Below are 122,382 nucleotides of genomic sequence, written 5' to 3'. Positions count from 1 at the left end.
GTTTGTTGGAGAGAGAGCGAGTGTGTTTGTTGGAGAGAGAGAGCGAGTGTGTTTGTTGGAGAGAGAGAGCGAGTGTGTTTGTTGGAGAGAGAGAGAGTGTGTGTTTGTTGGAGAGAGAGACTGTTTGTTGGAGAGAGAGAGAGAGAGAGTGTTTGTTGGAGAGAGAGAGAGTTTGTTGGAGAGAGAGAGAGAGAGAGAGTGTGTTTGTTGGAGAGAGAGAGAGTGTTTGTTGGAGAGAGAGAGTGTGTTTGTTGGAGAGAGAGAGTGTTTGTTGGAGAGAGAGAGAGTGTTTGTTGGAGAGAGAGAGAGAGAGAGTGTTTGTTGGTGAGAGAGAGAGAGAGAGTGTTGGTGAGAGAGAGAGAGAGAGAGTGTTTGTTGGGGAGAGAGAGAGAGAGAGTGTTTGTTGGGGAGAGAATGTGTTTGTTGAGAGAGTGTGTGTGTTTGTTGGAGAGAGAGTGTGTTTGTTGGAGAGAGAGCGAGTGTGTTTGTTGGAGAGAGAGAGCGAGTGTGTTTGTTGGAGAGAGAGAGCGAGTGTGTTTGTTGGAGAGAGAGAGAGTGTGTGTTTGTTGGAGAGAGAGAGTGTTTGTTGGAGAGAGAGAGAGAGTGTTTGTTGGAGAGAGAGAGAGTGTGTTTGTTGGAGAGAGAGAGAGAGTGTTTGTTGGAGAGAGAGAGAGAGTGTTTGTTGGAGAGAGAGAGAGAGTGTTAGAGAGAGTTTGTTGGAGAGAGAGAGAGAGAGAGAGAGAGTGTTTGTTGGAGAGAGAGAGAGAGAGAGAGAGAGAGACTGTTTGTTGGAGAGAGAGAGAGATGGGTGGTAATGGTAGTGATAACAGTTTAGTGATGGTAGTAGTAGTCGTAGTAATGATGATTGTAGTTGTAGTACTGATATAAAGAAGAAGATGACCGTTATTTAGTTATAAGTTCATTTTCCATAATTTGATTTTATATTTATTGCATTTCTACTATTGACTGTTACCATTTTATTGTTATTATTTTTGCATTTAATTTTGTATTATTATTTACTACCATTTTATATTATTATTTGCTATAATTTTGTTACAATGTATATTGTATACATTGTTGCTTTGGCAATATTGACACAATGTTTTTCATGCCAATAAAGCAGCTTGAATTTGAATTTGATTGTGAGGGAGTGTGCGAGAGAGGGAGTGTGCGAGAGAGGCAGTGTGCGAGAGAGGCAGCGTGCGAGAGAGGGAGCGTGCGAGAGAGGGAGCGTGCGAGAGAGGGAGTGTGAGAGAGAGGGAGTGTTTGTTAGAGAGAGGGAGTGTTTGTTAGAGAGAGGGAGTGTGAGAAAGAGGGAGTGTGAGAAAGAGGGAGTGTGAGAGAGGGAGTGTGTTAAGAGAGAGGGAGTGTGTTAAGAGAGAGGGAGAGTGTTAAGAGAGAGGGAGAGTGTGTGCGAGAGGGAGAGTGTGAGAGAGAGGGAGAGTGTGAGAGAGAGGGAGGGAGTGTTTGTTAGAGAGGGAGGGAGTGTTTGTTAGAGAGGGAGGGAGTGTTTGTTAGAGAGAGGGAGTGTTTGTTAGAGAGAGGGAGTGTGAGAGAGAGGGAGTGTGTTAAGAGAGGGGAGTGTGTTAGAGAGAGGGAGAGTGTTAAGAGAGAGGAGAGTGAGAGAGAGGGAGTGAGAGAGAGAGAGAGGGAGTGTGAGAGAGAGAGTGTTTGTTAGAGAGAGAGAGTGTTTGTTAGAGAGAGGGGGTGTTTGTTAGAGAGAGGGAGTGTGAGAGAGCGAGAGTGTGAGAGAGAGAGGGAGTGTGAGAGAGGGAGTGAGAGAGAGAGTGTTTGTTAGAGAGAGGGAGTGTTTGTTAGAGAGAGGGAGTGTGAGAGAGCGAGAGTGTGTGAGAGAGCGAGAGTGTGAGAGAGAGAGGGAGTGTGAGAGAGAGAGGGAGTGTGAGAGAGAGAGGGAGTGCGAGAGAGAGGGAGTGTGAGAGAGAGAGGGAGTGAGAGAGAGGAAGTGAGAGAGAGAGGGAGTGTGAGAGAGAGAGGGAGTGTGAGAGAGAGAGGGAGTGTGAGAGGGAGTGTGAGAGAGAGAGGGAGTGTGAGAGAGAGAGGGAGTGTGAGAGAGAGTGTGAGAGAGAGGGAGTGTTAGAGAGAGAAGGAGTGTGAGAGAGAGGGAGGGAGTGTGAGAGAGAGGGAGGGAGTGTGAGAGAGAGTGAGGGCGTTAGAGCGCGATGGCGTTATAGAGAGAGCGACAGAAAGATGGGGGGAGACCACGCCTTCAGACAGACGCAACAACTCCCTTTGGCTCTACACAACATCGTATCACAATATATAATAACACAGCACCCCACAACACCCTCAGACATCATGCTCTTTGTGAATACATATGCATTATATTCGGACACTGAGGTGTGAAGTGACTGTGTGTGAGTGTACTGAGGAGGTTTTCAATGCTACAGTACAGTTTTTTTTTCTCTGACTGCGTCCATATTCATGACAGATTATCTTCAACACATCTGTCTCTACTCACACTAACATCATCCTCACAGCAGAGCTAGGGCCCCTTCAGGCAGCCCTTCTGCAGGGGATTTTGAATAAATCAATCAACAGGCAACTGTTTGAAAAGCCTGACAGAAGCCAGGAAGCTGTCCTAAAGCGCTCAGGCTCATACGAGGAAGGTTAAGAGAGAAAATGGAAAACACATAGCTGATTTCTCGTTTGATTTTTGAGTGAGAGCAAATTACACTCATTTTCATCCTCATACCTTCCGTTATTATCATTAAATGTAGGCTACTAATATCAGAGAGAGGCACTCACCAAGGAGACAGAGACGGTTGAGGAGTCCGTTGATGTGTCATGCTTGGTTGTCAAGGAAACACGGCAGAATGGGGCCTGGTGGCCTTGAATAGAGTGTTTACTATGCACCTCGGACCATATACCATCTGTTGCATTCAATACTCCGAGTGAGGGAAACTGAAAAAGCTTTAATTCAAATGATTTTGTGTCGAGTATTTTGCTTTTGCCTGCAGATCGAAATGTCACTCATGTCAATGGTGCATGGAGAGTGTATAGTATATTTGTAGCTGCAGCAAAACATTTAGAGTTTCTAAAATAAAGTATTTAGTTTCGAATGTGTGGATATTGGTTTCTATTGGTCGGCCTCTTGAATGGGGTGTTTGATGAGCTCGGTGTGTGACCTCCGCACCAGGAGCTGTCCTTAAGCACCACAACCACCAACCACAACAGAACACAATAGTGGCTCATAGCTGATTCTTGTTGGATCATAGCTAAAAACTGAACCCTGGTTAGAAATGTTAGTTTTGTTTAATATTTCGATGCATATATATATATATATATATATATATATATATATAATGGTTTGTGTAACGTTTTGCATTTTTGCTTAGGTCTCAAAGCTGTCACAAACTTCTAAATATTTCCTAGTGGCTGGATTTGTCGATCAATTGGATTTTAATTCTAATCAATTCAGCACATGAATAGCATTTCAAGCCAAGAGTTGTCCAATTATCTTAAATGAATGATTTTTTTCTTCAGTTTTTCACAAAAGAGAATTGCATGCCGTTCTAGAAATGTAACCCTACCTTTTCAAGGAAACTAAACAGTGGATGTGAATGCTCCTCCTGCACCTGGCAATGTTTTCATTGTGTCCCCTAACAACACAGAGTCATCTAATGGCAATTAGTTTGTCTTTGAAAAAAATCGTACAAATGAAAGTGGCAGCAGATGAACTTGCTGCCAAGCGAACCCTCATTCCACCCTATTGAATTATGGATCTCATCCCTCTGTTCTCTTTTTTTTGTTTAGTTTCACCATCCATCACGTCTGTCAGCTTTGCAGTGTAAGACCACGGAGAGGGCTTACTCTGACATGATGAAGTAATATCCAACCATGTCTGAGCTGTTGTGCTGTCACATTCAAATTCCAGGAATTTACAAAAGGGCAGGTCTGCTTCTGCCAAATGTTTACGACATAATAACCTACAGAAACATCGGCATCAGTTGGGTCATTTACTATTACAGCAATAAAACAAACCCATTTGCTATTGAGTTATTAATCTATAACATGTCTTACCAATATCATACCCAATGTCGTACCAATAACTTCATGTGAAACCCCCAGATATTCATAACATATTTACATGCAGGATATTAGTGTTATAAACAGCTCAAGTTATGCCATGCCTGTTATTTTGCTCATTGCTGCTTGTGATAGTGGGGAAATAAAATGCCAATCTCTCGACAAGGCACAGCTTGTTGCCAATGATATATCTCCACCTAGTGTTTCATAAACACACCACAGCCTTCTATTCTTTACCCCCCCACTTGTTGGAGTTGCAGTTCACGTATTCTACCATGCATCTGGGAAGCTAATATTCAGTAAGTGAACACTTCATGCAACATCCATTTGCCCATCAGGGCTGCTGATACACATATATATATATTTTGAAACCATAGGGAGTCATGTTGGAACATTGAATAAACCATTGCACAAAATGAGTTACAGGTGTCTGTTTAGGAATATATATGGCAGTTCCTGAATTTCTAAGAAAAATGACTGACAACCTCCCCTAGTATTTTATTCCAACAGTTCATCAATAAAGAATTCACAGTACTACCACCAGGGGACACTGTAAAGCCACACTGTTGCAGGCATTAGGTATTGCTGCTCAATGTCATTTTAACATCTGTCATTTTCACAACAGTCTTTGTATCTCATATACATCTTGTTATTTTTCAGAAACAAAAAAGAATCCAAAACTAAGTGAATGATAAACAGGTCTGGTAGATATGTTGGTATCTTGTTATTTTCAGAAATCAAAAGGTTATCTTGTCTAGAATATGCAAATATGTCATGCACTGGCAAGTCCCTGAGTGTGGAACACAATAATAGTTGGGAAGGTTAATGCAAATGAAGCCAAATCAAAGCAAGCATTCCCTTGGCTGGTTCCATTGCACAAGACAGGAATTTGTGACTGATATGGTACCTGTTATTAATGTGTGGTAAAGCTACTACACTACTACTGTAAATAATCAGAGATCACCTGTGCTAGTATTAAATGGGGAATTCATGTTCTTCTGCTTCCTGTTTTTGCCAGGGTGTTCCAGACAAACAGTTACTGTAGCTTGTCGGCAAAATGAGAAGTTTCATTTCCCATTGGGTGGATTGACAGATTTGTTGGAGGGAAAGATGGATAATATCCGTTGTGGCCGAAGGCTGCTGGGAAGTAGTCTGACACAGACACTGATTAAGCCTCTTGAGATCTAAAGGGATTGTGGGTCTTAGGGTAGAGGAAAAAGAACAAAGGATTGAACAGGCAGCACGAATGGGGTTGGGCTACACATTGGATTGCATGAGATGCCTGTGTGCCATGGGTGTACGGTACTGTTATCGAGGTTCCAAACCACTGATCTAGAGTCAGTTTTGCTTTCCTAACATGTCTGTAGAATGGTCATTTATTCTAAATGTGGAGTGTCCATGAGTTACAGTGTAGCTTTGTTTAAAGTGTGAAATGGAGGTCTAAATTGGGCCTCTTGAACTTGGGTTTGTGTTTGTCACATGCCCTGATGCTAATGTGAACACGTCTGACATATAAAATCACCCCTGCCATCCATCACCTATTCCATGCCAATTTGGAGCGCAAAGGTGAGGCCTCGGGTTCAATATTAATAGTTTGACAGCAAATTAAGTGAAAAGAGCAGAGATCAATGTTTTTTTCACACACAAATATGCTAAATGTGCAGTTTTATAGGTTAAATGTCACCAGCTAATCAAGGCCCCCGCCATACATTCCCTCATCTTGGATACAACGATGAAAATAGCATCAACATTTTCCTAATATCAGTTGTTCTTGATTCAATATTGTTGGTATGTACATTTAAAAGTAGGGTCCAGAGAGTGTGACAGATGTGAGCAGAGGGCAGCTTTGCTGTTGATCAATTTGTTTCACATTAAGTGCAATTACTGGAAATTAGGATGGACTATATTTCCATCATTGCCACTAAAAGCATTTTCAATCAAGAGATATTCATGTATTTATGTTTCTACAATATCCATGTCTCTGTCTGTATTATGTCAACAAGGTTCAAGCTTTAATAATTAAGAAAATCACTCAAACTAATTTCAGCATTTAACCCAAGCAGAAACCACATTAGAACAATAGAGACACACAAAGCAGAGTCTGTAATCCGAATGGATATAAGGACAGATTGACTTCCTACTGCAATACTGCCTAATGTGAAAGCAGGGGCGCTAATACTGCCTAATGTGAAAGCAGGGGCGCTAATACTGCCTAATGTGAAAGCAGGGGCGCTAATACTGCCTAATGTGAAAGCAGGGGCGCTAATACTGCCTAATGTGAAAGCAGGCGCGCTAATACTGCCTAATGTGAAACTAAAGGGCTTCCAAAGTAGGAAGTCTGATTGAATTGTTAATGAATTAAAAGTGTATTTTTATGCATGCATAGAATAACATGTCTAGGGGCTGCATGTGTCCTAGCAAGCTTATTGTTCGGCTATTAATAACATAATACTTATTGCCTGACTTCCCTAGTTCCTCTGCCAAGGTTACATTATGGGTTCATGTATATAGCATACTGTATAAATCTACGAAACTGTTGATGTAAGGTCTATGACGTACGCATACTGTCCTTTTTAGAAGATATACAATTAGGAGAAAAACAATTTCCTGGTGCAATCAAATGGGTAAAAACTGTAAGGCCATGGGGACGTGGTATAAGGTGCAATTTTTCTGAAAGAGTGCCCTAATAGGAAAAGTAAGCCCCACGGTTAATTTTTTAACATTTTTCGGTTAGTAAGTAGTGGTGGCCATTATCCCCTTTTGTTTTTCTGTCAGGTTATTACATATATTATTAGAAATCATGTTTTGATGTCACTACATTTCTCAGACCAGAGATCATTGATCTCAGATCATCAATGACTTAAAGTTATACAAGATCGGGAAATACTGAGTACAGCTCAATAATAATGCCCCGGCCTGGTTGAATGCACGCCCTTATGAAACCATCAGAGGGCAATCAATGTGCTTTCATCCCAAGGTTGGAAATTGCATTCACACTGCTGAAAGTCCCTCCTAGTAGGTCCCCTTTTCCTAGAAAGCCAAATCATGAACATCACATTTGCAGAAAGAAATCTAAATGTCAGTCTGCCGTGGACAGAGTAGTATTGGGGCCTTGCACTATTTCATTTTGCATTGAAATTAAACCATGAATCTAAACAGAATCATTGTTTGTTTTGAGTTATGACATTTGAAGTATATTTAAATGGATTTTGGATCATTCTTGAAATGAGGTGAGATTTGCATGCCTCTGCGTTGGAACCATTAAACAACACTTTAAAATAACAGTTACACATCACACGTTTTTGTTTATTATTGATAAAATATAACGCAAGCCCGTCATACAGCAAAACTTTACTTTAATACATTGTATAAAGTACTAAGGGCAAGCAAATTGGCTTGTCCCAGTAGTGCTGAGTAGAGTTGTAGTGACATGCTTTGGGGATTTAGAGATATCTATCTATTATTTCAACCTAGTCTCAGAGCATTTTGTGTTATATAGTAAATCCAAATTATATAGTTTATATATAATATATAATATATACTATATTATAAATTATATAGTAAATCCAAGACACTCCATTTAGTATAATATGTTACGTTACGTTTCATATGGTATGGTACTGTATCTATTAATTTGTGGATGTCCATCACACATTTAGTATGATATGCTATGAATTACAATTCGTATTATATGTTACAATTTATTTTGCCTTCAGTAACCATCTGTCTTATGTAACCAAACAGAACATAATTTGAATATCCAGGATTTACTATGTTTTCTAGTCTGACTATAGCTGACTATTTTGAATGCTACATTTTTTTTTAACCAAAAGTATTACATACAGTGCCTTCAGAAAGTATTGATACCCCTTGACTTATTCCACATTTTGTTACAAAATGATTAATTGAAAATGGATTAAATAGATTTTCCCCCATTCCATCTACACACAATACCCCATAATGACAGTGAAAACATGTTTTTAGACATTTTTACAAACGTATTGATAATGACAGAAATATCTATTTTACGTATGTATTCACACCCCTGAGTCAATACTTTGCAGAAGCACCTTTGGCAGCGATTACAGCTTTGAGTCATCTTGGGTATGTCTGTCAGCTTTGCACATCTGGATTTGGGGATTTTCTCCCATTCTTCCTTGCAGATTTTCTCAAGCTCTGTTAGATGGGGAGTGGTGGTGAACAACAATCTTCAAGTCTTTCCACAGATTTTCAATAGGATTCAAGTCTGGGGTTTGGCTGGGCCAATCAAGGATTTTCACACTGTTGTTCTGAAGCCATTCCATTGTTGCTTTAGCTGTATGCTTGGGGTCATTGTCCTGGTGGAACGTAAATCTTCTCCCCAGTCTAAGGTCGTTTGCACTCTGAAGGTTCTCAAGGATTTGCCTGTATTTTGCTTCCTCTATCATTACCAGTCTCCCAGTTCTCGATGCTGAAGAGCATCCAAATAGCATGCTACCACCATGCTTCACGATAGAGAAGGTGTTGGTTTTCTCTAGACATAGTGCTTTGCATTCAGGCAAATGGTGAATTTTTGGCCTCATCAGACCACAGCATATTTTGCCTTATGCTCTCTGATTCTTTCATGTGCCTTTTTTTTGCAAACTCCAGGCGTGCTTTCATGTGCCTTTCACAGGAGTGGCTTCCATCTGGCCACTGTCCCATAAAGCCCAGATTTGTAAAGTGCTGTAGAGACTGTTCTCCCTCTGGCAAGTTATCCTATCTCAGCCAAGGAACTCTGTGTTTCTGTCAGAGTGGTCATTTGGATTCTTGGTCACCTCCCTGACCAAGGTCCTTCTTGCCCGGTTGTTCAGTTTGATCGTACGGTGTACTCTAGGCAAAGTCTGGGGAATTTCATATTTTTTCAATTTCCCAAAGGATGGAGAACACACACTCTAGAAATTGTTTTATACCCTTCCCCAGACATATATCCCTCATCACAATTCTATCTCGGAGATCCGTGGACTGTTCCTTGACTTCATGTTATAGTTTCTGCACTGACTGCACAGTCAACTGTGGGACCTTTTTATAGACCGGTGTGTTTCTTTCTAAATCATGTCTGAACAATTTCATTGACCACAGGTAGACTCCAATCAAGTTGTAGTGACATCTCAATGATGATCAAAGAAAATTAGATGCACCTGAGCTCAATTTGAAGTGTCATAGCAAATGGGTGTGAATACTTATGTAAATTAGATATTTCTGTTTTCATTGTCAGTACGTTTGCAAAACATTTTTAAAAACACATTAAAAAAAGATTATACATTTGGAATGCAGGCTGTAACACAACAAAATGTGGAAGAAGTCAAGGGGTATGAATACTTTCTGAAGGCACTGCATATTGTATTGATCCACAAAAAACAAATAACGCTATTAAAATACCTTACAAATATAATATGTTTCCTTTGGTTTTATGTAATTGGTGTTAATTAACACCTTGAAATTCACTCATTAAAAAGATATACACAGACCTTGAACACAGATTCCCTCCAGTGGCAAACTGTAGTCGGGGAGGTGTCTAATAAATGCCATTATTAGCTAATCACACCCTTTGGTGTTATTTGGTTTCTAAATTAAAAACTGTCAATGTTACTCAATTACATTATGTGCAAAATTATGAACCATATCACCTAAGTAAATTATTTTTAAAGGGTTAATAACCTTAGATTTGAGTATCTGTGGTCTCCATTAACGCTCAGAGCGTCTGCTAAATGACTTAAATGTAAATGTAGAAATCCACTTTTTGGAGCTGAAAGATGGTGGCAAAAGCTGCACAACGATTTAAGTCAGTAAGTCATTGTTTTAGTCAAAGTATGATATCTATCTATCTATCAATATTGAACAAAAATATGAATGTAACTTGTAAAGTGTTTGTCCCATGTTTCATGAGCTGAAAAAACCCCCTCAAATGTTCTATAGGCACAAAAAGTTTATTTCTCTCAAATGTTGTGCACAAATTTGTTTCCATTCCTGTCAGTGAGCATTTCTCCTTTGTAAAGATAATCCATCCACCTGACAGGTGTGGCATATCAAGAAGCTGATTAAACAGCATGATCATTACATAGGTGCACCTTGTTCTGGGGACAATAAAAGGCAACTTTAAAATGTGCAGTTTTGTCACACAACGCCATGCCACAGATTCCTCAAGTTTTGAGGGAGCGTGCGTGCAATTGGCATGCTGACTGGTAGAATGTCCACCAGAGCTGTTGCCAGAGAATGTAATGTTCATTTCGCTACCGTAAGCCGCCACCAACTTCATTTTCGAGAATTTTGCCTATGGCTGCGCCCCTGGCCATCATATGAAATCCATAGATTTGGGCCTAATGAATTTATTTCAATTGACTGATTTCCTTCTATGAACTGTAACTCAGTAAAATCGTTAAATGTTGCATTCATATTTTTGTTCAGTATATCTGTCTGAATTAGTTTGTCTAATTAGTGTTTATCTGTTTCACTTCTGGATCTGTCTGCTTCTAGCTTTATACTTTTGTATGTTAATTTGTGCAAAGCCCCACGGCTACGGTGAGTATAGGGTTGCCGGTTGCAACATCAAAGACCAGAGTTTTCATGAGTTGCCCTCCCAATGTCTCCATCCACATATTTACCTCCAGTGGATTACTTTGATCAGCTTGGAAGTCAGAAGAAACTGTGCATGGCTCAGTCTGCAAGAACATTTCACCCGGGAGTCCTTTTCAAATTACTTGCGGTGGAGAATTACTCAATGAAGACACCATTCCGACCATCAACCCGGACTGCAAGACCGTAAGTAATGAGAGCTTCTCAGCTAACTAGTTAGCTGATCAAATGTCAATTCTGAACTTGCTTCTTCTAGTTAGCTTCATCGTTACATGAAATGCTTATGCAAGTAGCTAACCAAATAGTTTGGTGGCTGACTAGCTAGTTGACTGAGATGACTAGCTAGTTGTGATAAATGCATCAAAACATCCAAATGAAGTGAGTTCAGTTCAAGTTAGCTAGCTACTATTTAGTTGAGGGCAAAACTTATCCAGAACTCTCTAGGTTACAATGCAGGCTTGTAATTTATCTGAGCAAGGGTGAGTTTTGATGCTCAAGTAAGAACTACAGTGGTGCTTGTTAAAACACATCAACCAGAATAATTAGCTCGTTGGCTTGGCTATTCCCTTTGCCTCTCCCCACCTACTCAGATATAATGGTGTTACAGTTGCTACCCACTGGGCACAGACGACAATTCAACGTACAGTGTGTTCAGAAAGTCTTGAGACCCCTTCACCTTTTCCACATTTTGTTACATTACAGCCTTATTCTAAAATTGATTACATTTTTTTCTCATCAATCAACACACAATACCCAATAATGAAAAGCTTAAACAGGCTTTTAGATTTTTTTTTGCAAATGTATAAAAAATTAAAAACTCCCATTTACATAAGTACAGTTCCTTGCAAAAGTATTCACCCCTCTTGGTGTTTTTCCTATTTTGTTTCATTACAACCTGTAATTTTAAATAGATTTTTATTTTGATTTCATGTGATGGACATACACAAAATAGTCACACTTTTTTAAAAAGTGAAATGGAAAAAAATAGGGGAGGAAAAAAACTGAAAAGGGGTACATGCATATGTATTCACCTCTTTGCTATGAAGCCCCTAAATAAGATCTGGCTCAACCAAATACCTTCAGAAGTCACATAGAGGGCCCCCCCCAAAACTCACGGACAAGGCAAGGATGGCATTAATCAGAGGGGCAACAAAGAGACCAAAGATAACCCTGAAGGCACTGCAAAGCTTCACAGTGGAGATTGGAGTATCTGTCCATAGGACCACTTTAAGCCGTACACTCCACAGGGATGTGCGTTACGGAAGATTGCCCAGAAAAAAAGCCATTGCTTAAAGAAAAAAATAAGCAAATACATTTGGTGTTTCCCAAAAGGCATGTGGACTCCCCAAACATATGGAAGAAGGTATTCTGGTCAAATGAGACAAAAATTGAGCTTTTCAGCCATCAAGGAAAACGCTATGTCTGGCGCAAACCCACCATCTCTCATCACCCCGAGAACCTCATCCCCACAGTGAAGCATGGTGGCAGCATCATGCTGTGGGTATGTTTCTCATCGGCAAGGACTGGGAAACTGGTCAGAATTTAAGGAATGATGGATGGCACTAAATACAGGGAAATTCTTGAGGAAAACCTGTTCGTCTTCCAGAGATTTCAGACTGGGATTAGGGTTCACCTTCCAGCTGGACAATAACACTAAGCATACTGTTAAAGCAACACTCATTTAAATGTCTTGGTCTAGTCAAAGCCCAGACCTCAATCCAATTGAGACTCTGTGGTATGACTTAAAAGATTGCTGTACACAAGGGGAACCCATCCATCTTGAAGGAGCTGGAGTAGTTTTGCCTTGAAGAATGGGCAAAGATCCCAGTGGATAGATGTGCCAAGCTAATAGAGACATATCCCAAGAGACCTGCAGCTTTAATTGCTGCAAAAGTTGGGTCTACAAAGTATTGACTTTGGGGGGGGGGGGTGAATAGTTATGCACGCTCAATTTTTTTTTTTTGTTTGTTTTTCTTGTTTGTTTCACAAATTTGTTTTTTTTTGCATCTTCTAAGTAGTAGGTATGTTGTGTAAATCAAATGATACAAACCCCCCAAAAATCTATTTTAATTCCAGATTGTAAGGCAACAAAATAGGAAAAATGCCAAGGGGGGTGAATACTTTCGCAAGCCACTGTATTCAGACCCTTTACTCAGTACTTTGTTGAAGTACCTTTGGCAGCAATTACAGCCTTGAGTCTTAATGGGTATTATGCTACAAGCTTGACACACCTGTATTTGGGGAGTTTCTCCCATTCTTCTCTGCAGATCCTCTCAAGCCCTGTCTGGTTGGATGGGCAGTCGCTGCACAGCTATTTTCAGGTCTCTCCAGAGATTCTTGATTGGGTTCAAGTCCTGGCTCGGGCTGAGCCACTCAAGGACATTCAGAAACTTGTCCCGAAGCCACTCTTGCTTTGTCTTGGCTGTGTGCTTAGGGTCGTTGTCCTGTTGGAAGGTGAACCTTTGCACCAGTCTGGGGTCCTGAGCGCTCTGGAGCAGGTTTTCATCAAGGATCTCTCTCTACTTTGCTCCGTTCATCTTTCCCTCTATCCTGACTAGAGGTCAACCGATTATGATTTTTCAACGCCGATACCGATTTATTGGAGGACACCCCAAAAAAAGCCGATAGCGATTAATCGTCCAATTTTTTTTTTTACATTTATTTATTTGTAATAATGACAATTACAACAATACTGAATGAACACTTATTTTAACTTAATATAATATATCAAAATCAATTTAGCCTCAAATAAATAATGAAACATGTTATATTTGGTTTAAATAATGCAAAAACAAAGTGTTGGAGAAGAAAGTAAAAATGCAATATGTGCTTTGTAAGAAAGCTAACGTTTCAGTTCCTTGCTCAGAACATGAGAACATACGAAAGCTGGTGGTTCCTTTTAACATGAGTCTTCAATAATCCCAGGTAAGAAGTTTTAGGTTGTAGTTATAGGAATTATAAGACTATTTCCCTCTGTCATTTGTATTTCATTAACCTTTGACTATTGGATGTTCTTATAGGCACTTTAGTATTGCCAGTGTAACAGTATAGCTTCCGTCCCTCTCCTCGCTCCTCCCTGGGCTCGAACCAGCAACACAACGACAACAGCCACCATCGAAGCAGCGGTACCCATGCAGAGCAAGGGGAACAAACACTAGAAGTCTCAGAGCGAGTGACGTTTGAAACTCTATTAACGCGTGCTAACTAGCTAGCCATTTCACTTCGGTTACGCCAGCCTCATCTCGGGAGTTGATAGGCTTGAAGTCATAAACACCGCAATGCTTGATGCACAACGAAGAGCTGGTGGCAAAACGCAAGAAATGGCTGTTTGAATTAATGTTTACGAGCCTGCTTCTGCCTACCACCGCTCAGTCAGATACTTAGATACGTGTATGCTTGTATATTCAGTCAGATTATATGCAACGCAGGACACACTAGATAATATCTAGTAATATCATCAACCATGTGTAGTTAACTAGTGATTTATGATTGTTTGTTTTTTATAAGATAAGTTTAATGCTAGCTAGCAACTTAACTTGGCTTACTGCATTCGCGTAAGCGTGTGCGTTTTACTGAGGTGGGGCTTCCGTCTGGCCACTCTACCATAAAGGCTTGATTGGTGGATTGCTGCAGAGATGGATGTTCTTCTGGAATGTTCTCCCATCTCCATAGAGGAACTCCGGAGCTCTGTCAGAGTGACCATCAGGTTTTTGGTCACTTCCCTGACCGAGGCCCTTCTCTCCCGATTGCTCAGTTTGGCCAGGTGGCCAGCACTAGAACGAGTCTTGGTGGTTCCAAACATCTTCCATTTAAGATTGATGGAGGACACTGTGTTTTTGTGGCCCTTCAATGCTGCAGAAATTTTTTGATACCCTACCCCAGATCTGTGCTTCGACACAATCCTGTCTCTGAGCTCTACGGACAATTCCTTCAAACTCATAGCTTGGTTTTTGCTCTGACATGCACTGTCAACTGTGGGACCTTATATAGACAGATATGTGCCTTTCCAAATAATGTCCAATCAATTGAATTTACCACAGGTGGACTCCAATCAAGTTGCAGAAACATCTTCAAGATGATCAATGGAAACAGGATGGGGTCTGAATACTTATGTTAATAAGTTATTTCTGTTTTATATTTTTTATGAATTTGCAAAAATGTCTAAACCTGTTCTCTTTGTCGTGATGGGGTATTGTGAGTAGATTGAGGGAACATTATAATTTAATCCATTTTAGAAAGAGGCTGTAATGTAACAAAATGTGGAAAAAGTCAAGGAGTCTGAATATTTTCCGAATGCACTGTATATTCCACATTGGTTCAACATAATTTTATTGAAAGGAGGTGGATCAATCGTTGAGTCAACTAGTATGTGTCCAGTCGGTTACGACATACTTGACATTCAGATCACCTCAAATACAGGAATACGGTTTAAATTCACAGCTCAATTGAAAAACATTGTCTAGGCAACCATCTCAACACAAATATCTATCTGAGGTAGGGTTCAGTGGAGCTGTGGCTGATTTAGGAGGGTATGAGAGGGACAGGCTGCACTTGGGTATAGAAGGTCTTTTATGGCAGACAGTTTGACTGGGATTGCCAATGGGAATGAGATCATTAATTGTATCACTTCTCTAGCCTGCAGTTCACCAGATTATCAAACCTGTAATTTCGCCTGTTTATCATCCCAAAGAGTTGCATGTGGATCGCAAGCCGTGGATGGAGTTTCACTGAGACAATAAAACATCTGTCTTTCTGCATAATTTACAGCCAGCCTGTTCCAGCCAAAACGCCAGTGTGTTTTGCAATAGAGCAACACTGGTATGCATATCTGAAACATCTCCTCCTTTCATTCCAGTAAAAAGCCAAGAGTTGACTATTCCAGCGACGACTCCAGCAAAGAGCCCGGATCTCAATTCCATTGAGCACATCCGGAACCTGTAGGATCGGAGGATGAGGGCTAGGGGCATTACCCCCAGAAATGTCCGGGAACTTGCAGGTGCCTTGGTGGAAGACTGGGGTAACATTTCACAGCAAGAACTGCAAACCTGGTGGGGTCCATACTTAATGCAGTTGGTGGCCACACCAGATACTGACTGTTACTTTTGATTTTGACCCCCCGGCCCTTTGTTCAGGGACAAATTATTAAATGTGTTAGTCACATGTCTGTGGAAGTTGTTCAGTTTGTCTTAGTTGTTGAATCTTATGTTCATACAAATATTTACACATGTTAAGTTTGCTGAAAATAAACGCAGCTGACAGTGAGAGGACGTTTCTTTTTATGCTGAGTTTATGTATATACACAGTGCATTCGGAAAGTATTCAGACCCATTGACTTTTTCCACATTTTGTTATGATACAGCCTTATTCTAAAATGGATGAAATAGAACATTTTCCTCATCAATCTACAGACAATACCCCATAATCACGAAGTGAAAACAGGTTTTGAGACATGTTTGCAAATTATTACAAATATAAAACAGATACCTTATTTACATAACTGTTCAGACTCTTTGCTCTGAGATGTTGCAGAAACATCTCAAGGATGATCAATGGAAACCGGATGCACCTGAGCTCAATTTCGCGTCTCATAGCAAAGGGTCTGAATACTTATGTAAATAAGGTATTTGTTTTTATTTGTAATACATTTGAAAAAAAATCTAAACCTGTTTTTTTTTGCCTTGTCATTATGGGGTATTGTCTGTAGATTGATGAGATTATTTTTTTAATACATTTTAGAATGAGGCTTAAACGTAACAAAACGTTTAAAACGTGAAGGGGTGTGTCATGCACATTATCAACTGTTTGTAAAAACGTGTCAATATTTGTGAAGCGCAAGTTGCTCAGTTTGAGATTATCCAAAAAGTGTTCAAATAAGAAGACCGTTTTGGACTCACTGCACTGCAAATTGAAATCTAATGGCAAAATTCTCTGTTTGAACAGCAGCAAGGCTTGCTTGATGAAGGCTGTATTGAGGGAAGTGCTGTACCCACTACTACTGATAGCCGTCAATGCTCTGGATCTATCATCTGATAATGCAGCGTTTCCTTAACTTGGTCCTCGGGGCCTGAAGGGGTACATGTTTTGGTTTTTGCTCTAACACTGCACAGCTGATTTATATGATCAAAGCTTAATGATTAGTGTGTTTATTGACTGGTGGCAGAGTACCCATCATTCAACTGGAGAGAAGTGCAGGAGAGCCCTGGCACGAATCAAGCTCAGGTCTATTCACTTACAGCCATTTTGCATTCCATCCACTATGCTGCTATACAGGGAGCTAGCTCTAGGTACCCAAGTAGTGGTGTAAAGTACTTAAGTAAAAATACTTTAAAGTACTACTTAAGTAGTTTTTTGGGGTATCTGTACTTTACAACGTTTACTTTTACTTCACTACTTTACCTAAGAAAATAATGTACTTTTTACTCCATACATTTTTCCAGACACCCAAAAATATTTGTTACATGGCGTGCTTAGCAGGACAGGAAAATGGTCCAATTCACGCACTTATCAAGAGAACACATGGTCTTCTCTACTGCCTCCGATCTGGAAGACTCACTAAACACAAATGCATCGTTTGTAAATGATGTTGGAGTGTACCCCCGGCTATCTGTACATTTTAAAAACAAGAAAATGGTGCCATCTGCTTTGCTTTATATAAGGAATTTGAAATTGTTTATACTTTTACTTTTGCTACATAAGTATATTTGACCAATTCCATTTACTTTTGATACTTAATTATACTTAAGTGTATTAAGAAGAATACTTTTAGACTTTTACTCAAGTAGTATTTTACTGGGTGACTTTCATTTTTACTTGAGTAACTTTCAATTAAGGTATCTGTACTTTTACTCAAGTATGACAATTGGATAATTTCTTCACCACTGTACACAAGTGAATTAATGTTTTCATTGTCTTATATCCCATGCATTAGCTTGTACAATCTTAGGAATAGAAACAAATGGAAATTCACTGAACAAAAATATAAACGCAACATGTAAAGCATTGGTCCCATGTTTCATGAGCTGAAATAAAAGATCACACAAAAGCTTATTTTTCTAAAGAAGTTTTCACAAATTAGTTTACATCCCTGTTAGTGAGCATAGTGAGCCCATAGGGTGGCACACAACTGGCCCAGCGTCATCTGGGTCAGGGGAGGGTTTAGCCGGGGTAGGCCGTCATTGTAAAATAAGAATATGTTCTTAACTTACTTGCCTAGTTTAATGGTGGCGCAGTGGTCTAGGGCACTGCATCACAGCGCCAGGCTCTGTCGCAGCCGGCTGCGACCGGTAGGTCCGTGGGGCGATGCACAATTGGCCTAGCGTCGTCCGGGTTAGGGAGGGTTTTGCTGGTAGGGATATCCTTGTCTCATCACGCACCGGCAACTCCTGTGGCGGACCGGGCGCAGTGCACGCTAACCAAGGTCGCCAGGTGCACAGTGTTTCCTCTGACACATTGGTGTGGCTGGCTTCTGGGAAGGATGCGCGCTGTGTTAAGAAGCAGTGCGGCTTGGTTGGGTTGTGTTTCGACTTTCGACCTTCGTCTCTCCCGAGCCCGTACGGGAGTTGGAGCAATGAGACAAGATAGTAATTACTAACAATTGGATACCACGAAATTGGGGAGAAAAAGGGGGTAAAAAAATAAAGAAAAAATAATGACCATTACACAACTCAATAGCCCAGATGTTTCAAGTATTGAGGGAGTGTGCAATAGGCATGCTGACTGCAGGAATGTCCACTAGAGCTGTTGCCAGAGAATGTAATGTTAGAGAATATTACAGTGCGTCCAACTGGCCTTACAACCGCAGACCATGTGTAACAACGCCAGCCCAGGACTTTCACATCCATTTGAGACAAGCTACCTGGACTACTGATGAAACTGTGGATTTGCACAACCAAATAATTTCTGCTCAAACTGTCAGAAACCGTCTCAGGGATGCTCATCTGCGTGCTCGTCGTGCTCACCAGGGTCTTTAACTGCCTACATTTCGGCATTGTAACCGACCTTCGATGGCCACTGCCACACTGGAGAAGTGTGCTCTTCATGGGGATCTCTATTTCCTGAATGTTTTGATCACTTCTACCATGGGCAAACATACATGGAAGATTTCATATGAATCAAAAGGGGTGCAGTCAAAAAATGATTAAAATCATATGGGACGACTCTTGACTCATGTACAGGGATGAGGGCCTCTTCCCCCAGTCAGATAACTCAGAAATCAAATCAATCAAAGAAAATGTTGTTTGTGACATGCTTCGTAAACAACAGGTGTGGACTAACAGTAAAATGCGTCCTTACAGGCCCTTTCCAACAATGCGAGAAAAAAATAAAACACCAGAAATAAACAAGATAACAACGTAAATAAATATAAAATGAGTAGCGATAACTTTGCTATATTCACGGGGGACCAGTTCCGAGTCGATGTGCAGGGGTACGAGGTAATTAAGATACAGTGGCGAAAGTATTAACCCCCTTGGCATTTTTCCTTTTTTGTTGCCTTTACAACCTGGAATTAAAATGGATTTTTGGGGGGTTTGTATCATTGCAGCAATTACAGCTGAAAGTCTATTGAGATATGTCTCTATAGGCTTGGCACATCTTCCCACTGGGGTTTTTGACCATTCTTCAAGGCAAAACTGCTTCAGCTCCTTCACGTTGGATGGGTTACGCTGGTGTACAGCAATCTTTAAATCATACCACAGATTCTCAATTGGATTGAGGTCTGGGCTTTGACTAGGCCATTCCAAGACATTTAAATGTTTCCCCTTTAACCATTCGAGTGTTGCTTTAGCACAATGCTTAGGGTCATTGTCCAGCTGGAACCTCCATTCAAGTCTCAAATCTCTGGAAGACTGAAACAGGTTTCCCCTCAAGGATTTCCCTTTATTTAGCACCATCCATCATTCCTTCAATTCTGACCAGTTTCCCAGGACCTGCCGATGAGAAACATCCCCACAGCATGATGGTGTTCTCAGGGTGATGAGAGGTGTTGGGTTTGCGCCAGATATAGCATTTTCCTTGATGGCCAAAAATATGAATTTTAGTCTCATCCTGACCAGAGTACCTGACCAGAGTACCAGATCATGTGACACTTAATTAAAATCCACCTGTGTGCAATCTAACTAATTATGTGACTTCTGAAGGTAATTGGTTGCACCAGATCTTATTTAGGGGATTCATAGCAAAGGGGTGAATACATAGGCACACACCACTTTTCCGTTTGTTTTGTTATTTATTTTATTTTTTGAAACAAGGAATTTTTTCCATTTCACTTCACCAATTTAAACTCTTTTGTGTATGTCCATTACATTAAATAAAAATAAAATCCATTTGAATTACAGGCAACAAAATAGGGAGAACGCCAGGGGGATGAATACTTTTTGCAAGGCATTGTACATGCATAATGTCATCATCCAGCCACGTTTCAGTAAAACATATAATATTGCAGATTTTCTAGTCTCTCTGATTGGAGACTCTCAAACGAAGCTCTTCGATCTTATTCTCAAGTTACTGAGACATTTACCTATAGAACAGAGCATTGTTCAATTTTCTCTTTACCTCAATTTCCCCAGGACTCCACCTTATCTCCCATGTCTACGCGGAGTTGAAGTCGTATTTGAAGTCAAAATTGAGGTCAGGAACTGTCAATCTGATGTCCAGAAGTGCTTGGCTGTCATATTTGTTAAAAAATGTAAGATAAGCACGATAAACGTTAGGAAGTCCAGGATCCAGTTGGAGGGAGGTGTTCAGTCCCAGCGTCCTGAGCTTAGTGGTGAGCTTGGAGGGCACTATGGTGTACAGCTCATCGTGGGCAAGTGATGCAGATATTGGGCCGATACCATATTCATTAAATCCAGGTACTGTTATGTTCTGCTGGCAGCCTGGTAGAGATTATGTGCACCGTACTGATAACATAGGAGTGGGGACTCACCTTTGGCCTGTTGCACTCCTATCTTGTGGATGGTGATAGTGATGCTATTATGGAACATCGGATAGTTTTCCATTCTCATTTATCTCCCGGCTAATGATTAAATACCCCAACACTATTTATTTCAGAATGTGCCACTGCTAGATCTACTGTTCACACAGTGGATAATTTGCTTTCCACACAGGATGTAGTTTACATGACATTACTGTAAAAAAAAAAAACCTCTGTGGGACCTGTCTCATTAACAATTCTTCTATCCTTTGACGACAGGGTGAGGTTTCAAGCCTGATTAAATTCCCAATGCAACGACTTCATAATCGGTGATCTTTATTGAAGGGTTGAGCATCAATGATGTGAAATATTTGATCACGTGTAGCCGAAGATTAGAATGAATTTGTTTACATGTGTAGTCCCAAATTGTCAATCACGAGGTTTGAAATGAATAGTGAAGCTAGCCGCAGCCCAGAATCTTAAACACACAACAAAGTGTTTCTAATGCTGTGATAGATGGTGAATAAAGGCCCTTATGTGTTCTGGTACACATCATCTGAATAGAACTCGCCAAAAGGAACATAATCTCCTCTCCCGATGACGGCCAATACATGGCGATGTCTTGGTTTGTTTGTGTTGTGTTTATTTTCCTGTCAGGCGTGATGACTTCCCCATTAAGCCATCTCCAAAGTATATAATAGAGAGCCACTGTGCATGTAGATTAACATCCAAGCCGGACAGAAACATACCCATTACTTATATACTGGTTCTTGTAATGATTTAGTAATGACACCTGGCCAGGTCTATGTCAATATTTGTGTTTAAACGTGTATGGGTCAGAGATATTGAAATCAATGTATATACTGTCAAAATATTAAGACACACAATGTTGACACTTCTGATTTCATTGAAAAAAAAAACAGAACCTAAACTCAACCATAGATTTAACTAACCACCTGTTACAGATAGCTTTGGAAGAAGTTCAAGTTGAACTAAAAACACACGTTTTTAAGTCGAGGGATGTCAATCATGACACATAGCCTTTTGAAATTTCCTATATCAAATGTGTAAACTATCAGTTAACTAGGCAAGTCAGTTAAGAACAAATTCTTATTTTCAATGACGGCCTGTTCAGGGGCAGAACGACAGAATTGTACCTTGTCAGCTCGGGGATTTGAACTTGCAAACTTCCGGTTACTAGTCCAACGCTCTAACCACTAGGCTACCCTGCCGTAAGATCATAAGATCCAGAACACTGATAACTTTCACTACTTGCTTTCCCTTTCACATTGTATGCTTACAAGCCAACATTTGATCTTGCACAATGTTGAGACAATGAATGAAGTCTTTGATCTCACCATTACTCTTCATTACTGTGAGTCGGACATCAGTGAAAAACCACTAAGAACCTCACCTCTTTGGATTCATGAAAAGGATCAGTTCCCCCTGGTTTGTGTAACCATATTGTACTGTAGATGTCATTGAGATGACAGTGTAGTGACTTTGTGTTAAAGCAAATCATTAATTGGGAAAAGGAATTATAGAAATGGATGTGGTACAAATGACACATTTTAGTGTCAAGTCTTCTCTCTTTTTCTAAATCACCAGTACTGGCAGCCACAGAGGGTTTATGGAATTGTTCAGAAAATGTGTAGCTCTTCAGCTTTAGATGCAAGCACGCACACAAACACTCACACTCACACTATAAAGAGTCATTGAGTAGTCTGACAGTGCTGGCCTTGTGTGGGGACTCAGTGGCAAATTGATTCAACTTTAAGGCAGAGATAAACTATTATTTCACGAATGTGAGTCTTTGTGCTCATCCCAGAGTTGTACTTTGATGACTTTTGCCCTGTGTCTTACAAGAGCCTCTAATGCAGTGGAAAACCAAGGCTTGCGTTGTCTGGTAAGTCTCTCTCTGTGGCATATAGCTACAGTGATTACTCCATATGTAAAAGTCCCATAGATGGTGTGGATGCCATGCTGGTCAGACACAGCAGTATAGTGGGTCAATGATTCCTGTTGTTTTTTAAAGTAATATTGCATTGTTGTATTCACACCACATTTGGTAAATAAAGTCTGCTGCTTACTTGCATTCAAAGATGTGTCGTGTCTCTAACTGATTCAATTATATGACAGGCTATTTTAGCAAATCGATGACCTAACGTTCGACTGGTTATGTGATTGAATTAACCTCTTAGAGCTAGCCCCTACTTTTTTCAATTTCCGCCTGAAGACATACCCATATCTAACTGCCTGTAGCTCAGGCACAGAACCAAGGATATGCATATTCTTCGTACCATTTGAAAAGAAAACACTGAACTTTGTGTTAACGTGAATTGAATGTAGGAGAATATAACACAACAGACCTGGTTTAGATAGTACAGTATTTTTTATTGTTTTTCCATCATCTTTAAAATTAACAAGATAAAACAAACATTCAGATAGGATGATGGGGACAATTTCAGTGAAAAACACGAGGGCAACAGTACCTGTGCAAAGTTTCAGAATGATAACTTCCAAAATGAGTGTGCTACATGACATTTATCATGAAGTCACCCAGGTGTCCCACACAAGTAGCCCAAATGTACCCAAGTGGCCAAATTAGAGAAGTTATACATTTTGAATGGGATAACTACACTGTTCAAAAAAATAAAGGGAACACTTAAACAACACAATGTAACTCCAAGTCAATCACACTTCTGTGAAATCAAACTGTCCACTTAGGAAGCAACACTGATTGACAATACATTTCACATGCTGTTGTCCAAATGGAATAGACAACAGGTGGAAAGTATAGGCAATTAGCAAGACACCCCCAATAAAGGAGTGGTTCTGCAGGTGGTGACCACAGACCACTTCTCAGTTCCTATGCTTCCTGGCTGATGTTTTGGTCACTTTTGAATGCTGGCAGTGCTTTCACTCTAGTGGTAGCATGAGATGGAGTCTACATGCCACACAAGTGGCTCAGGTAGTGCAGCTCATCCAGGATGGCACATCAATGCGAGCTGTGGCAAGAAGGTTTGCTGTGTCTGTCAGCGTAGTGTCCAGAGCATGGAGGCGCTACCAGGAGACAGGCCAGTACATCAGGAGATGTGGAGGAGGCCGTAGGAGGGCAACAACCCAGTAGCAGGACTGCTACCTCCGCCTTTGTGCAAGGAGAAGCAGGAGGAGGACTGCCAGAGCCCTGCAAAATTATCTCCAGCAGGCCACAAATGTGCATGTGTCTGCTCAAACAGTCAGAAACAGACTCCATGAGGGTGGTATGAGGGCCCGACCTCCACAGGTGGGGGTTGTGCTTACAGCGCAACACCGTGCAGGACGTTTGGCATTTGCCAGAGAACACCAAGATTGGCAAATTCGCCACTGGCGCCCTGTGCTCTTCACAGATGAAAGCAGGTTCACATTGAGCACATGTGACAGACGTGACAGAGTCTGGAGACGCCGTGGAGAACGTTCTGCTGCCTGCAACATCCTCCAGCATGTTTGGAGGAGGTTTGGCGGTGGGTCAGTCATGGTGTGAGGTGGCATTTCTTTGGGGGGCCGCACAGCCCTCCATGTGCTCGCCAGAGGTAGCCTGACTGCCATTAGGTACCGAGATGAGATCCTCAGACCCCTTGTGAGAGCATATGCTGGTGCAGTTGGCCCTGGGTTCCTCCTAATGCAAGACAATGCTTGACCTCATGTGGCTGGAGTGTGTCAGCTGTTCCTGCAAGAGTAAGGCATTGATGCTATGGACCGGCCCCCCCATTCCCCAGACCTGAATCCAATTGAGCACATCTGGGACATCATGTCTCGCTCCATCCACCAACGCCACGTTGCACCACAGACTGTCCAGGAGTTGGCGGATGCTTTAGTCCAGGTCTGGGAGGAGATCCCTCAGGAGACCATCCGCCACCTCATCAGGAGCATAACAAAGGTATTGTAGGGAGGTCATACAGGCACGTGGAGGCCACACACACTACTGAGCCTCATTTGAACTTGTTTTAAGGACATTACATCAAAGTTGGATCAGCCTGTAGTGTGACTCCAAATCCAGACCCCCATGGGTTGATACATTTGATTTCCATTGATCATTTTTGTGTGATTTTGTTGTCAGCACATTCAACTATGTAAATACAAAATAATTTAATAAGAATATTTAATTCATTCAGATCTAGGATGTGTTATTTTAGTGTTCCCTTAATTTTTTTTGAGCAGTGTATATACAAAATACCAAAATGGTATTCTAACAACCCCCCAAAAAAACAGAGAAAAACATGAAAAAAAAAAAAATATACATTTACAAAATAACACTTTCAATATTTGGAAGACCCTCAGGCCTCTACACAATATTGTGCTGCTGATGCCAGGTGCCATATCAGTCTCTTTCTGCTGTAGAGCAGAGGGTCACCAAGCATGTGGTGCAGGTGAAGGGGGACTTCATTTTGCAAAGAACACAGTGACGCCTCCATGCTGTGCCCTTTTGGCCCTGAGGCACATCCATGCCTGCAGAAATACATTTGGGCAGATGAACATCACTTGTGGCAGGAGCTGGATGAACCAGCTTCAGTGGGGGATGGATACCTTTGCACTGGGGGCTCCCATTCGGAGTCAGTGTCACTGTGAAAGAAAATGTTCAGTTAGAATAGTTTCACATATGAGCCCTGTATCAACAGGTATAATAAACATATATATATATATATATATATATATATATATATATATATATATATATATATATATATATATATATAGAGAGAGTACAGGGAACATAAGGTTGAATATATTATTATAGACCAGCTAGATCTACTGTATTTTATATTATGACATTTCAGCTAGATCTACTGTCTCTATTATATTATGACAGACCAGATAGATCTACTGTCTTTATTATATTACAACAGACCAGCTGTATCTACTGTCTCCATTTCACTTTGGCCATTGTTGCGGGCCTGCCCTCCCCTCAACAGCCTCAAATAGGATATTTCATTTCACAAATAATATTTTATATGATTAATTTCAAGCAACGGCATTAGCATGAGAAGAACTTACCAGTCCAAAACGATGTCCTCTCCGTTAAAAAATATTCCTTCATTTGGGAATCGCTAAATGAGTCGTCCTCGATCAATTTCTTCTAAAATGGTGTGTACATCTGTATATCTAGACTTAGATTTGGCTATTCCTGACTTAGTCGCCATACTGATTGATATATAAACAGTTGAATATGCGCTTACCAAAACAATGCTGTGCGCAACATGCGTGGCTCCTTCCAGCATGAATCGTCAATGGCGAATTAACATCTTTACCCCGGAGTTTACTACATGGGTTGGTCTTCCAACACATAAACATTACATATTGCCATTTACCTCAGCTCATTGGCTATCTACCCAGTTAGATTTCAAGACGATCAGTGGTCATTGGGTTAAAATACCGTCAATCAACGGAAAAGTGGTCATATTATTGGTGCAGAATGATGTCATTACTTGTTGTCTTCAAATCGGTTTCTTTCAGTCAATACGTCCCGTGAAATGACCCATCAGGTTTGGTTGTGTTACAAACAAACCAGTTGATTGCAATGAAACCAAACATGACTGGAAAATCACGTTTTGTGTGTGTATTTACCTGAAATGTGTCGTCGAAAATGGAATGAGACGGAATTCACGACACAAGCGGTTCACAAAATGTTTCGTGTTAGGCTATAAAAAATTTTTTTATCAAACAAAAGACCATTCATTGTGTAACAATGAGCATTGGGATTGCAAACAGAGGATGTTAGTCAAAGTTAAACAATTTATTTTATTGCAGTTTGTGATTTTGTTACGCCTGTGCTGGTTGAAATAGTTGTTTTTTATGGGTCTCTATCCTCAGATAATCACATCTTATTCTTTCGCAGTAAATCCTTATTTAAATCGGACAACGCAGTTGGATTAGCAAGATTCTAGGCTTTCGAAACATGTGAGACACTTGTATTTTCATGAATGTTTAATATGACTATTTATTTAGCGGTCACCGTATGTTGTCGAATTTCATCCCGCTACCGGGTTCGGTGTGCAGAGAGGTTAAACCATGCAAAAATGAACTCGTTAATAAACTGGGGCACCACAGAAGAGTGTTTATACAGCTGCTGTCTTACGAATACACTCTTGAAGATCTGAATATCTTTTATATCAATAGCAGTCAATTATTAATCGTCACCTTATTCAGTCTCATCTGAATGTCGTAAAATTCTGGGTTATCTTCATGAACCCTGGCTAACAAGTTGAATCAGTAATACAACATTTGGCGTATTTATTTATTTATTTATTAAATACCTAAATAATGACACAGAATTACATATACATATACTAATCATGTCGTAAAATAAAAAGTCCCTAACGGACAAAACCGATATGGGCGGTTATTAGAATGCATAAGATTCGAAGTTGGAAGACTGATTTGCCCAACAGAGATCGCCATTGTCCATTGCAGAATCTTTCTGGTTGTAGTGTTGTAGAGCAGATACGTTGAAGTACCCTGTCATTCTCAGGAGATTGTCTGTATTTTCCTAGGTCACGTACAGTACGATTACAGCTGCAGCTGATAACTAGACTTCTAGGATGTATCACTTCTTCTTTAGTGAATAAGAGTTCAAAGATCATACCATTTTGCCATAATCAGTTCGCGCTGAATTCTGGCTGGTCTAGTCGAAATTCATCCTTCCAGCTTGGTGATCGCCACCTCCATGTTGAAATTAGCACTTTAAAATGTATGGACACTAGTCCTCACGTTGTTGGGAACTAAGGTTGACTTCCGTCAGCAGGCTTTTGTTTTGGGGGAGAGAAGGGCGTGTTTCATAGTTCTCAACCAATGTCTGTTCACTTGGACGTGGCCACTGAGCATTGTTTACTTATGAAAACAATTATCTCATTTAGAAGCTAAAAATACCTTTAATATTTTCCCAAATTGTTTCATATTTAAACATTTAAATAGCACAACAATTCCATGTGAATCTGATAACTAGAATGTGAAAACCAAGATACAATTTGTCGTCCTATCACCAGATATAATGTCCCAGACACCAACTGATCTGACATCATATTCTTTAAGTACCAATGGACACTTTCAACTGGTTGGATTACAGAAATATTGTACCTTTCCCCAATCTTTTGATGTTACCATAATCTCTCTATGTTAACAAAGGGCTTTCCAAGAGTCCATTATTCAGGCTAGTTCAGGCTTCTTCACTGCTTGCAAGATGTAATCGTATGTATACCCCAGGCATGGCTAGACCAGGTTTACTTGGTGTTTACGAAAACACCTAAGTGATTCAATTAACATTAACTAAACAGAGTAGGTTGAGAAACAGAGTAGTTCGAAAATTGGAACAGCAGAAAATGCATGATTTATTGTCTCATCATTTTACGGTGAATAAATATTTCCTTTTATTCACGTGTACTTATCCTGTTGTAGTATAAGGTGATGATGGTTTGTGGGCTTTGTATGATGATTACCACCCTGAATGCACTGTGGGTTTCTGACATCATTAAATCCATAATTAATTAGTTAGAAAACATTTAATAGAAAAGTAAACAGTTTGCCCCTTTGTAACCTTGGGTGTAATTATTCATACAAGAATAAAACTGCAGTGCATGACAATTCTGCATGCACAGTTGGTTTAATTTAGTGTTGCAATGGGAGGTCCTCCTGAGCATGCCCCTGTTTGATGAAGGTGCTATCACCCTCAATGAGAGGAATAATTATCATAACAGCACATTCATAAGCTTTCTATTAGATTAAGGCCCATTTTTATAGACTCCCAGCAAGTGGGGGAATGGTAGCTTAATGTAATTGGTTACAGGGTGACATGCAGGGAGGCGTCAAGAAAAAACAAACATTTATTGAGCTTTGTTTTGCTTGCTTTATTTTTCCATGAAGCAAGAAGCTTTATTTCAACATTTTAATCTCTCTGTGATCCTGCAGTGTTTCATATAAATGGTTTGTGCCTTCCGTTTATTTTTCCCATCCATAATACATGGGACTATCTAAATCCTGCTGGTGCGTGCAGGGGAGAGAGAGCCTGGTTTGCTAGTGCTGTGAGGCATGGAGGCACAGAACAAAGTGGTGGAAATATATAAGCGAGAAAATAAAAAAGAGAGGTAGCCACTCAGGGCCGACTGTTATTTTGATGGTTGACTGTTTCGTTTTTTTGTTTCTCACTCATCTGCAATCATATATATGCAACAGCGTATGAATATTCTACTGAGTTACCCAGAGCTAGACAGTGTCAGTGCAAGATGAAAGTATTTTGTTTCAAAGAGATAAAAAAGAATGCATTTAATCTTCAATATGTATTTTTTATTTCACCTTTATTTAACCAGGTAGGCCAGTTGAGAACGAGTTCGCATTTACAACTGAGAAGATGAGGGATGGCAATGCGACACAAACAACAACACAGACTTACACAAGGAATAAACAAACGTACAGTCAATAACACAATAGAAAAGGCTATATACAGTGTGTGCAAATGGCGTAAGGATGCAAGGCAATTAATATTCAATAGTAGCGAAGTAATTACAATTTAGAAAATTAACACTGGAGTGATAGATGTGCAGATGATGATGTACTTGTCGAAATACTGGTGTGCAAAAGAGCAAAAGAAAAGTAAATAAAAACAATATGGGGATGAGGTAGGTAGTTGGAGGGGCTATTTACAGATGGGCTGTGTACAGCTGCAGCGATCGGTAAGCTGCTCAGATAGCTGATGCTTAAAGTTAGTGAGGGAGATATAAGTCTCCAACTTCAGTGATTTTTGCAATTCGTTCCAGTCATTGGCAGCAGAGAACTGGAAGGAAAGGGGGCCAAAGAAGTGTTGGCTCTGGGGATGACCAGTGAGATATACCTGCTGGAGCGCATGCTATGGGTGGGTGTTGTTATAGTGACCAGTGAGCTGGGAGAAGGCGGAGCTTTACCTAGCAAAGACTTATAGATGACCTGGAGCCAGTGGGACTGGCGACGAAAATGTGGGCCAGCCGACCAGAGCATACAGGTCACAGTGGTGGGTGTTATATGGGGCTTTGGTGACAAAACGGATGTCACTGCTGAGTAGAGTGTTGGAGGCTATTTGGTAAATGACATCGCCGAAGTCGAGGATCGGTAGGATAGTCAGTTTTACGAGGGTATGTTTGGCAGCGGGAGTGAAGGGTGCTTTGTTTTGAAATAGGAAGCCGATTCTAGATGAAATTTTGGATTGGAGATGTTTAGTATGAGTCTGGAAGGAGAGTTTACAGTCTAACCAGACACCTAGGTATTTGTATTTGTCCACATACTCTAAGTCAGAGCCGTCCAGAGTAGTGATGCTGGGCGGGTACGGGCAGCGATCGGTTGCGTTTAAGAGCAGTTGGGGGACACGGAAGGAGTGTTGTATAGCATTGAACCACAGTGTCCAAAGAAGGGCCAGATGTATACAGAATGGTGTCGTCTGCGTAGAGGTGGATCAAGGAATCACCAGCAGCAAGAACGACATCGTTGATATATACAGAGAAAAGAGTCGGCCTGAGAATTGAACCCGGTGGTAGCCCCATAGAGACTGCCAGAGGTCCGGACAATAGGCCTTCCGATTTGACACACTGAACTCTATCTGAGAAATAGTTGGTGAACCACGCGAGGCAGTCACTTGAGAAACCAAAGCTGTTGAGTCTGCCAATTAGAATACGATGATTGACACAGTCAAAAGCCTTGGCCAGGTCGATGAAGACAGCTGCACAGTACTGTCTTTTATCGATGGTGGTTATGATATCGTTTAGTACCTTGAGCATGGCTGAGGTACACCCGTGACCAGCTTGGAAACCGTATTGCACAGCGGAGAAGGTACGGTGAGATTCGAAATGGTCAGTTATCTGTTTGTTACCTTGGCTTTCGAAGACTTTAGAAAGGCGGGGCAGGATGGATATAGGTCTGTAACAGTTTGGGTCTAGAGTGTCTCCCCCTTTGAAGAGGGGGATGACCGCGGCAGCTTTCCAATCTTTGGGAATCTCGGACGATACGAAAGAGAGGTTGAACAGACTGGTAATAGGGGTTTCAAAAATGGCGGCGGATTATTTTAGAAAGAGAGGGTCCATATTGTCTAGCCCAGCTGATTTGTACACGTCCAGTTTTTCAGCTCTTTCAGAATATCTCTTATCTGGATTTGGGTAAAGGAGAAGCTGGGGAGGCTTGGGCAAGTTGCTGCAGGGGGGTGCGGAGCTGTTGGCCGGAGTTGGGGTAGCCAGGAGGAAAGCACTGCCAGCCATAGAGAAATGCTTATTGAAATTCTCGATTATTTGTTGATTTGTCGGTGGTGACAGTGTTTCCTAGCCTCAGTGCAGTGGGCAGCTGGGAGGAGGTGCTCTTATTCTCCATGGACTTTACAGTGTCCCAAAACTTTTGGGAATTAGAGCAACAGGATGCAAATTTCTGTTTGAAAAAGCTTTGCTTTCCTAACTGACCGCGTGTATTGGTTTCTGACTTCCCTGAAAAGTTGCATATCGCAGGGACTATTCGATGCTAGTGCAGTCTGGCACAGGATGTTTTTGTGCTGGTCGAGGGCAGTCAGGTCTGGAGTGAACAAAGGGCTATATCTGTTCTTAATTCTACATTTTTTGAAAGGGGCATGCTTGTTTAAGATGGTGAGGAAATTACTTTTAAAGGACGACCAGGCATCCTCTACTGACAGGATGAGGTCAATATCCTTCCAGGATACCCAGGCCAGGTCAATTAGAAAGGCCTGCTCGCTGAAGTGTTTTTGGGAGCATTTGACAGTCATGGGGGTTGGTCTTTTGACCGGGGACGCAGGCAATGAGGGGGTGATCGCTGAGATTCTGATTGAAAACAGCAGAGGTGTATTTGGAGGGCAAGTTGGTCAGGATAATATCTATGAGAGTGTCCATGTTTATGGATTTAGGGTTGTACCTGGTGAGTTCCCTGATAATTTGTTTGAGATTGAGGGCATCTAGCTTAGATTGTAGGACTGCCGGGGGGTTAAGCATATCCCAGTTTAGGTCAACTAACAGTACGATCTCTGAAGATAGATTAATTAATTAATTAATTCACATATGGTGTCTATGGTGGTCTATAACAGGCGGCAACAGAGAGTTATTTCTGGAGAGATTCATTTTTTAAATTAGAAGTTCGAACTGTTTGGACATAGACCTGGATGACCGAACTTTGCAGGCTATCTCTGCAGTACATTGCAACTCCTCCCCCTTTGGCAGTTCTATCTTTACGGAAAATGTTGTAGTTGGGGATGGAAATCTCAGAATGTTTGGTGGCCTTCCTAAGCCAGGATTCAGATACGGCAAGGACGTCAGGGTTTGTGCTAAAGCAGTGAGTAAAACAAACTTAGGGATGAGGCTTCTGATGTTAACATGCATGAAACCAAGGATTTTACGGTTACAGAAGTCAACAAATGAGAGCGCCTGAGGACACACAGGCCCTGGATTAACGGAGGAGGAATAGGAGGAGTAGGATGAGGGTACGGCTAATGGCTATCAAAACTGGTCATCTAGTGCGTTGGCTACAGTGAATTAAAGGAGCAGATTTCTGGGCGTGGAAGGATAGATTTAGGGCATAATAGACAGGGGTACAGACAGGGGTATGGTAGGGTGCGGGTACAGTGGAGGTAAACCTAGGCATTGATTGACGATAAGAGAGGTTGCATTTCTGGATGCACTAGTTGTACTGGGTGAGGTCAAAGCATGTGTGGGAGGTGGGACTAAAGAGGTATCTGAGGCATGATGAGTAGGACTAGGGGCTCCGCAGTAAACTAAAACAATGATAACTATCCTAAACAACCGTATACAAGCCATATTGACATTAGAGAGAGACATAAAGCGAGGCATAAAGCAATCACAGGTGTTGATTGGGAGAGCTAGCTAAGACAACAGCGGGTAAGACAACAACAGCTAATCAGCTAAGACAACAACAGGTACAATGGCGATGAATGGGCAAAGAGGGTCAGTTAACTACACACAGGGCCCGAGTTCGAGGCTGGGGCCGACAGATAAACAAAATAAACAAAATGGCGTACCGTGATTAATGAACAGTCCAGCAAGCATCAGCTATGTAGCCAAGTGATCATAGGGTCCAGTGAACAGCAATAGATGAAACAGGGAAGCCTCTAGGTAGTTGTTACTACGCTTGCAAGCGGGAGACACAGCGTTCAAAAACGTTAGCAGGCCGGGGCTAGTAGAAACGTCTTTACCGACGTCCAGCAAAGGTCGGTTGAGGGCACAACGGATGGAATTACGTCGGCAGACCAGTCGTGATGGATTGGCGGGGCTCCGTGTCAACAAAGGGTCCAGGCCAGTTGGCAAGAGAGGTATTGTAGCTGGAGTAATTTTGTTTGCTAGCCAGAAGATGGCCTGGCTCGAGGCTAACTGGTGCTGGCTTCGGGACAAGGGCGTTGGCCACTATAGCCCCTCGGTAGCAGCTGCAAAGGTCCAGAGCAAGAATCTGGTGATGTAGTGGATTCTAGCTGTGTTAGTGAAGAGTCCGGGAGGCATCAGCTGTATGTCCGAGTGATCATAGGGTCCACTGAGCAGGCCGGGAGATGGGCCTGGCTCAAGGCTAGCTTCGGGGTTCGGGGTTGGCTAGCTATTTGCGATGATCCGGAATAATGGTTCATGCCTTACGGTAGGAATCCAGTGTTGTAGAAAAACAGTCCGGTATGCTCAGGGTTGATTTCGCGCTGTGCCGACTGGCAGATTGGCAAGTATTATCCAGGCTAAAAGCTGTGTCTGTGTTAAAGGTAAAGGCCGCTAGCAGTGACTAATAATGACTAAATAGCTAGTAGCTAATTAGCTAGCTTTTGATGGAGGTTCTGGCTATAAAAATAGCTAAAAATAGCAAATCCGTATCACATTGGGTGAGGCAGGTTGCCGGAAGGTATATTTAATTTTAAAATGGAAAAAGAAATTGAAATATACACAAAAAAGACGGGAAAAAAATTCTTTGCAATTGTTTTCAAGTTTTATAATTTCTAGCAGAATTATGCTGTTGATTGTAGGTTGTCATTTTACATTTACATTTAAGTCATTTAGCAGACGCTCTTATCCAGAGCGACTTACAAATTGGTGCATTCACCTTATGACCTCCAGTGGAACAGTAGTGCATCTAAATCTTTTCAGGGGGAGGGGGGGGTGAGAGGGATTACTTTATCCTATCCTAGGTATTCCTTGTCTCTGAATATAGTCCACTGTGAGGTTAGAAAACATGTCCATTTAAAGAATGAGTCAACCATGACATTTTGAGTTGAAATTACCCTGATTCTTCCAGAGTTCAGGTAGTAATAAAGCTATTCTTCCCCTCTGCTTTTGAAATTAACTAAAGAAAGCAGGAAAACACAAGGCAATAACACTGTCTGCAGCAGTCCTACATAGAGTACATTTTGCTTACATTTCTGCTTTAATATGTCTCTTTCTGATCCCAGCTGTGTCCAAAGGCACTGCCTTGAATGCTGCCAAAGTTACATGAAAAGACAGTTAAAGATTATGAAAGACCAAGAGCATTTCTCACACATCTACATGAAGCTAGTGAGAACATTCAGGGGCAATGTTTTATGACACTAGTTCTTGAAAATTATCACGTTTAGCTATGTTACAAAAAAACATCATTCATCCTTCACAGCATCACCAATGTGATCTAGACAACCACATAAAAAATAGAAGAAGTAGAATAAAAATGAAATAGAAGTAGAAAGTTGTAGAATAATTCCTCTTCCTCTTTGTGGAAAGCTTTCATGACAGTCCTCAGCATCTACTCTGGGAACAGCTAGTAGTCGCTGTAAAATGTGTCACACCTCCTTCACTCTGTTCAGGGCACAGTCAGGAGTCTGTGCAAGTGTGTCACACTGCTGTGGCATTGTGGTAAGCCACCCTGCAGGGAGGAAGAGGAGCCGAGTGAAGCCGGGTGCAGAGAAGAGCAGCCTTTAATTTAGTCTCCCAGGAAAGGCCTCCATTTTACAAGTGAATAATAACAGCATTAACCAGAAATCATGTCTCTACCAGTCGCTTGAAAACCATCCACTCAAATCACATCTGTCTATCCTATGATGGGACTGACTGTTGGTGGGTGAAAATAAGTCTTCTTTGCTGTTGATATTGTTAGCTATCTACATTGTGCCTCTGGTTTGTTTCTGTCCCTATCTGACATAGGAGTATCTTCACTGCATGAGAGCAACAGTCAGTGGTTTAGGGATTCAGAGAGTATAAATCATTTCATTCCGGATAAGACTCAGCCTCACATTCTACAGGAGGCAGTCTATGTTTTGGTAACTATAAATTCCAAGACCCTTCAGACCATGTTCATCCCCACATCTTAAAAGCCCTTTGCTATAAATTATTCTATGCTCTGATATCTACTACAGTTATGATTGTACTTTATGGGGACTGATTGTGGTAAACAAGTGTTTCTTACACGTGTATTTATAGAATTTGCAGACCATTTTTTGAGAGAAGCTATTATTAATAGGCATACTACGTGTTGATGGTATAGACGTGCCTTTTTAATCAAATCAAATTTTATTTGTCACATACACATGGTTAGCAGATGTTAATGCGAGTGTAGCGAAATGCTTGTGCTTCTAGTTCCGACAATGCAGTAATAACCAACGAGTAATCTAACCTAACAATTCCACAACTACTACCTTATACACACAAGTGTAAAGGGATAAAGAATATGTACATAAAGATATATGAATGAGTGATGGTACAGAAGGGCATAGGCAAGATGCAGTAGATGGTATCGAGTACAGTATATACATATGAGATGGGTAATGTAGGGTATGTAGACAAAGTGGCATAGTTTAAAGTGGCTAGTGATACATGTATTACATAAAGATGCAGTAGATGATATAGAGTACAGTATATACATATACATATACCAGGTGCCTTTTTAGTCAGTATTGTTCATATCACTAACTTTAGCACACTTGGTGCTAATGAGAAATTACTTATGGGTTGAGCTGTTGAAAACTCCGACACAGTGATCCTTTATTTCTATCTTAATCATCAATTACATTCAGCATTAAAAATATCTACATACAATACCGGTCAAAAGTTTTAGAACACCTACTCATTCAAGGGTTTTGCATTATTTTTACCATTATCTACATTGTAGAATAATAGTGAAGACATCAAACTATGAAATAACACATATGGAATCATGTAGTAACCAAAAAAGTGTTCAACAAATAAAAATATATTTGAGATTTGAGATTCTTCAAAGTAGCCACCCTGTTACGGATACAGTTATCCTGTGTGTGTATGTATCCTGTGTGTGTTTCTTTTCTCTCCTTCTCCCCTCACAGGTGAAAATCATCACTCCCCAATCAGTCAACAATCAATCATCAATCAGAAGACACACCTCCTCCTATTTCCTACCCTATCACAGTTCCTTCCCCATGGTTTAAAAACCCCATCATTTGTTTGCTCTCTAGCAATCTCTAGCTCAATCTCTCTGTAAATGCCATGTCTGTAGGTCTCTGTATTTCACTCTCGCTTTGTGTCTTAACCTCTCTTTTGTTTAAAGCACCTCCATAGCACTTTGTCATCACCTGTGAGTATTGTTTTTGGTTATGGTGTTTGTTTGTTGCTGGTGGGAAAAGGGGGAAACCAAGACAAGTCGCCCATGGGCATACACTACCCGTAGGTGAACTTTGTTAAATACACTAGTTAGAACTGGGCGGACCACCCACTGTGTTTTTGGTTAGTTAGTTAGCTGTTGTTAAAGTAGGCTAGTCTAGCTTAGGGGTGTTTTTGAATACTTATTGTTTCTTTCCTTGGGTCCAGCTCAGCCCCTTTTCCTGCTCCCCCCATTACCGTGTGTTTATAAATAAACCTAGAGTTTGACGGTAGATTTCTGTTGTCGTGGTTATTTCGTGCACACTTTTACTTTGTCACAATAATAATTTGCATGAGTTATGTTACGGGTCTCATTACCATCCCCCCTAGACTGTCGGGCCAAAAGGGATTCGTAACATAAGTGGGGGCTCATCCGGGATCTGTCATAACTGACACCCATGCCGCTCATGTAGATTGTTGTAGTGGTATAGTTCAGTGTTGAGCGTCATAGCTGAAGTAGCATTAGTGTTTGCTATTTTCTTTGGCACTTGTGAAGTAGTGTAACATGACTACTTTTGATTTGAGATCTTTTTGGATAACCCTTCGTGGGAGGTTTTTGACAAATGTCGTAGAGTTGATTTAATGACCTTGGCTGACCATTATTCAGTATCGATTCCGCAGAGTTTAGTTAAGGCGGAGGTTAAACAGCTAGTATTAAATGTATTGTTGGAAGAGCAGGTGCTTGTGTTACCGCTGCCTGAGCCTACTACCCCTGTAGGGGATGTTGCTGCTCCTGTAAGCCCATTGGTGTCTGATAATGAGGGAGAGGCTAAAACACCAGCCACATTGTCCCGTTTTGATCCACTCTCCCCACTGTCAAATGGTGATGCCAGGAGGGATGTCCGTTTAGCACAGTTCCAACTGGAGGTGGAAGAGAGAGCCCAAATTAGGCGAGAGACTCTCCAGTTGGAGATGTGCAAAATAGAGGCAGAAAAAGAACGAGAACAACGGCATTTGGAGATGTGTAAAATTGAGGCAGACAGAGAACAAAGGCAGTTGGAGTTCAAAATGCGCCAGATGGAACTGGAGGCAGAGACAGCGAGGCTAGCCTCCGGTCCTACTATGCCTGTTTGTGAGCCGTCCTCACCTGCTGTGTCCTCAAACACATTTGACTTTAGTAGGCAGATTGCCTTAGTACCTTTGTTCAGAGAGTCAGAGGTTGACTCCTATTTTTGTGTATTTGAGCGTATAGCCGTAGCATTGAAATGGCCTGAAGAGGTATGGTGCCTATTACTTCAGTATAAATTAACTGGTAAAGCCCAAGAGGTTTTGTCGGCGCTACCTCTGGAGGACAGTTTGAATTACGAAGTGGTCAAAGCTACTGTTCTTCGTGCCTATGAGCTTGTGCCTGAGGCATACCGACAGAGATTTAGGTCTCATAGAAAGTCTTCTAGTAAGACTTATGTGGAATTTGCTAGAGACAAGGGAAATCTGTTTGATAAATGGCATGCTGCTAGTAAGGTAACTGATTTCAACTCTCTCCGGGAGTTAATCTTGTTGGAAGAGTTTAAAAATTGCTTACCCGAACGCATTGTAGTTTACCTAAACGAACAGAAAGTATCCTCCCTGGCAGAAGCGTCTGTGTTGGCAGACGAGTTTGTGTTGACGCACAAGAGTGTGTTTTCAGCTCAAACTGAGAGTAGAGCCACTGAGTTTCCTACCTTTAGCCCTAGTCGGTCAGCAGTAGTATATCAAGCACGCCAGAAGAATGAGCGTCCCTGTTTCTATTGTCATAAAGTAGGACATATGATTAATGATTGCTTCCTGCTTAAACGCAAACAAGGGATGCCTCTTCGTGCCAAGCCACCAACAGGTGTTGCTCTAATTCGTACGGTTGTGAGGTCTGCAACAAAACAGGTGCCGCAGGGTAACTGTAGTTTGAAAGTCTCAGTCCCCGACCGCAGTTATGAACCATTCATTTTCGAGGGGTTTGTGTCCCTAACGAATGACGAAGCGTCTCAGCGACCGGTTAAAATCCTTAGAGATACTGGTGCGGCGCAGTCGTTTATATTGTCTGATGTGTTGCCCTTATCTGACGATACATACTGTGGTTCCAGTGCGTTAGTGCAGGGTATTGAAATGGGTTTTGTCCCAGTGCCATTGCACTTTGTGAAAGTACACTCTGAGTTAATCAGTGGAATATTCAGAGTGGGGGTACGCCCTATGTTGCCAGTGAAAGGTGTGACCTTTATAATGGGTAACGATATTGCCGGAGGAAGGTAGTACCCGTATTGGAAGTATTGGATAAAAGTGACCACTCTCTCGAATGAGCTGGCACAGAGTTATCCACATGTGTTCCCCGCTTGTGCTGTCACTCGTGCTCAGGCACGACAAGAGGGTGACGTGATAGATTTGTCAAACACTGTTCTGTTCAAAGAGGTTGATCAAGAAGATGGATTGTGTGATACCTCTGAGAAGCTGATCACCTCTGACAAACAGCCCAGGAAAGAATCAAAGAACGTTGAACTTATTGCTGATGCAATACAGTTACCAGTCACTCGTGAGCAGCTGATTGCTAACCAAAAGGTTGACAACAAGCTTGCTAAATGTTTTTCTAGTGTTGTCTCATTGGAAGATGTGAAGAAGAAAAACGTGGCTTACTTCATTGATGGTAATCTCCTCATGCGTAAATGGAAATCCCATGTTGACGCGGATGGAGATTGGAATGCTGTTTACCAAATAGTGATTCCTACAGTCTTTCGACAAAATGTGTTATCCCTTGCTCATGATCACCAGTGGTCTGGTCATTTAGGAATCACAAAAACTTATGATCGGATCCTTCGACATTTCTTTTGGCCGGGTTTAAAACAAGATGTGGCTCAGTTCTGTCGGACATGCCACACATGTCAGATAACAGGAAAACCAAATCAGGTTATTCCTCCCGCTCCTCTTTGTCCCATACCTGTCATAGGTGAACCATTCGAGCATGTGGTGGTTGATTGTGTCGGACCGTTACCGAAGACAAAATCGGGTAACCAGTTTTTGTTAACGATAATGTGTATGGCTACAAGATACCCGAGGCCATTCCTCTGAGAAGGATTACAGCCCCGGTAGTGAGTAAAGCCTTAATAAAATTCTTCACGACATTCGGGTTACCTAGGGTGGTACAAAGCGATCAAGGAACCAATTTCCTATCCAAGCTCTTCAGGCAGGTGTTAAAATCCTTGTCAATTACGCACCGTGTGTCAAGCGCCTATCACCCAGAGTCTCAGGGTGCACTTGAAAGATGGCATCAGACACTGAAGTCTATGCTACGTAAATATTGTTTGGAATCAGAGAAAGATTGGGATGAGGGAGTTCCTCTAGTTTTGTTTGCTGCTCGTGAAACTGTGCAGGAGTCCCTAGGTTTCAGCCCGGCTGAACTGGTGTTTGGTCACACAGTGAGAGGACCAATGAAAGTCCTTAAAGAACAGTTCTTGTCCCAAGAGTTGTGTACCAGAGATGAGAATGTGTTGGACTACGTTAGTCGCTTTCGTGAGTGCCTACACCAAGCTTGTGCTCTCGCAAAGGAAGCTCTGTCTTCCTCACAGAGGAGCATGAAAAGACACTATGATAAAGAGGCTGTTTCTCGTCCACTACAGCCAGGTGACCAAGTACTGGTGTTATTACCTGTTCCAGGATCTTCACTGTCAGCTCGTTTCTCGGGTCCTTATTTAATTGAAAAGAAAATAAGTGAAACTGACTATGTGCTTCAAACTCCTGATAGACAACGCCGATCTCGTGTGTGTCACATTAACATGTTGAAAGCTTACCACACCCGACCCATCACACAGTTAGAGAGTTCAAAAACAGAGGAAGGTACTGCTGTCTCCTCTGCTACTACTGCTATGATAGTGGACTGTCATATTGATGATGTTGATGGCTTGAGTTGCGCAATACTCAGCAGCAGTGTGTTAGATTGCCCAACTCAGAAATGCTGCTGTCTATCCAATCCGGTCTGGTTCATTTAACGGATGGACAGGCCAATGATATTGTGAGGCTACTACACAGTTTTCCATGTCTCTTTAATGACGTTCCTATTCGCACAAATGTGTTGGAACATGACATTAATGTTGGAAATGCTACACCTATCAAGCAACACCCATATCGTATCAACGCTTCCAAGAGGAAGATAATGAGGGATGAGGTGAGATATTTGTTGGAGAATGACCTGGCTAAGCCAAGTTCAAGCCCTTGGAGTTCTCCTTGCATTTTGGTTCCTAAACCTGATGGTACGTCCAGGTTATGTACGGATTATCGAAAGGTAAATTCTGTCACAATGCCAGATTCGTTCCCGTTACCCCGACTGGACGACTGTATCGACACTATTGGTGCTGCTAAGTATGTAACCAAGTTAGACCTCTTAAAAGGTTACTGGCAGGTTCCGTTAACTTCACGTGCTTCTGAGATTTCTGACTTTGTGACCCCAGACAACTTCCTACAGTACTACAGTACTGCGAAATGCACCAGCCACTTTCCAACGACTGGTTAACTCCGTATTAGCTGGCGTTCCTAATTGTAGTGCATACCTTGATGACCTAGTGATTTATTCGTCTGAGTGGTCAGATCATGTTGACTCTCTAAGGGTAGTATGTGAACGGTTGGCAGCTGCTTCTCTAACCCTGAACTTGGCAAAGTGCGAGTTTGGGAAGGCTACTGTTACCTATCTCGGTAAAGAGGTTGGCCATGGACAGGTGCGCCCTGTTGATGCCAAGGTCTTGGCTATAACTGCATTCCCTGCACCTACCACCAGGCGAGAGCTACGCCGCTTTTTAGGGATGGTTGGCTACTACCGTAGCTTCTGTAAAAATTTCTCTGCGGTAGTTGCTCCATTGACCGATTTGCTTAGTCCGGCTAGATCATTTGTGTGGTCCCCTGATTGTAAGAGAGCTTTTGAATCAGCGAAAGCACTCTTATGTAGTACACCTGTACTTGCTGCTCCAGATTTTGAACAACCGTTCAAACTTGAGGTAGATGCTAGTGCCAGAGGTGCTGGTGCTGTTCTACTGCAGCAGGACAAGAGTGGAGTGGATCATCCCGTTTGTTATTTTTCACGTAAATTTAATAAATGTCAAACAAACTATGCGACAATAGAACAAGAAGCTCTTGCTTTGTTGTTGGCTCTGCAATACTTTGAAGTATATATTGGTTCCAGTGCCCTACCCGTGATTGTATATACTGACCATAACACCTTAGTTTTTCTCCACCGAATGTACAACCAGAACCAGCGCCTTATGCGTTGGGCGCTGATTGTACAAAATTATAATTTGGAGATCCGCCACAAAAAGGGTTCTGATAATGTGTTGGCAGATGCTTTGTCTCGTGTGTGAAAATTATTTCTGTATGTTTTGCAAGGTTGTTGCTTTGTTGTGAGTATTCATTGAAATACTGTAGTCACAACCCCTAGGGTTGCTCTTTTAAGGGTGGGAGTGTTACGGATACAGTTATCATGTGTGTGTATGTATCCTGTGTGTGTTTCTTTTCTCTCCTTCTCCCCTCACAGGTGAAAATCATCACTCCCCAGTCAGTCAACAATCAATCATCAATCAGAAGACACACCTCCTCCTATTTCCTACCCTATCACAGTTCCTTCCCCATGGTTTAAAAACCCCATCATTTGTTTGCTCTCTAGCAATCTCTAGCTCAATCTCTCTGTAAATGCCATGTCTGTAGGTCTCTGTGTTTCACTCTCGCTTTGTGTCTTAACCTCTCTTTTGTTTAAAGCACCTCCATAGCACTTTGTCATCACCTGTGGGTATTGTTTTTGGTTATGGTGTTTGTTTGTTGCTGGTGGGAAAAGGGGGAAACCAAGACAAGTCGCCCATGGGCATACACTACCCGTAGGTGAACTTTGTTAAATACACTAGTTAGAACTGGGCGGACCACCCACTGTATTTTTGGTTAGTTAGTTAGCTGTTGTTAAAGTAGGCTATTCTAGCTTAGGGGTGTTTTTGAATACTTATTGTTTCTTTCCTTGGGTCCAGCTCAGCCCCTTTTCCTGCTCCCCCCATTACCGTGTGTTTATAAATAAACCTAGAGTTTGACGGTAGATTTCTGTTGTCGTGGTTATTTCGTGCACACTTTTACTTTGTCACAATAATAATTTGCATGAGTTATGTTACGGGTCTCATTACCATCCCCCCTAGACTGTCGGGCCAAAAGGGATTCGTAATCCCCTTGATGACAGCTTTGCACATTCTTGGCATGCTCTCAGCCAGCTTCATGAGGTAGACACCTGAAATGCATTTCAATTAAAAGGTGTGCCTTGTTCAAAGTTAATTTGTGGAATTTCTTCCCTTCAGTTGTGTTGTGACAAGGTAGGGGTGGTATACAGAAGATAGCCCAATTTAGTAAAAGACCAAGTCCATATTATGGCAAGAACAGCTCAAATAAGCAAAGAGAAACAACAGTCCATCATTACTTTAAGACATGAGTGTCAGTCAATACTGAACATTTCAAGAACTTTGAAAGTGTCTTTAAGTGCAGTCGCAAAAACCAACAAGCGCTATGATGAAACTGTCTCTCATGAGGACCGCCACAGGAAAGGAAGACCCAGAGTTGCCTCTTCTGCAGAGGATAAGTTCATTAGAGTTACCAGCCTCAGAAATTGCAGCCCAAATAAATGTTTCACAGCGTTCAAGTAACAGACACATCTCAACATCAACTGTTCAGAGGAGACTGTGTGAATCAGGCCTTCATGGTCAAATTTCTGCAAAGAAACCACTACTAAAGGACACCAATAAGAAGAAGGGACTTGCTTGGGCCAAGAAACATGAGCATTGGACATTAGATCAGTGGAAATTTGTCCTTTGGTCTGGAGTCCAAATGGGAGATTTTTGGTCCCAACTGCCATGTCTTTGTGAGATGAGGTGTGGATGAACGGATGGTCTCTGCATGTGTATTTCCCACTGTATAGCATGGAGGAGGAGGTGTTATGGTGTGGGTGTGCTTTGCTAGTGACACTGTCTGCGATGTATTTTGAATTCAGGGTATACTTAACCAGCATGGCTACCTCAGCATTCTGTAGTGATACGCCATCCCATCTGGTTTGGGCTTAGTGGGACTGTCATTTGTTTTTCAACAGGACAATGACCCAACACACCTCCAGGCTGTGCAAGGGCTATTTTACCACAAATGAGAGTGAAGGAGTGCTGCATCAGATGACCTGGCCTCCACAATCACTCGACCTCAACCCAATTGTGATGGTTTGGGATGAGTTGGATTGCAGAGTGAAGGAAAGGCAGTGAACATGTGCTCAGCATATGTGGGAACTCCTTCAAGACTGTTGGAAAAGCATTCCAGGTGAAGCTGGTTGAGAGAATGCCAATAGTGTGCAAAGCTCTCATCAAGGCAAAGGGTGGCTACTTGAAGAATCTCAAATATAAAATATATTTTGATTTGTTTAACACTGTTTTGTTTACTACATGATTCCATTTGTGCTATTGAATAGTTTTGATGTCTTCACTATTATTCTACAATGTAGAAAATAGTACAAATAAAGAAAAACCCTTGAATGAGTAGGTGTTATAAAACTTTTGACCGGTAGTGTATATTTCAGGATGTTGTCTATTCCTGGAAATAATCAGAATTCATGTAAACAATAAAAAAATAACATAGCTTGTCCAAGTGGCACAATTTACCCCAGTTATGGGGTAAGCTGAGTCACGGGACAGGGCCATTTCAGCCGCCTACACATTTCTGTACTGAATGAAATATTACCACAATTCAACACAATCACAATCACTTTTTTGTCTTTTAATCATTTTAAACATCTTTTAACACAGGCTTAACACCTTACAAATACTTTGTACTGTTTTTTAACACTTTCTTCATAGGAAAGGCCCTGTTGTTTCCTCAGATCCCAGCTAAAATACCTTGCATTTAGACTGGGAAGAAAATACTTACATTTGACATTGGCTCAACCATTGGCTCAACTTACCCCATGGCCATTGGCTCAACTTTCCCCAAGGCCAACAATTTGACTATATTAGCCCACACAGCTACAAGGATGCATTTTAATGCTTGGTTTATGACCTCATATTGAAGTTTATAGAGTATGCAAATGATGTATAGAACAATCTTACAATTATTTACTTTGGTTTTGTCACGTTCTGACCTTTATTTCCTTTGTTTTGTCATTATTTAGTATGGTCAGAGCATGAGTTGGGGTGGGCAGTCTATGTTTGTTTTTCTATGATTTGGGTATTTCTATGTTTCGGCCTAGTATGGTTCTCAATCAGAGGCAGGTGTCATTAGTTGTCTCTGATTGAGAATCATACTTAGGTAGCCTGGGTTGCGCTGTTTGTTTGTGGGTGATTGTCTATGTTGATGGCTTGTTTCAGCGCAGCTCGCATTAGCTTCACGGTTGTTATTTTGTTTACTGTTTTTGTATAGTGTTTCAGTGTTCAGTGTTTTCTTTATTAAAATTCTTGATGAACACATATCACGCCGCATTTTGGTCCTCCGATCCTTCTCGCCTCTCCTCTTCAGATGAAGAGGAGGACGACCGTGACAGGTTTAGATACAAGCATCATGAAACCTCTAACACAATACTTTCATTTGACTTGCTTACCACTTTTCCAATGTGGTTTCTTCCTAAACAGACTCCATGAAATGAGTACCTCTTCCTAAATATTTGGTCAAATGATACTTTTTGTGTACGGTTTCCTAGAAACAAGTGTAGCTCAACTTTCCCTTTAGCTCAACTTACCCACTCTCCCTTACAGTATTTACATTTCTTATCGAAGTATGGAAACCCAACTGAAAAGGTCATGGTGAAACTCTGGATGTTTTTGCACATCTCTTTCCCACTCACCATCTCTAATTTATTCATCCAGTCTCTCACACCCTCCTTCTCTTTCTCTTGCACTACCCTGTCCTGTGTTGACCTCAGTTACAGAACTAGCTGCCTGGAGCAAGGTCCATTGTTGGGAAATGCTGTGTTCATTTCAGGAGAGCTGCATTCCAGTCTTCAGGGTACCACTAGGCACTGTATGATGTTTTTAAAACCACATAGAAGAAACAGGTAGTGATGAGAGCCATGTCCAGCTCATATTTCTGAGACTGTAAAAATGAATTGCCCTCTCTTACCTTGAATAAAGTGTGAACAAGACTGAAAAATATTTTTCTCAAAGAAATTGATTTGTTACTATGAATAAATTAGCCAGCCTGAAGATATGGGCCTTCGGGCATTGATAATAGGTTTCTCTGATTCCCTGATCAAATTGTTCTGATTCCATGCCCAACAATTGATTAGTATAAACAGACCATGTTTTTCTAAATGCATTTATCAGTTCTGCACAATGCTACTTTTTACATAACATAATATCCATTTCTATTGTGGGTTTGGTTTTAGGTCATCTAATGCAAAGCTAATGTGTCCATGAAATGGAGTTACATTATTGTTTGTTATGCAATCTGTATGTCCTTTGGTGTTTGTTTCCTACTGAATATATTCATAGAGAAATGCGGACAGTATATCTTCATGTAGAAGTGTGCATATATAACACAGTAGTGACAGATTCATGCAAAGTCATTTTTTACAACATGTCATGCTACGTTGCTTTAGCACAAGATATTTGATTAACAGCTAGAATTCAATTCTATGCCATTTTACACTCTGTGCATCCATGGTTGATAAAAAGATTGATTCTGTTTTTAAGTTATGTTTGGCTGCAGAGAGAGAAGGGAGAGAGAAAGAAAAGACACAGCATTTGCCAATTGCTTGCATTCTATTAGACCCGAGAACCAAGAGAGCAGAGAGAACACATCATCTTTTGCCCAGAACTAAAGTACTTGTTTAAAAAATCCCCAAAACGTTGCCAGGGGTTTTAAAGGTATTGATTTTTCCTTTCAGTTTGTGTTGCAAGGAAAGGCACATGGAAATGCACTGTGGAACTGAGCTACTGTACAGTCAAATGGGTTGGTATACACAAACATTACAGGGAATTTCTTGAATTGATTTATTTGTCAATCCAATATCTAGTGTGTGGTTGCTTTGCTTTCCACAGTATACATACATGTAGTGTCTGTGTGTTTAATCTCATCTTGGAAACTCCCAACCACAACATTTTTGGGGGTTCTGTTTTTTATTTTTTTATTTTATTTTACCTCTTTTTTTGTGGTATCCAATTGTTTTTAGTAGCTACTATCTTGTCTCATCGCTACAACTCCCGTATGGGCTCGGGAGAGACGAAGGTTGAAAGTCATGCGTCCTCCTCCGATACACAAAAAAGTACAGCGCCCTTAACCACTGAGCCACCCGGGAGGCGGGGTTCTGTTTTTTAATCAATAGGTACAGACATACTGTATCTAATACATTAAAGAAGGATAAAGCTGAAGTTCTGTATTGAAGTGTATTTTTCTAAGTGGGTCAAAGAGATTTCCTTTGATAACAGATGGTGTTTGCTTTCCAGTGGTAATGAACAAATGTGTTCAGTAGAGACACATGCTCCTGACTTACAATAGTGTTATTATGCATGGGTGGTCCCCTGCTAATCATGATAATCCTCCCTGATTATAAATGATCAAACTAATATGTTCATGTTTTGACTTTATTTTATGGTAAATATATACTAATCGATTCAAATTAAGGAGGAATCTTCTTAGTTTATCTATATCAAGTACAGGTATGTTGATCAATCACATTAAGGTTTTTGTTGAATGCTGTAACAAATGGTCCTTGTCTGTCTAACATTGTATGATGAATGATGGAGTGAAAAATAACACACAATTTTCTAAGAACAAGAAGAAATGACTTGAGTACACATGGAGAGAGGAGTTACATTGTAGTGCCTACCCATATAAACTGTGAGGGTGACAATAATGATATAGACCAGGGGTAGGCAAACATGGTCCTGGAGTGCCATAGGCACTTCATGTTTTTCATTTAACCAACCTGGAAAACCAGGTGTGTTCAATTTAGTCAATCACTGCACTGATCAATTTGCTCAGTGTGTCTGGTGTGGTGCATAGTTGGAAAAAATCCTGCAGTAGCTGTGGCACTCTGGGAACAGGGTTGCCTACATTTACATTTACATTTAAGTCATTTAGCAGACGCTCTTATCCAGAGCGACTTACAAATTGGTGCATTCACCTTATGACATCCAGTGGAGCAGCCACTTTACAATAGTGCATCTAAATCTTTTAAGGGAGGGGGGGGGTGAGAAGGATTACTTTATCCTATCCTAGGTATTCCTTAAAGAGGTGGGGTTTCAGGTGTCTCCGGAAGGTGGTGATTGACTCTGCTGTCCTGGCGTCGTGAGGGAGTTTGTTCCACCATTGGGGGGCCAGAGCAGCGAACAGTTTTGACTGGGCTGAGCGGGAACTGTACTTCCTCAGTGGTAGGGAGGCGAGCAGGCCAGAGGTGGATGAACGCAGTGCCCTTGTTTGGGTGTAGGGCCTGATCAGAGCCTGGAGGTACTGAGGTGCCGTTCCCCTCACAGCTCCGTAGGCAAGCACCATGGTCTTGTAGCGGATGCGAGCTTCAACTGGAAGCCAGTGGAGAGAGCGGAGGAGCGGGGTGACGTGAGAGAACTTGGGAAGGTTGAACACCAGACGGGCTGCGGCGTTCTGGATGAGTTGTAGGGGTTTAATGGCACAGGCAGGAGCCCAGCCAACAGCGAGTTGCAGTAATCCAGACGGGAGATGACAAGTGCCTGGATTAGGACCTGCGCCGCTTCCTGTGTGAGGCAGGGTCGTACTCTGCGGATGTTGTAGAGCATGAACCTACAAGAACGGGCCACCGCCTTGATGTTAGTTGAGAACGACAGGGTGTTGTCCAGGATCACGCCAAGGTTCTTAGCGCTCTGGGAGGAGGACACAGTGGAGTTGTCAACCGTGATGGCGAGATCATGGAACAGGCAGTCCTTCCCCGGGAGGAAGAGCAGCTCCGTCTTGTCGAGGTTCAGCTTGAGGTGGTGATCCGTCATCCACACTGATATGTCTGCCAGACATGCAGAGATGCGATTCGCCACCTGGTCATCAGAAGGGGGAAAGGAGAAGATTAATTGTGTGTCGTCTGCATAGCAATGATAGGAGAGACCATGTGAGGTTATGACAGAGCCAAGTGACTTGGTGTACAGCGAGAATAAGAGAGGGCCTAGAACAGAGCCCTGGGGGACACCAGTGGTGAGAGCACGTGGTGAGGAGACGGATTCTCGCCACGCCACCTGGTAGGAGCGACCTGTCAGGTAGGACGCAATCCAAGCGTGGGCCGCGCCGGAGATGCCCAACTCGGAGAGGGTGGAGAGGAGGATCTGATGGTTCACAGTATCGAAGGCAGCCGATAGGTCTAGAAGGATGAGAGCAGAGGAGAGAGAGTTAGCTTTAGCAGTGCGGAGCGCTCCGTGATACAGAGAAGAGCAGTCTCAGTTGAATGACTAGTCTTGAAACCTGACTGATTTGGATCAAGAAGGTCATTCTGAGAGAGATAGCGGGAGAGCTGGCCAAGGACGGCACGTTCAAGGGTTTTGGAGAGAAAAGAAAGAAGGGATACTGGTCTGTAGTTGTTGACATCGGAGGGATCGAGTGTAGGTTTTTTCAGAAGGGGTGCAACTCTCGCTCTCTTGAAGACGGAAGGGACGTAGCCAGCGGTCAGGGATGAGTTGATGAGCGAGGTGAGGTAAGGGAGAAGGTCTCCGGAAATGGTCTGGAGAAGAGAGGAGGGGATAGGGTCAAGCGGGCAGGTTGTTGGGCGGCCGGCCGTCACAAGACGCAAGATTTCATCTGGAGAGAGAGGGAGAAAGAGGTCAGAGCACAGGGTAGGGCAGTGTGAGCAGAACCAGCGGTGTCGTTTGACTTAGCAAACGAGGATCGGATGTCGTCGACCTTCTTTTCAAAATGGTTGACGAAGTCATCTGCAGAGAGGGAGGAGGGGGGGAGGGGGAGGAGGATTCAGGAGGGAGGAGAAGGTGGCAAAGAGCTTCCTAGGGTTAGAGGCAGATGCTTGGAATTTAGAGTGGTAGAAAGTGGCTTTAGCAGCAGCGACAGAAGAGGAAAATGTAGAGAGGAGGGAGTGAAAGGATGCCAGGTCCGCAGGGAGGCGAGTTTTCCTCCATTTCCGCTCGGCTGCCCGGAGCCCTGTTCTGTGAGCTCGCAATGAGTCGTCGAGCCACGGAGCGGGAGGGGAGGACCGAGCCGGCCTGGAGGATAGGGGACATAGAGAGTCAAAGGATGCAGAAAGGGAGGAGAGGAGGATTGAGGAGGCAGAATCAGGAGATAGGTTGGAGAAGGTTTGAGCAGAGGGAAGAGATGATAGGATGGAAGAGGAGAGAGTAGCGGGGGAGAGAGAGCGAAGGTTGGGACGGCGCGATACCATCCGAGTAGGGGCAGTGTGGGAAGTGTTGGATGAGAGCGAGAGGGAAAAGGATACAAGGTAGTGGTCGGAGACTTGGAGGGGAGTTGCAATGAGGTTAGTGGAAGAACAGCATCTAGTAAAGATGAGGTCGAGCGTATTGCCTGCCTTGTGAGTAGGGGGAAGGTGAGAGGAGAGGTCAAAAGAGGAGAGGAGTGGAAAGAAGGAGGCAGAGAGGAATGAGTCAAAGGTAGACGTGGGGAGGTTAAAGTCGCCCAGAACTGTGAGAGGTGAGCCGTCCTCAGGAAAGGAGCTTATCAAGGCATCAAGCTCATTGATGAACTCTCCGAGGGAACCTGGAGGGCGATAAATGATAAGGATGTTAAGCTTGAAAGGGCTGGTAACTGTGACAGCATGGAATTCAAAGGAGGCGATAGACAGATGGGTAAGGGAGAAAGAGAGAATGACCACTTGGGAGAGATGAGGATCCCGGTGCCACCACCCCGCTGACCAGAAGCTCTCGGGGTGTGCGAGAACACGTGGGCGGACGAAGAGAGAGCAGTAGGAGTAGCAGTGTTATCTGTGGTGATCCATGTTTCCGTCAGTGCCAAGAAGTCGAGGGACTGGAGGGAGGCATAGGCTGAGATGAACTCTGCCTTGTTGGCCGCAGATCGGCAGTTCCAGAGGCTACCGGAGACCTGGAACTCCACGTGGGTCGGCGCGCTGGGACCACCAGATTAGGTGGACGCGGCCACGCGGTGTGGAGCGTTTGTATGGTCTGTGCAGAGAGGAGAGAACAGGGATAGACAGACACATAGTTGACAGGCTACAGAAGAGGCTACGCTAATGCAAAGGAGATTGAATGACAAGTGGACTACACGTCTCGAATGTTCAGAAAGTTGAGCTTACGTAGCAAGAATCTTATTGACTAAAATGATTAAAAATGATACAGTACTGCTGAAGTAGGCTAGCTGGCAGTGGCTGCATTGTTGACTTTGTAGGCTAGCTGGCAGTGGCTGCGTTGTTGATTCGGGGCTAGCTGGCTAGCTAGCAGTGTTGATTACGTTACGTTGCGTAAAAGAACGACAATAGCTGGCTAGGTAACCTAGAAAATCGCTCTAGACTACACAATTATCTTTGATACAGAGACGGCTATGTAGCTAGCTATGTAGCTAGCTACGATCAAACAAATCAAATCGTTGTACTGTAATGAAATGAAATGAAAATGTGATACTACCTGTGGAGCGAGGCGGAATGCGACCGGGTTGTTGAGTTCTAATCGGTAGACGTTGGCTAGCTGTTGGCTAGCTAGCAGTGTCTCCTACGTTAAGGACGACAAATAGCTGGCTAGCTAACCTCGGTAAATTAAGATAATCACTCTAAAAACTACACACTCTAAACTACACAATTATCTTGGATACGAAGACAGCAAAGACAACTATGTAGCTAGCTAACACTACACCAATCAAGTCGTTCAGTTGAGGGTAATAGTTTCTACAGTGCTGCTATTCTTATTGACTAAAATGATTAAAAATGATACAGTACTGCTGATGTAGGCTAGCTGGCAGTGGCTGCGTTGTTGACTTTGTAGGCTAGCTGGCAGTGGCTGCGTTGTTGATTCAGGGGCTAGCTGGCTAGCTAGCAGTGTTGATTACGTTACGTTGCGTTAAAAGAACGACAATAGCTGGCTAGGTAACCTAGAAAATCGCTCTAGACTACACAATTATCTACACAATTATCTTTGATACAGAGACGGCTATGTAGCTAGCTATGTAGACGGTGGGCGTTAGCTAGCTGGCTAGCTGCTGGGCAGATAGCAGTGTAGACTACGTTAGGACGACGAAATACGATAATTACGCAATTATCTTTGATACAAAGACGGCTATGTAGCTAGCTAAGAAGAAATTGCTAAGATTAGACAAATCAAACCGTTGTACTATAATGAAATGTAATGAAAAGTTATACTACCTGCAGACCGAAGTGCAGACCGAAGTGCGAAGTGCCTACCCATTTTATAGACAGTTGGACTTCAATGACCTTACAAAGGAACTTTTTGTCAATACAGCCGGGTAGAAGTTACACAAACAAAGACTGAAACCATGTTTTTGATTGCTTTTTTTGTTTCCCAATCGAAGTAGAAGTGCATGTTTTGTCTTTAATGGGATGGGGAGAGTGTACCTTGCTGTTCATCTCCAGTGCCGGGAGTGTGAGCTGTCTGTGTGATGGCCATTACAGTTCCTTTTACGTCGAGTGCGTCCACTCCATCGGTATCATTGAAGTGTTGGATCTAACAAGCTTGGGATGCAGACAGCGGATGCACAAATGGGTTTTGGTCCTGAGAGCTTCTGGACTGCTCCTCCTCGTCAAGGCTAGGCTGGCTGGAGGCTGGGGACGATCTGCTGTTCTGAGGGCTCGACTGCAAACCTACTTAAAGTTCTGCCCCTCATTCGAATGGGAGGATTAGAACTGATCATGTAATTAAGGAGGGGAGGGGAGTGCAAAGCGTAGATACACACAAACATCGTTGGAGTCTGGGAGACTGTCTTTTTCTCCATCTCTCTATTTGTCACACACACAAATAGAGAGAGAGACGCATGCACATGTGCACATGTGCACACACACACACACACACACACACACACACACACACACACACACACACACACACGGGTCTGCCTTCTGCTCTCCATTTTTTGTTTATTTTATTTTTATTTCACCTTTATTTAACTAAGTAGGCCAATTGAGAACAAGTTGTCATTTACAACTGCGACCTGGCCAAGATAAAGCAAAGCAGTGCAACAAAAACAACACAGAGTTACACATGAACAGACGTACAGTCAATAACACAAAAAAAAAAAAATAGAAAGATCTATGAATGATCTATGTATGTACGTTCTTTGGCTCAAGGTTAGAATAGATTAAAAGAAAGGTCATTGATAGAGGTGATTTCTCTTCCTGGTCTGCCACTTCATTTAAGGTGCAAAATAGGTAAACAGAGTATCATCAGTCCAATTAGCCTTCCATGGCAGAGGGGTGTGGTAACAGGATTGGCCCACAGAGAGAAAGAGAGAGAGAGAGAGTGTGTGTGTGTGTGTGTGTGTGTGTGTGTGTGTGTGTGTGTGTGTGTGTGTGTGTGAGAGTGTTTGTGTGGCGTCCGCGGCGTCTGCATGGGGCTGAGTTTGATAGCCACAACAATAACACCTGCTGCCCCGAGCCTCCAGTTGCATGAATCTCAATTTGTTTGTACAGCCGTGCAGAAAGCAGTGGCCAAATGCGAAATTCTTGAGATATGGTGTCACTGGATTATCTTTAGTTTGTTTGTACATTGCACTCTATTGGGATCTACTGCAGCACTGTGGTAGGTTGTATCAACCATGAATTGATTTAATGTCACTCTTATCCATCATGTCAACAACCCATGTGTGTCATGATTTTATCATTGAGTAAGTGTTACATGTGATTTAAAACATATTTTGGGTTGCTTGAACAGACGATATTTCACAACAAGTTGGTCATAAAGAGTAACTACATAACGATTGTGATATACATATGTGGCAAGAATGTGTTCTTACATGAGTTTCATAACTAGTATATTACAGTTTACATGTATATGGCAGGGTTTGCTACACTATTGTCATTCAAAAGCTAGAATAGGAAAGAAACTTATTTGTAGAAAAAAGTACTAATTGATGACTTGAATATGCAGGAATAGACTTTAAAAGACTATGAAGATATCCACATTTTATACATTTGGGAGTATTTGCATAGCCTAATTATTCTAAACTAAGCAAACAAAGAAACGTCCTCTCACTGTCAACTGCGTTAAAATATTTGTATGAACATAACAAGATTCAACAACTGAGACATAAACTGAACAACTTCCACAGACATGTGACTAACAGAAATTGAATAATATGTCCCTGAACAAAGGGATGAGACAAAATCAAAAGTAACAGTCAGTATATGGTGTGGCCACCAGCTGGATTAACTTCTTGGTGACAGGGGGGCAGTATTGAGTAGCTTGGATGAATCAGGTGCCCAGAGTAAACTGCCTGCTACTCTGTCCCAGATGCTAATATATGCATATTATTAGTAGTATTGGATAGAAAACACTCTGAAGTTTCTAAAACTGTTTGAATGATGCCTGTGAGTATAACAGAATTCATATGGCAGGTGAAAACCTCAGACAAATCCAACCAGGAAGTGGGAAATCTCATGTTTGTAGTTTCATTTAAGTGATTGCCTATCCAATATGCTGTGTCTATGGGGCCAGATTGCACTTCCCAAGGCTTCCAGCAGATGTCAACAGTCTTTAGAAAGTTGTTTGAGGCTTCTATTGTGGAAGGGGGTCGAATAGGTGAGTGATTCATTTTATCTATATTTCTGCTTTGTGTGACACCTCTCTTTGGTTGGAAAATGGCTGAATGCTTTCTGTGACCAGTTGCTGACCTAACATAATGATATGTTCTGCTTTCACTGAAAAGCCTTTTTGAAATCGGACACTGTGGATGGATTAACGAGAAGTGTATCTTTAAAATGGTGTAAACTACTTGTATGGTTGAGGAATTGTAATTATGAGATTTCTGTTGTTTTGAATTTGGCGCCCTGCAATTTCACTGGCTGTTGGCGAGGTGGGACGCTGGCGTCCCGAACGATCCCAGAGAGGTTAAGTACTGCAGTGCATCTCCTCCTCATGGACTGCACCAGATTTGCCATTTCTTGCTGTGAGATGTCCCACTCTTCCTCCAAGGCACCTGCAAGTTCTCTGACATTTCTGGGGGGAATGGCCCTAGGCCTCACCCTCCTGTCCAACAGGCCCCAGAACTGCTCAATGGGATTGAGATCCGGGCTCTTCGCTGGCCACGGCAGAACACTGACATTCCTGTCTTGCAGTATGGCTGGTGGCATTGTCATGCTGGAGGGTTATGTCAGGATGAGCCTGCAGGAAGGGTACCACATAAGGGAGGAGGATGTCTTCCCTGTAACGCACAGCGTTGAGATTGCCTGCAATGACAACAGGCTCAGTCCAATGATGCTGTGACACACCGCCCCAGACCATAACAGACCTTCCACCTCCAAATCGATCCCACTCCAGAGTACAGGCCTCGGTGTAACGTTCATTCCTTTGACGATAAACGTGAATCTGGCTGTCACCCCTGGTGAGACAAAACCTTGACTCGTCAGTGAAGAGCACTTTTTGCCAGTCCTGTCTGGTCCAGCGATGGTGGGTTTGTGCCCATAGGCAACGTTATTGCCAGTGATGTCTGGTGAGGACTTGCCTTACAACAGGCCTACAAGCTCCTAGTCCAGCCTCTCTCTCTCACGTCCTGACCTTAGAGATACTTTTATTCTCTAATTTGGTTAGGTCGGTGTGACTAGGGTTTGTATTCTAGTTTTTCTATTTTTATGTTGGCCTGGTATAGTTCCCAATCAGAGGCAGCCCTGATTCGTTGTCTCTGATTGGGGATCATATTTAGGTAGCCTTTTCCCACTGGGTTTTTGTGGGATCTTGTTTTTTTGTTGAGGCCTGTGAGCTGTACAGAACATCACGTTTAGTTGCTCTTTATTGTTTTTGTGAGTTTAATTTAATAAACATGTGGAACTCTAAGTACGCTGTGCCTTGGTCCGAGTATGATTCCCATGACGTTCGTGACACTCTCAGCCTATAGCGGACAGTCTGAGCACTGATGGAGGGATTGTGCTTTCCTGGTGTAACTCGGGAAGTTGTTGTACCTGTCCCGCAGGTGTGATATTCGGATGTACCGATCCTGTGCAGGTGTTGTTACACGTGGTCTGCCACTGCGAGGACGATCAGCTGTCCGTCCTGTCTCCCTGTAGCTCTGTCTTAGGCATCTCACAGTACGGACATTGCAATTTATTGCCCTGGCCACATCTGCAGTCCTCATGCCTCCTTGCAGCATGCCTAAGGCATGTTCTCGCAGATGAGCAGGGACCCTGGGCATCTTTCTTTTGGTGTTTTTCAAAGTCAGTTGAAAGGCCACTTTAGTGTCCTACGTTGTCAGAACTGTGACCTTAATTACCTACCGTCTGTAAGCTGTTAGTGTCTTAAAGACCGTTCCACAGGTGCATGTTCATTAATTGTTTATGGTTAATTGAATAAGCATGGGAAACAGTGTTTAAACCCTTTACACTGAAGATATGTGAAGTTATATAGACTTTTACGAATTATCTTTGAATGACAGTGTCCTGAAAAAAGGATGTTTCTTTTTTTGCTGAGTTTATGTTGCGGTTACCCTGTCTTATGATGCAGCAAAATGCTTTATGTCTCCTTCCTTTGATGCAAAGACAGTTTGACCTTGAAGGAAATGGAAAATCTGTTTTATTTTTTGACAGGTGATGTAAATATAACATACATTTAGTTTTTTTTATCTCCTGCATAATGATATGTTCTTTATAGACCTCCACACTTTGTTCTCCTGTTTCTCGAATCAACTCTGCCATTTCCTCAAAGATTAAGATACAATTATAGGGAGCTCTGGTTGAGAATATGACAAATAAAGAAAATAATTGTTGCCTCTATATGGATGGACATCAGAATAGGATATGCAGTTGAAATCGGAAGTTTACATACACTTAGGTTGGAGTCATTAAAACTCGTTTTTCAACCACTCCACAAATCTCTTGTTAACAAACTATAGTTTTGGCAAGTCGGTTAGGACATCTACTTTGTGCATGACACAAGTAATTGTCCCAACAATTGTAAACAGACAGATTATTTCACTTATAACTCACTGCATCACAATTCCAGTGGGTTTTCTCTGGTTCTGACTAGGTGGAATACAGCTATGATCCGGAGGTGACTTTTTCGTAGCAGGTTAGGAGAACTTTCACAGCAGGTTTGGATCATTAACATAGCAGGTTAGGGGAATTATATTAATGTTAGGAAAAGGGTTAGGGTAAGCTAAAATGCTCTCTTAAGCCAAAATGCTCTCATAACCTGTTATGACTGTATCCCATCTAGTCACAACCATTTTCTGTGACTCCACTCCTCCTCTGCAAAAGAGACTGCCATGTTCTGGGCTGGTTTGAGCTGATTACAACTTTGATATTCTTGAGTCGTTCCTATTGTTTTCATGGGATAGCTTACCCAAAATACAAATTTACAAGATTTTCTACTTACCTTGGCAGTTGTCAATTTATGTTGCAGAGGTTTGGAATGATACTTTTGAAGGTACTTCCATGCTAGGATATATGCCCTGATGAGTGCAATTCATTAGAGGTCTGAGGAAGCTAACGCCATGCAGCCAGAGGCTGCTGAAATGAAAGAAAAGAGGTTGGTAGAAAATATGTAAATTTTTATTTTGGGTGAACTCTTCCAAATGTAGGGCTTAATACACATACAGTATGTGAGAACAGTGGCTGCATAAACTAGCTGTAAATTTTTCTTCCTCCAAATGTCCAAAACATATCCACATAGTACTCACATGTTCTGCAGAATAAGGAATTGCAGTTGCGAGTAATTACATATAGGCAACTGAGATGATTTTTTTCTCGGATGAACCACTAACGCACTGGAGGTAACTATTTCATATGGATTTGTCAAATAATGATACTGATACTATTTCAAATAGATAGATGTCGTTGCAAAATACATCAACAAGTTTAGATATTGCATGCGTTTTTAACGTTATTCCTATTCTACACACCCCTCCACAAATTCCACAATCACTTTTTGTCGGGCGCATTTGTCTGGTGCGCAGCGCCCGCCCAACTTGTTGTTCACTTTGACAAATTCCTGGACTTGAGCAGATCAGATAAAGCCACTCTGATCTTTGATTTTCGGACTAACTGTTACACAGTGAGTATTTCAAAAGTTGATAGAATATATTAACGACGTCGAAACCTATTTTATTTTTCAAATATTTGGCAACAGTGAGGTGAAAACCATGTTCATCTCAGGTTCAGTTTGGTGTTGGGCTATTTTGACTTGCGTTTTAAGCTCTTTTTACAATATGTTGACAGCATACGCTGAAATAAATTGGCCAGCGAGTTCCACAACGACGAACGTTTGGCTTAACCGTGTTGATACATTGCCTTTGGAGCTGCGCACAAACCTAAAATCCGTATGGGTCAAAATCCCAAAGTATATCGTCAAGGAATCTGCCTTTTCCAGAGCTTTTAAAATGGAACCAATTGATGGGAAACCGGCGGTTCCAAAAGGTGGAGGTAGATTACCAAAGGACTTGAAAAGAGTTATTGGAAAAGTGACACCTGATGCTATATCTTCTGGCAGAGATAAAACTGCGCCAAACCGTTCCAAGTATTTTACTGATGACAGAAAAAAGTCGGACCGTTTTTTTGACGTAAATGACGGCACACTTGCTTTAAGTAACCGTACAAAGCGAAGTACAGCCGACGGCGAATATTCGGACAGGAGTCAAATTGGAGGTCCTGGTGACGCATTTTCAGCCGAGAAGCTTTTGGAGCCTTTTGGTGTTTATAGTCCTAGGACAGAATACCGACGAACTGGGGAGGACGCAAGAACTGGTCCGAGGCTAAGTGAGTCGCTTCTGGTCACATCTACTTTCCCTCTAACCGGAGACTCTGCGCACAACCAGGCGATGGGGCACTGGGTTGGAGACAACAGCAGCGTGAGTTCAAATTGACGTTTATAATATACAAAAACACGATTTTTCAAATGGTGTGCATTCTAAAGTAAATTTTAAACGCAACCTGCATGCATTTTACTCGATGTTTCACCCGCGGTATATTTCCAAAGTCTATCATTCAGTTGCGCATCATTACGCTCAGCTTTCTCACGGCGCGCAACAAAATGCATGTGTTTCTTGTCACTTCAACTCCGAGGGAGCGTGTCTCTGAATGATTTACAGACAAGAGATTATTCATGTAAAACATTTCTGTCACAGAATTGATGTTACTTTGCTTTATGGCTATTTAATTATTAGTGCATAATTATAGGAGAGGGATTAGAATCAACAAATGTTAGCGCTCCTGTTCGAGTGGACTGCATGGTTAGGCTATTTGTAAGCGTTGTCTGTGAAATATTGGTATTTTCATTCAAATGCAATTAAGAAAATGTGTTGCAAGCATACAGAGAAATATTTCTCCATCCATATTGTACTACTTCCACAACTACAGCTCCGAATGTGCACTGTGCTTCATCCATACAATAGACACGAACTCTTTTTTTTATCACAGACATTACCATTTTATCTGCACTCATTCCATGATGGCCCATGAAAAACATATTTTCATAATGGATGAAATTATCACGTTCTTAATCACAACAATCTACACAGACAAAAACAAACAAAAAAAGCTCACCCAGGCTGGAGGCTGCTAAGGGTATATTCTGAAGAGGAGCATTTTCACCTTTTTACAATTAAGTCTTCCTTTGTCAATGGCATTTGTCCCACTGTTTTAGGTCCAACTGCCAACAACAGTAAGGTATGGTAATAGTAGCAGTAGAAGGTGTGTCTAATATGTAATAGGTTACTGCAGTATAATTGTAGTAGTCATTGATACTGTGGTCCAAACTGATCAGGTGTCTGTTGAAAACAATTGGTTGCTGAATGTTTTGCTCTCTGTAAGTTCATGCTCCTTCGAGATCCACTGATGCTGATAGAGAGTATGTGTAGCACAGGTAGTTCAGTGAAATACACCTTGCCTGAATAACTTTTCCAGAGAGCTTAAGACTCATGTTAGCTCTCAATGATATTGCCTAGGCTTTAGCTCAGTGGGATGACGTGATCTTGAGGTGCAAAGACAACCCGGGTTGGATACCTGATAGGTTACATTGTACATCACTGTGGAAGGCTATAATGAAGATCATGTTACTGTGTGAATGTACCCCCAAAATGGAAATAGTCTTATATGTGGTAATTGAATACATATACCTATTACTGTGTAATTATTCCTGTAAGTATAGTGCAACAAATATTGTATTTACTCATTGATAATTGGCACTTGCTCTATACTTAGGGTTAGAGGTTGGGCAAGGGTAAGGGTTAGGACTAGGGTTAGGGTTGCTGTTGTAAGTACAATGTAAGTACAGTGTAACAACTAGTACTTACAATAGTTGTTATGCTGTACTTATAGGAATATGTGTACTCACACAGTATTAAGGGAACTGTAAAGTGTTAGCCTACCATTCCTATAACTATATTTTACTCCTCCAAACTACACTCGTATCTGCCTTTATTGTGAATGATTTGTGTGAAGGGACCATAATGCAACATATCACCATGGGTTCTCAGCACTTACTCAGCACTCTGAGATTCATTTGGTTTCACAAAGTGCATTTTATGTGACTGTCCAGTAAAAATCTCATTTTTAGAATTTCATAATGTTCTCTTAACTCATGCCTAAATAATGTTGTTTATTCATCCTATAATCGTATTTGTGGCCATAGCATAAATTGGAGAAAACCCCCCACCTCAAACAGGCCGTTCATCCATGTTTCTCAAACGTCAAATTTCGAAGTTGTTCCAAAATTCACATTTCGAACTGTTTAAGGTGAAGTTCAGGCATTAACGCAAGATTCTTAAAGTTAGGCATTAACTCTGAATTGTAAGGGTGAAAGTTTGGGATAGGCTTTAAACAAAAGTATTTAAAAAATACTTTCCATTGCTTGATTTCAACTTGTAACCTTTTAAATCAGAGGCAAATGCTTATGCCCATCTGCAATCCTGTCCACAACACCTTAGCAAAACCGAAACCTACTTGAAGGTAACAGCACTCACTGTTGCCCCTAGTGGCCAGTTTCCACGTCACCCCAAATGCCCTCAGACATGGATGGACGTCGAATACTGACTTGTATCACGGGTGACCTGGCTGATTTCCTCATAGAGATAGCTAGCTAACCACGGTTTGTGGTCATCAGCTATCCTTTAGCTCGAGAAGCTATCACCAGTTTTGTACAACGCGACTCAGACCAGAACATACCAGACCTATTTTTCTCTCCATATCCCCGGATTTCAACCGCAAGCTCTGGACATTTACACCTGGATCTCGCAGCTAGCTAGCTGCTATCCGTGTGACTATTGGCTTACGTCGATCCCGGAGCAAACATAAATTATTCCGTAGCTAGCCAGCTGAAGAGTTCCATCAGCCACTCCTGGGTTACAATCACCTATCCGGACCCGTTTTACTGCCGATGCGGAGCCCCACCGGGCCTTCGCGACTGGACTACCGACTTTATCTACCCGAGGGAGTTATCCAACTGGCCCCTCCGTCGCGACGTTACCTGAACGCCCATCTGCGGCCCGCTAATCGTTAGCTGTCTTATCGGCTGCTATCTGAATAGGTCTATCAGACATTTTTTCTTGGGTCACTATAACTATATCTATTTTGCCAATTGTATTGATCCCCTCTACCACACGGAACCCCACTAATCTACCGACAGAAACGCACGAGGTGGCTAAAAACAGACCTCCATCCTCTGCTAGCTTGCTACCGATGGCCCGGCTAGCTGTCTGAATCGCCGTGACCCCAACCAACCTCACTACTCACTGGACCCTTATGATCACTCGACTAAGCTATTTTATTGCCCCCAGAAACCTCCCTTTACTCTCTGTTCCAGACCTTCTAGACTACCAATTCTCATAGCTTTTAGCCATACCCTTATCCTACTCCTCCTCTGTTCCTCTGGTGATGTAGAGGTGAATCCAGGCCCTGCAGTGCCTAGCTCCACTCCTATTCCCCAAGCGCTCTCTTTTGATGACTTCTGTAACCGTAATAGCCTTGGTTTCATGCATGTTAACATTAGAAGCCTCATCCCTAAGTTTGTTTTATTCACTGCTTTAGCACACTCTGCCAACCCGGATGTTCTAGCCGTGTCTGAATCCTGGCTTAGGAAGACCACCAAATATTCTGAAATCTTCATCCCTAACTTCAACATTTTCAGACAAGATAGAACGGCCAAAGGGGGCAGTGTTGCAATCTACTACAAAGATAGCCTGCAGAGTTCTGTCCTACTATCCAGGTCTGTACCCAAACAATTTTAACTTCTACTTTTTCCCCCTCTCTAAAAACAAGTCTCTCACCGTTGCCGCCTGCTATAGACCACGCTCTGCCCCCAGCTGTGCTCTGGACACCATATGTGAACTGATTTCCCCATCTATTTTCAGAGCTCGTGCTGCTAGGCGACCTAAACTGGAACATGCTTAACACCCCAGCCATCCTACAATCTAAGCTTGATGCCCTCAATCTCACACAAATTATCAATGAACCTACCAGGTACCACCCCAAAGCCGTAAACACGGGAACCCTCATAGATATCATTCTAACCAACTTGTTTTCTAAATACACCTCTGCTGTTTTCAACCAAGATCTCATCGATCACTGCCTCATTGCCTGCATCTGTAATGGGTCAGCGGTCACACGACATCCACTCATCACTGTCAAACGCTCCCTGAAACACTTCAGCGAGCAGTCATTTCTAATCGACCTGGCCAGGGTATCCTGGAAGGATATTGATCTCATCCCGTCAGTAGAGGATGCCTGGTTATTTAAAAAAATGCTTTCCTCACCATCTTAAATAAGCATGCCCCATTCAAGACATTTAGAACCAGGAACGGATATAGCCCTTGGTTCTCTCCAGACCTGACGGTCCTTAACCAACACAAAAACATCCTATGGCGTTCTGCATTAGCATCGAACAGCCCTCATGATATGCAACTTTTCAGGGAAGCTAGAAACCAATATACACAGGCAGTTAGAAAAGCCAATGCTAGCTTTTTCAAGCAGACATTTGCTTCCTGTAACACTAACTCAAAAATGTTCTGGGACACTGTAAAGTCCATGGAGAATAAGAACACCTCCTCCCATTTGCCCACTGCACTGAAGATAGGAAACACTGTCACCACCGATAAATCAATTATAATTGAACATTTCAATAAGCATTTTTCTACGGCTGGCCATACTTTCCACCTGGCTACCCCTACCCCGGTCAACAGCACTGCACCCCCCTCAGCAACTCGCCCAAGCCTTCCCCATTTCTCCTTCTCCCAAATCCAGTCAGCTGATGTTCTGAAAGAGCTGCAAAATCTGGACCCGTACAAATCAGCCAGGCTAGACAATCTGGACCCTTTATTTCTAAAAATGATCTGCCTAAATTGTTTCCTCCCCTATTACTAGACTGTTCAACCTCTCTTTCCTGTCGTCTGAGATTCCCAAAGATTGGAAAGCAGCTGCGGTCATCGCCCTCTTCAAAGGGGGGGGGGGGGAGTCACTCTTGACCCAAACTGCTACAGACCTATATCTATCCTACCCTGCCTTTCTAAGGTCTTCGAAAACCAAGTCAACAAACAGATTACAGACCATTTCGAATCCCACCATACCTTCTCCGCTATGCAATCTGGTTTCAGAGCTGGTGATGGGTGCACCTCAGCCATGCTCAAGGTCCTAAACGATATCTAAACCACCATCGATAAGAAACAATACTGTGCGGCCGTATTCATTGACCTGGCCAGGGCTTTCGACTCTGTCAATCACCACATCCTCATCGGCAGACTCGATAGCCTTGGTTTCTCAAATGATTGCCTCGCCTGGTTCACCAACTACTTCACTGATAGAGTTCAGTGTGTCATATCTGAGGGCCTGTTGTCCGGGCATCTGGCAGTCTCTATGGGGGTGCCACAGGGTTCAATTCTTGGACCGACTCTCTTCTCTGTATACATCAATGATGTCACTCTTGCTGCTGGTGAGTCTCTGATCCACCTCTACACAGACGACACCATTATGTATACTTCTGGCACTTCTTTGGACACTGTGTTAACAACCCTCCAGGCGAGCTTCAATGCCATACAACTCTCCTTCCGTGGCCTCCAATTGCTCTTAAATACAAATAAAACTAAATGCATGCTCTTCATCCGATCGCTGCCTGCACCTTCCCGCCTGTCCAACATCACTACTCTGGACGGTTCTGACTTAGAATATGTGGACAACTACAAATACCTAGGTGTCTGGTTAGACTGTAAACTCTCATTCCAGACTCACATCAAACATCTCCAATCCAAAGTTAAATCTAGAATTGGCTTCCTATTTCTCAACAAAGCATCCTTCACTCATGCTCCCAAACATACCCTTGTAAAACTGACCATACTACCGATCCTCGACTTCGGCGATGTCATACTTGTCGCCAAACCCACTGGCTCCAGGTCATGTACAAAACCCTGCTAGGTGAAGTCCCAACTTATCTCAGCTCGCTGGTCACCAAAGCAGCACCCACCTGTAGCACGCGCTCCAGAAGGTATATCTCTCTGGTCACCCACAAAACCAATTCTTCCTTTTGCCGCCTTTTGCCTTCCAGTTCTCTGCTGCCAATGACTGGAACGAACTACACAAATCTCTGAAACTGGAAACACTTATCTCCCTCACTAGCTTTAAACACCAGCTGTCAGAGCAGCTCACAGATTACTGCACCTGTACATAGCCCATCTATAATTTAGCCCAAACAACTACCTCTCCCCCTACTCTATTTATTTATTTTGCTCCTTTGCACCCCATTATTTATATCTCTACCTTGCATATTCTTCTACTGCAAATCTACCATTCCAGTGTTTTACTTGCTATATTATATTTACTTCGCCACCATGGCCTTTTTTTGTTGCCTTTACCTCCCTTATCTCACCCCATTTGCTCACATTGTATATGGACTTATTTTTTCTGCTGTATTATTGACTGTATGTTTGTTTTACTCCATGTGTAACTCTGTGTTGATGTATGTGTCAAATTGCTTTGCTTTATCTTGGCCAGGTCGCATTTGTAAATTAAAACTTGTTCTCAACTTGCCTACCTGGTTAAATAAATGTGAAATAAAATAAATAAAAAATGTAGTATGATGTCATATTCCTGAGGAGAATGAACTGACTAATCAGTGGTCTAGAGGAGGATGAGCTGGCCAATCAGCGGTCTATTTACGTTAATGTTTTTAATGAGCAGTATATGCCCACACCATTCTGTTATTGGGGTACATCCACACCCTTCCAACACAGAAAATATGATTTGTAACAAACCTAATTACAAAATGTTGGTTTAAAAATGATTTATTTCATATTGCATGTAATTATAGGCCATCATTAATATAAATCTGGGGCAAATGCTGCACTTGTTTTGTTGCCTTGATAATTAATTCAACCGCTACTTACACATGCACACACATGCATGCATAAACAGACACGCACACACAAACACACACTATGCTGTGGAATTAATCAGAGAGCAGAAGCAGGCGGGAATCATATTTGACAAGCTTGCATGTGATGAATTACTCTAATAACTGTCACAGCATAGTAATGTTGAGGAGTATAGCCTGATTGTATTGTTATTATATATCTATTTATTTTCATTTGGTAGGAGAGATTATATTATTTTGCACTTCATATTTTTCACTAAAATCTCTACAGTTACTTTCATGTTTAATCTGAGCGAGGTCGTGAAGCACTACTCAGCACAGACAGTGGTGTGACATTCATACATCCATTATATCTCAGGTGCTTGGAATGCAGAGGACTTATCACTGAGTAAGGAATCCCCATACACTATGGTGTTTTAGACATAGCAAGGCTAGCTGTAAGGATTTGTGATAATGGAGTGCTGGCTTACAGCAAGCATTTAAAGTCTAATGCTGTTGCCAATCTTAATTGATGCCTGTAAAGATCATTAGAGTTTTTGTGCCCAAGAAGGTTGGAATCGATTGTTAAAACCTCTCAAACTGGACATTCAAGGTTTATTTGTTCAATGTGGCTTTCACCAGATTTCTGTTTGGAGGAAATAGGGACTTCACAGAATAGCTTTTCCTCACTCACAAAGACATAAACAATCAATTCAATCCATATGTGATTAGGAAAGACCAAGGTCTTTCTATAGCTAAGCCATTTATTTTTGGTTTGTCGTTTGCTACTTGTTGTTTTACAATCAATTAGCTAACAAAATGTATGCAGTCAATATGTCACTGCAGGTGTTTGATTAAAATGATTTATTATGAATACATTAATACATTCATCCTTAATCACAATAATAAAACATGTGTCACATATTGTTCTGTAATACGTTTTTATCTTAGTGATTGCATAACTTGCTTTCACAGTCTGTCATTAATGTGTATCTGATTATTAGGGTATCATAAAATTCAAATCTCTGAAAAGTTAGAGGGTGTACCTCAAAACAGCAACAGTAATCAGAGTGAGCATCACCAAATGTGTTCGGCTAATGAAAATACTGCATTTTCTGAATTAATTATTTTCTACTTCTTTTATTTTGCTATTCCAATCCGAAAAGGCAATTTACCAGTTTAACTTCAAATCAAATTGAGATATTGGCACCGAATTGCCTGTGCTTGCCAGTGCAATGATATGGGTTGCAGTCTAGAGAGGACAACAGTGGCACAGTCACAGTCTTTCTTCTCCTGCTACCTGCCAGCTCTGTGTTGTTTGACAATCACTGCATCTCTTGCAGTTGTTGTCCATTATGAGATGTGGCTACAGTACAGGAATGATGGAGAGCACATCTTTTTCAGTGGTACTGCAGATCCAACCAGTGTGTTGTGTGTCAGGGCCCAATTAAATGAATGTGTTTACGTCAATGTCTAGACCCTATGAGCCATATTTTGTTTAATCATTCAATGTATTCAGGCTCCCCACTCTATCTCGCCTTATAGGGAATCAGGTCATGACTGGCTTTTCTCACAATCAATTATTTTTTGGTTAGTGGAGATGTTGATGGCTATAGGGTAAAGTGGATGATTGGAGTTTAATACCTCGCCATAAGATGGTTTATGTTAATGATGTATTTAATTGTTCAGTGTTCTCCCCGATATCAAATCACATTTATTAGTCGCGTACAAATAGTTTACATATATTATTGCATTCCACACTAAGATCCTCATACCAACGGTCAAGCATGGTGGTGGCCGTGTGATAGTGTGGGGATTCTTTTCTGCTTCAGGACCTGGATGACTTGCCTTAGTAGAAGGAGCCATGAATTTTTCTCTGTATCAGATCATTCTACAGGAGAATGTCAGTCCATCTGTATGTGAGCTGAAGCTGAAGTGCAGCTGGGTCATGCAGCAAGACAATGATCCAAAACACACAATCAAGTCTACATGAAAATGGTTAAAAAGCAACACATTTGAAGTTTTGTAATGGCCTAGTCAAAGTCCAGACCTAATCTCAATTTGATATTAAGTTCTGGACTGGAAACAATTAGTTCATGCTTGAAAACCCACAAATGTCACTGAGTTAAAGCAGTTCTGCATGTAAGAGTGGAACCAAAAGTCCTCCACAGCGATGTGAGACTGATCAACAACTACAGGAACTATTTGGTTGCAGTCATTGCAGCTAAAGGTGGCATAATCAGTTATTGAGTGCAAGGGGGCAATTACTTTCTCATACAGGGGAATTTGGTGTTGAATAACTTTGCTAATTAAATATTTGTAAACTCAGGATCCCTTTATCTAATATTAAGTTTTGGTTGAAGATCTGATAACATTCAGTTTCAACAATATGCAAAAATAGAGAAAATTAGAAAGGGGGCAAATACTTTTTAATGGCACTGTACATATGAGGGGGGTAAAACAGTATGTAAACATTATTAAAGGGATCAGTGTTCAATGCCTATCTAGATAGGGCAGCAGTCTCAAGGTTTGCAAGTGTACAAGGTTTTAGTCTCTCTGTTTCTTTTTTTGCTGAGTTTATGTTGCGGTTACCCTGTCTTATGATGCAGCAAAATGCTTTATGTCTTCTTCCTTTGATGCAAAGACAATTTGACCTTGAAGGAAATGGAAAATCTGTTTTATTTTTTGACAGGTGATGTAAATATAACATACATTTAGTTTTTTTTACCTCCTGCATAATGATATGTTCTTTATAGACCTCCACACTTTGTTCTCCTGTTTCTCGAATCAACTCTGCCATTTCCTCAAAGATTAAGATACAATTATAGGGAGCTCTGGTTGAGAATATGACAAATAAATAAAATAATTGTTACCTCTATATGGATGGACTTAGAAACGGAACATTTAGAGCATCAGAATAGGATATACAGTTGAAATCGGAAGTTTACATACATTTAGGTTGGAGTCATTAAAACTCGTTTTTCAACCACTCCACAAATCTCTTGTTAACAAACTATAGTTTTGGCAAGTCGGTTAGGACATCTACTTTGTGTATGACACAAGTAAATTTCCCAACAACTGTTATCAGACAGATTATTTCACTTATAACTCACTGTATCACAATTCTAGTGGGTCAGAAGTTTACATACACTAAGTTGACTGTGCCTTTAAACAGCTTGGAAAATTCCAGAAAATTATGTCATGGCTTTAAAAGCTTCTGATAGGCTAATTGACACAATTTGAGTCAAATGGAGATGTACTTATGTATATATTTCTTATGGATGTATTTCTTATGGATGTATTTCAAGGCCTACCTTCAAACTCAGTGACTTTGCTTGACATCGTTGGGAAAATCAAAAGAAATCAGCCAAGACCTCAGAAAATAAATTGTAGACCTCTACAAGTCTGGTTCATCCTTGGGAGCAATTACCCAATTACCCTAACGCCTGAAACAATAGTACGCAAGTATATACACTATGGGACCACGCAGCCGTCATTCCACCCAGGAAGGAGAAGCGTTCTGTCTCCTAGAGATGAACGTACTTTGTTGCGAAAAGTGTAAATCAATCCAAGAACAACAGCAAAGGAATTTTTGAAGATGCTGGAGGAAACAGGTACAAAAGTATCTATAGCCACAGTAAAACGAGTCCTATATCGACATAACCCGAAAGGCCGCTCAGCAAGTTAGAGGCCACTGCTCCAAAACTGCCATAAAGAAAGACAGACTACGGAAAAAAAAGCTGAAATAAATAATTCTCTCTACTATTATTCTGACATTTCACATTCTTAAAATAATTGGTGATCCTGACTGACCGACAGGGAATTTTACTAGGATTAAATGTCAGGAATCGTGAAAATTTGATTTTAAATGTATTTGGCTAAGTTGTATGGACACTTCCGACTTTAACTGTAAATATACAGTACCAGTCAAAAGTTTGGACACACTTGGACACACTTTTTCTGTGTTTTTACCAGTTTCTACATTGTAGAAAAGTAGTGAAGACATCGAAACTATGAAATAACCCATATGGTATCATGCAGTAACCAAATAAGTGTTAAACAAATCAAAGTATATTTTATATTTGATATTCTTCAAAGTAGCCACCCTTTGCCTTGATGACAGCTTTGCACACTTTTGGCATTCTTTCAACCAGCTTTATGAGGTAGTCATGAGGTACTATAGTCACCTGCATTTCAATTAACAGGTTTGCCTGATTAAAAGTTATTTTGTGGAATTTCTTTTTCTTTCTTTTTTTTTTCTTGACCCAATCCGCTGTGTTGTGACAAGGTAGGGGTAGTAAACAGAAGATATCTCTATTTGGTAAAAAACCAAGTCCATATTTTTGGAAGAACAGCTCAAATAAGCAAAGAGAAACAACAGTCCATCATTACTTTAAGACATGAAGGTAAGTCAATCCATAAAATTTGAAGAACTTGTGCAGTCGCAAAGATCATTAAGTGCTATGATGAAACTGTCTCTCATGTGGACCACCACAGGAAAGGAAGACCCAGAGTTGCCTCTGCTGCAGTTGATAAATTCATTAGAGATACCAGCCTCAGAAATTGCAACCCAAACAAATACTTCACAAAGTAACAGACACATTTCAACATCAACTGTTCAGAGGAGACTGCGTGAATCAGGCCTTCGTGGTCGAATTGCTGCAAAGAAACCACTACTAAAGGGCACTTAGTGGGACTATCATTTGTTTTTCAGCTGGACAATGACCCAACACACCTCCAGGCAGTGTAAGGCTTATTTGTCCAAGAAGGAGTGCTGCATCAGATGACTTGGCCTCCACAAGCACCCAACCTCAACCAAATTGAGATGGTTTGGGATGAGGTGGACTGCAGAGTGAAGGAAAATGATCCAACATGTGCTCAGCATGTGTGGGAACTACTTCAAGACTGTTGGAAAAGCATTCCATGTGAAGCTGGTTGAGAGAATGCTTATCGTGTGCAAAGCTGTCATCAAGGAAAAGGATGACTACTTTGAACAATGTAAAATGTAAAATATATTTGATTTGTTTAACACTTTTTTGGTTACTATGTGATTCCATATGTGTCATTTCTTAGTTTTGATGCCTTCACTATTATTCTATAATGTAGAAAATAGTAAAAATAAAGAAAAACCCTTGAATGAGTAGGTGTGTCCAAACTTTTGATTGGTACTCTATATAAATATATATGTATATGTCACGGATTCCCCTGGTACTGCTGCTCATTCCGTGCACCAGTTCCGGAGGCCTACGTCACCAGCCTCTAGGAGTCACTGAACTGTCTCATTACGCACACCTGATTCCAATTCCCCTGAGTAGTAATTGTATATATTTGACGTCTGTTCACCATTGTCTTGTCGGTTATTGTTCCCATGTCCTTTGGTCTGAGTACATGTGCGGTGTTATTTCGGCTTTCGTGCTGTGTGTATTGTGCTCTTGTTATTATGGGTCTCATCCCTTGTATTGGTGTGTATTTGTGCATTTGCGTTCTACAATATCATGCCACTTCGCACAGCCATTGAAGGACTGGGAAAACATTCCACAGACCACAATCAACAGCCTGATCAACTCTATGCAAAGGAGATGTGTCGCGCTGCCTTAGGCAAATGGTGGTTGCACCAGATACTAACTGGTTTTCTGATCCACTACCCTACCTTTTTTTTAAAGGTATTTGTATTCCCAGTCATGTGAAATCCATCAATTAGGGCCTAATGAATTTACAGTGCATTTTAACCCCTTTACTTTTTTCACATTTTGTTACGTTACAGCCTTATTCTAAAACGGATTAAATTGTTTTTTCCCCCCTCCCCATGATGACAAAGCAAAATCAGTTGTTTTTTTTGGTGCAAATTTAAATAAAAAAAACTAACTGAAGTATCATGTTTACATAGGTTTTCAGAACCTTTACTTTGTTGAAGCACCTTTGGGAGTGATTACAGCATTGAGTCTTCTTGTGTATTACGCTACAACCTCGGCACACCTGTATAAGGGGAGTTTCTCCCATTCTTCTCCGCAGATCCTCTCAAGCTCTGTTAGGTTGGATGGGGAATGTTGCTACAGAGCTATTTTCAGGGCTCTCCAGAGATGTTCGATTGGGTTCAAGTCCGGGCTCTGGCTGGGCCACTCAAGGACATTCAGAGACATGTCCCGAAGCCACTCCTACGTTGTCTTGGCTGTGTGTTTAGGGTCGTTGTTCTGTTGGAAGGTGAACCTTCACCCCGGTCTGATGTCCTAAGTTCTCTCTGTTCATTGCTCTGTTCATCTTTCCCTCAATCCTGACTAGTCTCCCAGTCCCTGCCACTGATAAAGATCTGCACAGCATGATGCTGCCACCGCCATGCTTCACCGTTGGGATGTTGCCAGGTTTCCTCCAGATGTGACGCTTGGTATTCAGGCCAAAGAGTTCAATCTTGGTTTCATCAGACCAGAGAATCTTGTTTCTCATGGTCTGTCCTTTAAGCGCCTTTTGGCAAACTCCAAGCAGGCTGTCATGTGCCTTTTACTGAGGAGTGGCTTCCATCTGGCCACTATAGCATAAAGGCCTGATTGGTAGACTGCTGCAGAGATGGTTGTCCATTCTGGAAGGTTATCCCATCTCTACAGAGGAACTCTGGAGCTCAGTCAGAGTGACCATCGGGTTCTTGGTCACCTCGCTGACCAAAGCCCTTCTCCACCGATTGCTCAGTTTGGCTGGGTGGCCAACTCTAGGAAGCGTCTTGGTGGTTCCACATTTCTTTCATTTAAGAATGATGGAGGCCACTGTGTTTTTGGGGACCTTCAATGCTGCAGATATTTTTTGGTACCCTTCCCCAGATTGGTGGTTCGACATTATTTTGTCTCGAAGCTCTACGGACAATTCCTTTGACCTCATGGCTTGGGTTTTGCTCTGACATGCACTGTCAACTTTGGGACTTTATATAGACAGGTGTGTGCCTTTTCAATCATTTGAATTTACCACAGTTCGACTCCAATCAATTTGAAGAAACATCTCAAGGATGATCAATAGAAACAGGATATACCTGAGCTCAATTCCGAGTCTCATAACAAAGGGTCTGAATACTTATGTAAATAAGGTATTTCTGTTTTTAATTATTAATTCATTTGCTAACATTTCTAAAAACCTGTTTTCACTTATTCATTAATTGATGAGGAAAACATTTGATTTAATACATTTTAGAATAAGGCTGAAACATTACCATATGTGGAAAAAGCAAGGTTTCTGAATATTTTCAGAAAGCACTGTATTTCAAATGACTGATATTCTTATATGAACTGTAACTCTTTGAAATTGTTGCATGTTTGCGTTTATATTTTTGTAAATCAGTGTAAATAGGCTACCAGCTAAATGCTTGATATACGTAGCTATAGAGAGGCTAGTAGACCATGTAGGATAGACTGCATTGTCTGCATAATGAAAGAATAACCTAGTCAGCTATTCTTTTGACGGTGGACTGATTGTTTTATTTGGCATTAATAGACTGGTTTGATACAGCACAAACGTTCTATCCTAGCTGCGAGAATGCGATTGCGGCTAATGTAGGCTATGGGAATATGCCTACAGGACGGTTGTGTGTATACTGTATATAAAAAACATTTATTGGTTACTGATTAGTTTGCTGTTGCATCCCCATTACAATCTGCAATGTTTGAATTTCCTACTTTAATTACTAGACAAGTGAATACGTTGTTGCTGCCAGCCAGCATTCTAAATAGCAGCATTATGACACCATAGGCCTAAATCTTCGTGAAACATAAATGTTAGGCTTAACATGAGAAAATAACTACCAAATAAAAATAAATATTTTGCCATTTAAGCAAAGCTATAGGCTACTACAAGCACTAGCACCACATAATCCGCATAGATGTCGCTATTTCAGAGCCATGGGCAGAGATCAGTAGTCTATACTTTGTGAGTGGCTGTCACGTTAGATTATTTTTTTTTTGGGGGCATACTCCTACTTTGTGGGGCCCCAGAGAAACTGCTCTACGCCAGTGTGGGTGTCTTTTGAAATTGTATTTAAATCCTGTGTTGGGCCCTTTAGGTTGCTCTGAAAAGCACCAGTCCAACATAAAAGTGTCTGCAGTCTTCTATCCAGAGAAGGTTTGTATTTCAGTTTTCCACACTTCTCATACAAACTGGAGGTGACTGTCAAGATGACTGATCATATCGAACAACTATCTACACCATTAGATTAAAGTGATATGTGAGGGATGTAGTCTTCTTACAGTATGGTCCAGTGGAAGATTGGAGGGATGTAGTTAGAAAGCATGACAAGTCCTATGCAAACTTAATGTTTCTAGTTTGAATTAAATAGCATTGGCCAAGTTGTCCTTCCTACCTCTGTTAAATTAAATAACCACTGGTGCAATCAATGTTTGACTGCTGCTTGGCCAACTCTGGCTACATGAGTTATTCTTGAATAAACCTCGTCCCCAACCAACGAGAACACTTTGAATTTCAGAGTTTTCTGACCTCGGCTGGAAACCTAGTGAACTGGTAGCATGGCGAAGTGATTTTGTCAGAAGTGCGAGAGAGAGAGATGTCCAGCTCGTATCACAATGTATATCAAAAGGAAATTATGTCTTGAATACCTCTGTTGCCTTGGCGTCTGTCCATTCAAGCATCTCCAAAGATTCAAAATTTCTGCATTGGCGAACAACACTTGTAATATAACTTTAATGTTTCTATCTGCTCGTTATGCCGTGGTGTTTCGCAAAAGATACAGGATTGGAATTCAATCAGGAACAAAATCAGGCACTCAGAGTCAATTCTAACAACAACAAAAAACAATAATAAAATGTTAAGATAAGGGATGACTGATCTCCACAGAGAGTGGGAGCCATTCTGAAAATGATTGGTTGACTTTCCTTGGGCAAGGCTCTCCCCACATCAATAAAACAGGAATAAATGCAATGCTTTTGGCCTTCCAGGGTCCTTACTTAATTTAATGTACGCAAGTGAGTGATCATATGTATTAAATTGTGCTTACCGAGAAGGCTCAAAATAAGTTTTGCTACCATTCTTGTTTGTTATGGGTATTTACGTAAGTGCCTTCTGCAACATCAATAGCCAAGCATTACATATACAGTATGTTAGAGGTTCATTGCTGCTTGGTCCCCGGTCGCTGCAGTATTTGCATGTATAGTAGTTGTTCTCTATTGACATGAGCTGCAGTTGATCTGGCTAACAATAATGAGAGGGATGTACGAACATTTTGTTTCCAATTATGTACCCGTGATGAATCCACTTAGGACAATTTTTCCTCTTAGTCATCTGCCTGGGCAGCCTGCTGGCCCTGCGGTGGATTGCCGTTGACCTAATTCTATGGGTCATTGTTAGTTAACAGTCATACAGCTAATGAGGAGAAACAAAAGATGTGGGCGATGCTCTCACAATTTAGACAACATTGTCTCCGTTGTCTATGCTTAGCCTAAACCCAAATCTTAGCCTGACCCTTGTGTTAGGGTCAATTACAGTCAAATCAACAGATCATCTATGGAATTGTACGATTTGTTCCCTACAAGTCTAATGAAGGGTGAAATTAATGAAAATTATGGTACAATGCCTCTGGCATCACTTACGTTGTGAAAATGAAGGACAACCAATGCCTTTCGGTGTGATATGATATGGCTTCATTATAAAGCATTCCCTACAGGAAAGAGGTTTTTATTACAGACAGATGTTATTTACCATACTAAGTATCAGGCTCCTTTGCCTCTGACCCATCATAACCAGCAACACATGAAGAAACTACTGCTAGCCTACACTGTTTGGTGGGACTTTTTTCCTCCTCTCATTTTTTCAGATGCAATTAGTTAGAACATTGGAGCCATTTAACTAAATCTGTATTCCAAATGACTTCTGACTCTGTTGTTGGTCCTTGCAGACATGGCACATTTAGTTATGTAAATGGTTATCTTTCTCTTTGATGGATTGGTTAATTAACCTGGAATGGAGATAATCTAAGCCGAGAAGAGTTGTTTGATGGGTATATTGGGTTTTGGCATTGTTCTCTAATTCTTGTGTGGCTTTTTTGGTTTAATGACTCGTTCTATGGGTCCCACATGGTTAATGTGTTTAAACTCACTGTAATTTAGCTTTCTTTCAGTCTCCATTTTTTATTTATGATGTAACGGCACATTGTCGCTCCTCTCTTGATATTTATCTTCTGCTCTCTCTCCGTCTCTCTCTCCCTCCCTCTTTCTACCCCCTCTCTCTTGTTCTCTTTCACTTTCATGGGCATTCATATGGAGGTGGACCCCCCCCCCCCCATTGCTGCTACAACAGCTTCCACTCTTCCAGGATGGCTTTCCACTAGATGTTAAAACATTGCTGCAGGGACTTGCTTCCATTCAGCCACAAGAGCATCAGTGAGGCCTTGCACTGATGTTGGGCAATTAGGCCTGGCTCGCAGTCGGCGTTCCAATTCATCCCAAAGGTGTTCGAAGACTTTGAGGTCAGGGCTCTGTGCAGGCTAGTCAAGTTCTTCCACACCAATCACGACAAACCATTTCTGTATGGACCTCGCTTTTGGCATGGGGGCATTGTCATGCTGAAACAGGAAAGGGCCTTCCCCAAACTGTTGCCACAATGTTGGAAGCACAGAATCATTTAGAACGGTTATTCCCAAACTGGAGTGTGCAATGCCGTCAGGGGTATGCTAAATAAAAATGTGATTCACATTTTCCAACAGTCCATTTAGATTTTCCAAAGGGGCTATACATTAGGGTGTTTTTTCTTTCTTTCTTGAGTAGCCTCGTTTCACTGCCAAAAATAAAATTAAACCATCTAGTGTTCAGCTAAATAAAAACACAATGTCAAATAATTAACATCCAATTACATTAACCGTTGCTCTCTTGTAGGAATTCCACTAACAGTCCATATGTAGCCAAACGTAGCTGCTGCTCATTCTGTTTGCTCTAAAATAGATGAATGGTTAAAAAACGTAAGGCCCGTGGACATAGACACATACCAGCTCTACTGGTAGTACTGCTACTACCAGTAGTGCTACACCTGCACCTGTCGACGACACAAGTTGTACTGCTTCCACGAGCACATCCAGGGAATAGGAAAATCTTGTAGCCTCTTAGGTAAAATCCATAGTATGAGTTGTAAAATGTCCCCAAAACACAGAAGAAAAAACTTTGGAGCTGCTTCCTCTAAGCACTACCCAAGTGCTATGATTAACTTGTAGGAAAAAAGAGAGGAGGAAGTGAAGCGCTGGGAAGGTATAGTAGACTTTGGTAGACAGAAGGTGCTCTTTGGTAAAAGGGGTAAATTGGTTATCAAAAAGAAAGGAGGACCAAGGCACTCTTCATATAATTAATTAAAATTTCTTTATTTATATGTTCAAGTGATAGGCATGTTATGTAAATCAAATGGTACAAACCCCCCAAAAAATAAATTTTATTTCCAGGTTGTAAGGCAACAAAATAAGAAAAATGCCAAGAGGGTGAATACTTTCGCAAGCCACTGTACATATAACTAGGAATAAAGTGACAGATAATAAACAGTAGCAGTACCATATGTGATGAGTACAAAAGGTAGTTCAAGAAGGGTCAATCCAGGTATCTATTTGGGTAATTATTTAAATAACTATTTAGCAGCATTATGGCTTGGGGGTAGAAGCTGTTCAGGGTCCTGTTGGAGCCAGACTTGGTGCATCAGGACCGCTTGCCATGTGGTGGCAGAGAGAAAAGTATTTTACTTGGGTGGCTGGAGTGTTTTTAGGGCCTTCCTCTGACAACACCTGGTATCGAGTTCCTGGATGGCAGGGAGCTTGACCCCAGTCATTTACCCTCTATAGCGCTTTGCGGTCAGGTGCCAACCATTTGCCTTACTAAGCAGTAATGCAGTCAGTCAAGATGCTCTTAATGTTACAGATGTATAACTTTTGGGGGATCTGAGGGCCCATGCCATATCTTTTCAGCCTCCTGAGGGGGAAGAGGCATTGTCGTGCCCTCTTCACGACTGTGTTGATGTGTGTGGACCGTCATAGATCCTTAGTGATGTGACACGGAGAATCTTGAAACTTTCGACCCAATCCACTACAGGCCTGTCGATATTAATGGGGGCAGGCTCGGGCCTCTGTTTCCTGTTGTCCACGATCAGCTTCTTTGTCTTGCTGACATTGAGGGAAAGGTTGTTGTCCTGGCACCACACTACCAGCCCTCAGACCTCCCTATAGGCTGTCTCATCGTTGTTGGTGATCAGGCCTACCACAGTTGTGTTGTCGGCAAACTTTATAATGGTGTTGGAGCTGTGAGAAGCCATGCAGTCATGGGTGAATAGAGAGTACAAGAGGGGACTAAGCACACACCCCTGAGGGGCCACCGTGTTGAGGATCAGCATGTCAGATATGTTGTTGCCTTATGTGAAGAGAGTAGTACACAGCGTTGAACCAGATCTTCTGTTCTTGGCAATTTCTAGGTCTTCTGAGATCTCTTTTGTTTGAGGCATGGTTCACATCAGGCAATGCTTCTTGTGAATAGCAAACTCAAATTGTATGTTTTTTAATGGGCAAGGCAGCTCTAAACAACATCTCCAATCTCGTCTCATTGATTCGACTCCAAGTTAGCTGACTCCTGACTCCAATTAGCTTTTGGAGGAGTCATTAGCCTTGGGTTTCACATACTTTTCCCAACCTACTCTGTGAATGTTTAAATTATGTATTCAATATAGACAAGAAAAATACAATAATTTGTGTGTTATTATTTTAAGCACCCTGTGTTTGTCTATTGTTTTGATTTAGATGAAGATCAGATCAAATTTTATGTAAAATTTATGCAGAAATCCAGGAAATTCCAAAGGGTTCACATACTTTTTCTTGCTACTGTATACTGTAGCAGAGTAGGCTGCGGCCCTTCGAGAAGCCAGATTTGGACGTTGCATATAATTGAACAGTTCCATTTAACGTCATGCTTTTCATATAAATAATTTTATATAATTTAACTGTTTCTCGCAGTTATTTATCCCAGGAAAATAAATATTGGTATCCCTAGCTGGGATAGCTTCGGGTGAGCTGAACCTCAAGACTTCCTTAATGTTATAGATTGTGCACCAGCTGTTGTTTATAAAGAGACACACACCTCCCCCGTTGAGCTTACCCGACGCTGTCGTTCAGTCTTGCCGGTGCATAGTAAAACCAGATAGATGTATATTGTCCTTGTTCAGCCACGACACCAAGAAACATAGGATATTACAGTTCTTCAGGTCCTGTTGATAAGATAGTCTCGAACGGAGCTCGTCCAGTTTGTTCTCCAGTGATTGTACGTTCGCCAATAGAACGGAAGGCAGAGGCGGTTTATGTTTTCAGCCACCCTGACGTAGTTTCATCAGGATGCCCGCACTCTCTTACACCGCCTTTTTCTTTTCCGAGTATCGGGGATTAGGGCCTGGTCCGGGTGAGGAGTATGTCCTGCGCATCTGACTTGTTGAAGTAGAAATCTTCATCCAAATTGAGGTTAGTGATCACTGTTCTGATGTCCAGAAGCTCTTTTCAGTCATAGGAAACGATGGCAGAAACATCATGTATAAAAAAAGTTCAGATCAGTGCACAAAAACACACAAAATAGCAGAATCCGTCAGGAGCCCATAAAATGGCTGTTATCCATTGCAGAGCCATTCTTGACAAGAGAGAGGAGGGAGTGAGAGATTGAGAAAGAAAGGTAGGAATACTGGCCATACTTAATTTTGTTGTTCACTGAACGATTTTCACCGTCATGTAGGTATCATTCCACATGAGATACTGATGAGACACTTGACAGCTTGCACGCCTGTTCAGATCATTGCAACCAACAGACTGGCTGATCTAGACAATCTGAGGAACATTCATCATTGTGCTGTCATACAAAGATTATATTTTATGGTAATGTAGCAATAATAGTGTATATCCCATGCTGTTAGACACAGCAAATGCATGGTGTTAAGTGCACTTGATTGTAGATATAGATGTACTTGCAATTGCATACAATTCAAATGCTTTTTGTTTTTATTTTTAGGTGATCCTGACCTTGACGAAGCAGTATGACTTTAACTTGGGTGCTTTCACTGAGAGTTCTCTCTGGAGGTAAGACTTCATGAACGCTTGATGTATTCAGAAGTGCTGAACTAGTAGGGCTCTGTTTCTTGTTTTTTTTTCACCAATTTTGTATTTGTTGTTTTTTGTTGTTGGGGTTGCAGGTACATTTAAATGGTTAATGTATACATTTATAAAACATGTACCCATAGGCTGCCACTCAAAAGAAAAACAACATCAAGAAATACATATAGAGTTGAAGTAACAATAAATTCAGTATAAATGGGAAAAGCAAACAAAAAACAAGTGGGCCTCCAACCTCCCATCCCATTCCCCCAGCCAAAATGTATTTATATATAGCCCTTCGTACATCAGCTGATATCTCAAAGTGCTGTATGGAGTCTCCTATTGCCCTGGAAGAGGTGTTCTTCACTGATATATCCCTTAAACAATGTAAACTATGCTTTGGTCCTATTATTATCACACAATGTATATTTAGCTGAAAATGGAAAAACAATGTAACTAGGAATGAAAAGCCCCCATATTGGAGTATGGTCATTCCATTTTCATTCCTAGTTACATTGTTTTTCCATTTTCAGCCAAATATACATTGTGTGAGTAATAATAGGACCAAAGCATACAGCACTTTGAGATATCAGCTGATGTACGAAGGGCTATATAAATAAATTTGATTTGATTTGATATTTATCTCAACACTCAACCAGGGGGCAGAAGATCATGTCTAAACCAATTTAGGATGGGGCGAAATGCTAGTGCCTGGAAATACAATTAAAGGTTTGGTACGGAAAGTCCTTCTACGTCTTTCCCTCTTTGAAGTTTGTACATTGTATCTGGGATTGTTTACCTTGCCATATATATTTTGAAACCCCACTATGAATTTTATCCCAATAGCCAGAAGGTGGTGCCATGGGAGGCATTGAACTACAGAAATTCAGCCGTGGCAATATATTAATTCTGACAACAGATATTCTGCGGTTAAACAACTGGGATGTTATTACATCTACTGAGGTTGGATTTAATTGATTTGAGCATTCTGTGAAATATTTTGGTATTGGTTTTATCTAAGGAAGGAAATATATCTACTCCTAAATATTTTAAATGGGATATGATTGGGATTCCATAAGTAGAGACGGAGTCCTTCATCAGGGTCTTGAGATGCAGTAGGGCTGATTTGGTTAGATTAATTGTATAACTTGAGACAAAGCTGAATTCATCTATGATCTTCAATATGTTTTGGAGTGATTGAGATACAGGTCTTGATATAGTAAAATATCGTCTGCGTATGAAGTGATCACTAGATTTTAGGGAAATGTGTGTTATTTCCTTCGATTAACAATTTGCTAGGGCCAGGAGTTCCATGGATAATAAAATAGCAAGGGATAAATTAGATTGCCCTGTTTGCTGCTTCTAATGATTCTGAATGGAGCAGATACAATATTGCCTGCAATAACTATGGCTGAAGGATTGCCATATAGCATTTTAGTCATATTAATGAAATTGGAGTCAATTCCCATAAGTTCCAAGACAGACCAGACATATGACCATTTTAGTCTATCAAAAGCTTTTAGAGATAATACAGCCCAAGGAGCTGTTGTTTCTAATGAAGAATTTAAGATACTGCATTTAAGATACTGCATAATAGTTGTCTGAGGTTATCTGAGGATACATTTTTTTTAACAAACCCTCTGTCTTGTCGAGCTCAGAAAACATTTTAGAAAGCAGTTTAATATCTGTGTTTTTGTAAGATAGTGGGCGATAGTGAGAACAATACAACTTTGTCCATTAGTTACAGCTAAAAACAAAAATGTGGCTTCTGCTCTGTTCTCAACCAGCGCCCCTGGTTGGAGAGCCTGTTGTGGGGTTAAGGGCCTTCCTCAAGGGTCCAACTGTAGGGGGATGTTTAGAGGATGTGAACCCAGCAGCCCTCCAATTATCAGATCAATTCTGCCAATTTCTTCCAGCGCCCGGTCTGGGATTCTAACCAGCCACCTATCTTTCGGCTACAGGTCCAACTCCTTCCACAAGTCCAACTCCTTCACCGCTGGGCTACCTACTGCCAGTACTGTAAAGGATGTTGTATGACTGGTTCCAGGGAAGAAGGAAAAAATGAGTTAATATGAGTTAATATTTAGAAATTAGCATGACAAAATGAAGACAAAATCCTATGCAGACATATAATTATTATGATGTAGAAGAACAACTTACTGTCACCAGCAGCCAAAAGAGATCCTCTGCCTCTGATAGTGCTGGTTTACTACCAGACTGAGCAAAACATAGAGATAGTGTGTTAAAAGTCATGTAATGATTAACTGGGCTATTAAATCACAAAGACTTACTATACATAATATATTATACAAATGAATACATACCTTCTCTCAGTCAGCAACAGTCTTCTAACAATTAGCTAATTACCAAGCTAGCATATGGAATTGTTTTAAGATGGTCATACCAAGGATTATTTGGCTGTATGATTTGGAATGTTTGTACCATATTGAATTTGGCTTTACTGCTATTAACCCATAGCGACACATAGCGACACATTGAATAACAGATTCATACATGGAAAAACATGATATGAACCATTTTAAAGTGTCTGTCCTATATATAAGAAATATCAGGAAAAATCTTTTTTTAAATGACCCATATTTAACATAAGAAAATTGGCCACTAGACTACTTCCATTCATTTTTTAAACTGGTACTGGGCTACCCTCCGACAAGTCTTGTTATGCTTGCGGGCATCCTAGAGCCAACGGACCAACATGTACATGTTCATGAGAGTCTCATCTTCGATGGTGGGGTCATGTTAGTGTGTATGTAGCCCAAACTGTTCGGATGCTACAGACAGAAGTTGGCAGATTGGCGGTACTGACTCCAGGGGTCGTAGAGCAATACGGAAAACACCACCATGTTTGTCAGTCTCATCTTTCCATAGAGTGGTCATACCGTTGGCCAAACCGTTCAGATGCTACAGACGTTTTCGTGAGAAGACCGATTTTAGGGATGTCTCATGATCTGACAAAAACCGCTGTAGTTTAGCCTCCTTCCACCGCAGATGTGGAAGGTCGCCATACACACAAAAAAACATATCTCTAGTTTAATCAGATTGATTTTGATGGGGATTTGTTGTATTGTGCTGATTACATTTCCGCGGGTGTGGACATTGTGATCAGGGGGTTAAACAAATCAAAATATATTTGAGATTCTTCAAATTAGCCACCCTTTGCCTTGATGACAGCTTTGCACACACTTGTCATTTCTCTCAACCAGCTTCCTCTTCTTATCCAGTCAAGGCAAATAACCTTTAGGGTTCTGCCCCTACCCTAGAGTGTAAAAACAGCTAACAAAAGCTAACCCAGTCACAACAAACTCTGAAATCACAGCTAGCATTCTCCTTTAACTTGTTTCAGCTGTTTTGCATTTTCAGCTGTTTTGCATTTATATCCATATTAAACTTGCCCAAAGAACCAAACGTTTCTATATAGAACCCTTTTTTCTAAGAGTGAAGCTGCTAGAGTGAAAAAGACCTGCTAGTTGTTTCTTGTAATACAGTGACTGTCTCACATCTTAAAATAGTGTTATATGTTGACAATTATTTGAAAATAAGTAGGGCTCTGTTCTAACACAATTGACACCCTTGTGATAATGTTTTTTTGGATCAATTCACTGAATGACATATAGTGTTTATCTACCTTGCTATTGGGTCAATGTTGATTTCACTCATCCAGGAAACTCCCTGCTATTGGTTTTGATAGCAGTATACAGCAGAATACCGTACATGCAGAGGCATTTGACACAGTACTTTTATTATTATTTTTTTTTTGGCCAAGATAAAGCAAAGCAGTGAGACACAAACAACAACACGGAATAAACAAATATAGTCCATATACAGTATGTGCAAATGAGGTAAGATTAGGGAGGTAAGGCAATAAATAGGCCATAGTGAAGTAATTAATATTTAGCAATTAAACACTGGAGTTATAGATGTGCAGGAGGTGAATGTGCAAGTAGAGATACTGGGGTGCAAAGGGTGGGTGCTGCTATGGTGACCAGTGAGCTGAGATTAGGCAGGGCTTTACCTAGCAAAGACTTATAGATGACCTGGAGCAGGTGGGTTTGAAGCGAGGGCCAGCCAACGAGAGCATACAGGTCGCAATGGTGGGTAGTATATGGGGCTTTGGTGACAAAATAGATGGTAGTGTGATAGACTGCATCCAAAGAGTGTTGGAGGCTATTTTGTAAATGACATCGCCGAAGTCAAGGATCGGTAGGATAGTCAATTTTATGAGGGTATGTTTGGCAGCTTGAGTGAAGGATGCTTTGTTGTGAAATAGGAAGCCAATTCTAGATTTAATTTTGGATTGGAGATGCTTAATTTGAGTCTGGAAGGAGAGTTTGCAGTCTAACCAGACACCTAGGTATTTGTAGTTGTCCACATATTCTAAATCAGAACCATCCAGAGTAGTGAAGCTAGACAGGCGGGCAGGTGCGGGCAGCGATCGGTTGAAGATCATGCATTTAGTTTTACTAGCATTGAAGAGCTGTTGGAGGCTACGGAAGGAGAGTTGTATGGTATTGAAGATCGTCTGGAGGTTTGTTAACACAGTGTCCAAAGAAGTGCCAGAAGTATATAGAATGGTGTCATCTGTGTAGAGGTGGATCAGAGAATCACCAGCAGCAAGAGCGACATCATTGATGTATACAGAGAAATTGAACCCTGTGGCACCCCCATAGAGAATACCAGAGGTCCGGACAACAGGCCCTCCGATTTAACACACTTAACTCTGTCTGAGAAGTAGTTGGTGATCCTGGCGAGGCAGTCATTTGAGAAACCAAGGCTGTTGAGTCTGTCGATAAGAATGCAGTGATTGACAGAATCGAATGCCTTGGCGAGGTCGATGAATACGGCTGCGCAGTTTTTTCTTTTATCGATGGCGGATATGATATCGTTTAGGACCTTGAGCATGGCTGAGGTGCAACCATGACCAGCTTGGAAACCAGATTGCATGGTGAAGAAGGCACGGTAAGATTTGAAATGGTCGGTGATCTGTTTGTTAACTTGACTTTTGAAGACCTTAGAAAGGCAGGGTAGGATAGATATAGGTCTGTAACAGTTTGGGTCTAGAGTGTCTCCCCCTTTGAAGAGGGTGATCACCGCGGCAGCTTTCCAATCTTTGGGGATCTCAGACGATTTGAAAGAGGTTGAACAGGCTAGTTTTAGTGGTAGCAACAATTGCGGCGGATAATTTTATAAAGAGAGGGTCCAGATTGTCTAGCCCAGCTGATTTTTTAGGGGTCCAGATTTTGCAGCTCTTTCATAACATCAGCTATTTGGGTGAAGGAGAAATGGGGAGGCTTGGGCAAGTTGCTATGGGGGGTGCAGAGCTGTTGACCGGCGTAGGCGTAGCCAGGTGGAAAGCATGGCCAGACGTAGAAAAATGCTCAATAATCGTGGATTTATCGGTGGTAACAGTGTTTCCTAGCCTCAGTGCAGTATGCAGCAGGGAGGAGGTGCCTTATTCTCCATGGACTTTTTGGAGTTTGTGCTGGAGTTTGGAGTTTGTGCTACAGGATGCATATTTCTGTTTGAAAAAGCTAGCTTTTGCTTTCCTAACTGCCTGTGTATTTTTTATTTATTTTTTATTTCACCTTTATTTGTGTATATTGGTTCCTAACTTCCCTGAAAAGTTTCATATCGCGGGGGCTATTCAGTGCTAATGCAGAATGCCACAGGATGTTTTTGTGCTGGTCAAGGGCAGTCAGGTCTGGAGTGAACCAAGGGCTAAATCTGTTCCTGGTTCAACATTTTTTGAATGTAGCATGCTTTTTTAAGATGGTGAGGAAGGCACTTTTAAGAATAAACAGGCATCCTCTACTGACGGAATGAGGTCAATATCCTTCCAGGATACCCGGGCCAGGTCGATTAGAAATGTCTGCTCGCTGAAGTGTTTTACGGAGCTTTTGACAGTGAAGAGGGGTGGTTGTTTGACTGCAGACCCATTATGGAGGCAATGAGACAGTGATCGCTGAGATCCTGGTTGAAGACAGCAGAGGTGTATTTAGAGGGCAGGTTTGTCAGGATGAAATCTATGAGGGTGCCGTGTTTATGGATTTGGGGTAGTACCTGATAGGTTCATTGATAATTTCTGTGAGATTGAGGGCGTCTAGCTTAGATTGTAGGACGGCCGGGGTGTTAAGCATGTCCCAGTTTAGGTCACCTAACAGTATGAGTTCTGAAGATAGATGGAGGCAATCAATTCACATATGGTGTCCAGGGCACAGCTGGGTGCTGGGGGTGATCTATAACAAGTGGCAACGGTGAGAGACTTGTTTCTGGAAAGGTGGATTTTTAAAAGTAGAAGCTCGAATTGTTTGGGCACAGACCAGGATAGTATGACAGAACTCTGCAGGCTATCTCTGCAGTAGATTGCAACTCCACCCCATTTGGCAGTTCTATCGGAAAATGTTATAGTTAGGGATGGAAATTTCAGGATATTTGGTGGCCTCCCTAAGCCAGGATTCAGACACGGCTAGGACATCCAAGTTGATGGAGTGTGCTAAAGCAGTAAATATAACTAACTTAGGGAGGAGGCTTCTAATGTTATCATGCATGAAACCAAGGTTTTTATGGTTACAGAAGTCAACAAATGAGAGCGCCTGGGAAATGGGAGTCGAGCTAGGCGCTGCAGGGCCTGGATTAACCTCTACATCACCAGAGGAGGAGTAGGATAAGATACAGCTAAAGGCTATAAGAACTGGTTGTCTAGTGCATTCGAAACAGAGAGTAAAAGGAGCAGGTTTCTGGGCGCGGAAGAATAGATTCAAGGCATAATGTACAAACAAGGGTATGGTAGGATGTGAATACAGTGGAGGTAAACCTAGCCATTGAGTGACGATGAGAGAGGTTTTGTCTCTAGAGACACCATTTAAACCAGGTGATGTCACCGCATGTGTTGGAGTTGGAACAAAAGGGCTACCTGAGGCATATTAAGCAGGGCTCAATGAAATAAGACTATAATCACTAATCAAAACAGCAATGTACAAGGCATTTTGACATTAGGGAGAGGCATGCGTAGCCGAGTGATCATATGGTCCAGTGAGTAGCGAGGCGAGCTGGAGACACGGTGATTCAGACAGCTAGCGGGCCAGGCTAGCAGAAGGGCCTTATGGGATGTTGTGACTGATGAGTCTCTTGAAGCCCTCCGGACGTTTCGTCGGCAGACTAGTCGTGATGGATCGGCAGGGCTCTGTGTGGGCTGTAAAAGGGTCCAGGCCAATTGGAAAAATAGGTATTATAGCCCAAGAAATTTGCTGATGGATCTCTTCAGCTAACCAGGAGGTGGCCCTAGCTCAGGACTAGCTACAGGCTAACTGGTGCTTGCTTCGGGACAGGTATGTTAGCCAGGAGTAGCCATTCGGATAGCAGCTAGCTAGCTGCGATGATCCAGTGTAAAGGTTCAGAGCTTGTGGTAGGGATGTGGAGAAGTGGTAGAGAGAAAACAAACAGTCCGATATGCTCTAGACAGCTAACGGGCCACTGCTATCAGGCTAGCAGATGGGCCTTCAGGGGACGTCGCGATGGAGGATCCTGTTGAAACCCCCTCGGACAGATTACGTCGGTAGATCAGTCATGATGGAAGGGCAGGGCTCTGTGTCGGCAGTAAAAGGGGTCCAGGCCAATTTGCAAAATAGGTATTGCAGCCCAAGATGTGGCTGATGGACCTCTTCAGCTAGCCGGAAGATGATGCTTGCACGAGGCTAGCTCCAGGCTATCTGGTGCTTGCTTCGGGACAGAGACGCCAGGAGTAGCCACTCGGATAGCAGCTAGCTAGCTGCGATGATCCCGGTGAAAAGATTCAGAGCTTGCTGTAGGAATCCGGAGATTTAGAGAAAAAGCAGTCCAATATGCTCTGGGTTGAATCGCGCTGTGCGGACTTTCAGGAGTTGTCCGGGCTGAGGTTAGCTGATGACCGCTAGCAGTGGCTAACTGAGCTAGTAGCTAGTTAGCTGGCTAGCTTCTGTTGGGGGTTCCAGTTCTAAAGTATAGAAAATAGCAGATCCATACCACATTGGGTGAGGTGGGTTGAAGGAGAGTATGTTGAAATTGAGGTTAAATATATAAAAAATATACATGAAAATATATACGAGGGGAAAAAGATATACACGGGACACGACAAGATGAAGATTAAAACGCCATCTTGGTTTATATTTTTTACATGCCACAACTGTAGGACTAACATTCCCATTAATTTTATATCGTATGGTGAGTTACTGTACAGTATGCTGTCACATAATAAATAAGAATATAATTCATTTAGGATTATACAGACTGATAATGTCTCTTGTGTTTTTTCGCTCACCTTTTTCCAAGCCCACAAGAAACTCATTTCATTTTGAATTACACCTGACATAAAGACCATCAGTTCACCAAGCAGAGAGACTCAAATTAATTTCTGTTTCACTAAAGGTGCCGGTAAGATTTACACCTGACTTGACACATTCTGAAATCCCATATTGTGTACAGAAGGTCTTCCATCATAAAGGTGTCTGGTTAACAATAGCAACAGCAGTAAATTGGAGTGTACCTCAGGTGGCGCGGCAAAGCACTTAGTATGATATTAAAAAAGGAAAGCAGTTGAATTTTATGAAAAGAAACGGAGTAAAGGATCTCTGAAATAATAAGATACATTATTTATTTATATAACCCCGGGGCACTCTTGATGGAAAAATGCAATAAGAAGATCAATTGGTGCATCACGAAAAACATCTCCTGTGTGTTTCAAGGTAATGACTGCTTCCCTTAGGGAAGGAAATTGTCACTGTAATAACTTCATTTGTGATGTCTTTCCAGCTACATTTGAGGGCATTTGTCAACCGAAATGAGAAGCTAAAAAATGTTGAGGAGGAAACCTTTGCAAACAACGTCAACAGCAAATGAAATGATGCAGCTTAATGCACAAGTAGTGATAGCCAACTCTGGGTATCTATCCAATTATGCAATGGAGTTTTATTTGGAGGCACCCAGGTAGAACTGAGAGACGAGTGGGTTGTGTGATTGAGTAGTAATAGACCCATGAAGAATAGTAGTGGTGTAAAAAGTACCCAACTGTCATACTTGAGTAAAAGTAAAGATACTTTAATAGAAAATGACTCAAGTGAATGTCACCCAGTAAAATACAAAGTCTAAAAGTATTTGATTTTAAATATACTTAAGTATCAAACGTAAGTGTAATTGCAAAAATTAACTTACTCTAAGTATCAAAAGTAAAGCAGATGGCCACATTTTCTAGTTTTATAAATTTACGGATAGCCAGGGGCATGTCCAACTGAGACATAATTTACAAACAAAGCATGTGTTTAGTGAGTCCCCTAAATCAGAAGCAGTAGGAATGGCCAGGGATATTCTCTTGATAATTGTATGTATTAGACAATTTTCCTGTCCCGCTAAGCATTCGAAGTGTAACGAGTAGTTTTGTGTCAGGGAAAAGGTATGGAGTAAAAAGTACATATTCTTTAGGAATGTAGTGAAGTATAAAATATAAATAGTAAAGTACAGATACCCCAAAAAGCTAGTTAAGTAGTACTTTTTACGTAAGTACTTTACACCACTGAAGAATAGAAATGGAGGAAGATATTGTATACAATGCTATATACAATGCTGTATACAATGCTTTCCCCCTTGGCGTTTTTCCTACTTTTTTGTATTACAACCTGTATTTTAAATGGATTTTTATTTGGATTTAATGTAATGGACATACACAAAATAATTTAAGTTGATGTAGTGAAATGAAAAAATTAACTTGTTTAAAAAAATTCAAAATAAAAATTAAACAGAAAAGTGGTGTGTGCATATGAATTCACACCCTTTGCTATGAAGCACCTAAATAAGTTATTGTGCAACCAATTACCTTCAGAAGTCACATAATTATTCCACCTGTGTGCAATATGTGTCACATGATCTGTCACATGATCTCAGTATACATACACCTGTTCTGAAAGGCCCCAGAGTCTGAAACACCACTACGCAAGGGGCACCACCAAGCAAGCGGCACCATGAAGACCAAGGAGCTCTCCAAACAGGTCAGGGACAAAGTTGTGGAGAAGTACAGAACAGGGTTGGATTATTTAAAAACATATCTGAAACTTTGAACATCCCACGGAGCACCATTAAATCCATTATTAAAAAATGGGAAGAATATGGCACCACAACAAACCTGCCAAGAGAGGGCCACCCACCAAAACTCACAGACCAGGCAAGGAGGGCATTAATCGGAGAAGCAAGAAAGACCAAAGATAACCCTGAAGGAGCTGCAAAGCTCCACAGTGGAGATTGGAGTATCTGTCAACAGGACCACTTTAAACTGTACACTCCACAGGGCTGCGCTTTACAGAAAAGTGACCAGAAAAAAGTAATTGCTTAAAGGAAAAATAAGCGATGTTTGTTGTTCGCCAAAAGGCACATGGGAGGTTCCCTAAACATATGGAAGAGGGTACTCTGGTCAGATGAGACTACAATTGAGCTTTTTGGCCAACAAGCAAAGCTAATTCAAACCCAACACCTCTTATTACCCCGAGAACACCATCCCCACAGTGAAGCATAGTGGTGGCAGCATCATGCGGTGGGGATGTTTTTCATCGGAAGGGACTGGGAAACTGGTCAGAATTGAAGGAATGATGGATGGCGCTAAATACAGGGAAATTCTTGAGGGGAAACCTGTTTCAGTCTTCCAGAGATTTGAGACTGGGACAGGGGTTCACCTTCCAGCTGGACAATGACCCTAAGCATACTGCTAAAGCAACACTTGAATGGTTTAAGGGGAAACATTTAAATGTCTTGGAATGGCCTAGTCAAAGCCCAGACCTCAATCCAATTAAGAATCTGTGGTATGATTTAAAGATTGCTGTACACCAGCGGAACCCATCCAACTTGAAGGAGCTGGAGCAGTTTGGCCTTGAAGAATGGGCAAAAATCCCAGTGGCTATATGTGCCAAGCTTATAGAGACATACCCCAATAGACTTGCAGCTGTAATTGCTACAAAAGGTGGCTCTACAAAGTATTGACTTCGGAGGGGTGAATAGTCATGCACGCTCAAGTGTTCAGTTTTTTGTCTTATTTCTTGTTTATTTCACAATAAAAAATATTTTGTATCTTCAAAGTGGTAGGCATGTTGTGTAAATCCAATGATACTATCCCCCGAGAAAATCCATTTTAATTCCAGGTTGTAAGGCAACAAAATAGGAAAAATGCCAAGGGGGTGAATGCTTTTGCAAGCCACTGTATTTACCCTTGTCATCGAACAACACAGGAAGTCTTAGCTAAGGGACAGAGAACATTCAGAGAAACAAATGTCTTTTGTCTCTCATTTGTTTGTTTCTGGAGGGCAATTCAGCACAGCCTACTGTGTGGACATAGAAGCTTAAATAAAGTTCTCCAGGGATTTAGGTCAAATGTACACTCATCCAGTTTAATAAAGGACCAAACATAACACAATTATTTCACCAAGTTGAGGTAAAACAGACTTGAACTAAATTCTGAAAGTTATGTCATTATATGAATGTAATGTAATGAGACTCTCGTTACATAATTGTTTTGAACTTTATCGAGACAGTAATGAATCAGGTAAGTTAGAGAGACAGTCAGAAGGAAGAATGAAGGGATTTAACCCTGGTCTCTGATGGGTGGAGAATGTATTTAGAGCAGCCGGGTGCGTTACCACTAAACCACAGGCTATGCACGTAGATATCTGAGTATTAGACCTACTCCGGCCACATCAATACAGAAAAACATATAAAGTTGTCCTTACATGGTCTTCTCTACTGTTCACAGATCAGTGGACTATGGGAGCACTTATATTAAACTGAATAATAAGGTTGGGTCAACCTTGGCTTGCCTCTACGTCTGCCCAACCAACAAGAGAAAGGTTTGTTTAACACCTCCATGATAAAGGACTCCAGTGACAAGCAGAGTATTACGTGTTTATCCAGGATGTGTATTGTTTAGTATGTGTAGTGTATTGTTGAGTTAAGACTCGTTTCTGGAATGATGTTAACTCCAGTTAGAGGGAGCAGGACTCCAAAGAATGTTGCAATGTTTATTATCAGCACCCAACCGTTCCATCTTGGTTCTGAACATTGTCAATCTTGGTATATTCGCATAGATGAATTCAGAATACCCAAGGTATTTCCTACAAAAAGGTGCTATATAGAACCTAAAAGAGTTCTTCGGCTGTCCCCATAGGAAACCACTTTGAAGAACCATTTTTGTTTCCAGGTAGAACCCTTTTGGGTTCCATGTACTGTAGAACCCTTTCCACAGAGGGTGCTACATGGAACCAAAAAATTGTCATTCGACAATCCTACCCAGACACCAGTTCATAAAGATTTCTGCAACATTTCTGCTAACTAACTACCCTACGCTCACTAGGGGCGGCAGCGTAGCCTAGTGGTTAGAGCGTTGGACTAGTAACCTGAGCTGACAAGGTACAAATCGGTCGTTCTGCCCCTGAACAGGCAGCTAACCCACTGTTCCCAGGCCGTCATTGAAAATAAGAATGTGTTCTTAACTGACTTGCCTGGTTAAATAAAGGTAAAATTAATTAACTACTCCACTATACCCCACACTCACTTACTACAGTACCCCACTCACTTCAAACCCACAATAACTAACTACCTCACTACCGTACTAAAAACCACTAAGATATTTTACCAAAACCTGTTCTGTTGGTCAGTTTATTATTGACTAATGATTTTGGTACATCATGTCGCTTTTGCTTTCATCAACAATGCATTTATACTGCTGTTTATTCATAATGTTGTACAATGACATGCAATCATATCCTCCATTGAGCACAATGAACTATACTCTCTCTCTCTCTCTCCCTCTCCCCCCTCATATCTCTCCCCTTCTGTACTTTAGATAATGATGCTTAGCGACCCAGAGCTGGAACACAGTGTACTCATCAGCTCAGATGAAGGTGCCAGCTTCGAGAAGCATCCCATTAACTTCTACATGGACGGTCTGCTGTTTCATCCAACACAGGAAAACTGGCTGCTGGCTAGCAGTCCCGACAACAAGGTAAGCAGCAGGACTTTTATTTCAATATTGAATGGAAAAATAAGTATTTAAAGTTGAAATAAGTCCAAAGTTGAAAGATTCTGCTAAAGTATTGATTCTGTTTTTGTATTTTGTTCTTTCATAAACCGTTTTGCATTACAATCATTGGTTGAAGGTTGAATGTACAAACTTGATGTGAAATGTTGCATATTCCATTCATGTTTGATCCCATTCATGTATTACCAGGTGTACAGCACAATGGACTTTGGAAGAAAATGGCAGTTGGTTAGTGAGAATGTGACTCCTGGACGGTTCTTCTGGTACAGTATGATTTCATTCCAGCCCGTGTTTGTCATTATTAATTTAGAAACACTCCATTCTATAATCTCTTTATCCTAAATCTAGGGAATATGAGAGAGAATATTAGCATTTGTGTCTTATATAGAATCTCATATGCAAATTGGAAATGCTATCTTGCAGCTATCTTGACACTTATGATGTATGTAAAGCCCATTGTCTTATAGCCCCGGAATGGTGAAGAAACAACCACATACCAAATGACCAAGTCCAGTGTGCGGTCAAATGTATTTATTTTGTTATTAAGATGGAGGTTATGTATGGATCCCTACTCAACTCTGTCAGATGGATTTACTAGAGTATGTCAAAACAGGTCTTGAAAGATTTTGACAACCAACCATAAAGTGTTGGCCTAATGTACTTCAACCCATATCACATAGCCAGGAATATTGGGCTACTCTTTCTAAAGCCCAAGTCTGACATGTTGTTTTTGCTCGTTGTTATTCTGTAGTCTCAAGTGCACGGACACAAGGCAGTGAATATTGATGTGATGCAGTTTATCCCGGTCTGTCATGTTGTGTGTCAAACCTAAGTGCCTCTCAAGCTGAGAAAGAAAGGACATTGTTTGGAGCACACCCTACAGGAACAGCAAAACAATTGATGAATAAGGACATCATGTGGGGAGTAATGGCAACCCACGCAAGCTTTTAATATGCTTGGACAATTTATGATTTTACATATGAAATGTTTAACTGCTTGTATTTACTGCCTGCATTAAATGCTTTTGCATCTCTATAATGTTTATAGAATTGTACCATATAACAGATTTTACCTTGTCTTAATGTCATATTACAAATGATTGATGAGAGAAAGAAAGAAGACCACAAACCTAAATAATTGTGTAGTGTGGAGACTTACCCGTCTCTGTCTCCCTTTCTTTACGTTATCACAAATTACGATTAATTGCTGAGGCTGGCACAAATCGGATGTTGCCGTAGGACTACAGGAAATGGAAATGTGTTGTCTGTGCTGTAAAGGGAAGCACACAGTAAGGCTGTGCATCACGGGCTGCCACTGTTCTCTTATGGCGATCCCCCTGCGTCTAAATTGCTCCTCTTCCTTTCTAATCTTCCCCACTATGCACATCTTCCTCCTCTTCACCATATTCTTCTTTACCCTCTTCTTCCTCTGAATTGTTGTTCTCCTCTTCCCCTTTCTCATTCTCCTCCTCGTTCTCTTTTTCCTCCACTTCTCTCTCCTATGTTGCAGGGCACAAACGGGACTGGACAGAGAGGCAGATATGGTCCACATGGAGACCCACATCGCCAAAGGACGTGAGTGCTGCTCTGTAGCTTGCCACGCTCCCCCGCAGTAGCAGGACCCCATGAATCTCTTGCCTCTTATTTAGAGCCAGGTCACTGAAAAGATAAGGCTCATTCCTGTCTGCAGGATAGGTACCAGAGGCACTGTAAAGCAGAATATGAGTATCTTGACAAATATAGAGCTTTATATAATAGATTGATAGATGCATGTCCCCTTTAATCAGTCCCTTGTGCCCCATATCAGAACCTCAATTCTATAAAAAATATAAACAATATAGACTTTATTCAATGAAACCAATTACCAGGATTCCTTGGTGGGACAAAATACTATTACTTGTGTGATATGAGAGAGAATGATTGAATTGTCATCATGTTTTTTGTTTTTGTTTCATTGATTCTCTCAGTGCAAGAGGAATGCTATTTTTATCTTGTCCCTGCAAAATTGAGAATAGGTGTAGAAAGTTTTAGTGCCCACTAAAGACAGTCAGACGTCCATTAACTTGTGATTTTTCTTTATTGGTTGGTTGTTCTAAGATTGTTACTGACAACTAATCTAGATCTCTTCTGTGTTAGGTGCTCAGTATGTTACGTGCCGAGCTCAACGATGCACAGAATCAAACAGACAGTACCTGTTCCCGGGACACATAGACCAAAATTCTCTGGTTGTTCAGGACAACTATGTGTTCGTTCAGGTGTGTAGCGTATCTAAATATTTACTCCAGTGCATTTTAAGTGTTCACAAAAGGCTTCCGTGTTTCTGGGAACTGTTCTTCTACCGCATCCAATCTGTGATGTAACACTGAAGTCTACAAAATGGCATTCCTTCCAAACACCTGCTGCACTTACGTCTTGATTTTCTATGGTCCAAGCTGCCTATGATGTTGAAGGATTTTCTGTCGACTGAAAAATGTTATCACGTCTGCCAAAGGCTTTTCTTGTAATCGGGCAGGGAATCTGTATGGAGTTTGCTGTCATTATTGCCAACAAGGATGACATGAAGTTGGCTGGCGTTAGGCATTGTGTATCATTATTACTGATTTAATTATCACTCTCTCCTGTTGCCATCGATTTCCATTTAAAGCTGTCTGTCTTTCTTTCTCAGCGTTGCTGTTGATAAATTTAAACAGTTTTGCAGTGCTAATTAGGGTTCAGGTTCAATTATGGTGTAACATTATTTAATAATATGATGTTGAAATTGTTTGCTGAGACTTAAAAGACATACAATAAGTTTTCAGCAAATGTTCTCTTTTAGTTTGTAATGAGACAGATATGTGATGGGGTGTTTATGATGAACGCTGCATCTTGCCTGTAAAAATCATCTTTGTGCGTATGAAGATAAATGGTAGGGTTGTACGGTGGTGAGTCAATTTGTTTCAACTCTTTCAATTCATGGATTTAATTGAAAATATTATTTAATGAACAAAGTATTCTAAATAATTAGTAACTGTCTGGGTCATAAATAATTATCCAATACAATGCCTGTATCGAATTGGAGCTGAGATGGAACGAACCCCAGCCTCATAGATTTTGTTGAAAATAGCCCAGTTGGACACAGCTGACTCGTTGCAGGTAACTGTGGCAGTACAGATTACTTTCTAGTGACTTTCATTGCTTGGGGCAGTTGGATTTAACTTGACAAAGAGTAATGAGGTTATCGATTGGGCTACAACAAAATAAGCAGTCTTCAACAACCCCCGAATGTCTCTTGGGAGAGATGGAACAGCCAAGTACAACATCCTCAGAAATCTGCCCTGGGAGAATGCGGTTCATTGATAGATTAGATTATTCCATTAGAGCCATTTTGTCCGGCTAGCCATTTGGTTACCTGTTCAGGAGTCTTATGGCTTGGGTGTAGCAGCTGTTCATCTCTACAGGATGGGTGTCCCTATGACGGGGGGGGTCAATGCAAATAGTCTGGTTAGCTGTTCGGGAATCTTATGGCTTGGGTGTAGAAGCTGAACCTCTACAGGATGGGTGTCCCTATGACGGTTGAGCTAATGTGTGCTAATGGGATTAGCATGACAGCTGTAAGTAACAGAAAACTTTCCAGGACATAGACATGTCTTATATGGGCAGTAAGCTTACATTCTTGTTAATCTAACTGCACTGTCCAATTTACAGTAGCTTCTACAGTGAAACAATACCATGCTATTGTTTGAGGAGAGTGCATAACAACAACAAACTTATATATAGTAGAATAAAGGTTGTTTTCTTTATGTAATGGGCAGAAGTGTATGGTAGGCACTATTTGGGTTTGGGGGGATTGGTTTTGTTAGGAAGGACAATGAGAACAATGCACCAATAACTCACAAATACATAATGTGAAGATAAACTATACAGATACAGGCCATCATTTACAAGCTATATATATATATATATATATATAATTAAACGTTTTTCTGTTTGTATTATCTTTTACCAGATCTAATGTGTTATATTCTCCAATATTAATTTCACATTTCCACAAACTTCAATGTGTTTTCTTTCAAATGGTATCAATAAAATGCATATCCTTGCTTCAAGTCCTGAGCTACAGGCAGTTAGATTTGGGTATGTCATTTTAGGCGAAAATTTAAGAAAGGGTACGATCCTTAAGAGGTTTTTAAGAAGCCTTTTGGACCTAGATTTGGCTCTTCGGTACCGCTTGTCGTACGGTAGCAGAGAGAACATTCTATGACTATGACTATTCTTCAAGCCTTCCTCTGACACCGCCTGGTATAGAGGTCCTGGATGGCAGGAAGCTTGGACCCAGTGATGTACTGGGCCTTATGCACAACCCTCTGTAGTCCGAGGTGGTACAGCTGTAGAATTTTTTTGAGGATCTGAGGACCCATGCCAAATAATTTCAGTCTCCTGAGGGGGAATAGCCAATGTCATGCCCTCTTCACAACTGTCTTGGTGTGTTTGGACCATGTGGACACCAAGGAACTTGAAGTTCTTAACCTGCTCCACTACAGCCCCGTTGATGAAAATGGGGGGCGTGCTCGGCCTTTCTTTTCCTGTAGTCCATGATCCTCTTCTTTGTCTTGATCACGTTGAGGGAGAGGTCTCATCGTTGTCAGTGATCAGGCCTACCACTGTTGTATCATTGAAAAACGTAATAATTGTGTTGGAGTCGTGCTTGGCCATGCAGTTATGAATGAACAGGGAGTACAGGAGGGGACTGAGCACGCACCCCCGAGAGGCCCCTATTAGGATCAGCATGGCAGATGTGCTGTTACCTACCCTTACCACCTGGGGGACGGCCCATCAGGAAGTCCAGGATCCAGTTGCAGAGGGAGGTGTTTAGTCCCAGGGCCCTTAGCTTAGTGATGAGCTTTGAGGGCACTATGGTGTTGAAAATTGAAATGCAGTCAATGAACAGCATTCTCACATATGTGTTCCTTTTTTCCATGTGTGAAAGTGCAGTGTGGAGTGCAATAGAATTGCCTCATCTGTTGATCTGTTGGGGCGGTATGCAAATTGGAGTGTGTCTGGGGTTTCTGGGATAATGGTGTTGATGTGAGCCATGACCAGCCTTTCAAAGCACTTCATGGCTACATATGTGAGTGCTACGGGTCGGTAGTCATTTAGGCAGGTTTACCTTGGTGTTCTTGGTCACAGTGACTATGGTGGTCTTCTTGAAACAACATGTTGGTATTACAGACTTGGTCAGGGAGAGGTTGAAAATGTTATTGAAGACACTTGCCCAGCACTTCCTCGGAGCACACGCCCTGGTAATCCGTCTGGCCCTGCAGCCTAATGAATGTTGACCTATTTAAAGTTCTTACTCACATTGGCTACGGAGAGCGTGATCACACAGTCATCCAGACATTTGGGGCGGCAGCGTAGCCTAGTGGTTAGAGCGTAACCGGAAGGTTGCAAGTTCAAACCCCCGAGCTGACAAGGTACAAATCTGTCGTTCTGCCCCTGAACAGGCAGTTAACCCACTGTTCCTAGGCCGTCATTGAAAATAATAATTTGTTCTTAACTGACTTGCCTAGTTAAATAAAGGTCAAATAAAATAAATAAATAAAAGTTATAATGTAGTGTGTTTGGTGCTAGCAGGACATCTAAGACACATTTAGAGGACACACCTATTTGTAAGGTAATTGTAAATACAGTGGTATGTCATTTGGATGTTGGTGTATAAACTTGTATTGCCTTCTATGTGTTGCCTCAAGTCCCTAAATTATGATTTTTATTTTTTTTTAAAATTGATTTCCACATTATAATTGTTTTAATTATTGTAATGAAGTGTCTAAACTCGACCTACCTGAACTGGATTTAAGTTTTACCTAGTTTTCGACTTCCAGAAGGTAGTTTCATTCCAATGATGTAGGTCTGAAAAAGACTAGAGTTCTTCTGTGGGGTGAGTCAGTGTTTCCACGATCTTAAGTCGAGGTGGAGTAAAATGAAATGGGTGTGTTAAATCAGTGACATTTCAAATGGATTAATTCTAATGAACGCCAGCATGCCTGAAACATCGATGATTTTAATATACTCAATCAAATATTAACTTTACACGCGAGAATTGTGCTTACTCGCCCACTTGTGCTTACTCGCCCACTTGTGCTTCGCCCACTTGTGCTTACTCGCTTACTCGCCTACTGAAGCAAGACCTTTTTTTCTTCTACAGGTTACCAAGTCAGGGCAGGCGAGTTACTTTGTGTCCTATATGAGGGAATCATTCAAACAAATCCAACTCCCCAAATACTGTCTTCCCAAGGTAAGCATCGCACTACCCAAATACACCTTGCAATAAATACAGCAGCAGGTTGAGGACATTTTCATTTCTGAAGCCTCCCTTTACTCACTCTGAGGTACACTGCTGTCTGTGGAGACAGAAAGCTGCTCATCTTGAAGCACACAGATGACGGATACTCTCTCACTTTTTATTTATCTCTATTGCTCTACATTATATTTAGTTCCATTCATCTGTATGACTGTCTAGTTGAAGAGTTTATTTTCAATACACTATATCTGCAAATTTTTCATATTTGTGGGTTATTTTTTATTGGAAATTATAGCTTATGGGTATGTTCGTGTGTGTGTATAAAATACTCGTCTAAGATTTTATATTTTTTTGCAAAATGCTATATATCCATTGTTTAGCTGGAATTGAATGTTCGTATTCTGTCAATTTCACTGTGATATGTGGTTGTCTCACCTAGCTATTTTAAGATGAATGGAGTTACTGTAAGTCACTCTGGATAAGAGCATCTGCTAAATGACTCAAATGTAAATGTTTTACATACAGATCTCATATTACTATACTATATTATTAGTGAGGCGGATATATAGAATTTAGCAAAGAAACATGATTATTTGTCTCTCTGAAATGAAACCAATCAAGTGTTAGATTTTTTTTTACAAATGCATGTTTGTCATTGAACAACCCCATTTTTTACAAATTTGTCATGCTCTTTGTCATTGAACAACCTCCAGTGGAACAGTAGTGCATCTAAATCTTTTCAGGGGAGGGGGTGAGAGGGATAGTATTCCTTAAAGAGGTGGGGTTTCAGGTGTCTCCGGAAGGTGGTGATTGACTCTCATATCACACCAATTCATATTTCCTTTCAACAATAAAAGCTCATTTAACAACATTTCTGAAAATGTATGCATAGTGTTTTGGAATGAAACTCTTAATTTGCCTCTATCTACCCGCCTGTCTATTCACCCTTCCACACTCTCTTCCTCTCATCTAAACAGGACATGCACATCATCAGTACAGATAAGAAGCAGGTGTTTGCGGCTGTACAGGAGTGGAACCAGAATGACACCTACAGCCTGTATATATCAGACTCTCCAGGGGTCTACTTCACTCTGTCTCTAGAGAACCTCCGGACCAGAAGAGAGCCAGGCGGAAATGTACTGGTTGACATGTATAAGGTACATCTACTGTATGTGTATGTAAGACACTCTCCCTGTGGAAGGACCTCTTAGTTCAACCATATTACTATGTTAAGTACTGTTTGTTTGGTACCTCTGAAGGCACACTTCCTATGTATGATTTCATCTCCACTGTAGTTTTGCATAATGCAATGACTTTTCATAACCAAGTTGTTTAAAATAATTACATACACTCTCTCAATGTGATATCGCTTTTGTTTCATCTGTTTGGCTTATTGTCATTCTAGGTAGAAGGAATAAACGGGATATTTTTTGCCAACAAATTGGTGGACCATGAAGTGAAGACTTTCATTACCTATAACAAGGGTCAGACCTGGGCCCTGCTGCAAGCCCCTAACACTGATGTGGCTGGAAACAGTCTGCACTGCATCCTGGTGAGCTGAAGTCATTGGGGTGGATGATACTGCTTCTTAAACTATTCATTCATCAAATGTTTTAACCCACCGAAAGTTTGCTGATTTAATAGTAAGAGTTGTTCATGGCAGATGCTTGGTCTCTAATCAGTTTTACCTTTTACTTTTCTACATTGTCAGGCAAAGGGTTGGTAGGGGAATCTCATCCTAGACGTGTAGTTCAATACTTTCCAGTCCATCAAGTGGTTCAAAATCTACATTAACCTCAAATATTTCAATTTGACAACTTAATCACTGTAAATAGATCACCCTAATGAAAGTTACATTACAATAAATGGCAGTTAGACAGTGCCCCATGGTGATCTGTGTTAGAAATGTTTGATATTCATTCAAATAATCTATTCTTTTTTTTTATATGAAAAGTGAGTTAACATAATATGCACATATTATGCATTTCTAAAAGAATGTATAATATGGCTCAGACATGTGGCAGGGTCTACAGGCAGTTACAGACTACAAAAAGAAAACCAGCCATGTCACAGACACCGATGTCTTGCTTCCAGACAAACTAAACACCTTATTTGCCCACTTTGAGGATAATACAGTGTCACCGACACGGCCCGCTACCAAGGACTGCGGAACCCCCCCCTCCTTCTCTGTGGCCGACGTGAGTAAGACATTTAAACGTGTTAACCCTCACAAGGCTGTTGGCCCAGACCGCATCCCTAGCCGTGTCCTCAGAGCATGCGCAGACCAGCTGGCTGGTGTGTTTACGGACATATTCAATCGCTCCCTATGCCAGTCTGCTGTCCCCACATTCTTCAAGATGGCCACCATTGTTCCTGTACTCAAGAAGGCAAATATTACTGAAGTAAATGACTATCGCCCCGTAGCACTCACTTCAGTCATCATGACGTGCTTTGAGAGACAAGTCAAGGATCATATCACCTCCACCTTACCTGCTACCTGCACAGGCATTTCGCTACACTCGCATTAACATGTGTATGTGACCAATAAAATTGGATTGGATTTGAGAGGAAAAATGTAGATAATTGTCACACCCTGATCAGTGTCATCTGTCCTCGTTATTGTCTCCACCCCCTCCAGGTGTCGCCTGTCCCTCTGTGCCAGTTCGTCTTGTATGTTTACAAGTCAACCAGCATTTTCCCCATTCTCCTGCTTTTTGCATTCTCCTATTTCTAGTCCTCCCGCTTTTGACCCTCGCCTGTTTCTGGACTTTGTACCCGCCTGCCTGACCACGAGCCTGTCTGCCACTGTACCTCCTGGACTCTGATCTGGTTTTGACCTTTTTGCCTGAACACGACCATTCTCTTGCCTACCCCTTTGGATGAATAAACATTGTAAGACTCCAACCATCTGCCTCCTGTGTCTGCAATTGGGTCTCGCATTGTGCCTTGATAATAATACTGTTTTCGTCTGTCATACAAATTGCCTCCCCTCTGGGTGAATTACATCAGAGACATTAGTAATTTAGGTGTATCGGTAAATTAAGCAATTTTGTCAGATTAGTCTTTGCACCTTGGATAATGTTTTTATTACATGGCTTGTTTGCTTCAGAATGGAACAGCCAGCTCCAATGTCCTTTGTAGCCAGTTTAAATCTGTTGGTGAAAGATATTCAAATGTTTCATAAATGGTCTTTGTAAACTTCCATTTCAAAGAGATTAGTATGAACACAGAGTCACATATAAATGAGTCAGATATACACTGAGTATACAAAACATTTGAAGGATTCCTGCTCTTTCTATGAAATAGACTGACCAGGTGAATCCAGGTAATAGCTATGATACCTTATTGATGTCACTTGTTAAATCCACTTCAATAAGTGTAGATGAAGGGGAGGAGACAAGTTAAAGACGGATTTTTAAGTATTGAGACAATTGTGTATTTGTGCCATTCAGAGGGTGAATGGGAAAGACAAAATATTGAAGTGCCTTTGAACTAGGCATGTTAGTAGGTGCCAGGCGCACCGGTTTGTGTCAAGAACTGCAACACAGCTTGGGTTTTCACGCTCGACAGTCTCCCCGTGTGTATCAAGAATGGTCCACCACTCAAAGGACATCAATCCAACTTGACACTACTGTGGGAAGTATTGGAGTCAACATGGGCCAGCATCCCTGTGAAATGCTCCGGGGAGGGGGAGGGGGGTGTTCCTAATGTTTGGTATACCTAGTATAGATCCTTATAAGATGCATTTTATTGTATGTATTGGTTTAGGCCCAGTGGTGATTTTAGCATGTAAATCTTGGTGGGACAAAGAAAGATTTACATTATATGTTTTGATGCATGCCAGCAAAGCCACTACACAATTCAACACTAAACAATACATTAATTGCGCTATAATGGTGACAAACGGTACCCACAAACTGTTAGGGCCTACATAAAGCTTTCACAACAGCAGTCCCAACACCTTACCACTGCCACACCTGGCTATCAGCAGAGCCTGCAGCGAAACAGTTCATTAAGCCTCATTTACTACCTTTTAAAAAAAATGATAAGGCTGACTTGCTTAAACATATTTGGTTTCTACTGACAATTGAGATGTAAAATCTATAGCATAAGGGGACGACAAGCAGAAATCCGTAATTTCTAATAAAACGTTCATGAGCGAGGTAGGACTTTTGAAATGTACAGTGACAGAATTCATAACATGGGCCATTTTTTACAGTATTCTCCCTGTACACCAAGTCAGAATGGTAGGATAAATAAATGGGGCATGTAAGCAGACAATGAAAGCTCTTACAATATATACAATACTGCCCTACCAAGCAAAAAGGCAGTAACTGCTCATAGTGTGAAACTGAGAAAATTTGATTTTATTTACCTTGGTTTCACAGTGACCTAGTACAGGTACTGCTAATATGACCCCCATTTTCACCAAAACACAATACAATGGAGGTAGGATATGTGTACACATGATTAAGCATGTATTTAATGTTGCAAAAATGACAACTCATTTTCGACCAAATGAGCAGTTACTGCCTTTTTGCTTGGTAGGGCAGAAAACATTTCTGGACTCACTTGAACAGGAACAGGCGCGGCAGTACTTTGTGTGCATATTTTGTCATCAAAGTCTGGCATTCTCTGAATTGATGGTGCTTTCAAGACAACTGCCAACTTTGGAAAAAAAACAGGTTGAATCATGATGACGTCAGTGATCTTCACGTCGGAGCTCGAGAAAGAGGCCTGAGTTCCCGACTTTCAATTCTGAGTTGGATGACTGTTCCAAACGTATTTTCCCAGTCGGTGCGAGTTTTTTCAGAGTTCCCAGTTGTCTTGAACTCATTGAAGTCTGTGATTTCCAGGTGTTTTGAGTGTGGCAGAAGTCATGCTGGATTGACAGCATGGCCAATATTGAATGTTTATCCTTTTAAGCTTGGAAAAGAGACCCTTAAACCCAAACTTGGACCACACACCCACTCTAACGAATAGCAGGCTAGTGATTGCTTGCAGTTAGCCACTGATTCCATCTAAACCACTCATTGTTGAATTTGCGATTTCCAACTTGTTGTGTAATGTTTATGTCCAATGGCCAACGAACACCCATTTGTTTTATCTGTGATTTTCATTATTTATCTTCATATGACAAGGGTTGAAAAGGATTTGCCAGTAGATTGTCTGCTAGCTTGCTAGCTAAGATTTTGGAAGTATTATCAAAGCTACTATAGAACGTGATTTGACGTCCTTTTATCTGTGGCCAATTATCTTGAGCATTCTTCGATGGGCACTTCTAATGTAACTCAATGGCAGCACCCATGGGGCTTGATTTTTTTTAGCTCTACCCGTAGATTTTGTGGTGATGTAGTGTCCCCATGAGTGACAGAACACTGAGCCAATCATGGCGCAACTAGAGAATATTACCAACCCCTACGCTCCGTATTTTCCGCCGGCCGCCCCACCACCACAGAAAGCACTGAGAAAGGCTGAAACACCTGCATTTTGGAGCTGCCTTACTCAAGAAAGGCCATGAAAACGGGTTGTCACTGTTTAGGCTTATGTCTAAATGGAATCCATTGTGTTTGTTTTGGCAGCCATTTTGTTCTCTGCATCTGCACCTGGATATGCCTGTGAACCCTTACCTGCCTGGACGCATCTTCAGTAAGGACTCAGCACCAGGGATCATCGTAGCCACAGGTAGGACAGAAGCCGAAAAGGTTTATACTGCATGATATTTGTGTTCTAGCAACAAAATTGTCAAGATAGGCACAGCTGTTAACGTTGTGCAAGCTTTTATCTGTGGTACTGTAGAAATCTTCAAATAGAATACAGATTAATAAAAGTGTTCATAATGGGATCAAGTCCTCTAAAATAGAAGGTGCTGCATAGCTATGATAACGTTATGATCGTTTATTGTCTTTGCAAATATGTATCTTTACTATGCAAATATACCGGTATATGAATTCATATTATCTTTTTTTCCCAGGCAACATTGGTACAGAGTTGTCCTCCACTAGCCTTGGAATGTTTATAACATCTGATGCTGGCAATAGCTGGAGACAGGTGAGACCCATCTTTGCCTCAAAATGGGCTCCGACTTCAGTCCGTTTTTCCTAAATATGCATTATGAATATGAAAAACTGTTGATGTAAATCATATGTTTATTGTCTTCTACTTTTTATTAGATATTTGAAGAAGAACTTGGTGTTTGGTTTCTTGACAATGGAGGTGCTTTAGTTGCAGTGTCTTTAGTTGCAACAGTACCCATCCGGCACATATGGTAAGTTCATTGTAATTATACTGTAGAGTACAGTGCCTTCAGAAAGTATTTACACCCTTTGACTTTTTCCATGTTTTGTTGTGTTACAAAGTGGGATAAAAAATGAATTTAATACTCCCAATGTAGAATAACAATTCTAACATTTAGTAAACATTTATGAAAAATAAAACCGTAATACACTGCTCAAAACACATCCTAGATCTGAATGAATGAAATATTCATATTAAATACTTTTTTCTTTACATAGTTGAATGTGCTGACAACAAAATCACACAAAAATGATCAATGGAAATCAAATGTATCAACCCATGGAGGTCTGGATTTGGAGTCACACTCAAAACCACACTACATGCTGATCCAACTTTGATGTAATGTCCTTAAAACAAGTCAAAATGAGGCTCAGTAGTGTGTGTGGCCTCCACGTGCCTGTATGACCTCCCTACAACGCCTGTGCATGCTGCTGATGAGGTGGCGGATGGTCTCCTGAGGGATCTCCTCCCAGACCTGGATTACTAAATCATCCGCCAACTCCTGGACAGTCTGTGGCGTTGGTGGATGGAGCAAAACATGATGTCCCAGATGTGCTCAATTGGATTCAGGTCTGGGGAACGAGCGGGCCAGTCCATAGCATCAATGCCTTCCTCTTGCAGGAACTGCTGACACACTCCAGCCACATGAGGTCTAGCATTGTCTTGCATTAGGAGGAACCCAGGGCCAACCGCACCAGCATATGGTCTCACAAGGGGTCTGAGGATCTCATCTCGGTACCTAATGACAGTCAGGCTACCTCTGGCGAGCACATGGTGGGCTGTGCGGCCCCCCAAAGAAATGCCACCCCACACCATGACTGACCCACTGCCAAACCGGTCATGCTGGAGAATGTTGCAGGCTGCAGAACGTTCTCCACGGCGTCTCCAGACTCTGTCACATGTGCTCAGTGTGAACCTGCTTTCATCTGTGAAGAGCACAGGGCGCCAGTGACGAATTTGCCAATCTTGGTGTTCTCTGGCAAATGCCAAACGTCCTTCACGGTGTTGGGCTGTAAGCACAACCCCCACCTGTGGACGTCGGGCCCTCATACCACCCTCATGGAGTCTGTTTCTGACTGTTTGAGCAGACACATGCACATTTGTGGCCTGCTGGAGGCCATTTTGCAGGGCTCTGGCAGTGCTCCTCCTTGCAAAGGTGGAGGTAGCGGTCTTGCTGCTGGGTTGTTGCCCCCCTACGGCCTCCTCAACGTCTCCTGATGTACTGGCCTGTCTCCTGGTAGCGTCTCCATGCTCTGGACACTACACTGACAGACACGACAAACTTTCTTGCCACAACTCGCATTCATGTGCCATCCTGGATGAGCTGCACTACCTGAGCCACTTGTGTGGGTTGTAGACTCCGTCTCATGCTACCACTAGAGTGAAAGCACCGCCAGCATTCAAAAGTGACCAAAACATCAGCCAGGAAGCATAGGAACTGAGAAGTGGTCTGTGGTCAACAACTGCAGAACCACTCCTTTATTGGGGGTGTCTTGCTAATTGCCTATAATTTCCACCTGTTTGTTCTTTCCATTTGCACAACAGCATATGAAATTTATTGTCAATCAGTGTTGCTTCCTAAGTGGACAGTTTGATTTCACAGAAGTGTGATTGACTTGGAGTTACATTGTGTTGTTTAAGTGTTCCCTTTATTTTTTTGAGCAGTGTTGATCAGATAACTGTTAACCCCCTTTATACAATGAATGTTAGAAACACCTTTGGCAGGAAATTACAGCTTTGAGCCTTTTTGGGTAAGTCTGGGAGCTTTGCCCACTTGGATTGTACAATATTTGCTCATTACTCTTCAAAATAATTCAAGCTCCATCAAGTTGGTTGTTGATCATTGCTAGAAACCATTTGCATGTCTTGCCATAGATTTTCAAGCCACTTTATGTCAAAACTAGGCCTCTCAGGAACATTCAATGGTGTCTTGGTAAGCAACTCCAGTATAGATTTGGCTTTGTGATTTAGGTTATTGTCCTGCTTAAAGGTGAATTAATCTCCCATGTTGAAAAGAAGACTGAACCAGGTTTTTCATGGTTTGCTTTATTCTGTTTAATTTTGTCTCAGAAAACTCCCTAATCCTTACCGATGACAAGCAGACCCACCAACATCCTTGAAAATATCAAGAGTGGTACTCGGTGATGTGTTGTGTTGGATTTGTCGCAAACATAATGTTTTGTATTCAGGACAAAAATAACATTTCTTTGCCACTATTACTTGAGTTCCTTGATGCAAGTATCATACTTCCAGTGCCAACAGAGATGGGGCGGCAGGGTAGCCTAGTGGTTAGAGCGTTGGACTAGTAACCGGAAGGTTGCAAGTTCAAATCCCCGAGCTGACAAGTAACAAATCTGTCGTTCTGCCCCTGAACAGGCAGTTAACCCACTGTTCCTAGGCCGTCATTGAAAATAAGAATTTGTTCTTAACTGACTTGCCTAGTAAAATAAAGGTAAAAAAAAAAAGATGGCTGCTTCGCGTTCCTAGGAAACTATGCGGTCTTGTTTTTTTATGTGTTATTTCTTACATTGTTACCCCAGGAAATCTTACGTTTTATTACATACAGCCAGAGAGAACTATTGGATATAAGAGCAACGTCAACTCAACAACATTACGACCAGGAATACGACTTTTCTGAAGTGGATCCTCTGTTTGGTCCACCACCCTGGACAATGGATCGGAACCCAGCCGCGACCCAAAGCAATGGTGCCACAGAAGGGGCAGACGGAGCGGTCTTCTGGTTAGGCTCCGTAGACGGGCACATCGCGCACCGCTCCCGAGCATACTATTCACAAATGTCCAGTCTCTTGACAACAAGGTAAACTAAATCCGAGCAAGGGCTGCCTTCCAGATATTGAAACATTCTTTATTTCATGGAAAAATGTCTCAATCGGGGAATGTCATCAGAGTCGGTAGAGCCACCTGGTTTCTTCACGCATCGCGCCGACAGAAACATGCATCTCTCTGGTAAGAAGAAGGGCGGAGGCCTTATGATTAACGAGACGTAGTCTGATCGTAAGAACTTACAGGATCTCAAGTCCTTTTGTTCACCTGACCTAGAATTCCTTACAATCAAATGCCGACCTCATTATCTACCAAGAGAATTCTCTTCGATCATAATCACAGTCCTGTATATCCTCCCCAAGCAGACATATCGACGGCCCTGAAATAACTGCATTGGGCTCTATGTAAACTGGAAACCACATATCCTGAGGCTGCATTTATTGTAACTGGGGATTTTAACAAGGCTAATCTGAAAACAAGACTCCCTAAATTTGATCAGCATATTGAATGCGTGACCCGGGCACATAAAAAGCCCTCCCCCGCCCTCCGTTCGGAAAATCTAACCACGACTCCATTTTGTTGCTCTCAGCCTATAGACAGAAGCTGAAACAGGAAACACCCGTGCTCAGGCCTGTTCAAAGCTGGTCTGACCAATCGGATTCCACGCTTCAAGATTGCTTCGATCACGTGGACTGGGATATGTTCCGCATAGCGTCGGACAATGACATTGATGAATACACTGATTCGCTGAGCGAGTTAATTAGCAAGTGCATCGGTGATGTCGTATTCACAGCGTCTAGTAAAACCTTCCCCATCCAGAAACCGTGGATTGATGGCAGCATTCGCTCAAAACTGAAAGCGCGAACCACTGCTTTTAACTTCTTGCGTCGAGCCATCCCGGATCCGGGATCGTGACTACAGCCTCAAGCCTATTACCATAACGCATGTTCAGTTTTTCCTGAAAGATGATTTGTTTAGGAGAAATCGTTCCATTTTGTAGGTCACGTTTAGTACGAAAACAACCTGTTCCAGGATTTGTAAATCTATTCGCAAGCTCATTCGTTAACTATTCATGAAAATCGCAAATGAAATGAAATCAATATGCTAGCTCTCAAGCTTAGCCTTTTGTTAACAACACTGTCATCTCAGATTTTCAAAAATATGCTTCTCAACCATAGCAAAACAAGCATTTGTGTAACAGCATTGATAGTTAGCATAGCATTTAGCGTTAGCATTCAGCAGGCAACATTTTCACAAAAACCAGAAAAGCATTCAAATAAAATCATTTACCTTTGAAGAACTTCGGATGTTTTCAATGAGGAGACTCAGTTAGATAGCAAATGTTCAGTTTTTCCTGAAAGATTATTTGTGCAGGAGAAATCGCTCCGTTTTCTGCGTCATGTTTGGCTACCAAAAAAAAACGAAAATTCAGTCATCAAAACGCCGAATCTTTTTCCAAATTAACTCCATAATATCGACTGAAACATGGTAAACATTGTTTATCAATCCTCAAGGTGTTTTTCACATATCTCTTCATGATATATCGTTCAAGGTGTTTTTCACATATCTCTTCATGATATATCGGAAGCCTCCTCTCTCCTCTCAATCACTGGATGACTGCGTGCAGCTTGTAGATTACGCAGCAATTTCAACAAAGGACACCGGGCGGACACCTGGTAAATGTAGTCTCTTATGGCCAATCTTCCAATGATATGCCTACAAATACGTCACAATGCTGCAGACACCTTGTTGATCAATCCTCAGTTTTCTTATATTACAACTATTCAACTCTGTAACTGTTTTAAAATCACCATTGGCCTCATGTTGAAATCCCTGAGCAGTTTGCTTCCTGTCCAGCAACTGAGTTAGGAATGAAGCCTGTATCGTTGTGGTGACTGAGTGTATTGATACACCATCCAAAGCCTAATTAATAACTTCACCATGCTCAAAGGGATATTCAGCATCTGCTTTTTTATCTTGACAAATCTTTGCAAGGCATTGGAATACCTCCCTGTTATTTGTGGTTGAATCTGTGCTTAAAATTCACTACTCGATTGAGGGACCTTACAGATAATTGTATGTGTGGGGTACAGAGATGGGGAGTTTTTTTTTTTACCACTATTGACCACATTTTTTATCCACATTTTTACTCCTGAACTTATTTAGGTTTGTCATAACAAAGGGGTTGAATACTTATTGACTCAAGATATTTCAGCTTTTCATTTTTTATCAATTTGGAAAATGTTCTACCAAAAAATTCTAACTTTGTTTATTGTGTGTAGATCAGTGACAAAAAAAAATCTGAATTTCAGCTGTAACACAACAAAATGCAGAAAAGTAAAGGGGTGTGAATACTTTCTGAAGGTACTGTATATGGTAGTATAATAATGATATACATTGTATGTAAAGATGCATTATACTGTGCCTTATCAGTTGATTTCAGAAACAGGTGTGCAATGCTTAAAGACTAATGTTGATGTTCCCATTTAAGGACACAGTTAATTTAATTCTGATTTCAGTTTTGGTTGTGTTGTTGCATACGATTACATTTAGCCTTTGAAATGCTGATTAGCAAGGTATATTTGCATGGGTTGTCTGTCTCCAGCAACTGCAACTGTTCCTCTCACCACATCAAAACTGTCAGAATCCTTTCAACATAGAATGTCTGTCACCGCATTGCACTGTTCATGGGTATTTTCACAAATGACTTTTATGCAAATATTGCCAAGTCCAGGTTTGAAGTATTGGGGGACTTTGTGGGCCAGGGTCCTTGTGTTGTTGGAACCCTGTCACACCAGATACTTTGATATCCCCCGTACTGAAACAGTGTCACAATCAATTAACATCTGTGAAGGGTGATTTAAGTCCCTCAATTGTTAGAGCCTGAGTCATATCTCTTTTTTAGGTTTTGTCACCCTCGACATTTACCTAGACCTGTGAAACATTAGTTCTATTATTGAGTGCAGAGTTAGGATACTTTTCCACATAGAGAACAGGCTGATTTCGGTACTTCATTTTTCATCCATGATGAGAATGCATCTTAAAAACGGTATCACTAGGAATTTGGACTCTGTAGAAATGGCTAGAAATATTTTCTGTTAAACTCTTTTCATTGTCACACCTTACAAATATTACAAAGATGACAGAGAGTTTGAAATTGTGGTGTACATGTAATTATGCCATTACTAGCATAGTAAATTAACTACTACTTTAATCAGATGTTAATATTTGTTGTCCTGTGTTGCGAAATAGGATAAGTCTGGACGAGGGTAAGAAATGGGATCGTCACAGTTTCTCTCTGGTTCCTTTGTTTCTGGATGGAGCTCTTATGCAACCAGAGAATCACATCATCACGTAAGTGGAGTTAGGGTTGGGTCAACATTAAGTAAACAAAGAACTCATGTTCTTGGTTACAGGTCATCTGTTTATGAAAGTAAAATAGTGTTGTTATTATGCATGAATCGGTAAATAGCACCTAAACTTAATTTCTCAATTTACAGTGTTTTGTTTGCCAGAGGTACTATACACATAGCTGTGTTTGCAAAGTTATTTATTTTTGTTAATGTGTTTAAATTGAATGTCTGGGCCACAGCAGCAATACACGTTTTACAAGAGACAAAGACAATAAGGCTAATAACTTACCTAATGTTCTGTTTCGTTGATTTAAGTTTCACTGGACACTTAAGTCGTATTTCAGAATGGCAGCTGATAAAGATTGACTACAAAGCCATCTTTAGCAGGAGATGCATGGACGGAGATTATCAGACTTGGAACCTACATAACAAGGTTATGTACATAATGAAAGTTATTGATTTGATGCCAACATCAAGATAGGCATGTTTGTTTATTGTCACTGTAAACACAGCACATGGATGCATGTACACAAACACACACACACACACACACACACACACGCACGCACACACACACAGCTGAATCACATTGTACATTCATATAATTTCAGGCTATTGATCTGTAAAAAACATTGAATCAATGTAATGAAATTCACCGCAGGGAATGAAATGTAATGCGTTTGATAGGGAGAGCCATGTGTGATGGGAGAAAAGCAGACCTTTATGAAACGGAGGCCAGGGAACCGCTGTGTGCTGACCCAGGACTACTCCCGAGTCATATCCTCAGAACCATGCATCTGCAGGGCCTATGATTTTGAATGGTATGTAAAGTTATGGTAGACTTCCTCAGTTGTTACATCAGTGAATAGGCAAGGGGACTGTATATGTAACCCATCCCCCAACACTCTGCTGGACATTAAATGGAATTGTTTCTTAATTACTGGAGCCTCACAGGACTTAACAGCCCCCCTAATCACATATCTAATCACCAAAACGATTAGTTTGCTCAACTTTATACCTCTTCAATTTCCCTAATGTTCTCCAGTTTATTACATGTAGCCACTGTGCATGCATCCACACAATCCAATTATGGTTTGCAAATTGTGAATGTGACTAAGCTTGTCTAATTTACATAATGACAAATTATTTATTTTCATCCAATTAATAAGTAAGGAATTGCTAAATTAATTCTAAATGTATTGTATCTTTATCTCTGAAAATCTCTTCTGACAACGATCATGTCACTGGTCTTGTAGTCATACAAAAAATAACTGTCCTATTGCGCAACTACAAAAGCTTTTTAGTGTCAGCGAGGGGAAAGTAGATAGTATTTTATGAACAGTCTCATGTTTTACAGTGATTATGGGTATGAACGTCAAGCTGATGGAAAGTGTTCACCTGCTTTTTGGTTCGACCCAAATACGGTACCAAGAAGCTGTAGCACTAGCCAGAATTACCTCAATAGCACAGGGTAAGTAACTTGTACTATCCCTCATTCCTTCCTCCCTTGTGCAAAATAACACTCTTTCTGTGCAGTGATTTGATATTCAGTGTTTTACCACTCAGTAAATATTGTTTTTGATTGAATAGGGCCCTTTGTTCAGCAAATTACTCTCTCTGCATTGAGACTACAGTAAATCCAGTCTCACTCTCAATTATAAAATGACATCTATGCTGTGAATGTTGTCACTGGTAGGTACAGGAAGGTTTTGTCTAATAACTGCAAAGAGGGAGGAAAGGATGTGTACTCCCCCAGGAAACAGCATTGTTCCCCCAGGCCTCCCAGAGGCCTCAGACTGACCACCAGCCATGGAGACCTCACCGCCAACCTGGGCAGTAACATCACCTTCCTGGTGCATCTGGACGATGTGAGTCTCCTCTCCCACCACTAACCAACACTGTGTCATTAGTAGGCATATTATTATTATTTCATCATGGAGCGGTGGAAGTTTGTCCTGGATTATCTTGTGCTTTTGAAGTGTTGGATGACGTGAAGTCCCCAGAGTCTGAAGCGCTTTTGTCTGGTTTTGGAATGAAAGAGCACTATGACTCACTACATTGTCTCTGTTTCTTTTTCTTTCTATCTTTATCTCTCACTTGCTCCTCCTGAGTTCTCTCTTGTTTGTTCTCGTCTCCCGAGTGCTTCTCCTATGTCTAATCTCAAATCTCATCCCAAGTATTTCCCTAGACAACTCTTCCCTGTGAAAGATAATGCAGTGTCATAACAATCTGTTCTGACTAATGATGTCTGTCTTACTTCCTGTCTCCAGGGAAACTCGTTGTGGACACATATCCAGCTAGACTTTGGGGATGGCATCACGGTCATGTACAACCTGAGCCGGAGAGGCGATGGGATCAAACACAGCTATAGAGCACCTGGGATCTTCAGAGTGACAGCACATGCTGAGAACAGCCAGGGATATGACAGCAGCTCCATGTTCTTACATATCACCAGTATGTCAACAAGAAACACTGGCTCCCTTATGTCTCATGTGGTTTCATGATTTTTCCTGCCTAAGCATGTTACCGCAGTAAGCCACTGACACCAGCATAGATTACAGATGATCATACGTCAAGAACTATAGATTGACAATGCATTTTAAGTGCTTATGAAGCTATTGGATTATGTTGGATTTGTAAATGAACCAATTTACTGTTACCAAAATGACTGCATTTGGTTTGTATTGGCCAATGTGGTTCTCTTGTGTGTCTCAGGCCCAGTGGAGCGTGTGTATCTCTCAGCTCCTATTGTGGCCATCAGGAAGAAGGAAGCCAACCTAACTGCTGTGGTCTGGCCCGTCCACCAAAGAACACTAACCTTTTTCTGGTGGTTTGAAAACAGCTCTGAGGTGAGAGTCCTTCTCCCAATTACACTGACCATTCCTGCTGTATCTGTGTGGGTGCTACACCTTGCCTAGTTCAGGTACCTTGTTGTATTGTAGATTGGAATTGTTTATTCGCAGCACGTTATTTTGGTCCTTTGTGAATTCCATGTGTGCTGCAAAAGGCAAAAGGTTGTGAGGTTTTCTATGCCATTCGCTTTCTCTTGCAAAACCCAGTCCTTAATAACCTTGGGTGGAAGCATCGCGTACACGTTTCAGAAGGAGGGCATGAACAGGGTCGTTGTCCAGGTGTCTTCTGGGTGCAACATACTGCAGGATACCAAGGTCATCATTGTTAAAGGTGAGTGGAAAGGACTCCTTCGAAGGCTTTAATATGAATGCAACATAGGTGCTTGTTTTAATCACACATCTTCTGTATCCATGTTAACACTGCCTTGTTAGTGAGAATGTGGACGTCACCTCTACTCCTTTCTACTCACCTTTATGTCATGAGAAAGAAGAGTAAATTGTAAATTCATGTTAGGTTGTAAGCAATTCCAGCAAACTGAAGGATTCTTAATGGTATGTTGCCACACGGCAAAGCTTTGTGGTAGAGGGTTCATGGAATCATCCTCCATGTTTTGCAGAGTTCTTCAAATCCCTGCTGTTATCATTCTCACCGACTTTGGACGAGCACAACCCTGACATCCCTGAGTGGAGAGAGGATGTGGGCCGTGTGGTGAGGACAGCTGTGTCACAGGTATAGGACTAAGTTCCCTCTGGGACAACAGTCGTCATGAGGTTGTCACGCAATTGCTTTTATGGTCATGATGAGGATAACCCTCTTTAATTCAATGTGACATTTTAAGGAAGTAAAGTAAACATAGATGTGGAGTATGATGTGTTTTCCCACGATAGCAGTGTGCGTGTTTGACTGGAAAACTGCTGTTACAGGTGTCTGGGTTTCCAGAAGAGCAGCTGTTGGTATCGTTGTTTCCAGGTGTTCCAACAACAGCAGAACTATTTATCCTGCCTGAGACTCAGTTGTCTGAACATGGGAAAGGGAATGAAGAGGGCTTAGTGAGTGTAAGCATATTTTTTGTTTGTACTTTAGGAAATCTTCTAGAACGTCTTATCTTGTAATTAATCTACAAAACAATTCACATTTGTATCACCAATGGGGTTTAACTGATTTAATTGGTTTTCCAAGATAATGTTATCATCAGCTTTTCTTCAAATTTGAAAGAATAATCTTTGCAAATGCACATTTTGGGGTGCCATGTCATTTTTCAATTCTGTGATACAGATATCAGACATTCTTATAAATGCCCTGAACCAAGGATTGATCCAGTTTGAGTTGAAACCTGACACTCAAATAATTGTTTACATCACACAGCTAACTTCGGGTAAGTTGCAGTTTTTCTTTGACTCTTTCACAGTATAAAATGCTAAATAACAATGCATAAACAATTATAAATACTATAATAAGCACTGTACCGACACTCAATTCACCACCTGATGTCAACATCAGACATGGATAGATATTTTTCCTTGAATCTCTTTTGTAACTAGCTTATTACAGTAGATTGTCTTATAGTCATGCAATCAATGAGACTTTTAACAACAGCTACCTTTAGTATACACCTTGGTAATCAACAGGGTCATTTGGATATTAGCATATCACTACAACTTGTCAATCATGACTTTACCCTTTTCATTCAGTCACTGATGTGTCTTAAATTGTGTCTGCATGGAAAGGTCTGAGGTGCCTTTAAAATGCTGTAGAAAGGTCAACGACTTCACTGGTCTCCTCTTGGAAGAGAGAAAGATTGGTTGGGGGTGGGTTAATACATACTCTGAATAATATGCCTCAGCACTTAAAGCCATGACTAAGCGCAAACCTTTCAGTGGCGTAGGGAGAAAGAGCGGGACCTCATGGATGGAGGCCCTTCTTAAAATGAAACTTGACAGATGCTCACTCAGACCTAATGGACACCTGCTAAGTGAATAAAAATGAATGATTGCTGGTTTCTTCCCTTGTTTTCTCCCATTGAAATTGTTTCTGCTTTTACCAACTCTTTTTTTTGCGCGTTTTGGATGTTTTTTTACTTTAGTTTATTAGGATCCCCATTAGCTGTAGCTCATGCAGCAGCTACTCTTCTTGGTCAGCACAAAACATAAAGTACATGAGAAAGTACAGAACAGTTATAGACAAGAGTAACAAAGACATAACTACATTCAATTAATGATATCAACAAAATAATTGGCTAAAGCAGAAATCTGTAGGCTAAAGTATTTTTCTGTCTCTGTATTTCCCCAGCACCTCTGGTCGATTCCAACCCAATTCACAGTAGCTCAGCCATGCTGATGTTGCTATCTGTGGCGTTTGTTGGTTTAGTTGCATTCTTCATCTTCAAGTTCAAAAGGTATGTTCTCGTAATAATATTGATTGGTTGGTAATAGCCAACCAATTTTTTTCTTATTTTGTCTTAGTGGCATTCAAAAGCTACATTATACTCTTAAATATCAACTAAGAAGTGAAGTTGTTACAGAACTGCAGCTTAAGTTCACATGACGTCAGTAGAGTGGTGTCTGGCTTGTTAGGAAAATCCCTTGGATCCATGTCCAGGCTGAGGAGAACCAGGAAAAGGAGCCGGAGAGGATCGGCACGGTTAGGCAGAACAACACCATGTCCAAGATGACGCACAGTGAGTTCCCCTCAGAGAAGGAACTTACAGAGAAAGAACTGGAGGCCAGGACCAGAGGTAAGTTAGACCTTACCGTATAGAAAAGTGGCGGACTTGCCTAATGGACCTAGAGCCAAGCCAAGCTCCCATGAGCCAGAGCCAAGCTCCCATGAGCCAGAGCCAAGCTCCCATGAGCCAAGCCAAGCTCCCATGAGCCAAGCCAAGCTCCCATGAGCCAGAGCCAAGCTCCCATGAGCCAGAGCCAAGCTCCCATGAGCCAGAGCCAAGCTCCCATGAGCCAGAGCCAAGCTCCCATGAGCCAGAGCCAAGCTCCCATGAAAATCATCACATGCCGTAGCCTATGTAAATCATCTGTCCACACACAGCAGAAGACAAATCTCTGTTGTGCACTGTAACATATGAGCAATAGTTATATTGTAAATTGTCGTAATAGACATCAAGTTCATTTGCAATTTCAATAATTAATCACGCTAAATACATTGGTTAAAAGGTATAAAAGGTATAATTGAAACATTGTAATACGTTTTCATCATTGCTAGGACAGCAAGTTTAAAAGCCACAAACTGCTAGCTAGTCAGTTAACTCACATATTTTCAAAGAGATAGCTAATGCGTCAAGCGAGCTGCAATAAAAACAACACAGCACCTTATCGTCTATCAGAATAGGTTTGTGTCAGATATTGAGTTCTGATAAAATTATGGATTGCAATGGAAAGCATTGTATCAATATTCAGTGTCATGAGGGCATTATGATTAGCCATTTTAAGATACAGAATGTTTCATGGTGTAGGCCTACTGTATTGTACTTGACAAACCCTTAAGTGCCATTGATTTGTCTTATTTTGTACCATAAGCTCCTGTAAGTATTTGTATTTAATATGGATCCCCAGCTAAATTAAGCCAGTTTATACCATTTTTTAACATTACAATAGATTCACAGATTTCACAACACACTGTGTTCCCCCTCAGGCCCCTACTCCACCATTGCCACATATGTACAGTACAAAATCCATGTGTACGTGTGTGCATAAAGGTCAACATAGGGAAACCATTGGGTTGTTAAATCAGGGGGACTGCTGACTGTTTTTGACAATAGTGCTACTGCAGTGGTCCTGATAGACATGTGGGCGGAAGGCTTTTTGAGAGGTCAGCAATTTGGCCAATCTTCATCTCACAGCAGGTCTCTCCTCCAGCAGACCTTAGTGATCGGAGACAGATAGATTTCTCTTCTGTTGCATCCCAACTATTTATTCTCAATGGTCAGAACAATATGGGAGCTTTAACTTGTACCATTGGATTCAATAATATGGCTGTTGTGTGTCTGTTAAAACCTCTTTGGGCTGAGATCCCCGCTAACGGGATCAATATGATAACAGCCAGTGAAAGTGCAGGGAGCCAAATTCAAAACAACAGAAATCCCATAATTACAAATTCCTCAAACATACAAGTATTTTACACCATTTTAAAGATACACTTCTTGTTAACCTCTTGCCTCTACTTGGGACGCTTGCGTCCCAACTAGAGCTCTGGAAATGCAAATGCCCTACGCTAAATGCTAATAGTATTAGTTAAAACTCAAAAGTTCATTAAAATACACATGCAGGGTATCAAATTAAAGCTACACTCGTTGTGAATCCAGGCAACAAGTCAGATTTTTAAAATGCTTTTCGGCGACAGCATGAGAAGCTATTATCTGATAGCATGCACCAATACACTACAACAGAAAAGCACAGCAGGGGACGTAAACAAAATAATTAGCATTTCGGCGTTACACAAACCGCACAATAAAATAGAAAACAGTCATTACCTTTCACCATCTTCTTTGTTGGCACTCCTAGATGTCCCATAAACACTATTGGGTCTTTATTTCGATTAAATCGGGCCATATAAAGCCAAGATATCGTTATATGTAGACTGTGTGATAAACGAAAAAAACAGCGATTTCACAACGTAACGTCATTTTTTAAAATTCAAAAAGTAGACGATAAACTTTCACAAAACACTTCGAAATATGTTTGTAATGCTACTTTAGGTATTAGTAAACGTTAATAAGCGATAAAAATCATCCGTAGGCGATGTAAATATCATTAGCTGTCGTCTTGGAAAAAATTTCAGGAGAGAGCTCTTCCGGAATGATCTGGGCGGAGACCGGAGGTAAGTCGTGCCCCTCTTTCGGTTCAACCAAGAATCTATGATGATTCAATTCACAAGACTCTAGACAACATGGGGATGCTGTGGGAGTTGAATGCTCGGTCTTATCTAATTCGGCTCACTGTTAACAATTGCTTGAAGTGGCGCAAGGATATTTATTTCCATTTTCTGTGATCAGGTTTTCCTGCGCTTTCCGATGTAACGCACGTTATGTAATAGCCACAGTCGTGATTTAACCAGTTTTAAAAACGTCCGAGGGTTTCCTATCCACACATTCTAACCATATGAACGTACTATATTCCTGGCATGAGTAGCAGGGCGCTGAAATGTTGCGCGATTTTTAACAAAATGTTCAAAAAAGTAGAGGGTCGACTGAAGAGGTTAATCCCACCACAGTGTCCGATTTCAAAAAGGCTTTTACGACGAAAGCAAACCTAACGATTATGTTAGGTCAGAGCCAAGTCACAGAAAAACAGCCATTTTTCGAGCCAAAGAGAGGAGTCACAAAAAGCAGAAATATAGATAAAATGAATCATTAACCTTTGATGATCTTCATCAGATGACACTCATAGGACTTCATGTTACACAATACATGTATGTTTTGTTCGATAAAGTTCATATTTATATTAAAAAAATCTCAGTATACATTGGCGCGTTATGTTCAGTAGTTCCAAAACATCCAGGGATTTTGCAGAGGGCCACATCAATTTACAGAAATACTCATAATAAACATTGATAAAAGATACAACTATTATGCATGGAATTATAGATAAACTTCTCCTTAATGCAACCACTGTGTCAGATTTCAAAAAAGCTTTACTGAAAACGCACACCATGCTATAATCTGAGTACGGTGCCAAAACAGCCAAAGAGATATCCGCCATGTTGTGGAGTCAACATTAGTCAAAAATAGCATTATAAATATTCACTTAACTTTGATGATCTTCATCAGAATGCACTCGAAGGAATCTCAGTTCCACAATAAATGTTTGATTTGTTCGATAAAGTTCATCATTTATGTTCAAATACCTCCTTTTGTTAGGGCGTTTGGTAAACCAGTCCAGCCGAAAGGTCGGACGAAAAGTCAAAAAAGTGATATTATAGGTCGTAGAAACATGTCAAACGAAGTATAGAATCAATCTTTAGGATGTTTTTATCATAAATCTTCAATAATGTTCCAACCTGAGAATTCCTTTGTCTCTAGAAAAGCAATGGAATGCAAGCTAACTTTCACATGACCGCGCGTCACGAGCTCGTGGCAATCTGCCAGACACCTGGCTCAATCCCCTCTCATTCGGCCCTCCTTCACAGTAAAAGCATCAAACAAGGTTCTAAAGACTGTTGACATCTAGTGGAAGCCTTATGTAGTGCAAAATGACCCCACAGACACTTTATATTGGAATGGCAATGAGTTGAAAAACTACAAACCTCAGATTTCCCACTTCCTGGTTGGATTTTTCTCAGGTTTTTGCCTGCCATATGAGTTCTGTTATACTCAAAGACATCATTCAAACAGTTTTAGAAACTTCAGAGTGTTTTCTATCCAAATCTACTAATGATATGCATATCTTAGCTTTTGGGCCTGAGTAGCAGGCAGTTTTACTCTGGGCACCTTATTCATCCAAGCTACTCAATACTGCCCCCAGCCATAAAAAGTTAAGATTCCATGATTACTCTGATGCCTGCAGTGGTTCCTATGCTAGTTTAGTTGGTAGGTCGACACAAAGGTCCTCAAATTGCTGCCAACATCAAAACATTCAAATGATACCAACTGGGGTAATTTGCTTTATTGGGGTGTTGGAGACAATAGTGTCTTTGGGGGCACTATTCATAATAATTATACCTGTGTTTATATATTCTATCACCAGGAGAAAATGGAAGAAATGGGGAGAGAGTGATCACAAGAGAGTTTCCTACTTGTACTAATGTTTAAGAAATTAGATTATGAATACTGTAAGTACAGGTTGTGGTGTTTCAATGTACCAATTTAAAAAGCTTTGTTTTCACCCTATACTTTGGTCGCCGAGAATTGCTACTTAATATGTATTTCACAATACTTTGGGATTCTGTATAGCAGGAGAATACATTTGGTGTATATACCTTACTTGAGTATTGAGGAAGCGTAATATGACATCTGTGAATGTCAGAAATAGGCATAAGAACATGCCATTGTTGAAAGAGTAATTGTTTTCTTCAGTGCCAGATAGCATTGCTAATCAAAACTTTAACGCAACATGATTATCTTACAGATGTACATTTGATAATGACAACTGTATCGACTGTACTATTACACAAGGGAGGTGGAATGTAAATAATAACACAGAAAGGCATACTACAAATTAGTGTGGCTGCTTGGGAAACAATCTCTAGATATAATTGAGGCTGTTAAAAGGTGTACGGGTGGATAAAAAGCATGTATGCCAACATTTTTTATTAGATTGTCCATTATAGAATCTTGGCACACTGAACAGAGGTGGTTTTCTATTAGCCTACTGCTAATATAATAATATTTCTCACTTTTTCTAGCATGTCATAATTTACTTTGTAACTGTAACATCTAAGATAATATGATGAGGTAAGCAAGTGTTGATCATGGTGATTTTAATATTAGTAAATGTTTTAAACCATTTATGGGATGGTCTTGTTGAAGATTTAGCAAAAGTTGCTTAACATTGTAGTGCATGAGCTATACTGTATTGTTAATTTTGTTAGATAAGCTAATATTTCAGTTTTTACCCCATAGTTCTCACTGTAAACAAAATGAAGTGTTGTAATTGTTCAAAATAAATGTATTTTTCTATGAAAGTAGGCCTATGTTGTTTTTTACATGTACACATTGTATTGATGTATTTCAAGGTAACTAGCCTTGATCACGGATTCTGATAATTGATGACCATACTGTAAAAACAGAAAGTCTTAAAACACCATGATTGTGTAATGAAACCATGAAAGGTAATGCACCTACTGTAAGCTGAGATCTGGTGTCTGGAGGATGTAAATGTTTTAATACACAGAATGTGTTTTAAAACAGAAATGTAGTACTCTGAGTAACCCAAAGTGGTTATTCAACCTGAATATTGTTGCTAATAGGGATTTCAGTGCATGTAGAAGTCTGCATCAAGACACACAACAACAAAAAACAGTTTTTCATACAATCAATGAATTAGAAATGCAAATGGTTGATAACCTACAAATTGATTGGTGATACTTTAAGGGCCTATGGTGATTTTTTTTTTGTGGAAGTCCACCTTTATTTTTTATGATGCTTTATTTTGATGTAAAAAATGTCCCCTCTCCGGCACTCGACGTTGCAGGTCCTGGCAACCCATCATCATGCACACTTGGCAACCCTCATTATGCACACCTGGACTCCATTACTACCCTGATTACCTTTAATTAACTAGGCAAGTCAGTGACGTAAGAACAAATTATTATTTGCAATGATGGCCTACACCGGCCAATTGTGCGCCGCCCTATGGGACTCCCAATCACGGCCAGTTGTGATACAGCCTGGATTCAAACCAGGGTGTCTGTAGTGACACCTCTAGCACTGAAATGCATTGCCTTAGACTGCTGTGCTACTCGAGAACCAATGGCAGAGGCAAGTGCAGAATCCTCAGTTCTTGCAATTCAACCACCAGTTACTGCAGGTGGTTTGAACACTGTGCTTGACAATGCCTGCCAAATGATAAAATACATAGAACAATGTTAAGCATTAAGACACTTCAGAAAAGGGGATCTAATTCTGTACTAGACAGGATTCAAAACATTATAATAGGGTTTTCAACCTTTTTTGTTAATAATCCCAGTCTCTGGCAAGGTTTTGCAAAATACTTGATTAAGTGGTGTTACAACACACGGTATAATGTTTCAAAACATCTCAAGATAATGTGTTTCAATAATCTACCACAGTTACAGTTTTGTCTCCTTCAGTTGTTGGCAGCTCAGTTGCCACTAGTTTTGGTCTTACAAAGCACCTCATTTTAACAGTGTAATGCTTCACGTTATTCACCATGGTTCAATGATAGTCTACCTTGTAATAATTGTTTGCAACAGAAGTGATAGACAAACAAACCTATTTCTATATGTTTGTCCTCTCTGTCAGAGGAGTTGTCTGTACTGTCATCGGGACAGCCTCTAAAACAAACACCCCCCAGCTTCCTGAATCTCTGTTTTACTATTATGCCCAAAGGTTTTGCACAGTGAGTCCTGGCTGGAACACATATGCCTTATATCTGCCAGCTAAAGCTAGACATGCACACTGACACACACACTTCCTGATTATCCAGCATAGGCCCCAACCTA

General features: G+C 41.3%; 1 protein-coding gene across 1 annotated transcript; it reads left to right on the top strand.

Annotated features, from left to right (window-relative positions):
• The first annotated feature begins 57,275 nt into the window (after window positions 1–57,275).
• Window positions 57,276–120,848, top strand: LOC115113216 (VPS10 domain-containing receptor SorCS3-like). Its single transcript, XM_029640608.2, has 27 exons — window positions 57,276–58,056; window positions 78,539–78,606; window positions 90,404–90,497; window positions 91,493–91,651; window positions 91,877–91,950; window positions 93,197–93,261; window positions 93,823–93,941; window positions 97,868–97,957; window positions 98,941–99,120; window positions 99,369–99,515; window positions 103,546–103,648; window positions 103,938–104,014; window positions 104,137–104,231; window positions 110,297–110,398; window positions 110,713–110,830; window positions 111,085–111,218; window positions 111,755–111,868; window positions 112,094–112,265; window positions 112,668–112,851; window positions 113,113–113,246; window positions 113,457–113,580; window positions 113,867–113,979; window positions 114,174–114,305; window positions 114,526–114,625; window positions 115,540–115,645; window positions 115,824–115,984; window positions 119,946–120,848. The coding sequence occupies exons 1-27, from the start codon at window positions 57,352–57,354 to the stop codon at window positions 120,008–120,010; spliced, it is 3,735 nt and encodes a 1,244-aa protein (XP_029496468.1). The 5' UTR covers window positions 57,276–57,351; the 3' UTR covers window positions 120,011–120,848.
• Window positions 120,849–122,382: the final 1,534 nt, after the last annotated feature.

The sequence above is a fragment of the Oncorhynchus nerka genome, linkage group LG28, assembly GCF_034236695.1.
Source record: "Oncorhynchus nerka isolate Pitt River linkage group LG28, Oner_Uvic_2.0, whole genome shotgun sequence".
Classification (NCBI taxonomy): domain Eukaryota; kingdom Metazoa; phylum Chordata; class Actinopteri; order Salmoniformes; family Salmonidae; genus Oncorhynchus; species Oncorhynchus nerka.
Note: the sequence above shows the minus strand (reverse complement) of the source record. Positions and strands in the feature narration are given on the sequence as shown.

Excerpts from the sequence above, each read along its gene's own strand:
- LOC115113216 (XM_029640608.2), top strand. The coding sequence starts at position 57,352 with ATGTTCATCTCAGGTTCAGTTTGGTGTTGGGCTATTTTGACTTGCGTT. Across the intron at positions 113,247-113,456 it reads GGTTTGAAAACAGCTCTGAG|TCCTTAATAACCTTGGGTGG; the intron begins GTGAGAGTCCTT and ends TGCAAAACCCAG. Across the intron at positions 115,646-115,823 it reads TTCATCTTCAAGTTCAAAAG|GAAAATCCCTTGGATCCATG; the intron begins GTATGTTCTCGT and ends CTGGCTTGTTAG.